Source organism: Globicephala melas, chromosome 8 (assembly GCF_963455315.2).
Source record: "Globicephala melas chromosome 8, mGloMel1.2, whole genome shotgun sequence".
NCBI lineage: Eukaryota > Metazoa > Chordata > Mammalia > Artiodactyla > Delphinidae > Globicephala > Globicephala melas.
In genome coordinates this window covers 95,437,062-95,558,957 of record NC_083321.1, presented here as the reverse complement: position 1 = coordinate 95,558,957, position 121,896 = coordinate 95,437,062, and the positions used below count along the sequence as shown (strand labels likewise).

The 121,896-nt window shown below is 50.2% G+C and overlaps 2 protein-coding genes across 6 annotated transcripts; both read right to left on the bottom strand.

Moving 5' to 3' along the window:
* Positions 1–1,192: 1,192 nt before the first annotated feature.
* On the bottom strand, positions 1,193–80,767 carry POU2F3 (POU class 2 homeobox 3). 5 transcript variants are annotated; one of them, XM_030839324.3, is made up of 13 exons: positions 80,666–80,767; positions 74,015–74,083; positions 50,627–50,661; positions 19,879–19,983; positions 18,534–18,636; positions 16,216–16,298; positions 13,718–13,900; positions 13,172–13,313; positions 11,092–11,228; positions 9,367–9,528; positions 3,842–3,908; positions 2,640–2,775; positions 1,193–1,656 (listed from the first exon to the last, which is right to left on the bottom strand). In XM_030839324.3, the coding sequence occupies exons 1-13, from the start codon at positions 80,691–80,693 to the stop codon at positions 1,617–1,619; spliced, it is 1,290 nt and encodes a 429-aa protein (XP_030695184.1). In that variant the 5' UTR covers positions 80,694–80,767; the 3' UTR covers positions 1,193–1,616. The 5 variants fall into 5 exon arrangements, 4 of the variants coding, with proteins under 4 accessions (XP_030695184.1, XP_030695215.1, XP_060160482.1 ...); XM_060304497.1 differs by lacking the exon at positions 1,193–1,656 and adding an exon at positions 2,908–3,008 and having other exon boundaries at positions 2,642–2,775; XR_009565056.1 differs by lacking the exon at positions 1,193–1,656 and adding an exon at positions 2,908–3,121 and having other exon boundaries at positions 2,730–2,775.
* Positions 80,768–91,600: 10,833 nt separating this feature from the next.
* OAF (out at first homolog) lies at positions 91,601–109,086 on the bottom strand. The gene is made up of 4 exons (XM_030839310.2): positions 108,298–109,086; positions 94,372–94,506; positions 93,304–93,484; positions 91,601–92,608 (listed from the first exon to the last, which is right to left on the bottom strand). The coding sequence occupies exons 1-4, from the start codon at positions 108,568–108,570 to the stop codon at positions 92,343–92,345; spliced, it is 855 nt and encodes a 284-aa protein (XP_030695170.1). The 5' UTR covers positions 108,571–109,086; the 3' UTR covers positions 91,601–92,342.
* Between the last annotated feature and the right edge of the window lie 12,810 nt (positions 109,087–121,896).

Below are 121,896 nucleotides of genomic sequence, written 5' to 3'. Positions count from 1 at the left end.
AGTCCTGTATTAATGTATATCATCTTTAGCATCAGTTCAGGGAGTCACAGACTTAATCCACCAACGTGAAACCCTTTCTCCATCCCGTTTCATTACACGCACTCACATGTCCTGCACAAAACAAGACCCAGAATAATCTAAACCTCTTCTTGCCAACAGTGGAATACTGTATATCATCACCATACAAATTTATTTAGGAACAGAGAGATTCCTTTGAATCTCATCATTTTCTTGGACATGCCGTCTCTAAAAAAAAAAAAAAGTTACCATTTCTGGAATGGCTTCATGTTACATGTTTACACTCTGGCCCACAAAGAAGGAGACTCGAGAAAGAATGTTCCTGCGGAAATCAACAAGGATTCCCAGCCCACGTGGGAACTCTTGTGGAAGCTAGCATGGTATTTCACACTTTGGTATTGTTTTTCCTTTCTTTTTCTTTCTTTTTTGTTAAAGAAGATAAAATATTACAGAGATCTTCAAAATTCACACCTGAGTTAAATATTTTGCTGGAAAATTCCACACTAAAGAGAGAAGAACATAATGCAAAAAGAGGAAAGGGCTATACACAGGTATTTACCAGCATAATTGTTGCGTGTGTGCTTTTGTGTTCTTCCTTCTGCACCAAGAGAAGGGAGAGAGGACGAGATAAGGAGAAATACAGGAAAGGAGAGAAAGAACAAGCGTTTCTGAACTCTGGGGCAGACGGAGCAGACAGAAGAACACCTGTGGGCAGAGCATGTGCCCAGGGGGCTGAGTGTGGCTCAGCGTTCTGTAAAGAGGAGGGAATTCGGAGAACGCAATCATGAATGGATGTGGTTCTGGAAAAGGGGCGGGGCTAAAGAGAAAATAGGGTGACGTGAAGACTCAGTCAGAAGGCTTTGCTGAACAGAGAAGACATCAGAGCTTTGGTGGAGACATCAGATTCAAATCTTTTCATAGATTCTAGAATCAGTTCGGAGATTGTGGCTAAGTTCAGAGTCAAAACCTTCTCACCCCTCTGGTGGTTTGGCACCAGGCAAATGGCTGTGCCCAGAATGAGCTGGAGATGAGCTGGAGAATAATGACAAGAGGTCCTTTTTTTTTTTTTTTTTTTTGCGGTACGCGGGCCTCTCACTGTTGTGGCCTCTCCGGTCGCGAAGCACAGGCTCCGGACGCGCAGGCTCAGCAGCCATGGCTCATGGGCCCAGCCTCTCTGCAGCATATGGGATCTTCCCGGACCGGGACACGAACCCGTGTCCCCTGCATCAGCAGGCGGACTCTCAACCACTGCGCCACCAGGGAAGCCCAAGAGGTCCTTTCTGAAAGACCACTGTCGCAGTGAAGCCATCTGACATATTTGGAACGAGAGGAGAAGGGCACAGGCAAGGAAGGTAAAAATGGTCAACTCCTAGGCGGGCTGTGCGTTTCAAGAGAGCTAGGGAGCCAGCACATGGTTCGGTCGCAGTTTGGATCTCCAGAGGCCCTTGCTCCTGAACAAGGCAAGAGTTTGGGTTCATTGATAGTGGAGATTCTCTTCTACTGTCCTGAAAGTAATCTGTCCATACAGAGAAGGCGTGACTCCCTTCCTTCCAGTGGGGAATACAGGGCCAGGTGGCATAGGAGTAACTTTTTTGGTCTCAGTGGAGGTAGGTGGGATGATTCCATCGGTACCAAGATCTAGAAGGAAGGAAGAAACAAGTCAGTTGGACAGCTTCTAATGAGGAGGGAAGATGGGAATGAGCAGTGAGTGTTAGCAGGTAGGTATGGGGTGGGGGGTGATGAAAATGTTCTGGAATCAGATCATGGTGACAATTGCACAACCTTGTGAATAAACTAAAAAGCAGTGACTTGTACACTTTAAAATGGTAAATTTTATGGAAAGTGAATTATATCTCAAGACAATTCTTTAAAATGTACATTATATGTTTTTCTCTCTCTCTCTTTTTCTTTTTTGGTGGAGACAGCTGAGGAGCTCCAACCTTTAGGGCTGTGCAACAATTGGCCCTTAAGGGGTGGCTGCCTTGCTGAACAGTCTGGGTGTGGACCAGCGGGTTCACTTCTTCCGACAAGCTCAGGTCTTCAACCAATCGCCTAACTTGCAAATCTCTGTTTTGTTCTGAATCGGGGAAGGATCTCTCGAGGCATCCGCTGAGAGCACCTCTTAGAGTAGATTCTTTGCTTCATTAATCAAAGATGGGAGGCTGCTTTTCCCGCTGCATCCCGGGTGGGAGCATGAGGTTACGGGGTAGCACCCTCCTGCTCTCACGGTGTCAGCCACGCTGGAAGCTCAGGCTCGGGGCAGAACACCCCAGAGCGGAGGGGCTGGCCTGGAGGGTAACTCTCCTCAGCCCAGTGAAGGACCTGGCCCTTTCTGACAGAAGGGTTTGGAAATTTCCACCCTCGCAGTGAGGAGGGAAATGTTGGCTTTGTTGACATCAGCTCCTTGCCAGGACTGCTCACTGGCTAAGGCTTCTCTTTTAAATCCCACTCCCTAGGGAGAGAGTCCAGTCTGGCGCTCCACCCTGCCCCCTCCCTGCCCCCCCATTCCCCTTGTCCAGCCCCGTGACAAGCTTTCCTTCCCAAGGTGTTGACCCAGACGCAGCTTCTCACATGTCCCTCGGCCCCGCTGAGGTATCTCTGGGCTCGCCCCTCTGCCTCACCCTGAAGAGTTAAAACTGGTGGAGGAGTTCACAGCCGCTTTGGAGTTATTTTGAGATGCAGTAGGGCTGCTGGCGTGGAGTCCTGGGCCAGGAGACGAAGGCCTGCTGTTGTTCCCAGAGGGGCAGGATGACGTTACTGAGAACAAGGAGAGGCAAAAACAAGGGGGAAACAATGAGGCTGGGTCTGGGGACCTCGTGACATTCAGACACGTATCCTCCCAGGGGGCTCACCCTGTCCCTACCCGCCACCCATCTGCCCAACTCCTACCATGTTAGCATCGACACCCGGCCCCAAAGGGGCCCTCCTCATACACGCTCTCCTCTGCCCGGGCCCTGGAGAGCGGCGTGGCTGGTTCTGCGAGTCCCAGACTAGCCGAACGCAGGAGATACAGATGCCAAAATCATCCTACTCCAGGACACGCCCTGGGCTGGGCATACGCAGCCCCGGACCACGGGGCAGGATGAGCAAAAGAACCAGAAGCCTTGGAAAGGAAGAGAGGAGGAAAGAAAGCAAAGTGCTCGGGGAGGAAAAGAGAAGCCGAGAGCACAGGTAAAGACGGCCAGCCTCTCTGATGTTGCCATCTCCAGATGGATCGTGGTCTTCCAGAAAGAACACAACCAGGAATGAGGAGTCCTGGGCCATTCACTAAGCAGCTCTGTGGCCTGTGGCAACTTGTTTCACTTCCCTGCATCCCCTTGCATCCCCTTTTCGACCTCTGTAATACGGCAGATTTGGATTAAACTGTATTTGAGTTTCCCAAACAGCATTCCGTGGAGAGGGCGACATATATTTCACCCTACAAGCTAAGATGCTTTGGCCGAAGGCACTGCTATCGATAATTATGTCAGGACAAGGGACAGTCCTATGGTCATCCTCTCCAACTCTTTGAAATGCTTTGGAATACTCTTTGAAAAATAGAGTTCTGTAGAAAATTGGTTTGGAAAACCCTGCCTTCCATACAGCTCATTTGTATGGAGAAACTGCGACGATTAAAACAAAAACAAACACTTGTTCGAACGTTGCCTACCCAGCATCTCCCAAACTCACTTGATCACAGAAGCCTTTCCTTCCTAGCACAGAGTTTAACATCTTTTGAAATACGTTTTGGGAATGCTGACTTAAGTAGGTACGTCTCAGTTCTAGTATCCCATTATTTAAAAGAATTCTGGTACTATTCAGAAACCTCATGTTTAGAGCTCACCTGTTCCAGACATGGTGCTGTGGACAGGAGGGACAGAGAGGGGCCCCAGAGACCCAGAGGGAGACACCTGAAAGGCAACAGAAGCTCATAAATGTCCACTTCTGCTTCCTTCTCCCACCTCTCGCACTTCTCCCAGGATGCTGGGCCCCAGACTCTGCAGAGACAGGGCTCAGCTTCCCGGATGATTTCCTAATCCCAAACCTGCACTCTGTGCCTTGTTTCACAGGAAGGTCTCTGGACCACGTACAGCACCCAGCTCTGGCTCTGCCCTGCTCCCGCGTCTCCCTGCTGCTGACACCAGGCCCTGCCCTCCCTGCTGCGTGTCCCCTGGCCAGGTCTCTTGGGCACTGCCAGGCTGAAGCTGCCCTGCTCAAGTGCTCCGGTGATGAGAGGAGCATGCCTCCTGGATCCTGCTGTGGCTGACACTGCTGGATGGCTGCCTGTTTTCCAGTCCCTTCTTCTTCCTTGTTAAAAAAGTATTTATTTATTTTATTTATTATTTATCTATTTCGGCTGCACCGGGTCTTAGTTGCGGACTTCTTAGTTGCGGCACGCATGTGGGATCTAGTTCCCCGACCAGGGATCGAACCCTGGGCCCCCTGCATCAGGAGTGTGGAGTCTTATCCTCTGGAGGACCAGGGAAGTCCCTCTTCTTCTTTCTTAAAAGACCCCTGCACTTGCTCAGGGCAGCAGAGCACCCAGCCCTAACCACCCTGTTTCAGGCTTCCCATCTTGACGCGTGAGTAGACCATCCACTCTCCCGAGGTAACTGGACGAGATGAACTGCGGTCTCTGAAGCCTTTCATCGTGCCCTGGATACCTCATAGCATCATCAGCTCTGAGTTTGGAAGGGACCTAAGATGACTTGGCTTAACCTCCCACACAGTTCAGGAATCCCCTCCCTCAGTATTACTATCCTAGCACAACCTGGAACAAGATATAATAAAAAGAATAGACATTGTGGCCCAACAGATCTGGGGGGGAGCCCTGGCTCCACCACTGTCTGTGTGATTTGGGCAAGTCACTTAACCCCACTGAGATTTGGTTTGCTCATCCGTAAAAGAGCAGTAATACCTCCCTCATATTTTCTTTTAATTAAGATTTAATGAGACAATGTCCGTAAAGCTTCCAACTCAATGCCTGGCAAACAGCGCACGGCTGTTAGCTCCCTTCCTTCCAGCAGGAAGCTGTCAACTGTCGTGTGTTTCCAGCTAGAAACTGTTTATTTCTTCATTTGAGCTGAACCCTGCATACTTTTCCTCCCCCTTATTCTTCTCATGCTGACCTGGGACGCTCAGATCGACCTTTACAAAGGACCTTGCAAGGAAGTTCTGCTCAGGGCGCTGGGATTGGCGATCCTCCCCTCCCCAGTTTGGAACATCCCATCCCGACAGGATGCAGCATGTACTCATTTCCTAATGAATCAGCAATGGTTCTGCTGCTTTCGTTTACCTGCCCTTTTACAAGGAGCGTCCTCAGTCGGCTGGGGCCCACCAAGGGTGGAGACAGGTGTGGAGCAGCGTGGTAAGAGGTAAGAGATGTTATTGATAATCTCCCTCTCTCTTCTCCTCCGCCCCTCCCTGCTGCCACACCCCCAGACATTTGTTGTTGTTTTTAAATAAATAATTATTTAGTCACTGCGACCAGCTTCTTCTGCTTCCTTCCGGAGACGGACTATACATATGCAAGCAGACGTAGATGTGGTTCCTTTAACATTTTGTATATAAGTGGAAGCATTCTATGCACACTGGTCTGAATAATTTTGCCTTTTTCTTTTCCTTCCTTCTCTCTCTGTCTCATTCTTTTTTTCCCCCTTAACTGTGTATCTTAGAGATCATTTCACATCAGAAGCAGAAGGAACTATGTCTTAGTCCCACGGACAGTGTCCCAATGAGACCTGAGGAGAAGACAGGATTAGAACATTTTCTCTAGTCTTCCTTCAGGATGCCACAAGTATTAATGTGATTATTTATTTAACATCTTTCTCCCCCACTAGGCTGGGGAATTCATGAGGGCAGGATGATGCCTGCGTGGTCCCCTGCTGTGTCCTCAGTGTCTACTGCAGTGCCTGGAACTTTGCGGGTGTTAAGTAAATATGTGTTGACCACACGATGAGAACCCATGACACTCCTTTACGGCACCTCCATGCCTCCCACCACTTTCCTCCACGTTGGTGTCCCAGGCTGGGATTGAACCAAAGTGATAACTGCCTCCCATCTGTTCTAAACAAAGCCCCATCTTTAAAGATTCTGACTCTCTTATGACATGGTTCAGGTTCCTTAACATGGTCTACAACGCCCTACATGATTTAGCCCCCGCCTACCACTCCAGCTTCCTCTTTCACACACTCTCTCTCACTCCTCGGGTTCCATTCCAACCTTCTTTCTTCCTCTCCCCACCCACCCCAGCCTCAGAACCTTTGTACACACTGTTTCCTCTGCATAGAATGTCCTTCCTGACACTATCTCCACCCTTCCATCCTGTCTCCCACTGCAACTCAGACCTTTTCCCCATTCAAGTCTACTCTTTCTTCTGCTGTCAATTTGAGCATCATTCCTCGAGAAGCCCCTGACATCTGGACTAGGTTAGGTCCCTCAGATACCCACACATCTTATCTGGAGGCTTCATCACAAATTGCATTTGTTTAATGTCTGTTTTCCTTGCTAGACTCTCAGCAGAGATCACCAATAAGTATCCTGTGCACCACCATATCCCAGTGCCAAACAGATGGTGGGTGCTCAGTAAGTATTTAAGACAGGAATGGTGAATGAATATCACATTGTCCCCAACCTAAAACTGTCAACGGTTCTTCATATCTTTGAGAGTAATTTAGCATCCACGACCCACCATGATCTAGCTCTCATCAACCTCTCTATCTTAGTCCTAAACCCTTAGCTCCAGCCAGACCAAAAGGCTTGTGATTCCCCAAATGCATCACGTTGTTTTATAATTCCATGCCTCTCACACACTGTTCCTTCTGCCAGCTATGCTGTTCTTTTTGCTAACTCCTAATCTGTTCTCCAAACAAATCAGGGGGTTAGCCCTCCCACACCCCATTCTGATTTGGGGGTCTTTTATCTGTGTTCCCAAAGCACTCTTGCAGGGCTCTTCGCATCTGCATCACCCCTCCATCTACTTCATTGCAATTTTTTGCATTTTCTGGTTCCTCCTTCTCAGTTTCTTTCCTTGGTGCTCTCCCTTTGCCCATCCCTTAAAAGCTAGTGTTCCCCAGGGTTGAAACCTCAACTTTCCTCTTTGCTTCCTCTGTACAAACTCCACAGGTGAGCTCCTCCTTACCCAGGATTCCAACTACCACCTGTGTGCTTATGACTCCCAGCCCATTTCTCTACCTTAGCCTTTCCTCCTGACCCCCAGACCCATTATTCCAAGTGCCCGGGGCATTCCCACTTGGGTGTCCCACAGGCCTCTCTGTATATCATAATGATGTAAAGAATTGAAATCATCATTTTTTCCTGCTCCTAAGCCAGCTCCTCCCCCCGTGTTTCATTGTTCCGTCTACAGCACCAGCTTCTACCCAATCAGCCCAGCCCGAATGCTGAGAGCCATCCCAGAGTATTCTCTTTCCTTTCTCGCTCTCCCTGCCCCACCCAGTTTTCCATTTATTAACCAAGACCTAATAATTCTACCTTCTAATTATCTCCTGAATCTCTCCCATCCCCTTCATTCTTACCAAATGGGTTTGCTTCAGCCCTTATAATGTCACTGCTGGATAACTGCAGTCACATCTAACTGGTCTCTCTGAAACCAGATGTGATGCCGCTCAAACCACCCTTTATAACTACAGTCAAAGTGATCGTTCTAAAAAGCAATCAGATGACACTAATGCCCTCCTTCACGTCCTTCGGCAACTCCCCAGGGCTTCAAGTTCCTTAGCCTCGCTCATAGCCCCTTGTGTCTGGCCCTTGCTGATCTATCCAGCCTCATCTTTCAACATTCCTCCACGTGGAACCACCGGCCATTCCGTGCATGTGCTCTCTTCTCCCTCCTCCATACCACTGTTCTCATACTATCCCCCTGGGGGAATTCCACCCCTCACTTATTTGCCTCTTCACTCCTCCTTGTCTTTTCAGACTCAGCTCAGGTATTAATTATCTCCTTGGGGAAGCCTTCCCTAACCACCACCTCCCAAGGCTTTGTTAGCTGCTACTCCTAAGTTCTCCAAGAGAAATCATCGTGTTGTTTATCATTTGTTTATTTGTCTGTCTCCTCTGCTAGGCAGTGAGGTCCTCTGGGACAGGGAACAAATATTACTTCTTTGTGCATTCCCAGCACTCAGCACAAGGACCAAAACATAGTAGATGGTCTCTAAATGTTTGGTGAAAGAATAAACAATAGTATAGTTTTATGAAGTCGCTATGTCCCACCCAGAATGAGGCTGAATTTCACCCATCCTTGAGTACTAAAAGACAGAGGACAACACCATTATCCCCAATTCCCTTAACCTTCAACCATCACCATCCCTAGGGTTGAAGAAGAACCTTCCCCCCGGCACCCTCCAGGCACCATCTCTCTCCTAGATGGAGAAGACATTGCGTATCCTCCAAACTTCCCATTCTGCCTGAACTTCAACTTATTGCCAGCCCTGACTTCTCCCCTTGAACCCCAGAATCACAGATATAACTGTCTGCATGACCCTTCCTCTTGGATGCCTAGGAGGTAAGTCTAACTTAATAGGACCAGCTCTGAATACTTAGTCTTTTTTCCCCCTCAAACCTGTTCCTCCTGCAGTCTTCATCATCTCCCAAAATGGCAGCACCTTCCAACCAGCTGCTCATCCTGGCCTCATTTCTCACACTCCATATCTGAGTTAACAGCTCATCTTGTTGGCTCACGGTTGAAATACATTCAGAATCCAGCCACGTCTCCTCACCACGATGATCTCCACCCTAGCCCAAGCCTCACCACTCTCAGCCTGATTGTTGTAATTCTCAGGCTGGTATCCTGCCTCTACACAAATTAATCTCCACGTAGCAGCCCATGTCAGTTCTCCAGTGTCTTCTTATTTCACTCAAACTAAAGGCTAAGCTCCTTTCGATGGCCTCTGAGACCACGGTGAATGGCTTCCTGTTACTTCCCTGTTACTTCTCGGACTTCACCTCCCACTTCTCACCTCCTTCCTCACCCTGCCCTGGCGACACTGGCTTCCTTGCTGTTCCTCAAACATGTCGGGTCTTCTCATTTTCTGGTTTCTCTACCTGGAACACTCTATCCCTCAGATATTTCGTTCCCTTTCAATACTTAGATCCCTGCTCAAATGTCACCCTATCAGAGAGGTCTTTTCTTACCCCTCTACTATAAAAGCATCTCCCCGTAATCACTTTCTATCTCCTTATCCTTCTTTATTCTTCTTTATATTATATATATTTTGTATACAGCCTCTCTTTGTTTATACAGTTATTCCTTGCTCCCCAACCCCCGTCTTCTTTAGGACAGGGAGGACTCTTTGCCCTCCAGGCTTCATCTCCCCCAGCGCTTGGCGGGCAGCTTGGCTCCTGGCCACTCACCAGCCGGGAACTGTACGTGGGTGATTTGATGGGTGTGGCCACAGGGCAGTTGATTCGCTTCTCCTTTTGACGGCGGTTGCAGAACCAGACCCTCACCACCTCCTTCTCCATGGACAACTGCTCTGCGATCATGGAGATCTCCTCTGAGCTGGGTTTGGGGTTCTACAGAAACCAAAGGGATAGAGTAGTCAGGAGGAGAAGGGAAGAGGATCAAGAATTGTGCGTGGGGAACAGATGTTCCGAAGAAGCAGGATAGAACAATAGATGGAGCAAAAGCTTTAGAATCGGACCTACGATGGAATAGTGGCTTGAGCACTTACTCTGTGGCCTTAGGAAACTTTCTGAACCTCTCTGAGCCTCAGTCTTATCATCTATGAAATGAGAGAAATAATGCCTACCGTATAGGATGATTATGAAGATTAAATGAGAAAATGTGTATAAACTGCCAAGCACAGGGCCTGACACAGGGTGGAGGCTCTTCTCTCGCTCCTTCTTCAGAAGTTCTGAAAAGAGGAGCCCACTGATGAGTTAGGTAGGGCAGGCAGAATCCCCAGAACACACGCTCCCTTCTGTTCTTTCCTCAGAATCTGATACCCTTCTCTTGCGTCATCTCTTGCTGCCTACCTCAAAATAGGAAATGATAAAGTTAAAACATGAGGACCCATCAAGACTATAAAGGAGACATGTGTGTATATAAATAAATAAATACACACACACACACACACACACACACACACACACACACATTCCAATACATATCCATCACTCCTTTGTTCTGACCCCTCCCACCCCCACCCAGTCTTTGATCTTAGCTCCCTTCTCTCTCTTCTGCACCCTCCCTTACTCTTGCTGCTCTCAGAAACTTAATCAGAAGGAAAAGCCAGGTCTTGTCATCCTGCCAGCAGGATGCAGCCATCAAGTCCTGAGTCATATGTGCTGGAGAGTCTGCTGGAGAGACAGGAGTCCTGGAGGTCTGGGGCCTGCAAGGTGGAACTAGGCCACAGGCGAGCCCTGTAGGGACCGTGTGGTGTGGATGGAAGCTCTGGAGGCTGGTACCTAAGGGGTCCCGATTAGAGGCTGTTTAGACCACACCTGTTTATCCCTCTTCTCTTCCCCAGCTCCCCTGGGGCACATAACTGGTATTATCAGTGTCCACATATTGGCTCAAGAATATACTTTTGCTGCAAGTTTAAAAAGGTGTCTACGTAATATGACTACAAATATTGAAATATACGTAGAAGAGAGAAATAGAAGGACGTGCATTTAGATGGCATTGGGTGGTGGATTTTTTTCCTGCCTCCCTGCATTTTCCAAATTGTTTACAACGAGCATTTATTATATACGTAATTTGAAAAATACAGAACAATGCAAAGAAAATAAAGAATTTATGTACAATGCCCTGGCTTTGCTCCCTTTATCTCAACTGGATACAGAGATACACTCTCCTCTGGGATTCTATACCCCTGTCTTTAAATCTCCCGGCTCGAGGGACAATGGGCACCAAACAGAGGTCAGGGCGAGAAGGGTCAGTGGGGGAGGAAGTTTCTGGAACCCAGCCTCTCATTCAAACACCGGGGCACCCGGAAAGGGAGCGTGTCTCTGTGTCCCGACCCTTTCCCAAGGCAGGTGTATGGGGGCTCAGGGGTGGCGCCGGGGGGCTTGTGTGCGTCTGCTCAACCTCTGTGCAAGTCGGCCCACCCGTCGCCACCCAAAGGGCCCGCTCACATCTTGAAATCTCTTCTCCAGAGTCAGGCGGATGCTGGTCTCGATGCTGGTCCGCTTCTTCCTCTTCTTCCCGAACACTTCACTGAGGGTGGGGTAAGAGCTGGGGGTGCTCACGGAGGGGTCTGATGGAGAGGATTCTGTGGGGAGGGGAGAGCAGAGGAGGCTCAGGGAAGGGAAAGCAGCTGGTTCAGGCTCTGGCTCGATGGACTTGGGGTCCAATGACCCTTCCCGGCAGGTTCTGCAGCCCCCTCCCCGACACAGGGGAACCAGACAGACCAAGAATCCTGCTTCCCCTCGTTGCTCTGGGCAAAAGGTCCTCTATGCCTCTCACGGCTGTGCCTCCAGCGTTTGCGGTCATGGTTCGGGGACATCCAGACATCCGCGGCACGTGTGGGTGTGAGTGGGGGCAGGCAGAGCTCCTACGAGTGACGCCCATGAGCCTGTCTTTTATAAGTAGGCCTGGATGTGAATCCCGAGGAAAATGAGGACTGGTGTTTTGAGCTAAAGGCAGTGGCACTTGGTGGCGGAATGTTGGTGTGGAAGCCACTTCCTTTTCAGTGTGAGTGTTGGGGTGGAGGCTGTATGAGGGGTCGGCGGGGATGTCCCTTAGGAAGGATTCAGGCGCAGCCAGGGAATCGCACAAGAAATGATCCGCAAGATCTCTTCCCGAAGATGAGACCTTCTGATCACCTCTTCCACTTTGGCGCTCCAGTGAAACCGCCGAAGGATCAGCCTTCCACGGGTGGGGGTGGGGCGGGGTGGGCTGGGGAGCTTCCTCACCCCCTCCCTTGTTTCCACGTGGAGCAACTTCCGAGAGGGTCACACCCTTGGCTGCCCATACCCCGCCTTCCTCTCTCTCCATAGTAACCACTGACCCACATTAACTACAGACGAGAGCCCAGCCCTGACACTGGCTCTGCTCCTAGACCAGTGGTTCTCAACCTGGGGCGAGATTCCGTACCACCCTCACTCCCCCAGGGGACATTCGGCAGTATCTGGAGACATTTTTACACCTGTCAACAGGGGGCAGGTGCTCCTGGCATCTAGTGTGTAGAGACCAGGGATGCCGCTGAATAGCCTACAGTTCATAGGACCGCCTCCGCCACAGATCAATATCTGGCCCAAGCTGTTGCTAGTGCCTTGGTTGAGAAACCCTGTCCCATGCTATGCCATGACACCAAACTCTTCCATTATTATTGCAAAGGTTTTGCCCTTGGCCTACAACCCGGACCTCCTGGCCCCCCACGCCTGACTGAATCCTCCTGCAAGCCCCACTCCTGCTGTAAGCCTTTCCCAACCAGTCTAGCTTGGAGTAACTCCCTTCCCTCTGAAAACCTACTCAAGAATTCGCCAGGTGAAGATCTTGCGTTGTGCCTACTGCCTCCTCCTCCCAGCCATGAGACCCTAGAGAACCTACTTCCCTAACCCCCTGACCTAGACCTAGTCCAGACAGCATTCTGGGTAAGTGCGTTTGCTCTGCAGACCCGACCTTTGTCTCTGGCGAGCTGTCCTATGGTCTAGGCTGGGTGTGTCTGGGGTAGGGAATAAAATGGGGCAAGTCTTCATGGCCACAGACCTAAAGCTATGTCTTCCATGCGCTTTATCAGTAGTGAAGCTGACATTTTCATCTCTACTTGGCTGTCTCCTGTGTCTTATTTCTCAATTGGTTCCAGACTCAGGAGGAGAGGAAAGGGTGCTATGTATTGACTGCCAAAAGCCCCAACACAGAGGACTTCCCCGGTGGTCCAGTGGGTAAGACTCCACGCTCCCAGTGCACGGGGCCCGGGTTCCATCCCTGGTCGGGGAACTAGATCCCGCATGCATGCCGCGACTAAAAGTCTGCGTGCTGCAAGTAAGAAGCTCGCATGCCGCAACTAAGGGTCCATGTTGCAACTAAAAAAATATATCCCGCATGCTGCAACTAAGACCCAGCGCAGCCAAAAATAAATGAATAATAATTTTAAAATGTTGTTTAAAAAAGAAAGAAAGCAAGCAAGCAAGCCCCAACACGGACCAGTCACCACCCGCTTCCCTGCAGAACTTCTAAGGCTCCATCCATCCTCGTGTCCCTGAGGCCTACCTGCATCATTCAGCCACTTCTCCAGCAGTGGCTTGAGCTTGCACATGTTCTTGAAGCTCAGATTTAGAGCCTCAAATCTGGAGATGGTAGTCTGGCTGAAGTCGTTGCCATACAGCTTTCCCATCGCCAGACCCACGTCTCCCTGCACGCGGGGATGGAGAGGGAAGAACTTTGAGAGGTAGGCCCCTTCTCTCCTTTGTCCACATCCCTCACCATCCTAGCACCTATCCACACCCAGCGAACCTTTGCTCACCGTGGCTCCCTTCCAGTTTCTTCCCTCCAAGATGGAGACTTGGTTATTTCTCTCCCTGGACTCTGAGAGCGCTGTGCCCTCGGGGCTAGCTCCTTGCCTGGCTCTCATTCCTCTCCCCTCCACCAGTGGTGTTCCCATTTTCCCTACCAACGGCAACTGTGCCCCATTCTCAGGGGACGCAGGAACACGGTGGGTTTGCCCCAAACACAATGAGCTCTTAAAACCTCCACTCGGGAACCCCAGTCTCTACTCACTCGACCCAAGTTCTTCCATCTCCTTGCCCCAAACCGAACCTGTGTGAAGCCCAGCTTAATGCGCCTCTGCTTGAAGGTCTTGGCAAACTTCTCCAGCTCCTCCAGGTCACTGGGCTCATCGGCTCCTCCAGAGCTGGGGAGATGCTTGGGGACTGGGAGATGCTGGGATGCTTCCAGATGCGGTTCTAAAGAGGATCCTGGCACCCCGGGGCACCCAACTGCCTAAGAACAGACACACACCAAGCCAACGCACGAACAGTCAACAGATGAAATGCATTTCCTGATATTTTGTACGAATAGGCCCACTTAGAGGATGACAGATTGGATTCCTATGATTTCGATGGTGTGTAAGTGGAAATTGGAGTCTCCATGAAGGGACTGGCAGATAGCTGCAGTAGCTGGGGTAGAAACAGTAGGAGTGCGGGACAGGGAGGTGGCCTTTCTGGGTTTTAGTCTATGACTCACTATTTGAGTCTGAGCAGGTAACTTCCTCCTTTCGGTTTTCTACCATAAAAGGAGCTAGCAGACTCGTTTACAAAGATCCCTGAAACAGATCTCAGAACGGGACAAGGAAAAGTTTGTTTGCCTTGCCTGTTCTTTTCCACAAAGCAAAGTAACTGAGGTGTTCAACAGGCATTAACTGAAGATAACAGAGGACATCTGAAATTCACTGCATTAATGGAATTTCCACAAAATTCCAAACTCTTATGACTGCCATTTTATTTTCTAAACAATCATCTTCTTTCCGGAGAGAATTTTGTTTTTGTTTTTTTTAATCAGAGGTATTCCAGTGCTGTCTAATTGCACCTTGATCTCATTTGTCGTTGTCAGGAGATATTCTTTCTTTAGTTTATTTTCATAGGAGAGCAGACCCTTATACCTAGAATCCATGTTGTGCCCATTTGGGGTCAGGAATAAATCCAACCCGTCCACAGAGAAGAAGCAGAAACCCATCAGGCTTGGGGTCCTAATGGGCTTGTGTCCAGGGCAGGGGCTGCTACCGATGTGGATGGCATGGCCTAAGTCCACCCTCTTCTCACTCCTTTCCAGTTTACTCTTTTCCGAGACTGGGGTTAACTTTACTCCTTTCTTCCAAGATATTCAGGCTTCCCATTCAGACGGGCAACCTTGTGATGACCAGAGAGAAGTTAAGGACTCTTTTCCCCCGAGGGAGGGTCTTTTAGAACAGAATGATTTGAAACTATTAAGCTTTGATCCTGTTCCGCGGGAGAGAAGGTGGCGTGGACCAGACCCTCAGGACAAGGCCTCGGTCCTCTCTCAGCCTTCCTTTTCATGAACTCATTTGTTCTTTCATCCCACAAACGTGTCTTGAGCTCTCTGCTAGACCTTCCCCCTACTCCCTTCACATCCGATCAGTGGCCGAATGGCACTGAGTCAACTTCCCCAACATCCCCTGTCAGCCCCTCCTCTCTACCCTTATTGCCACCACCCAAAGCCAGTCCCTTTGCCGCTGCTCCAGGATGATCTTAATAACCTTCCAAACAGTCTCTCTGCTTCTGGTCTCGCCCAGCTCTCATGTTATAAGACACGAGAGGTGATCTTGAACCCTCTCTCAGATCTCTTCCAGATCTAAGTCTGTGATGATGCGATTCGGAGAGCAGTCAGGAGAAGGTCCAAGAGCTCAGGACTCTTGGTGTCCCCATTTCTATTAGCCACTAGGGGGCACCCACCCCCTTCCAGGGGCCTCCACTGGACTCTAGCCCTGTAAAGCCAGGGCCCTGAGTGATCGATCCACGGGGATCTTAGCCCCGAGAAGGGACATTAGGGTCTCTGCAGTCATTCCCAACTATTCCACACGTCCGTCTCTGCAGAGGCGCCTCATGCAGCAGTGCAGGCGTTAACTGCACCGGGTCACCCAGATAAGGGGAGGAGTGGCAGCTCCAGTGTAGCTCCTGTTGCCCTCGCCAAGCCACACTCCCTGGCGTGAGGCCGCGTCTGGCCAGAGGAAGAGGTGCCTTTTTTCTCCCTGGAAAACAGGTGCTGTGTGACACCATGGCAGCTCTGCAAAGGGCCCTCTCGCAGGCCTCCGTCCTCCTGACCCTCGCTTTGTCCCCTCCAGGAAGCAGTCTAGAAGAGCAGTTCTTAAGAGAGGCCCAGAGATGAGAGGCCCCGGCTTGGTGCTCTCAGAACATCAGGTCTCTGGGCTTCTGGTCTCCCCCTCGGCGCTTGAGAGCACCTGGGCAGGGCTGGCAGTCACCTTGGCGTCCCTGGAAAGTTGGCTGACCCCAGGTTCTCAGAGGAGTGATGCCAGGGCCTGACTGGGGCGGGAGTGGAAGGCCTGCACACAGAGCAGGCTAGCCCGGGAGCTGAAATCTCTGACTTCTAATTCTGGCTCCACCAGTGATACTGGCTCCCTCATTTCCTCTGGCTGTGGCTTGAATTTGCCCCCGTGCCGACTGGGATAATCCCTCGCGATTCCCTCTTCCCAGAGGGGTAAGTGTACCGTATAGTGGGTGGGGGAAGCCTAGGAGCTTAACTCTGTCAGGAGCTGGGACAGGAAGAACGTGGGTGTTTACCTGGGATGCCAGGCCAAGCCCCGTCTGTGGGAGGAGGAGAGAGCTTTGCTGCTGTGGAAAGGAGAGAAGATTTGACTGCAGACCTGGGTGAAAGGGGAGGAACAAAGGAGCAAACGAATCAAATCCAGGCCAGCTGAAAAGACATGCTCTACAGCTTTGGAACCATGATAACTGTCCCCGCCCCACTACCTAATCATGTCCATCCACCCCGCCTCCAGCCTTGTGGAGAGGCCCCCATGGGCACTGTCAGGATTTCCACACACAGGTGGAGGCGAATCAGACACAGGGATACACAGATGTAAACAGCAGTCCTCCAACCAGTCCTTCTGCCTGCCCGCCTGTCTGGAGTGGTGCAAAGGCTGAGGAGGGTCAAGGCAACCTGCTCTGGGATTTGAGAACCAGGCCTGGAGAAACCCACGGGGGAAGGAGATGTGGGGATGACTACTAAGAATTCAAGCTGGAGCTGAGGGTTTCCGTTTTGCCTGCAGAAGCACCTGGGATGGCTACAAAGGCCTAGTCTGATCTGCAGAGATGCCGGATCAAGGGAATGGTACCGTACAGCTCCAAAGGGCAGCAGCCAATTGGCAGAGGCTCTCGGCAGGACCCAGACATTGAACACTTGGGAGGAAAGGCTGAGAGAGAAGGGAAGAGTAGGGGGCAACTCTACCTGGTGGTATGGACTCTACCTGCTCATTGCACGGCCTGAGGATCGCTTTCTCCAGGAAAATTGTCCATGAAGGGCTCTGCCTGGATGGTGGTCGTGACAGTGGCCTCCCTCTAAGAAGAGCCACAGCCAGGAACTCTCACTCTCACTGTGGGAATGGGGCCATCAAATTACCGAAGCCCACGATGAGGCAGGTCACCCCAAGCACTCAGCACACAGCAGAACTTTGGGCTCTCTGTCGTCTCTAAGCTGTTCTGGGTCACTGATGTGTAGATCTACTGATGCTGACCGTTTTGCTCCTCAGTCTAAAACAACCAGGGCTTAATTTTTTGTTATTAAAGTACATAGGCAAAAAAGCTCTTGTAAGGAGCCCTGGACTGCGAGTCGGAAGCTTGAGTGCTAATAGTAATCTGACACTTACGTTGCCTTTTGAAATGTACAAAGCCTTCTCACATGCATTATTTCAAATAACTCTCAATAAGCTTGTGAGGCAGAGTTTTACTATGATTCCAGTTTTAGGGAGGAGAAAATGGAACCTCAGAGAGGTTAGGTAAGTTTCTCAAGGAGACACAGCTAGCAGGGCACTTTTTTTTAACCAGTGAGTTTTTCTGATTCCAAATACTAAACTGTTTCTTTCCCCCTGTGTCATACACTGACCTCATTGGTTATATGCCTGAGCCAGTTTCACAACACCGCCTTTCAAAAAGAAACAGAGTGAACTGTCACCTTCCCTTTCCTATTCCAGAAGTATGATATGTACTGTTTAGCTAAGATAAATACTCCCAGGTTCACATATGTTCTCATTCATCATCATAATAACACTCTGAGATGACTTGGTAACTAAGGATAACTATAACTTGGGCAGGTGCTAAGGACAGAAGGCAGAGTTACGTTTTCTTTGGGTTCTGGGTTTCCAAAGCCTCTCCTCGGGATTTGTACAATGGAGGGAAGCTTATACTTCGTCACTTTCAGCCCTAGTTGGTGGAGATGGGAGAGGGAGAGGCAGTACAGTGCAATGCCAAGAACGTGGGTTTCCGACAGACTTTTATGGAACTTTCTAGTAGGTCACCGGTGACATAACACAAGGTTATTTTGAAAGATGTCAGGAAAATCACTCCGCAGAGCTCCTGGCATATCATGCTCAAGAAATGTTAGCTATTATTGTGAATATTCTAATCTGTTTGTTCTTGGCCAAGGAGAAGTTGCCTGTGAGTAACTTCCCTGCCAAAGAAAACCTGAAAACGCTCTCCACAGCCTGTGGGCGGCACTGCCGCTCTACCCAAATGGAATTCCAGCCTCCCAAGGGTGGAAGTCTGAGTCCACGTCCACAACCTGGGGAGATTTCCAAGGATCCGGGACTTATCTGGACTGCGATTCCCAAGGAGCTCCTCCTTCCTTGTTCTGCCCCAGCTCCTGCCACCCTTGCGCCTTCGGTCTCAACTGGCCATGAAATTGAGGACGATGGGAGGGGGAAGCAGAAAAGGAGACTCAACCTGGAGGGCCACACCAGGTCGCTTCCTCGGGCCCTGAGGTGGACAAGCCGCTCTTACTACTAGAGGGTGAGCCAGTCAGCCACGCCCCACACTTGGGTCCCAGCAGGCAGAAGCAGATCCTTAGCACACTCATCTATGTAGAAGCCCCCAGGGTTTCTCACCTTGCTGCCCAGGCTGGGACTGAGATAGCAGGAACTGGGAGACAGACTGTAGGTGTCCGGGAACCAGCACAAGCTGCTGGAGCGGGTGGAGGGAAGCCATGTCCTGTGCAGGGAGATACAGGCATCACAGAATTTACAAGCTGCAAGTGTGGGCTCCAACTGCCCGCCGCCCATCTGTCCTGTGGGTCTCCGTAGGGACCTTGCCCTATGCCTCTGTATCCCTGTGTCTGACACATAGCAGCTACCCCATTAATGATGGTGTTGTTACACCCCTGCACTGAGCCGAGCTGTGCCTTGCTTAAACCTTGCCTTGTTATTTAACTTTTTTGTGTATCAGAAAGGTCTCCCAGCTAGACTGGTAACGCTCCGAGGGCACAGACTGTGGGTATTACCCATCTCTCAGAGGTTTATCCTAGAAATGACATGCAATCCCAATTTTCTAATTTTTTTAAAAAAAATCTCACGCCACTTGATATGCTAAAAGCCGCTTTTGTCTTGGCCATTTCCTGGTCCTGAACCTTTCCTGGAGGAAGAGCCACCTTATTCGTTCTTAATAAAACCACTTTGATTAAACAGAAAGTCCATTTCCCCTGAGTTCCTCCCAATAGCCCCCAAAAGGGAAATACTACTTCCCAATACCTGGGGGATCTGGGAGTCCTCTGTGACCTAGACCTCCAGGGTTCTGTGACCCCACAGGACTGAGCTTAGGTCTGTGCACAAAGGAAAGACTTGGTAAACCCTTGCTGAATAAAGAAGTGAAGGAATAAATGCACGCTCTAGTCTTAAATATTTCCAGGGAAGGGTCGGCTCTTTCCTCCCCTGGGAATCCAGATCGAGAAAGGGGCTTGCCGCGTGGACACCCGCCTTCTCAGACATTTGTCGTTACTATTTCAGGTGCTTCTTTATTCCTTCTAGTATGACAAAACCTTGGGGGAGGAGAATGGGCTTACTGGGGACGGAGATGCTCTGTAACCACAGCAGCAGCTGTCATCATGGGGCTCCCCTGAATACGGCTGGCAGACCCCAGCCCCATTGTTAGGGGCTAGCTAACCCCACTGTAGGGGTTAGCTCCATTGTTTTGGCAAGATTGACTGCTTTTTCTTCCGGAGAGGTGGAGACCTCCTTCTTCCCATAACTAGCCAGGCTGCATCTTTCAGAGGATTTTTCTGTAACCCAGCCCCCCTCCCAATGCAGGCCTCCAAGTTTCCCTGCAGGGCATTTTTTTTAGCCCAATCTGCATTCACTGAGAGCCAGATCTAGAGGTGAAGCATTTTGCAGGAGGCTTGACTTAAACTCACTGGCCCTCTGAGAGGATCAGGGCTTCCCGACTCGGGCTGCCATTTACCCCAGACATTTGGTTTCCAGGTATCATGGCAGGTCCTTGACTCAGGTGGCATGGCCGATGAGAGAGGGTCTGCTGCAGGGAGTCACTGAGGTCCTCGGTTTTAATCTGTAAGTGGAGGCAGCGGGGACAGCATCAGTTCTGGGCCTCCCCAGGCAGACAGAAGTAGAAACTTAGAGAAGACCGAGGCAGGAGATAAGTGACAAGCCTGGAGAGTCAAAGAACTAGCTCAGCGTCTACTGGGCTGCAGCTTGACTTTCCTGCCTGCGTGAGCCCTTCGGGCCGGGGCAGCTGGTAAGGGACAGAGGTGAGAGTCTCTCTGGAGTAACCATCCTCGAGATGCGGAATCCACCTGGATTGATCGTTCCCGAACACCATTCCGGGGCATGTGCTGGTACATAGTGCAATATATGCTCTTCCTCACTGAAACGCCAAAAGACGAGGAATTTTTGTAGTGACTTTAGACATTTCTTTTAGATTCCAAGGTGATGTTCTTTTTTCTTGGGGGGGTGGTATGTTAGAATTTCTTTTAGGAAATGATGGTGATCCTAAATGGTATTTTAAAAACTCCCCACTTTCACAAATTAAAAAAAAAAAAATTGGCAACCCTTGACCAATCTCCTTTATATTATGTTTTTTTATTTTCCTGGTCCACGAAATCCCAATGTCTGGGAGCCAGTTTCCCCTCCGTCCCCCCTTGTTTTCCACACTTGTCTGCCCTCTGCGTGCTGAGCTACCTTTGCAGCTGGCCTCTTCACCCATGTGGCTTAGGTGACAGTCCTTGCCTGTCTCCCTACAGGCGGGGACATGTCTCCTTCACAATCACTGCTGTAGTTGCAGCCTGAGGGGACTGTGGTGGTGTGCAAACTCTCTCCAGCCTCCACCACCCTTCGGGCAGGGCAGGAAGCACTACTTGTGCCCACCCCTCTTCCCACCCTGAGAACAACTACGGTAAGTCCCCTACATACGAACCTTCAAGTTGCAGACTTTCAGAGATGCGAACATGCATCTGGTTCCAGCAAGGAACCAGAACCTGTGCCATCACTGTCAGGCGTGAGTGACATTGCAGCTTGTCCTCTGTCTCTTATTGCTGACGATCCGTCAGCTCTACCGTCTCCCACCTCCTCTCCCTCCTCCAGTCAGTAACTCTTCTTGTCTGTTCACTTGATGCTAGCCCCTGTATGCCAGCGGTTGTACTGTACTACTGTACTTTTCAAGGTACTGTACTGTAAGATTAAAAATGTTTGCTTTATTTTTTGTGTTTGTTTGTTATGTATTATTTGTGTGAAAAGTATTATAAACCTATTACAGTACAGTACTATATAGCCGATTGTGTTAGTTGGGCACCTAGGCTCTCTTGGTTGGACTTGTGAACAAATTGGACTTAAGAATACGCTCTCAGAATGGAACTCATTTGTATGTAGGGGGCTTACTGTACCCTCTTGCAGCGTTTCAGGAAGTCCATCGTGGGGATGGGGGCGTTGGGTAGGGAGTATGCAAGTGACTTTGAATTCATATAATATGGCAGGGAGCTTGGGATCTAGACCATACCTTATAAAAGGCATTGGGCGACCCTCTGATGGAACCTCCTGGCCATAGCGACCCTGGCTTAAAGCATTTTCATGGTCTATACAGGGAATATCACTGACATCCTGGAACCTTTTCTGTATTAGTTTAACCCAAGGTAAAGGTTCAGACTAACGGCTCTACTTGTGTTTAATCGCTGTGGAAGAATGGTGCTCTGGATTACTCAACCAAGAGTTCCCTTTGGTTGGAGAGTTAGGAAGACCTTGTTGAGTGACAGAGACTGAGGAGGGAGCTCACATCCTAAATATGGTGCCTTGTACATAGTGGGAACTGAATGCATGCTAATTGAATAAAAGACATAATCAGAATCCACCTCTCCATCCTTCAGCGGGATACAGCGAGGATGACATCAAACAGGGAGCTAGAACTTGTTTCCAGTCCTAACTCTGACTCTAACTGACGATAAACCTTGAGCAATCATTTCATATCTATGAGACTTGGTTTCCCCATCTGTTGTATGATTCGACATCATTTTTCTTTCAGTCCTAGAATGGAATTATAAAATTCCAATTCCGTGGTGTATTTGGCAGAATCTGGCTAGTCCACGTTGCTGTAGTGTTCTTAGATAAAGCAGATCTAAACAGCACTAGGAAGTCCTAGTTGCGCCCAAATTGGTAAGAGGATGCTTCTTTTAGGGACAGTCTTTACAAATCACTCCTCTCTTCTCTCACTTAAGGAGGCTATTCTGGAGTCTTGGAAGCAAAGAAGAGGAAGGGAGAGTGTCAGGAAGTAGCACAATGGGGGCAGAGAGTTAGACATCAGGAAAACTCCAAAGGCATTGCCCCCCAGGAGTGATCTCCAGGACAGCCGCCATCCCTACCCCCAGTGCCCTTCAGCTCTCCCCACCCACACTTGGTATCTCCATCTAAGAAGCTTGCTGTCCTAGTTCTTCCCCCAGAAATTAGAGTTTTCACATCCTAGATTCCGGGGAAACATTTGTTGGCAGGTTTTAAAAAGCTCAAAATAGATGGTAAACTACTTATTTCAAACCACCACCAATCTTAAGCTTTGCTCAGAGGGGAGATTTTACTTAAGGGAAGCCTCCCTTCCCCACATCTCCCTTCTGCAACCCCCTCCTTCTCCTGGACGTCCCTCATCCCGTGTGGGGATAGGTGAGGCAGGATGGAGGGGGACGGAGGGAGAACATGGAAAATTGGAGCTCAAAGCACACTGGTGGAACCACCGCAGGCAGCTTGGCGCGGCTCCAGCTCAGAGGCAAGTGGCAGGGTTCCTTTATAGACTCATTATGTGCAACGGGGAGATAAGGGGGTGCAGCTATGACACAGCTTGAAAACATGTGCTTTGCCTCCAACCTGGGTGCTATCTGTTAGAATCAGTGCCAGGTCTTCCTGCAACACTTAATTTCAGAAACCAGCACCATCATGAAAGAAAACTCACTCTTTCATCTGCTTCCTGGATCAATTGCCCTCCAAACTCTTTTAGGGGCACTGCCGACCTCCCACTTCTGAAAATGAAGTGTCTGATAGCAAAAATAAATCCCTCTGGGTGTTAGCCTGGGGCGTTTTGACAACTCTGTGTGTTCCTCTTCTCAGTTCTTGCTTTATTAACCTCTTACTCTTTCATTTTTCATAATTCATTACCCCTTGTGTGTGAGCTGCTGACGGTAAACCCCAAAGGAGACAATCCTAAACAAACCAATCTGAAAGACAGTGAAGCAGACCACTTCTCCTGTGACAAATTCTAAAATCTCCACTTTGGTCGGTGGGTCTCAGAAAGAGTAGAGCTGTACCAGGAGGAGAAGAAGATACAGCGGCAACTCTGCCTGCCCTCCCGACCCCGGCACACTTCTCCGACGATTCTCTGAGAGTTCAGGGGCTAGCTAAGACAATAAGAAATCAAGTCCCTTCCAAATCCAAAAAGCCCTTTCACAGCTGTCGAATGGAAAAGATTGGAGCCTTTCCAGGCAACTGGGTGTTGGCCGTGGATTGGGAAAACGAGACAGACTTCTGTTGGATCTCATTGACTTCTAATGTGAGAACCGGAGGCAAATTGGATGAAGACCCAATTTCCCCCGTACTTGTGAAAACCCAACCAAACCCACAGCCTGTCTGGAACCGTGAAGATTGTCTCCAGGGTCCCTTTGGAGCTTCTTCTCACGCAAGTGAAATATTTCTCCAGGCCCTGTTTGGGATGGACTAGTCCCTGGGGATGTGGGCCACCACAGAGGCCTCTGCCTGCTCACAGCCATCGGTCATCCCGTCCAGATGTTAGACATGGCTTGTTAGTTCAGGATCTTCTCCACCCGCTGGGCTGTGCAAAGGTGTTACACTGAGTCTTGGGCAGTGACCCGGGAGGTAGAAAGGTATCGTGGGTGACTATCTTTTCTAATCCCAGCGAACTCCCCGACATCACCTGCTTTAGAAAGAAATAGCCTCATTCTGGGAAGAGAGAGCCCCTTCTGAGGAACTGGAAACCCTTCATACATTCCTTACTTGGCTTCACCACCCAGCCAGGAAGTGTGGGGATGAGTGTTTATCTTCCCATCTCACAGAGACCAGGAGTGCTTCAGAGATGCGTGTAAAGTTACAGGACAAGACACTGGCTAACCGCTACAAGACAATGGTCCTCTGACCCTCCCCAGGCACTCTATCTACAAAACAATACTACAAACATCTCGGGGATGGGAGAGAGAACAGACCATAGGTGATGTTCTGGCCCAGACCTACACTTGGACCTCCTTATTAACCATCTGTTTGGGGTCATGCAATGGGGCTGGAGTACTTAGCCTTAGCCCCCTCCCCGGGACATTTCACGTGGCTCTCTCTTGGGGGGGAAACAACTCAACATTAATGAATATATCACTGGTGATGAAAATGATCAAAGCTGTAGTGCCAGTTGCATAACTCGTTTGTGGAAAGTGTTTCATAAACATTTCACAAGAAGGAGAATTTCAAAGCGTGAACATCTCCCAACCTGCCTTCAATTACAGGCAAGATTTTTTTTCTTTCTTCCCCCCTTCTATACGTCTCCCTAGCAGTGAGGAAGAGTTTCTGTTTCGTAACTGATCTATAAAAGGGTTGACAAACGTTTTGCTCATGAAAAGATCCTAAAAATATATTCCAAGCGGTAGAGTAGGGCAGGCTGGTAACTTATCTCAGACGAACAAGGCTGAGAGCCCCCTAAGAGATGCTGGCTGTATTTTTGCTTGGGGGACTCTCCTTTCTCCATGGCTCCTGGCCGCTCCCTATGAGTCCAAGGTTCCTGCCTCTTTGGATGCTACCCTGAATTATGTGGGGAGATGGCCTCATCCAGTCTCTGGTCTCTAGTCAGACCTACGACAGACCAGCCTAGGCACACCTTTGCCCATGCACATTGGGATCTTCTCCTGGAAAGCATCGAACTTCTAGACAAAAGAGTGATGGAAGTGAGGAGACATGGGGCCCTTTAATAAACATACGGTTTCTTAGGAGGCTGGAGCCACTTAGAGTTGTTCCCTCCCGAAAAGAAGCTTTCCAAAGAGGCATCCTTGTTTTTCCTGCTTGTACCTCCTCTGGAAAGGCAAAAAGCTTATCAGTCATGTTGTTTAATGCTTTGGCTTCAGTTCTTAGGGCACAGCACTGCTAGTGCTGACACATATCTGAAAAAACCCCATCATTTTAAGCCCATAAACATTTTCTTCTCCCTCTGGCATATAGGTCCGTGCATTCAAATTTTAAAACTCTAGGAAGGAGCTGTGTTCTCTTTGAGGACACATCCTCCCAGATATTTTTGGTGCCCAGGACTTGAACAACTTTAACCATTGTACCACTTCCCAGCCCTCGGGAGATGCCAGCAGCGTCTGCTTCCAGTGAGGAGCTGGATTGATGCAAGTTCTCTTTTTTGACCCAGATCTTTTTTTTTTTTTGGCCACGCCATGCAGCTTGCAGGATCTTACTTCCCTGACCAGGGATTGAACCCCGGGCCCCAGCTGTGAAAGCACCGAGTCCTAACCACTGGACAGCCAGGGAATTCCCAACCCTGATCTGTCTTGAGTCAGAGTCTTCTGGTTTTCCTGGTTTCCTACCTGTTGGACAAGGGCACAGAGCTACCTTCTCTGGTTCTTTGGCTGGGAAGGAGCGCCACACAGAACTGTTGATTCGCCCACATAGATGGCAGTTCTGCCCCGCAAGAAGTGGAATGGCAGGAGGTGGGGTGGGGTAAGAAATGCTGAGCACGGTCTCAGAATCAGACTCTGAGAACTGTTTGCCAGTGGCTCTTCTTGGGAATCATCTTGTGTGTGAGTGCTGGGTGTCATCACACTGGGTTCTTTTGCATACATTGGGTTGCCTATCATGGGAAGACTCTGTAATCCTTTTTAGAGCAGGGAATGGAAAAAAAAAAAAAAGAAAAAGACATCCAGGAAACAAGTACAAGGTTCAGAATCAACCAGGAGACCTGACTTCTGGCTCTGTCCCTGCCTCTAAAAACCTGCATGATCTAATATTTATTTACTTCACTCATCCATGTAGGCCTAGATTATGCCTCCACAAAAGGAAAATAGATGAGATGGAATCTACTTAAGAAATTTGGAATGTATAGAAGAGAGAGTGAGCATTGACTTGTGAGCCTACAAGTGTGTTTATTGTGTCATTAGACCCATTTTGCAGATGAAAAGACTGAGGCTTGGAAAAGTGAAGAAACTGGCTGAAAGTTACACTGCTGGTAAATAATAGATCTGGGATGTCAATCCACATCTATTTGATTCCATAGTTCTTCTACATAAACCTGACTACCATGTGTGATAGAATCATAGACTCTTCAAGGTAGCTTAGCGCGGACTGTGTCGGGTGCATGCAAGACATTCAACAAGTGTTGATTCCCTTCCTTCTCCATCAGAACTGGAAGGAAATGTAGATATCACCGGGTTCAACTGGCTCATTTTACAGCTGTGACTCCTGATGTCCAGAGAGGAGAAATCACCTGCTCAGGGCAACACAGCTAGAGCTGCAGGCAAGCCAGGCCTGGAGACTAAGGCAGGGCCCCTGAGGACTGGTCTCCTAACTCTCCACCCAGTATTTGGTCCATTCCGCTGCACTGCAGCATGGCTCTATCTTCTATTTCTATCACTCTGATGCTGTTGCCTATTCTGGCTCCTCAAGTAACTCAGTAGTAACCCTAATCCCATTGCTCTAATAAGATTTAATCTCAGTCCCGATTCAGAGTTCTCCCTTACTACACAGGGTAAGGTTTAGACACAGATAAAGCACACATCTACTTGATACACTTGGCTTGAGAACGAGCATTCTGTATTCCCTTGACTCTCACATGGATGAATTAACTCCAGGGGATTGATATTTGCTTTTTTCCTCCCTCATCATGAGGAAGAGAGGTAGAGAGGGGAAAGGCAAGGCTCAGCCATGCCATGAAATCCTCACACCAGTGTACATTTTACTCTGGGGCCCAAAGGGGACTAATGAAAGGAAGGACAGATGCCTTGCTCGTCCCGGACACACAGGCACACGTGCACACACATGCATGCATACACACCAACCTGTGACTATGAAGCGCTATACAGATTAGCTCCAAGAGCATCAGTTCGAGAAAGGGAAAAAGGAATATTTTTAAAGCATTTTAGAAATTAAAAAGCACTTCAAAAGTACCATCATTTATTCTTCATGATGATTCAACGAGGGAAAAAATCTTATCCAACCATTTATACAGATGTAGGAACCAAGAGTAGGAGGAATTAATATGTCCATCACACAGCCAGGAAAAGCAGAGCCTGACTTTCTATTTGGGTCTTTGGCTTCCAGGCCCTCTTTTGCCTATACCACTCTGTAAGGCGGCCCCACTGGGTTGCCACCCAGAATTTCCCATGTAAAAATGAGCTTGTTGACCTCTGCCTCCCCATGTGCCATGCTGTTTGCACGTGTGGTGCACAGTTGGTGTAAACGTTTCCATCCACAAGTGTAGCCTGGGACTTTTACATGGATGTGAGGCCGACATAGTTATCGGAAGCAAACTTTCAACAAGTCTGAATGAGATTCTCTTCGGCATCCCCTGGGGAACTGCCTGTGACCCGGAAGCCTGTCTCTGAAAGCCTGAGTGTTGGCTATAAATGCACGTAAAAGGCTTTTCCCTGGTAAGATTCATATTTGAGAACAGTCTTCTAAGTAAGGCTGAGGCCCTTATCTCTTGTATTCTTCTTGTACCCCAAATAAAACGAGGCACCTCTGTGGCCCTCTGACACCGGGTCTGCTCCAACAGCAGTTGGAGTAGACAGTCCTCCATGTGGCATGCTTTAAACAGAGGTTTTCCTGCCCCATAAAGGTCCCCTTCCCAGTTTAGCTCAATAAATATTTGGTATACACCCATTGTATACCAAGAGGAACTGGGACACAAAGGTGAATAGGACCTTCCAGATTAATTAGGAGACAGCAAGTAAAAAAGCAATTACCTAGAGTGCAGTACTTACAGCAATGGGAAGGCGGTACAGTGGTCACACGGAAAGGTTGTGATTTGCTTTGTCAGGGCAGAGGATAGCTAGAGAAAGGGGAATGAGGTAGGAAGTCTCCACGGAAGAGAAGTGAAGCCTCTGAGGAGCCCTGAAGGACAAAGACAGTTTCACCAGGAGAAGATAAAGCAGGGCATGCCAGGAAATGGGAGCAGCTGGTACACAGTCACAGATGGTGAAACAGGGCTTCATGTTCAGGAGCGACAAGCTATTCAGCGTCACAGCAGCGTGGGGTGGGAGAGGCCTGGGCAAACAGCCAGGGCCTGATGACAGAGGTCCTGTGGGTCACACAAAGGAGTCAAGGCTGGACTCGGGGGCAAAGTGTAACTCAAGTAAAGGGCAGGGACACGCGAAAGTTTTGTTTAGTTCGATTATGTTAACAGCTGTGTGGAATATGGATTTCAAGAGAGGACAACTGTAAGTGGGACAGCTAGTTACAAAAGCTGTTTATTGCAATAGTCTAGGTAAAGAACTGACGAGGACATGCCTAAGGCCAAAACAGTAAGAACGGAGAAGAGGAGACAGAATGGGAAGTTTTTAGGATAGAAAATGTATTTCCACCCCTAAAGGTTTATCCTTTATAACAAAGGACTATTTCAGGAATTCTCTGTTGAATGCCTGCAGGACTGAAAGAACTAACACAGAAAAAATTCTGAAAGGACATAATCCAACTGCTAATAAGAGATAGAGTGGAGGGTATTTGGGGTTTCAGAAGGTATTCACTTTCTAAGTCAAATATTTCCGCAGTGTTCAAATTTTTAAAGGTAATTATTCATTTTAAATTAGAAAAAATTAAGATTAATCTTAATTTAAAATTAATATTAAAAATAGTAAGCACTCAAAATTTCATTAGTCTGTATGGAAGTTCTTAGTTTATGAGGTATTCAAGTTAGTTACAGTTCCCTCCTTTACCTGGTGAAAGGGAAGTCTTGAGAGGTTTAGGGGCACATTTTCTAAATAAACACACATATATGCAGATATGTGTATTCTGTGTGTGTGTTTGTTGTGTATGTGTGTGTATTTTTTTTTAGCAATAACTGGGAATCCATGTCCTTCTTCTGCCGCATCTTGAGTCATTGTCTACCAGCAGGCAACACCTGTAGGTCTGTGGCCTACAGACCTCACTTATACCTTTCCATGATGTTCTACAGCTTACAAAGTACTTTCAAACATATCAGTTTGGTCTATTTTCAGAATATTCCCATGAGATTGAAAAGGCAAGTGATGCTATTCCTGTTTTACTGTTGAGGAAAACAAGGTTCATGAAAGGTAAATGGTGTATCCAAGGTACATGGCTGGCTAGCAGGAAAGCTCTGATTTGAACTCAAGTTATCTGATTTAAAATTCAACACTTCTTTCAAATTTCTAGGATTTTCTGAGGAAGTTTCCCAAATAAGTGGATTTTCAGTCACTGAAATATATTTCTTACATCTCCAAACCCTTTATTTCAGTTTTGGATAGATACTTATTGGTTTCATTTTTGAATAGAGATCTTGTATTTTATACATCTCTACTTGCCCTTAAAGAGTACTTGACAAAGATATCACAAATAAAGAAAATTACAGGCCAGCATTACTGATGAACATAGATGCAAAAATCCTCAACAAAATATTAGCAAACTGAATCCAACAATACATTAAAAATATCATGTACCGTGATCAAGTGGGATTTATTCCAGGGCTGCAAGGATGGTTCAGTATTCACCGATCAATCTGCGTGATATACCACATTAACAAATTAAAGAATAAAAAATTATATGACCATCTCAATAGATGCAGAAAAGGCTTTTGACAAAAGTCAACAACATCCTTCTACAAAGACTCTCCACAAAGTGAATATAGAGGGAACATACCTCAACATAATAAATGCCATATATAACAAGTCTACAGCTAACATCATACTCAATGGTGAAAAACTGAAGGCATTTCCTCTAAGATTAGGAACAAGACAAGGATGCCCACTTTTATGCAACATAGTATGGGAAGTTCTAGCCACAGCTACCAGACAAGAAAGAAATAAGAGCTATCCAAATCAGAAAAGAAGAAGGAAAACTGTCGTCACTGTTTGCAGATGACATTATACCATACATAGAACATCCTAAACACACTACCAAGAAACTACTAGAGCTCATCCATGAATTCAGTAAAGTTTCAGGATACAAAATTAATATACAGAAATCTGTTGCACTTCTATACACTAACAATGAACTATCAGAAGGAGAAATTAAAACAATCCCATTTAAAATCACATCAAAAAGAATAAAATACCTCGGAATAAATCTAACTAAGGAGGTAAAAGACATGTACTCAGAACTGATGAAGGAAACTGAAGATGACACAAACAGATGGAAAGACACACCATGTTCATGGGTTAGAAGAATTAATATTGCTAAAATGACCAAGGCAATCTCTAGACTCAATGCAATCACTATCAAAATACCAATGGCATTATTCACAGGACTAGAAGAAATAAAATTATTTGTTGTATGGAAATTTGTACGGAAACACAAAAGACCCGAATAGCCAAAACAATCTTGAGAGAAAGAACAGAGCTGAAGGTATCATGCTCCCTGACTTCAGACTATATTACAAAGATACAGTAATCAAAACAGTATGGTAATGGTACAAAAACAGACACATAGATCAATGGAACTGAATATAGAACCCAGAAATAAATGCACACACTATGGTCAATTAATTTACAAAAAAGAGGCACGAATATACAATGGGGAAAAGGCAGTCTCTTCAATAAGTGGTACTGGAAAAGCTGGACAGCTACTTGTAAAAGAATGAAATTAGAACATTTTTTTCCACACCATATACAAAAATAAATTCAAAATGGATTAAAGACCTAAATGTAAGCCCAGAAACCATAAAACTCCTAGAAGAAAACATAGGAAGAACACTCTTTAACATAAATTGTAGCAATAGTTTTTGGATGGATCTGTCTCATAAGGCAAAATAAAATTAAAAAAAATTAAATTAAATAAAATAAACAAGACCTAATTAACTTAAAAAGCTTTTGTGCAGCAAACAAAACCATCGACAAAACAAAAAGACAGCCTACAGAGAATATCTTCTCCTATGGGAGAAGACATTTGCAAATGATATGACCAATAAGGGGTCAATATCCAAAATATATAAACAGCTCATACAACTCAATATAAAAAAAAATCAAGCAACTCAATTAAAACCTGGGAAGAAGTACTGAATAGACATTTTTCCAAAGAAGACATAAAGATGGCCAACAGGCACATGAAAAGGATGCTTGACATTGCTAATCATTAGAGAAATGCAAATCAAAACCACGATGAGATATCACCTCATGCCTGTCAGAATGGCTATCATCAAAGACCATAAATAACAAATTTTGGTGAGGATGTAGAGAAAAGGGAACCCTTGTATGCTGTTGGTGGGAATGTAAATTGGTGCAGCCACTGTGGACAACAGTATGGAGATTCCTCCAAAAACTACAAATAGAACTACCATATGATCCAGCAGTTCCACCACTAGGTATATATCCAAAGAAAATGAAAACACTAATTCAAAAATTCTCCAATGTTCATTCAAATTCCCCAATGTTCATAGCAGCATTATTTACAATTGCCATGATATGGAAGCAACCTAAATGTCCATCAACAGATGAACGGATAAAGAAGAAGTGGTATATGTATACAATGGAATATTAGCCATAAAAAAGAATGAAATTTTGTCATTTGCAACAACATGGATGGGCCTGGAGGGTATTATGCTTAGTGAAATAAGTCAGACAGAGGAAGATGAATACTGCATGTTATCTTTTATATTTAGAATCTAAAAAATAAAACGAATGAATATAACAAAACAGAAACAGACTCACAGACAAAGAGAACAAACTAGTGGTTACCAGTGGGGAGAGGGAAGGTGGGAGGGACAAGATAGGGGTAGAGGATTAAGAGGTACAAACTACTATGTATAAAATAATCAAGCTACAAGGATATATTGTACAGCACAGGGAAATAGCCAATATTTTATAATAACAAATGAAGTATAATGTATAAAATTTTTGAATCACTGTGTTGTATGCTGAAACTAATATAATATTATAAATCAACTGTGCCTCAATAAAAAATCATTCAACACATCTTTCAAATTCCTAGGATTTCCTGAGGAAGCCTCCCCAAATAAATGGATTTTCAATCGCTGAAATCGATCTCTTGTAGCTCCAAGTCTTTATTTCAGTTTTGGATAGATATTTATTGGTTTTGTTTTTGATATTTATTAATGTATTATATACATCTCTTCTTTCCCTTGAATAGCACCTGAAAGATAATTTAGTCAATGACTCAATCTTAATTGTGAACTCTTTTTAGAAGCAATCGTGCCCTCGGGGACACTGAAGTGCTTGGCCTCTCTGTTGGCAGTAGCACTAAATGGCCCTGAATTGCCTCTTTTTGTTTTCGCAGCTCTGCTTTTTTCCAGGTTTTCTGCCTCCTTTCTCACAACCGGGTTTTTATCCTACTGTTGGTATCCTTGCTTCTAGCAGCCCCTATTTCAGCTCAACTTCGCAACTTCTATTTGCTAAGGGCTAGAAAAAACAGATAGTTAAGTTTGTTATAACTGTTTCTAAAATAAAAGTTAGAGGCTCTGAGAAAGGGTTTGGCTCCAGGTCTCATTTGCTTCCTTCTTATTCTCAGCTGGATTCTAAATTGGCGAGGCTGCTGGCTCTCTGGATAAGTGAGGCACTGCAGTGGCTCTGTGTAGCTGTTTGACATGGGGCTCGCCCTTTGGCTCAATTTTTACTGACTACGTATCAATCCTGTTACCCTTATTAGCCTGCGACAGGCCTCCAGGCACAATGGTTGGCTGAACCCACACAACTGACAGTGTAAGATAAATTCTCTAAGGCTGAGGAGCAGTTACCAAATTTATTGCCAAAAGGCGGAGTAAACTTGAGCCAAGGGACTCTCTGACAGTATATCTGTTTCCCTACTTATAAAAGGAAAATCATCTCTGAGTCTTACCCAGGTCTCAAGAGTTAGGGCTAAATGTCTATAAAACCTATTCTAGGAAGAGCTTTCCCTGCTTTTGTCACCAAAACGATATGAAGTTAATGATTCTGCACATTTACTAGCTGGGACACCTATATTGCTTGTCTGTCACTTAGTAAGTACTTAATTAAATAGATGCAGAATTGATGTATAAATACTTTCAATAATCCTTGAATTTAGGAAACTGGGTCTCAGAGAAGTCAAAGGATTTTCCAAAAGCCATACAGCTAGAAAGTGGCAGAGCTGGAATTTGAACCTACGTCTGACCAGATCCAGAATCAACCCTCTTTCTATTGTATCACACTGACTTAAAAAGGCATGCCGAACTAGGCTCATTTCCTTTTATACAGGGTTCTTAGAAATGAGGATCAGGTGAATGCTGCAATTATTGTATGTATACATATATACATGTCCCTGGAGGTCAAGGTGGGGTCATAAGAGCTGAGACAGTGTTAGTTAATGAATCAATGCCATCCAGGAGGGATGTCTCCAATGGCATGTCATGGGACTCTCTTCATCGTCCAGTCTTGTTAAGAATGTTATCAGTACCTTAGAGTATGATGATGTGTGTGCCCTGCATACATCTCTGTATGACGAGCAGGGCTAGCTAGTACCTTGCACAAAGACATCAAGGTTAAAAAAAAATCCTGAAATTGTGCAAGGAAGGGAAGAAAGTAATAAGATAAAACATAAGAGGAACTGTAAAAATCTTTTACTATGAATATGAAAATTAACTGTACAAGTTGAGGCAACAGTGCAGATTTTTAAAAAAAAAGACTTGAGAGGTGTTAACTGACCCTAAGAGCATGTACGTTGAAAGTGTGATACAATTATCTTTTAAAAAATCTGTAGGGTAGGCTGTACCATCCTAGTACAGTAGAGTATGGAGGGAGGTTCCCCTACTTAACCATGCAAGTTCAGGCGGAACAAGGCCTGCCACTGTCTTACCTGGGCTTGGAAAGAAATCAGGGCATGATAAAGATATGGTACCCGCTCCACCAAGTTTTGTTGAATGAATAAATGGATGAATGAATGAACCGAGGGTCCCACTGTGCTCTGGCCTAGCCAGCTGTCATCTGGGTATTGAAAGTTGTACGCTTGTGGATACTACACTTAAAGAGGGTGATTGGAAGACCGAAACCTATACATATAAAGGCATCAAGGCGCAAACAAGTTCAAAGAGTTTGTATAGCATGGTACAAAAATATTTGAAGCAACCTAATGCCCGTTGATAGGGCAATGGAACAGTAAAATTACATGGAACAGTAGAACAGTATGTGGTCATTAACAACGATCATAATCAATCCTATACGTACTGCCACGAAACAATCTCTAAATCTTATTTTTAAATTTCAAAAGAAAGTCTCAAAAGAATACACACTGTATAATTTATACCTACCTACATATGTACCTATATATGCATTTTTAAAACTCCACGTATATTTATACATTTCCGTTTGTATTCATATCCATGTACGTGCAGAAAGAAGATTCTTCTAAACACGTACACACCACACCGATGAGAGGCGTTTCCTCTGGGAAGAGGGCTGAGGCTGAACAGGGAACAAAATTCTTCTTGTTTATCTCTATTATTAAATATTTTCACAAGCAAGTATACATAGCGTTCACGTACTATGTGTGTAATTGCTTTAAACAAGGCAATCAGAAACCTGATACGTGAAACTATTGAAGGAATTCTGGATGTTTAAACGGAAAGGGGAAGACTTAGGCGTGAGAACTCTTCTCAGATACTGAACGGCTGTCAAGTGAAGGGGATGGACTCGGGCCTTGGAGCTGAGGCAGGCAGAGTGATGACCACGGGGGGACCATCACAGGGAGGTTGATGGGGTCTATCAGGAGGAAGAATGGCCAAGCATTGCAACCCGCTCAACCCTGGAGGGGGCTGTCTTCTGGGTGGTGAGCCCCAAATTCCTGGGAGAGCTTTGGCAGAGGTGTGGAGCCGGCGTCCATCTGTCAGGGGTGTCAGCAGTGGAACATGTGCCCCAGGAGGTAGGTTAGGCTGGAATCACACTGGTTCCTAAGCTTTTGAGGCTCCTGACAAGTAAATCTTTTTTTTTTTCAGACTTCAGAGAATACTCTTTTATTTTGCCAAATAATATTAAAGTAACCAGTATCACGTACTCAGGTCATCATTTCATTACATACCATTAATATTTTAATACCAAAAAAATGCAAAATCTCAGACTGTTAAAATTGAATACATTGAGCTTTATAAAAATTTGCTGTTTTCTTCTTTTAAGATGTCACTGTGGATGGTGAAAATTTAGCCATAAGATGTAATATTATGAATAAATAAGTGTATCGACAGACAGGATAGGAGAGAGGAAGAAGGAAGGAAGAAGAAAGCCAGACTGCAGAGGTCTGTGGAGCCCTTCTGGGAACAGGGGGACAGGTGCTAAGGGACCCTTTAGCCCTAAGGGTTTATGTGTCGCTAACTCACTCCAGAGTTAGAAGCTCAACCCATATTTGACTCCACAGTTGACGAAAAATAAAGTCACAGTGATATCAGATGTCACTGGATATCCCCAACCACACTCTCCATTGAAGTGGCCAGGAGAAGGCAGTCCCAGGAGAACCTCAGTCCTGTCTTCCCTAAGGGGCATTTGTAAAGGGCCTATTCTGGCTTGAGATATATAGCTTGGTACTGAACTCTCAACCTCAAAGACTTTAAAAAAACTAGGTTAGCCAGAGTCCTATGTGCAGATGGATCCCTGGAGGGTAGGCCTTGGCACCCAGCGCCCACTGAGCAAACAAGCTAAGACGCCTCATCCAACAACTCCTGGGGCCCAGCCAGCAAGTGGCGAAGTTGGGAAATATTTCCCAGAGCTGACTGGATGGAGCCCACCACACACGCTACCTGCAGACACCCAGCAAGCTCACCTCCCTGGGAAAAGGGGTGCGTTTCTGCGGATCGTTGGCTGAAAGACGACAGGGGGCAGAGCAGCATGAGGAGCGGAAGGCCCTGAAAAGCAGAGAGATGGGAGTTCCTGGCACCCAGGATGGAGGGATGGGCGGATAGGTTCATTCCAGCTATCCATCAATCCATCTACTCAGGAAACACTTATTGAACGTCTGCTCTGCACCAGGCACTGCTCTACCGTAATCAATACAATACAGGCTGTTTCCTCAAATATTTCCCATCTTCTGGAGGGCTACCTGGAGAAGAAGACATTTGAGCTGAGTTTGGAAAGATGAATGAGGGGCTGGCAGGGCGATAGGGAGTGAGGGGGCGGGGCGGGGGCGGGGGTGTGTGCGGGTAGAGAGGCCAGTCCTAGGGCTCATTCAAAACAGAGTTGAGCTGGAGCTCCGTGCTTTGTGACCGCCTGGAGGGGTGGGATAGGGAGGGTGGGAGGGAGGGAGACGCAAGAGGCAAGAGATATGGGAACATATGTATATGTATAACTGATTCACTTTGTTATAAAGCAGAAACTAACACGCCATTGTAAAGGTGCTGCCTCTTCCTTTATTCCTCTCTACTTTCAGGACACTTCCATCATTTCAAAGAGGCTCATTTCCCGGCGGTACTTGGAAGTCCTTAGAAAGAAGGGGCCCTGGGGTTCCCTTGTGAGGTTAGACTCCCCCGATCCTTCTCCCGCCCACGCAGGATGGGGCAGCTCACACTAAGAGTGCTGGGCCCTTGCTGAGTGGCCAGATTCTGGGCAAAGTCCCAAACCCCAGGTCCTGCCATTCCCCACCCTGCTTTATTGCAGAAGAGTGTCTTTCTCTTCCAGGTCTCGGGCCAGGCCAAGCTGGGGAGTGCCCTGGTAGCCAGGAGGTTGTTCTCTGCCCCGCCAGGCCCAGTGTAAGGGGAAGCACCAAACCCTCAGAAAGGAAGTTGGCTCTGGTTCACTGCAGAGAGGAAGGGACTCCTTGCCTTTGGGTGGCTGCACTGCTTCTCCTCCAGAGTCCTGTTAACCCTTTCTGGCCTGGGGGCTCTTACCCTAGCAGCCTCACCTCTGAGAGTCCCAGCCCGGGACATGGGGCACAGAAACACTCCACCACTGGTCCCGGCACGAATCAACATCTATCCCCAGGGACTGGGTGTCCAAATCTTTCTGGGCCTCAGTTTACCAGCTACCCAACTGGCCTGCAAACCCACTTCCAAGCCCTCAAGTGAGCCAGTCCACAGTGATGGGGTAAAGTTTAAAATTTTCCTCGTTAGGATCACACACTTTCTTTGAGAAGATGTCATCGAGGGAAAGCCAAATTGATATGTAGCTCACTTTAAGCAAACCCTATAAATGATGCTTGGCTCCAACTGCCTGTAAAAGGGCATGCTTTATTCTCTGAAAAGATCCAGTGTAACATTTCTTTAAATAGCAGGCTCTTGGTGGAAAAAAAAAAAAGAATTTAGTTGATAAAACTTTGACTTAGGTACAGTATTTCAGGAACCACCCTTTTAGGTATGGTGAGACATGCCTGTATTTACCCGGCACCAACTGAGTCTGGCATATTTTTCTTATTATTCCTCTAGTAACAGGCTGAGTCAGGTACAAGGGCACAAGTAAGAGCACTCAGAGGGATGCCAGCAGTTGAGGGGAAAATGAGCAGAAATGCCATCTGGAAAATGGTGAACCTCCGGCCTTCAGAGGATCCCAAGGGCAGAGCTAAGAGGAAGCGCAAGCTGGAGCCAGGCTGATGTGAAACGGGGCATCTAGAACCAACCCTGTTGCAAGAGCAACAATAGCCCAGTTTATTGAGCACTTACTATGTCCCGGACAGTTTATACTCAAGATTGCTTGTAATCCTCCTCCTAACAATACTATTAGGTTGACGCTATGATTTACCCCTTTTTTACAAAGGCAGAAACTGAGGCTTGGGGAGGGTGAGTGACCGGGTTCCACAGCTTCTGTTGGTAGAGCTGAGATTCAAATCCAGGTCTGTGCGACGCCAGAGCTGGACCTCTGACCACTACTACACTGCCATGTGCAAGCCTAAAACCAGACACCCTGCAACAGTCCATGCCAGCGAAGTCTGTGGAGAAAATGTTAGAAGATGCCAGCTCAGGGGAGGGGCTGCCAAGACAGAAAAACAAAACAGGGTGTGAACCAAGGATCCTTGGGGGTTGGGAGCCAAGGGTATTTTAGTGGCCTCGCAGGGGAGAGGGAAGGGAGTCCTGACACTGGATCTGAACAAAAGCAGCAGAGGCTCAGGCGGCGATGGGGGCGATGGGGTCAGCCGATTAGTAGAATAAGCTGGATTTGGAGACAGCAGACCAGCACTGGACACAGCGCCTATTATCAAGTAGACACTGAATAAAGGTACATTGAGTAAGTCCTGGCTCTGCCACTTAATTGAAGTCACTTTATCATTCTGAGTCTCAGTTCCCTTGTCAAATGAGAATGATAACACTTGTTTAATAGCTATTGTGAGTTAAAACTTATTGGCTTAATGGGGTCCTCTGTAAGTTGTCAAGCAGAGGGGGCCGTGAGATGGGATGTGGCCTGGTAGGGAACTGAGCAGCTACAAGGAAACAGCTCCTGAGCCCTAAGCGCTGCCTCCAAAGCCATTCTCAGGCTGGACTAGGAGAGGGAAGTTTGAGGGGGAAAAGTTTATTTTCTGCCGCAGCTGTGATTCTGGGAGAAGGAGAATCTCCCAGGTACTAGAGCTGCCTCGACAGCCCTCTGACAGGGGGGCAACGAGAAGGGCAGGTCCCACCCCCTGCCCTGCAGGCACACACACAAGAAAACGCCCCTCTCCTCCCTGCACCCTTCTCACGCACAGGCCCAGGGAGGTGCTCCTGCACTTGGGGTAGGGGAACCCTCTGGGTAGGAACCCTTCTTCGCCCCACCCTTCCCCTGGCAGCCTTCCCTGAGCCTGCAGATAGCATCTCTGCCGTGCGAGCTGGCAAGCCCCGGCCGCGAGAGGTCTGCGGTGTGAGCATGAGGGCTTGGGACCTGTGGAAAAGTACTGTTCAGATATCAGATGAGGGGCTCTGGGCAACATTAGGGCTTGTCGATTTGCAGGATCTCTCTGTCGCTTGCAAAAGCAGCCTGACACGGTGTAGAGTCAGACAGGCCTGTTGTATATCTGAGCTCCACCTTGGGTAAAAATTACTTAACCTCTCTGAGCTCTAGTTACCCCAGTATATAATGGGAATAATCATGCTTACCTCACCGGGCTGTCGTAAGGATGAAGTAATATCCAGTAAGATATAACTTTAGGTAAAGTGCCTCGCACATCCCATCATCCTTGGTTTGAATCCTGGTTCCAAGCAAGTCTCTTGACCTTTCTGAGACTCAGTTTCCTCATCTGTAAAATGGGAGTTCTAAAAGCTATTGCTCTAGGTTGCTGTAAGGTTTCAAGGAGATACTGCTTATGAAGGGCATGGCCCAGTGCCTTTCAACTCAGGGTGGTATTAACTTCTTCTGCCACTGGGGCCAACTCCAGCTTCCTTTTCAAGAGCCCTGCTCCAAAAAGACTCCTAAGTGAGAGGGGGATGAACTGGCCCTGCTTTACCAGAATCTATACCCACCAAAGGCAACTCGTTCAAATCTCCAAAGAAACCCCCCTTTTGGATCCCTGCAGAATCAGGGAGAGGGTTCTGACACTTCCCTCCTCCTCTTGTGCCTCACCACTCTGCACCCCACACCTGAGCGGAGAGGAACATTTGGTCTCCACTTGCCATTGAGATGCACTGTGGGCTTGTGCCCGTGCTGCAGCCTGAATGAGCTGGCCCGACACCCAGTACCCCAGAGAGGCTTTGTGCTGGTGTTGTGGGTAGCTGGGTCAACCAGGGTGTTCTAGGGGCAGGGCTCCCGAAAACCCCGGCCACTCCCATTCCTACCTGTTCCACACCGTGCTGCTCTCAACAAGGCTCAGTCCATCGAATGCCAAGGCTGCTGCCCAGGCCACAAACAGGACACAGTTGACAGCTGAGCCTCAGGCCAAAGAGCAGAGCATGATTGGCAAAGGAGGACAAATTTCCACCTCCCCAAATGCAAAGACACTCATCATTTGCATCCCACCCAAACTTGGGGTAGGTGGGGGAAGCTTAGATGGAGAGATCGTGGATCTCAGAAAAAAATTTCCTTTCTGATAACATCTAAACACCAGTTTAGATGCAGCCCATCTAAACTGGTGCAAGCCCAGTGCAGCAGCCATCCAGGGAGAGAAGGGGAAGAGAAAATGATGGGTTCTCATTCATCAGAAGTAATAGCAGCTAATGTTTATTGGTCGATGACTGTATGTCAGAGCCTATTCTAAGTTGTGTATCTTATCTATAATTAACCCTTACAACATGACTGGAAAGTAGGCTCTATGACTGTTCTCACTTTTGGATGAGACTGTGAGACGCGGAGAGTTGGCCAACACAGACAATCGGCTCAGCTGCTACGTGGAACCGCCTCCTCCAAGACGAGCAGGGCCATGGAGCAGGAGAGCCATGGAGTCTGGAGTCTGGCCAGCCTGGCTTTAAATTCCCCACTTATGGATGGAGTGATTGTGGGAAAATTCCTTAACCTCTCAGAGTCTCAGTTTTCTCATCTATAGAATTGGAATAATCCCAATGACCTCACAGTGTCGCTCTAAGTAATAAATGGAACAATAACCATTAAGCGTTTGGCGCTCAGCGCCTGCACACAGGCAGGATCCAATAACTATTTCTATTGTTATATTATCTTGACTACAATGGGGAAATCACTTTGGAGAAAGGAATCATTTCTTCTCACCAATGATCTCCTGCCTGAAAATTCTGTTCTCCATCAACCTTGTTACTCAATAAGCCCAGCTTATTCCCTGTTGAAGCTGCACTGGTTTACATATCCCTCGTTCTGACATTTTAAGGAACTTTTCAGACCTGTCTCCTTCATTGGATAGCAAGTAAGTTCTCTGAGGGCAGGTCTGTGTGTATTATTTGGGGGTGCCTCTTCCCAGTGCTGGGGAGCTTCCATTTTCCACTGCCTTGTCTTTCTGTGTGGAAGGATCACAGCTAGAGGAGCATCTCGCCCTCTGCCTCCTGGTAGAAGCGACCTATGTCCCTGGTGAGTCTAGGTCAGCTGTCCTCACTGGGGATGACAGCAAACCTGAAGGTCATTCTCTGAAATCTATGTGGTGGCTTTTCTGTCTTGATAATTAGGAGACTCTATTTGCATTTACCAGGCAGAGGACAGGCATTCTAGACATCCTGCGACGCAGGAGACAGTACCAGACAAGAAACTCTTGTTCGTGTCCTGTACAACTCGCATCCGACTTTCAAACGCCCCACTGGACACTCGTGTCAGTAAAAAGCCTGCCTGTATCACACGAGCCTAGAGCCCAGTTCCAGTTTTTATGCAGGCACAACGTATCTTTGGCACACTTCTGATATGCACTGACTTTTTCCGGGATGCCATTTTCTGTATAAATTGAGGAAAGATTATATTTTATTTTGTTTGGAAGTTTACCAAGAGTTGTTTAACATTTTGGAAAATCATGGCTTTTCAGCTGCCAGCAGAGCATACCAATATCAGTCTGTACTTGTGTCTGTCACCTTCATATAGGCGCAAGCATCCTACTAGCTCATCAAACCTTCCAGAGGAATGTGCCCAAGCATTTACTTGCTGAAATACATATTATATCATTTTAATTTTTTTCATTCTCCTTTGAATCCTTATTCAAATGAGAGTATCTTACCGATTTTTATGTATGTTTTCTATAAATTTCATTCTAGGATATTGAAGGGGCTTTATAGCATCCTTGTTACAAGGAACATTCGGTCTGATAAGGCTAAGAACACAGGTTTAGAAGGAAGTGGGTGTGTGCGACTTGACTCCTTCTGAGACCTGCCTGTTGGCTAGGAGGGTACTTTATGGTCTGTTCTCCACCAGCTCTATCTGTGCCAGGTGGATGTATTTAATTCCGGAGCAAGGCCTTTGAAAGTCCGTTGTGGCTACACATCAAAGCCATGTCCCCCAACAAGTTAAGTGAATATAAGTTCTGGCCTGTTGTTCAAGTGCAGCCTTTTAGAATAAATTGTACATTTTTTAAAGGGTATCTCCTAAAAGCAATATTTTATTGCTCTCCTCTTCTCTTTTTTTTTTTTTTTTTTTTTTTTTGCGGTATGCGGGCCTTTCACTGTTGTGGCCTCTCCAGTTGCAGAGCACAGTCATCCAGACGCGCAGGCTCAGCGGCCATGGCTCACGGGCCCAGCCGCTCCGCGGCATATGGGATCTTCCCAGACCGGGGCACGAACCCGCGTCCCCTGCGTCGGCAGGCGGAATCCCAACCACTGCGCCACCAGGGAAGCCCTCCTCTTCTCTTTTTTGACAAAGATATAAGAGCTATGTTTTGATGTCCACTCAACATTTTTTGTCCATCTAGGCTTTCTGGTAGAATTATCTACTATCTTTGTCATTACTTTGTCTTTATAATTTTATTGTTAAATGATTTTTATAGCAATGTTTCCTAGGGTAGCCGTGTCACTTTCTTTTTGGCGATAAAAACACTCTAAAAACAAACAAACAAAAAACCAACCCAGTCCCCCCTGCAGCTCTATCTGTCAGGCTCCTGTATCTATTTTTTTCAACTGCTTTGGTACCTTGGAGGGGGAAGGAAGAAGGATGTTATACATCAACACTCTAAAACCCAACCCTACTGCTTAGGGTTGAGCAAAATGTGGCTTGCTGGCTCTGCATCCTCTTCTCTTAGTCTGCCCATCCACCCTCAATAATCCTGCCTCAACCCGGAAGTACAGGACCAGAAGAAGGATCTTGCAGCAGAGGGAAACAAGCCTCAGAGGATCAAGAGTTTCGCCATCCTTAATTCTCATCCTCCAAGGTCTTTCACAGGGAGGTCTCAGAGTCTCCCGCCAGCTTATTGGGCCAACTACCCCTGGCTCTACACACCTGCCTGGCTTTCCTAGACTCACTGAACCAGCCCCATCAGGATTGTTACAGTGCAGGGGCCCTCCCTCCCCTCCGCAGCCTCTGCTGCATTTTCTTCCCACCAGCTGGGAGCTCCCGTGGGCAGGGACCACGTTCTACTCCCCTCTGACCCCTCACAGCTAGACACAGGTTTGTGCAACTAAACGGTCAAATGTGGTCAATTAATTCCCTCCCTTGTCCTCTGGTGCTCAGCTACTGTGGTGCCGGCCCTCCTGGGGCTGCTCCCTGGGTGCCTGGGGGAGGGGCTCACTATGTCTTCACTGCAGACCTTCACTTGAGAGTCTGGTCCTGCCTCCCCTGTGTCTCCATCATGCGCCTCCCCGGAGAAGCCTCTCCTTCATTCAGAATCCTCAGAGACCTTTCCTTAGTCTGAATGTTGTTGATTTTAGAGAAGATGTCCCACTGAGCTGATTAAACACTACAATCAACGCATGCCGGGAGCAGCCAGAATCCGTGGGACTGACATATATACACTAATACGTATAAAATAGATAACTAATAAGAACTTGCTGTATAAAAAATAAATAAAATAAAATTCAAAAATACAAAAAAAAAAAAAAAGAATCCGTGGTAGCTCACAGTCATGAAAACGGCGAAGGAAAATCCCATTTGATTCAAAACCAAACGCTCTATGGGAGCACAGTGGGACCACTGCTCTGGACTAGCTGGACGGGTTCCCGAGAGAGGCACTGGAGGGCTGAATGTTGCGGCCGCAGGAGAGCTGAGAATGCTGCCAGGCCTGGGGCTGAGATAGAATCCCAGGCCACTGGGTCTCAGTTTTGGGGGTAGGAAGCTCAGGGACAGAGACGCCTACCAGCTTGCTTCAGACTCTCTTCTGGCCTCAGAGAACTTTTGTGAAGACTTCTAGCAAGACTTAGCTTTCAACAGCATAGGTGGAGACATCACTCTGATGGGTCTGGTGGACATCCACAGCCCTGGATGACGAGGAGCCCAGAAGTCACCGGCACAGAGCAGGGCAAGGCTCCCCAGGTGTGCATCTGTCACTGTGGACTCTCCAAGCCCCTTTAAGCCAATGATACTTCCCAGTGTTCTTCTGAAGTTAGCTGTTGGTTGAAAGAGCAGGAAATGGGGACTTCCCTGGTGGCGCAGTGGTTCAGAGTCTGCCTGCCAACTCAGGGCACATGGGTTCGATCCCTGATCTGGGAAGATCCCACATGCCATGGAGCAACTAAGCCTGTGCACCACAACTACTGAGCCTGCGCTCTGGAGCCTGTGAGCCACAACTACTGAGCCCGCAGGCCACAGCTACTGAAGCCCACACGCCTAGAGACCATGCTCTGCAACAAGAGAAGCCACCACAATGAGAAGCCAGCACACCACAACAAAGAGAGTAGCCTCTGCTCACCAGAGCTAGAGAAAGCCTGAGCTCAGCAACGAAGACCCAACGCAGCCAAAAAAAAAAGAGCAGGAAATGGAAGTGGAGAAACTCTGTGAACAGGAGGCTGTCCCTCAGGCTCCTGACTTCACCCACAGGGCACTCAGCCTTTCCTCCCTCCCTCCCTCCCAGAAGAGCCCTTCTCTTCTTCTAGGCTAAACCCTGCACCCATGTTCTCTCTTTTCTGTCTCCCCTATGGCATCTCCTATCTCTCCCCAGGCCCACAACCCACCAAAGTCTCCCTCATCCCCAAAACCTTCCCTTCACACTGTCTCCATTTTCAGCCAACATCTGCATCCCTTTAACATCCCACTCCTTGAAACGGAATTCTGCTGTCCTCGTCTCCATCATTTCCTAACTTCTCCTTACCCCTCGACGACAGCAATCTGGCTTCTGCTCTCACCACAGACGCTAGAGATGCTATGATGAGGCCACCAGTGTTCACCTCACTGCCAAACCGTGGCCACTTCCAGGCTGGGGCTCTACAATATCTCTGCGTGCTGTGATGCTGTCTGCTATCCCCACCTTCATATGAAAGTCTCTCCTTTGTGGGTGTGGTTCTCCTCCCATCCCTTTAACCACTCCTTCTTGGTCTCATCTATGGGTAGCCATTCCTCAGCCTGTCCCCTACATGTTCCTTCTCTCCAGGTCTGCCCTGGGTTCTCATCCCAGTCTGCGCACCTTCCCTATAGGTGACTTCACTCCCTCCCATCACTTTGGTTAACACAATTCGATGGTGACTCTCAGTATGCATCCTGACCTGTCTGCTGGGCTCCAGGTCCAAATTTCTCACCACGTATTGAGCACCTATTGTCCATTATCTGCCCTTTGTCCTCTTCCCATCATCTGGACAAACTGGCTGGACCTCCCGTTCTCTTGATCTCTGGTTACAGTCCCGCTAACGCTCAGTATCCCAAGCTAGAAACCTAAGAATCCTGCTGGACCCTTCCCCTTCCTTAGCTGTCCATATCCAAACTGTTGACAAAATCCTCCTGATTTTATACCCAAAATCTCTCTCAAATCTGAGTCTCTCCATGCTTTCCTGACACAGGAATAATAATAGCAAATACCTATACAGTTTACACGTTCTAGACATTGTCTAAGAGGTATACACGTGCACGCGCACACGCACACACACACACGCACGCACGCACGCATACACACACATGCTAACAACAGCCCTGTGAGATAGGTACCATTATTCTCCCCACCTGTAAGATGAGGAGACCGAGGAACACAGAAGTTGAAGAACTTGCCCAAGGTCACACCGCCAGGTAGTGCCAAGCCCAGGAGTCAAACCCAGGTCGTCTGGCTCTAAGTCCGTGTGCTTAATCCCTCTCTTTGGCATTGCCAACTCCTCCTACCACAATGGCATCCCATCAGGCCTCTCTTGCATCAGTGCGTCATTCATCCTTCCTTCCCTCCGCACCCACACCCCCTTCTAAGGCTCTTCCATTAAATCAAACTAGTTATGCTTGAAAATGCCCACAGGATAAAATCTAAACTTCTTGGGAATTCCCTGGCGGTCCAGTGGTTAGGGCTCTGCGCTTTCCCTGCCGAGGGCCCGGGTTCAATTCCTGATCGGGGAACTAAGATGACACAAGCCATGCAGCACAGCCAAATTAACAAATAAATAAATAAACTTCTTTGCTGGGTATTCAAAGGTCTGCACAATCCGGCCCAGCCTCATCTTCCACCATCACATCCCATGCTGACCTTCTCACAGTTCCCTTTTACATAGTGAGGCTTCACCCTTACTGTCTCCTATGCCTGGAATATTCTTGCCTCCCCTCTCTGCCCGTCAGTCAAACCCCCTTCTCTTCCCTTGTCACCCGCTTCAACACCATCTCTTTGGTGACATCCTTGGGCACTATCTCAGAGCTCAGTACTCTTATGTCTCTTACAGAATGCACTGCAGAGTTCATTGCCATTTATCTTCTTACCAATGACACACTCTCTCCAGCTCTTAGGAAAGACTAAATATTCAGAGAGTGAATGTTTGGCCCTAGATCCAACCTGCTGGGTCCTCCTGTCTCTGTCCCTTGAATTTCAAAAGATTCTTTTCGCTGGATCACACAAGATCATAAAGGCTGGAAAGATTCCATGTGACATATTTCTCCTCACTCTCTACAGCTCAGGGTGAAGAAATGGACACTCTCTTCCCCATTTCTCTTCAAAGAAAAACATGAAAGGAAAGTGGAAGCAAAACCAAACAGGATATGGCATGAGAATATCGATGGGACCATAACGTACAGACTGCAGGGGTCTTAGCAATCATCTCAAGCAAACGTCTTCCTTTTATTCATGAGGACACTAAGGCCCAGAAAGGGGAAGAGGACTGTGTAGGGTGGAAACAGCACCGGCACCCAGGACCTCTGATTCCCTGTCCAGGGATCTGGCCTTGTTCGGTTGCCTCCCAACTCTGTCTTAAGCTTTCCTGGGGACTGAGGGCTGGCCCTGTTTCTGGGTCTCTGGGTCAGCTCACAATTATCTCCCAAACAGGCTCAGGCTGCTTTCCTGGGACCAGGAAGTTAAGAGGCTCAGCATGAAACCTCATGATGAGGCAGCGTCCTTCGCTCATGCAACCTTAGGACAGCAGTGCGGCCAGAGCCTGGCTGCAATTCCCAGCTGCACCGCCTGGCTTGGGGCCTTCCAATGTGAGCCTCACCAAGGGCAGCGACTCATCCTTTGCTCTCCTGCGTCTGCCACCCCGTCTCTGTATCAGACACAGAGGCCGCGCCTACACAACACTCCTTCTTCCCCTCCCCGCTCCCTGCACCTCCCACTTCCTCCCAGTTAGTCATGGTGAGGTCACACCCAGCCGCTGGCTCCCAGGCCTCTCTCTAAGGACGATGTGTATGTTCAGGAAGAGGGGAGTTGAGAGACTGCAGAGGAGGCTGCTGCAAGGTATCATGGGAAAAATGAGCTCTGGAGTCAAAGAGATGTGGGTTCAAGTCCTGGCTCTGCCTGCTGACCAATCGGAGTGACCTTCAGCAGATTACTTAACCTCTCAAATCCCTTGCCTAATCAGGTGGGGCTGCCTGGGAGGCAATTTCCTTACCTGTCTAAGGGGGATAGTAACACTTGGTATACAGTGAGAATCAGATGAGATAAAGTGACAACAGCACTTTGCCCAGTGGCTCGGGGTCACCAACTTTGGTTTACTTCCCTTGTTATGAAGCACGAGGGTATCACTGTCAGTGCAAGGGCCTGAGAAATCCTGGCGCCCACCTGCAGGCCCGTAAGTGAACTGGTGAGAATGTGAGGGTGTGGGCCTCGGTATCTGAGGCATCCGAGAGACAGTGAGAGGGAGCGAGGAGGGCCTTGGGGAGGGCGTGGACATGTGTGCTTGTGCACAGAGAAGAGCTCCAGTCTAAGTGTGTAAATGAGCGTGACCAGCTGAGCCTCTCTTCCTCCCAAATTCCAACCTCTTTAAAGAAAAGATCTTTGTGTCTGTTCTCGTCAGTAATGAGAAATCCAAAAACCCTTCCCAGGGGAGGGTGGAACTCCCCCCTTCCCACGAGGCTCATTGAAGGGAAGTGAACGCTAGTGAGGCTTTCCCCTGACAGAAGCCAGGAAACTTTCTCCCAACTGGTGGAGAAACCATACCCCAAAGGATGTTCAAAGGGCCAGGGCCTCTCTGTAGGCTGCTGGGGCCAGAGGGGCTGTCCCTAGCCTTGTCCTAAGCACGAGGGTTTCCCAAACTCTAGAAAGATCACACAGGCAGCCAAACCCACTGGGCCTGTGGAGTGGGCCACCTCCGGGCTGGGCTGGTGCCACCACGTCTTGGTGTGGGATGGGCTCCTCCACGTGCATCTCGTCCAAGGGACCATGAGAGGCGGACCCTGGGCTGGGAAAGCACAGGCAACAGGCCGCGTCCCAAGCTGCCGAGGGCTCCTTCAGGGTCACTCAGTCCTCGGGAATGTCCTCCATCCTCCTGCCCTGGAAACAAACCTGGCCAAACTATCCCTTAGATGAGAATCTGTCTCATCTTTAAAGACCCTGAGAGAGAAGCTGATTCCACAGTCTCCCTCCCTTGGTAGCTTTTCCACTGTTTGATAAGCCACATTGGCTGCAAGTCCTTCCTCGTAGCTCACCTAGATGTGACTTTAACTGAAGCCTACCTCTGTCTTAGGTCTTGAGGGAAGAGGGAGAGTAGTTGGCCTCCACGTGTTAGCAAACTTCCCCAATGAACACAATTGCAGAAGTTGCCTAAGAGGTTTTGGGTTAGGACTCCAGATTGTTCCTCTCCAACTGTGAAGGATGTACCCAGAGTTAAAAGCCTTTCAGGAAATGTTAGTAGGGACTTCAAATCACTCTACAGATAAAGGAGGAGAAGAACATATGTCTGAGTTTGACCTCCACCCCTGACTTGCTTCTAAACTTGGACTCTGGATATGAGTGGGAAGGACCCTTAGTGAGTATCAAATGTATCCCCAAATTGGGGTTGTCTTTCCTTCCCCCTGGCTGTCTCCTTCTCTAGCCCATTCTTCTCTGCTTGACAAACTCTACTGACTCTTCAGAGCTAGAATCAAATATCACCTCCTCCGTGAAGCCTGCCCTGAGCTACCGGGAAGAATGAAGTATTCTCATTTCTGTTTGACACCATGCTTTTTACACGCCTTCAGTAAAGCATGAATGAGATTGTATTATAATTATCCACTCAAGAGTTTCTCTCTCCCCTCCCCTCTCCCTCTCCCTCTATCTCTATCTCCCCCACTCCTCAATCTAGACTGTGAGCTCCTCCAGGGAAGAGATCATGTCTTAATTTTCTTTGTATTCCCACATCTGGCACAGTACATGTTCCCTCCCCCACCCCAAATTTATGAAATAAATTAATTTTTCAGCTGAGAAAACTCATACTAAAATTATTAAGTGACTTGACCAAACTTATACAGCTAGCTGGTGGCCCAAACAGGACCCAAACCCAGGCTTTCTGACTTTGTTTCTAATTCTCACGTCTCTGCCTCACTCTAGGGCCCAGTGTTGCTTCCTGCTTGTCTCCAGTTTAGACTTTGTCCCCCCAACGAACCCTCCCACCATCTGCCTCTGACATCACACCTTGTCTTCGCCCTCAGCCCCCAATCTTCCCATCAGCCTCTAACTTCAATGGGAAGGTCCTCTCTTCATTCACCCTCCTCTTTACACATCCAGATCTATCCATCCTTCAATCCATCCAACACCACCTTCCCCTGCCTGAAACCCTCCCCGACTAACTTGAACTCCACCCAGCTTGTTCCTTTAAAGGCGCCCACCTTGTATCTCCATTGTCCCACTGAGCTGGGTTACACCCTCCTTCCAGAGCTCTTTTTGTCCTGGCTCCCCTGTTTTGTCCTCTATCTTCTTTTAAATCGGGAGTTCCTTTGGCTATTTACTATAGCCAGGACTTGGAAGAAACCTAAGTGTCCATCGACAGATGAATGGCTAAAGAAGATGTGGCACATATATACAATGGAATACTACTCAGCCATAAAAAGAAATGAAATTGAGTTATTTGCAGTGAGGTGGATGGACCTAGAGTCTGTCATACAGAGTGAAGTAAATCAGAAAGAGAAAAACAAATATCGTATGCTAACACATATATATGGAATCTAAAAAAAAAAAAAAATGGTCATGAAGAACCTAGGGGCAAGACGGGAATAAAGACACAGACCTACAGAAAATGGACTTGAGGACACGGGGAGTGGGAAGGGTAAGCTGGGACAAAGTGAGAGAGTGGCATGGATGTATATACACTACCAAATGTAAGGTAGATAGCTAGTGGGAAGCAGCCACATAGCACAGGGAGATCAGCTCGCTGCTTTGTGACCACCTAGAGGGGTGGGATAGGGAGGGTGGAGGCGAGACGCAAGAGAGAGGAGATATGGCGATATGTGTTTAGGTATAGCTGATTCACTTTGTTGTAAAGCAGAAACTGACACACCATTGTAAAGCAATTATACTTCAGTAAAAATGTTAGAAGTAAATGAATAAATAAATAAATCAGGAGTTCCCTGAGGAACCCAACCCTCCATCTTTTGCACCTCCACAAATTCCTCTACACATAGTCAGGCCTTGCAAACAGACTTGCCCAAGAGGCAACTCAAGCGGAGCTTTGATGGGAAAAGAGTTGTGGTCTTAGATTCCAGACCACATCCAGCCAACAGATAATCCTAAATAGGGCTCCGCTGTCAGTACTCTTTTGAGGACATAATGAAGAGGTGACCCCAACGTTGGATTGTGGATTGGGGGAGGGGTTGGATGCAAAAGCCTTTGAAAGACACCTTTCAATTCTGAGAGCTATGAGTCTATGAATAAACACCCTCAAACTTCCCTTAATCTTCTTTGTGTCCCCACACCTAACATAGTATGAATGACCCCCAAAATTTATAGAATAAAGGTTTTCTTCTGAATGTCCTTACCTGCCTGTTGAAATCTAAGCCGTTTCGATCATTTCCTGGAAGAGATTAAAAAAAAAAAAAGAAAACATTAATAGCTAGCAGGATTGGAAGAGACTGAAAGTTAGTGGAAAATAGGATGTTGGGATGGGCTTATCTTTATTTTGAAAAAGAACAAAATGCCTGCCCTGTGGCCAGAATCTTCTTGCTTATCCTGTTTCCTGGAAAAGTCTTTGGAAAATCTCCTTCAGGAAGGTAGGTAACCAGGGTAAGGGGAGACTGACTTGTCCAAGGTCACATAGAGTCTAACTGAGATTAGAACTTGCCACACCAGACTGCTTCTGCCAAATGCCCTCAGACAGAAGCTGTGATACATGCTGTAATGGAAAAGCAAGGAATGGCCGGCCACAAATCCTAAAGGAATTGCCCGAAGGCAGGAAGGCCTCCCGCTATCCCAGCCCTCCAGCATTGATGACACCTAAATCACGTCAGGTAGATGAGTGTCACCCCTGTTTCCACCCACCCCCAACTTTCATTCTTGGTTTTATTCATCTTTTTCCCTTTATAATAAATGTTGGATTGAAAAAGTAAATGTGTGCTTAATAGAGAAAACTTTTTGGTACAGAAAAATCCATCTAGAGAGAGGCAGCTGCAATTAATATTTTTGTATATTTTATGGTCTTTTTTATGCTTGTTTTTCCTCATTGATATATATCGCTCTGTATAGATTTTTTTTTTTTTTTTACTCAATTTTTTTTTTTTTTTTTTTTGTGGTACGTGGGCCTCTCGCTGTTGTGGCCCCTCCCGTTGCGGAGCACAGGCTCCGGACGCGCAGGCTCGGCAGCCATGGCTCACGGGTCCAGCTGCTCCGCGGCACGTGGGATCTTCCCGGACCGGGGCACGAACCCGTGTCCCCTGCATCGGCAGGCGGACTCTCAACCACTGCGCCACCAGGGAAGCCCTGTATAGATTTTTTACCCTGCATTTTCCAGTGAGCGTCATAATCTTTCTCCTACACTATTAAGGAACGTCATAAATCTTTCTCCTATGTTTGCAAAGATCATTTTTAATGGCTCCATAATATTCCATTTATGGAGATACCAAAATCTGCTTAAACATATACCTGTTATTAAGGAAATTGCTTCCATTCTTTGCTATAATGAAATTTCCTATTCATACAGCTCTTCAGGGCAGGAGCTGCCAAACAATCTTCCTTTGTGCCCCATGGATTATTGGCTCTATAATGGCAAGAAAATGATATTAAATACCACCCAGAGCCTAGCACTAGGCTTAGTATATAATAGGAGCTCAAGTTATATTGGTTGAATGAATGAATAAATGAACATGTGAATGAATTCAGAACTTTCAATCAGAAAATTCTTCTGCTTTCCATCGGTTCTTCAATAGCTTTGGAATGAAGTCCAAATTTCTTAGTATAACATATAATTCCCTGTATGACCTAATTTCTGCCTACCCTCCCTGCTTTGTCTGCTGCCTCTCATGATCTCACCTCCCTCCCTCCCATGTACCCTGTGCTCCAGACTCATGGAAATCTCCAGAGGCGCCACACCTCTCCCGTTTCCACACCTCCATGCACTGTTCCCTTCCACAGAGTTGGTCCCCCTTCTCTCTGGTCCTTCAGGCTTCTCTACCAGCCTCATGGCACACGTCATGTAACTCTTTATTTGTCTGCATGCTTCTCTCTCCCTCTAGTCTATGAATTCCTTGAAAACTAGGAGGAGGATATTCATTTTTCTCCTCGATGGCCACCACAGTTCCTAACATGGGGCAGAGGCTCAAGAAACACCTGACAGATGAGTGAATGGGGTCCAGGAGAATCCTCTGGCGCTTTAACCTAAGGCCCCTTCCCTCTGCTCTGTTCTAAACAACGGGTAAGTGAAGCCCTTGCCTGTATGATTGGTTGTGAAGCGTCTCCGAGAGCAGCTGGGCCAGCAAGATGACAGCAGAAGTTGAGGGCTCCAGGATTCCGAGAAAGAGGAAATTCGTGAGACGGGAAGTCATCTTTGAATAGCAGCCTGATTTTGAGACTAACGAAGCCTAAATAGATAATCTGTGAGGGGAGTTAAGATGGGAAGGGCCCACAGACTGAAAATAGCGTGTGTGTGTGTGTGTGTGTGTGTGTGTGTGTGTAGACTTAAAGATAAAATTGCTTTTATGTTAAAAATTATTTCATGACATTGTAAAGGTGGCCTAGTAAGGAGTGATTTTAAAATTTGACCAAAAAGCAAATTCATTCATTCCACAAGTATTTGCTAAATACACTCTCTATACCAGGCACTGTTCTAGGCACTGGAAATATAATACTGGAAAAGACAGACAGAAGTCCTTGACCACACGGAGCTTCTTTTCTAGTTGAGGAGACATGAAAGGAATAAGAAAACAAACATATAATTTCATTTAGAGAGAGTTACTATGGAGAGCAATAATACATGGTCAGGGGAAGAGTGTGTCAGAGGTTGTCCATAAGCAGGGTGGTCTGGGGAGGATCACTCCAGACAGAGGGATCGGGACCTGAGGGAGGCAAGAACAGGCTTGCCCACTGAGGAACAGTGACGAGGCCAGCAAGGCTGGAGACATGTGGATGGGTGTGACCAGGGGAAAGATGCCGTGGGTCTGGCAGGCGGGTTGTGCTGAAGACTTCAGCTTTCATGCCAAGGACGTTGGGAAGTGATCAGAGGGTTTTGAGCAGAGGAGTGACATGATTTGACTGAAGTGTTTACACCTGCGGTGATCAGCTGTAGGGATGAGCAAGGAGGAAGGGAGAACAACCAGCAGGCTATCGCAGTGGGTCAGATGAGAGGGGGCAGTGTGCAGGATAGAAGGGCAGCCGTGCAGGTAGTGAGAAGGACCTGGGTTTTGAATTGATAGCTGACAGGGCCAGCTGATGGCTACAAGGAGTGGTGCGAGGGAAGGAGAGGCAGGATGATTCCTAGGGTTGGGCTTTCTCCATGGAGTGAGTGGTGGAGTCATTCCCCAAGATGGGGGTGGCTCAGGGAGGAGCTGGCTGGCGGTATAAAATCAAACGCTATGTTCTGGGACGTGTTAACTTCGAGATGCCAGTTAAAGATCCCAGGAGAGACAGGGAAAGGAGTTTGGACTCAGGCTAGGTGTCAGGTCAGAAGTACAGGGTGGGTAGTTTTCAGCTTATCGGTGGTATTTAAAGCCATAGGACTTGATGAGTTTACAAAGGAACTGAGTCCAGATGAAGGAGAGTAAAAGGGTCAAGGTTGGGAATGATGGGGAAGGGCCAGCAAAGGAGACTAAGAAAGAGTGGGCACTCAGGTAGGAGGAAGACCAGGCAGGCATGGCGTCTGGAAGGCAAGAGAAGGTGTAATATCATTGCCTCCAGAAGAGGTAAGAACATACATGGGAATGAGACCTAGAAAGGGGGAGAAGCCTTGAGGGCCAAAACAGTCCATCTTGGAGAGGTCATCGGGATTGAGAACAATTAAGAAGTCTTTACTTTCGATATCTGCGGATGCCGTCAGAGTGGTGTTTGTGAGATCCACAAAACGCAAAAGATAAGCAAACAGCACGCAGAGATTAATTTTAAAACCCACCAGCCAACAAGAGAACAATTTCTCTTGTCCAGGAGTTTCTCCAGGGTCTTTCTCCAGAGGCCTCTCCCCTTGAGGACGCACCTGCTGCGCCTGGAGCCTGAACGTGGAGTCTCCCCTTCTCATCAAACTCATCCTGGCCTGCATCGGTATCATTATCTAGTCCTCCTGGAGTCCCAGGCTGACTGAATGGCCGGACTGGAGGGGCCCAGGCCAGCCAGGGCCTCCCAGGAGACAGACCCCTTTACTCTGGGACAGCAGAGAGTGGCACTAGCTCAGCACTGGGAACTGAATAAAGGTTCAGTTCCCCAAAGTGACTTCACCTCCGATTCTGATTCCACTGCTAAGCAGGTCAGAGTATTCTCAGGAGACATGGTTTCCCCCGGCTGGGGAGAAGGAACTCAGAGCATCTGGGGGCCTAGGTGGAGACACCATGACATAGTCTAATACAGGCGTTAGTTCATTTCTGATGACACTGTTGATTCTCTCTCCGAGGGGAAACGGCCTCAGCCCTCATTTTACTGCTGCTTCTTCCTGCTTCTCTCCCATGTTCATGGACCTTGTTCCACCTGGCACCTCTCCCCACCCAGCCTACAGGAAAGGTCTGGGAGGCGGTGCCTGGCAACTCTGGGACAAGATCAAGCTCACTGGGGTTCTGCTGCTGCCCTAATGCTCTAGGTTGAGAGGTGACCGACAAGCCATTCCCAGGACCCAATTTATTCATTTTTGAAACAGCAAGGAGGGCACCCCTCTTTCCTAGAGAAAGAAAGGGATGCAATCACCATATTGTGGGAAATACTGGTCCACAATCACCAGAAACTTGTTTCCTACCCCTTTAAGCTGTGGTGTGCAGGAGGAGTAGGGCATACTTGAAACAGTCCTGGACTTGAAGTCTGAGAATTAGGGCTCAAGTCCTGGCTCCATCACTCCCAAGCTGTGTGACCTTGGTCAAGACAGGAAGCTCCAGAGCCTCCTCAGGCATCTTGATGGCAAAATAAGGCCATAGTTTCAATTCCACCCACTTCCCAGGAATACAGTAAAGCTCAACTATATGCCGGGAAGCACTCTCCAGTTGCGGGCTGGGCTCCACACGTCCCGGGCCACTCCTCCATCAGGCTGAGCCTGCTCCTTTGTCAGGGACTTTGCACATGCTCTTCCCTCTGACTAGAATGCCCTCTCTCCCTAGAAAATACACAGTCATCCTCCAAGACCCAACTCAGATGTCACGTCCTCCATGAAACTATCCAAAGCAAAATGAGGGATTTCCTCCTCTATGTTTCCACCTCTCCTACTTATACCTCTTCCAGCACCTACCACATTTTTTAAACGTCAGTGTTTTCTGTGTCTGTTTCCCTCATGAAACTGGGAGCTCCTAGAGGCCAGGGTTATTACATCTTATTCATTTTTGTAGCCCAAGAGCCTAAAACAGTGTTTAACACATAGTAGGAACTGAATGACTATGTGTTTAATTGATCCAAATCACTAAGAAACTGCTACAGAAACGAATCTTCTATTCAGATCTCAGACATCATAGGTGTCACCAGCTGCAGAAACCTGATCATATTCTATTATCCAAGTTCTGGCTTTGAAAGATGGCAGCCACTTGCAGAAAAAAACAAAGCAGGACAGACACACAGAGGGGCCGGAGCATTATTTTCAGCATTGGAAAGATACTGAAGTCCAACCTCAGAGGGGAGCATCTTGCGGTGGTCACACAGCCTCAGAGACCTTGATTTCGGGCTAAAGCTTGGATTTTGCAACTCCCATACTCATACAATTTTCGCAATAAACCCACTGCATCCCAAGTCCAACACAGAGAAAACCAAGTATTAGACTGTAATCAACAGTTTAGGCAAATAAGCAGTATTGAGGCCGATCAAATCTGGAAGTGATTTAAGGCAGAGAGCGAGATTAATTCAGACAACTGGATGATGAAATCAGGATTAGAAAATATTTTGGTCGATTCTAATAAGAGGCCAAAACCAACAACATAGAATGTAACAGGAATACATCTAAGCCCTACATTTAGGTTAAAAAAGGTCAATTGTATACATAAAAGACAGAGGAGGCTGAAATTAGAAATGATTAAGGTGGTAAATTTTATGTTTAAATTTTACGTTTAAATTTAATATTGTATGTTTTTTACCACCCAAAAAAAGGAGAAAAAAGTAAAGAGTTTTTTACACTTAGAGAATTATGTTTTGACAACTACTCTAACCCAGAAAGCTAATTTTCTACCTCATACTGGGTAGGCAACTAAAGAAGTCAAATTGCTCAAAAGTATGCCCTACCTTTAAGCCTATCTGCTACATACGATCTGGCAATCCTACTCTGGGTGTATATCCACAGGAAATGAAAACAGGGTATCAAAGAGATAGCTTCACTCCTCTGTTCACTGCAGCATTATTCACTATAGCCAACCTAAGTGTTCATCAATGGGTACATGGATAAAGAAAATGTTATGTATATATAACTTGTTACATGGTTACATTCAGTGATGAGAAAGAAGGAAATCCTGCCCTTTGCGACAACACGGATTGACCTTGGGGGCATTACGCTAAGTGAAATAAACCAGACTGAGAAAGACAAATACTGCAAGGTATCACATATGTGGAATCCAAAAAATAAAAATGAAAAAGAGTCAAACTCATAGAAACAGAGTGGAAAAGTGGTTGCCAGATGCTGAAAGGGTTCCGAAATAGGGAGAAGTTGGTAAAAGGGTACAAACTTTCAGCTATAAGATGAATCAGGTCTGAAGATCTAATGTATTACATGGGGACTATAGTTGACAACACTGTACTGTATAATTAAAATTAATTAAAATTAATTAAAATTAAAAGAGTGGAACTTAAATGTTCTCTCTCACACATATAAAGATAAATATACAGGTGTTGGATGTGTTAATTAACTAGATGGTGGGAATCCTTTCACAATGTATACACGTATCAAATCACATGATGTACATGGTAAAAATCTTACAATTTTATTTACCAGTTACACCTCAATAAAGCTTAAACAAAAGACTCTGGGCTACAATGTGAAACCTGATAAAGAGTTTTTTCAACAATACCAATAACCAACCTCAAACTAGAGCAATGGAATAACACAGCAGATACATATGGTGATTAAAAATTCAAGTGTGCATAATTTAAGATACTTGACCATCAAAATATCTATACTCTGTATTTTACATTTTCAAAGAGGTTAAATCTCCTAAAGAAATATAATATAACTCTCCCTCCCAAACAAAACAAAAAAGTGATTCCCATTTCTGTTTATTGGCAGACAGTATCTGGAAATAAACAAACTGCAGTTCCTTGTGGGGAGGGGAAGAGAGAGGAGGCTGGCGCTAGTGAAAAAGCGCATGTGAAAAAGAACCCCAAAAAGGGAGAATTTCAGTTGACTGAAGCCAGTATTGGCCTGAGTGTACTGCACAGGTGTGGCGTAGCTGCTTAAAAAGCTAATGCTATCCTGTGCGTTAGCAGGCATGCAGATCGTTGCACATCTCTGCTGAGAGCATCACTTGCAGACCTCTGCTCAGAGCATCACGTCCAGTTCAGGGCAACATTTTTTAAAGGGACCCTGATGAACTGGACTGCGCAACATGAGGACCAAGACGGTAAGGGGCTTAGATGTCACACCAAACGAGGAAAGGATATTTAGCCTAGAGAGGAGAACACTTACCCTTAGATGTCTTTTACATTTTAGACACACATACTGCCATATTTAGGATTGAAATGTTATAACGTCTATAATTTACAAGAAAATATTCCAGTGACAGGAATGGCAGAAATGTGATGGTTGTTGAGAGTAGGCAATGAGTATATGGGGCTCATCGTTTTAGTGTCTACCTTTGCATGCGTTTGAAATAAAAAGTTAAAAATAAAATATTTCCCCCAAAAAAGGATGAAACCAACATGGCAAGATGTTAACAACTATTAAATCCAGGTGATGGGTACATGGCTGTTCATTAACAGCTGTTACAGCTGTTTCTTCTCTTTTCTATGTATCTGAAGTTTTTCAAAATAAAAAATTTTTAAGTAATTCAATGAGGGAACATTTGTAAGATCTTCTTGCCATAGTGCCTGGCGCATAGTAAGTGCTTCAGTAAATGTCAGTGTACTCTTCCTTCCTCCCCCAATATTGGCATGGATGTGAAACAGGCTTAGTCTGCAGCTGCGAAGACCCAGCTCCACAAAGGTCATTGGTGGAGGTTCCTGGGAAGCAGGCTTCACCTCAGTATAAGGAAGAATTTTGTAAAACATGGAATTGTCCAGCAGTGAAACCCACAGTTTCATATCAACAGGGCTCCCCATTGCTAGGAACATTCAGGCAGAGGTTGCTTATTTCAGGGATGTTATAGAAGTGGTATTTGAATTGAGGGGCAATTTGATAATATCAAGAGGGGGATCTCGGGTGATCTCAGGGGACTGAAAATTCCTTCCATCTCTAAAGTCCTAGGATTCAATGCAGCGGATTGAAATGTACCAGGGCTTTTTCTTCCCTTCCCAGAAGCTGGTCACTGTGTAGCATTTGCAGAGGGAGGCAAGGAAGGACCAAAGAACTCTCCCCACCGTTTCCCTCTGTCCTGTTTGTTCTGCCCACAACTAAAAGATATGAACACAGAGGGCAGAGATGGGGCAGAAAGGGCTCACAAAGGAAGCTTCAGAATCCTCTCTTTGGATGTCTTGGGGCAGATGGGTAAGAACTGTGCCAAGCTGGAAGGGACACCAGCTAAGGTCTCTCCAAGCCTGTTTCGGTTCTCATGGTCTCCTGGGAAACTCTGGACCATGAAGCTTCTAGCAAGAAAGCCAGAGCGCAAACACCTTGGAACTATGGCTCACGGGGCTGGGAGGGACCTGAAGAGATGATCAGGGCGAGCGCTCTGCCTTTGGGAAAATGAAGCCTTATTATTCACCCCCATTTTACAGTGAGAAAACTGAGTCTCAACAAGGTTAAGTGATAATATGTACGAAGTAACAGAGCTTTTAAAGTATGGGCATGTGTTGGGAATGATCCTCAGGGGAAGACAAAAACCCACGTCTCCAGCCCCAATGTGGTACATCCTTCCCACGCTAGCGTTAACGCCACTGCTAGCATCTCTAAAACTCAGACAACGTCTGAGGACTCCATCCAAGCTCCAGCGAAATAGCCCAACTCCTGAATCTCCCTGGTCCCACACGGTACCCAGAACTGTTCATCTATACCAAAGAGCTCCAGACAAAGGAAGAGGTCGAGAATATAGTTCGAGGGATTTGGGTTAATTATGAAGACAACATCCCAGTTCATAGAAAATGGGATTTAGTGACCAAAAGAGGGTAAAAGGCACCTTGAATTGGTGGGGAGACCCGGGATTCTGGATAGAATTTCCTTAGGCCAGGATGGCCGTAATACCCAATGGAGTCCCCATGAGAAAGGCCAAGGATCAGTCTGTAGGAGGTGCGCAGGGGTCAAAGGCAGCTTCCACCTCTGCCTCTCCTTCCCTGGCATCTGGTAGGCACCAGGTCAGCAGTCCGAGCCACCTGGCAAGGACCCCTGTCCGACAGTAGACAGGAGGAGCTGGCGCCAGCCCTCTGCTTTCCCACCTCTGAGCCACAGCCTCACAGGCCCGCTGATTTGCATGCGTTGGCAGCGCTGGGATGTGAGTTTGCCTGGGGAGCAATTCTCTGGGTGAGGGAGGTGGAAGCACAGGAATCCTGTTCCAGCAGGATTTTCACTCCTGCCTGGTAAACATGCAGAGAGCATTCTGCAATGCGGCCGAACCTCTCTCATTTCCGGGCTGCTTCTCTTCTCACCAGCTCCGCTCTCAGGTTAACCCAGCAAGACTTCCCCTGTCATTTTATGACCACTTGGCAAATGTGCTGCCACTTCCTGGGATAGCAATGATTAAAGCAACCAGGACCTTGGAAGCACTGCTGGGCAGGCAGCCGCCAGAGCAAACCATGGGACTTCCCAGTGAGGTCATTCAACCCAGTCAAAACACTTTTCCCCAAGACCCCACAGACACTATGCCTACCTTTTTTGTTACTTGAGATCCCTCCAAGGAACTGGGCACTGTTGCCTAATGGTCAGAGCTCTGTACAGAGAACACACTGTAAACTGAGCTTGAGGGTTACTTCAAAGGCTGTTTTATGCTGGACCTTGGGCAAGTTGCTTGATCTCCATAGCCTTCAATTTTCCTTACATGTTAAAACAAAAAATTCTGCCTATATTCCTGCCACCTTCTTCGTAGGAGCAAAGAAATGCCCAGGAGGAAACTGAGGCTGGCCCCTGAAGCCACCTGCAGAACAGGACACAGGATGTCCTTGATGGGCTGTGGGAAGAACACCGGCATAGGGGATGGGAGATCTGAGCTTCAGGTCTCCACCAGCTGAGTGTCCCCGGCTGTGGATAGCAGATGCAAAGATGCAGCGTGTGAGCCATGCCCAGGGCAGACATCACTAATGGACCACCTCACTTGCTTCCTTTTCCTAAACTCAGTGCATAGTGACCACCACTGATGATCAGAAACAGCTCTCCTGAAGAAACCCACTTGCTACCCCAGGACAGGATGATCTTACAGGGTCCCTCCACCTCTGACCGTCTGTGGCTTTGGGGATTTTCATGAGTTAAAGCTTCTTCCTCTCTAGAATGGCAGAGTAAACGCGACTGACCTCAGGGCTTCCTTGCAACCCGGCCTGTGTGAGCGTTCCAGTGAGTTTCTCCACCTGCACAGTCATGAGGCTGAACCCCGAAGCCTTGGTCTGCAGGCCCTTAACACAGATGTCAGGAGCGTGGAGCTGCCCACCTTTGCTAAAAGGGAAGCCCAGCCTCCTCCGACTTCCCTTTACTATCTGTCATCATTCTTTGATAAATGAAAGGCTCCTCGCCGAGGTCTTCGAATTTTTTAAGAAATAAAATTCCTGTTTCTTCTCAGTCTGAGCTATAGATGGGACTCTCTGGGGCCCCCTGCATTGCCCCTGTACCTCCTGCTGGCCTCACACTGAGGCCCAAAGTGGGCAGCATGGTCAGAGGCTATGCTGAAGAGGCCAGGGACTCAGACCCCTCCTGGAATGGGGCCAAAGGGCCAGGTTCCCCAGCAAAGTCTCCACTCATGATCCGCTGACCCTAGAAAACAATAAAAATCCAACTTCAAAGGAAAAACTCTGTTAAAGAAACCCAGGGTTCCCATCGCTCCTAATTAAGCGCAGGTCAGAGAAGCACCTTGGTCGCTACTTTTCTATCAGAACTTTCTTGTGCTCGAGGGGACCACACAGACACTCCCAGTGCAGCACCCACCACTTACAGGTAGGGAAACTAAGTCCCAGAGAGGATGAGTGACGAGCTAAAGGTCACACGGGTAACACATGGCAAAGCAGGAACAAAGCCCGAGCTCCGATGCCCGGACTTGGCTCTCCACCACAGCCCAGGGCTTCCCTAAAGGTCACCTCCAGACCAGCCCCTTCTCTACTCCTTGCCCAGCCCTGAGAGGGGAAGAGGTTCAAAGAGGTTTAAGGTTGGTAAGAGACACTTCGCCACCCCCTTCCCGGGACTGAGTGAAGTGGGGGTGAGAAGGGTGGGTGGGAAGAGCAAGGATAGCTACCGAGAGGGGCGTGCAGCCGGGCGCTGGTCCTCACGTGGGCACACAGATGTCCTTTGTGCCGCTCAGAGGGGCACGTGTGTGGTAGATGGGAGATGCTATCTCACATTTGTAGAACAACTCTCACTTCTGAGAGCTGCCACAGATACACTCTTGTTTCATTCATGCCTCACAACTTGTTTTACAGATAAGGAAACTGAGGCTGGGCCATGGTGCCTGAGCTGGAGGAAAGGAAGTTGGATCTCAGGGCTCTGGCTGCAGGGCTGGTGCGCTGGCCAACACGCATGGGTCTTGGGGCGTGCACTGGGTTTGTTCCTTTCTGTGCAGTGCACTTTCGTATCTAGTCCTTATTAGAGTCTCGCCTGCCTGTGAGTTCTACAGAGCCGGGATTCCAGAACTCCTGTTTCACCAGTGAGTACACTGAGGCTCAGAGAGGGCGGGGCTGGTTAATGTCACACAGCCGTCTTCCGCATCCAGACACCATGCCATGCCCTTTCCCTCACGCGGGGTAACGTAGCTTCCTCTCCTGCTGGGGCCTGTGTTCCTAGGGCTGGAGGGGCCACTTCTGAGGGAAGGATGATGGGGAGGGGGGAGACTTTGTCCAACAAAACAAGGAAACAAAAGCAAAAGACAGAGGACTGCCTCTAGGGTAGGGAAAGGGCTTTTAAAGAAACAGGGATCTCAACCCGTTGCTGTGACCTTGAGACAGTCATTCCTCTTTTCTGACCCCACTCTCTTTCCCCATAAAATAGGAGAATGGGACTAGATCAGAGAATTTTCAAACATTTTGGCAGGAGAACACTATTTTCAAATAATAGGGATTAATTAATAGTTGACATTTACTGAGCATGTACTATGCACCAAGCTTTGTATTAAACATTTTATACACAGGAGAGCATTTAATCCTCACAACCACCCTATGAGTAGGTGTTCTTATTATCCCCATTTTACAGATGAGGAAACTTGAGGCTCAGAGAGGTCAATCAACTTGCCCAACGTTACTGATTAGTAAATTGCTGAGTAGAAACTCAAGCCCACGTCTGTCCACCAGCCAAGGCTGACCACACCACAGTATATATTGACATACTATCTCCAAATGAAAACACATATGGAGTCGCCACAGAAACTTGAGGGGGGAAAAAAGATTTTTCCAGAACTATAAACATCATCTAGGCTCCTTGAATCTGTACCATTCCTAAACACTGGGTCCTGGGAGGAGGGGTCTTTCCACCAACTCCCTCCCCTTCTTCTGGCCATTTCCTGATTGCCTGGAGTCAGTTTGTTTGAGGGTCCTTCACCAAAGCACGCTTCCCACTCCCAAGCGCAGGTGGATAGGACAGTGTGTTGGCCATGAGTGAACGAATTCACAGGTAGGTCTACTCAGGAGACAGCCCATATTCCTAATAGAGGGTCCCTAGATTGGCCATTGGGTCACGTGTGGACACTCTGTCCTTCTGATACTAATACTGGCAAATGGCATTACTGTATGGCAGGCTCTGCTCTAAGCGCCTTACACACGTTGGCTTATTCAGCCCTCACAGCAGGGGCTTCCCTGGTGGCACAGCGGTTAAGAATCCGCCTGCCAATGCAGGGGACATGGGTTCGAGCCCTGGTCCGGGAAGATCCCACATGCCGCGGAGCAACGACGCCCGTGTGCCATACTACTGAGCCTGCGCTCTAGAGCCCGCGAGCCACAACTACTGAGCTCGCGTGCCACAACTACTGAAGCCCGTGTGCCTAGAGCCCGTGCTCCGCAACAAGAGAAGCCACCGCAATGAGAAGCCCGTGCACCGCAACGAAGAGTAGCCCCTGCTCGCCGCAACTAAAGAAAACCCGCGTGCAGCAACGAAGACCCAACGCAGCCCTAAATAAATGAATAAATAAATAAATTTATTAAAGAAAAAAAGCCAAAAAAAAAAAAAGTTCCTTACTCTCCATAATATTAAAAAAGAAAAACAAAACAAAAAAATCCTCACGGCAACTCTAGGAGTCTATCCCTGTTATTACCTCCATTTTACAGTCTAGGAAACCGAGCAGAGACATTAAGTAACCAGCCCAAGGTCATATAACTAGTAAGTAGAAAAGCTGGGATTCAAATACAGACTCTGGCTCCAAAGTCTATGCCCTTAATGCCTCCGCCTTGGTAAGCTGGGGGCAGCAGTGCCCTTCCTAACACGTTACAGGAACTGAGAGGTACAGCAACCCCCACCTTTCAAATAATAACCAGTGAGCACAAAGGGTCAGCATGTGCTCACGGATCTCAGCATCTTAGAGCCGGAAGTGATCTTAGAGACTCTCAAGTTCAGACCCTCCGTCCAATGCACGAACTCAGGCCTGAAGACGGGAGGTGACTTGCTGACACAGGTTCATGGTAGAGATGAGTCCAGATTCCATCTCTCCTCACATCTCCAACCACAGGAGAAGGTGCAGACTGTTTCTCCAGTTTCACTGGTAGAAAAACTGAGATGACTAGTCTGTTGTCAGCAGAGGGAGACAGGCCTGAGCCCAGGACCAGAACTCACTCAATGGTCCTTAAGAGCCCAATCATCCTTGTGATGCTGGAGTAAACTGAGTTGGGGCTAGGCGGGGATGGGGACCCAGCTGGTTCTCCCGCTGGAGTAAACTGAGTTGGGGCTAGGCGGGGATGGGGACCCAGCTGGTTCTCCCGAGAGGCAGAGGTCACAAATACCCTACTCAGCCAACCACCCTCAGGCCTCCAGGGGCCTGAGGGGAGGGGACAGGGACAGGGTGGGAGCAGCCAGCCCAGTGCTACCTCCCTTTGATACCTTGGAGTCCAGAGCAGACATTTCCCAGCAGGCTTAACCCTTCTTGTGCGTGCTTCCCTTCTCAAGAAAAGCTTAATCATCCTCATTTGAATTTCAAATGACCTCTCCCCTCTCCCCACTCCCTGCCCCAACAGGCTTTGAGGCAGGGATATGGAAATTCACCCAGCAGTATGGAAATCATTGCCCTATGCAAATTGGGCGCCAGGACCCCATCGTCATAGCAACTACTGGGTTTCCTCTCCTTTTGGCCCCTCTCTGGGCTCTCTGGCTTAGATTTTTTGTTCCTCTTCCCAGCAGGCAGGGGGGGCACCCCTCACCGAGGTGCCCAACGGGGCCCAGACCCGTCAGGCTTCCTGCCTGCTTCTCTAGTGCAAATCTGGACCCAGATTTGGTCTCACCCAAGCGAGACCAGCCGCTGTTTTTTTCTCAGGCTAGCCTAATCCGAGGATGGCCTAGATGGTGGTGAGGAAGTTCTGGAGTCTGGAGGACACAGCGATGCTCCTAGAGGGGGTGACAGGAGAGGAGAGACCTAGAGGGCTTCGGTGGTGCCAGTGATAGGAGATGGAACGCAGGGCACGGAACCTGTATGTAAAATGCCATGCAAATGAACACCTATTATTTTTTGAGTCAACAGCACGAGTGCTTTCTGGGGAGATGCCTGCAGCTCTGTTTCCCGTGCTCCGAGCTTGGCACAAAGGCCAGCCCTCCCTGAGTCTCCCAGGGCTCTGCTGTTAGCCAGGAGCTCCCCCACAGTCAGCTCTAAGCCCGTGGAGAATCCAGGAGGGGACTTTGAACTGTCTGTGGCTGAAGTCCCTAGAAATGAAATTCAGCCTCCTTTGAGGACTCTGGTCATTCGCTCAGCTTCCCCAGCCCTGTCCTACCAGACCCTCAGGCTCCAATGAGAGGAACGCAGCCCCAGTTGGGATGACCTCCTGCAGCTTCCCTTTTAAGGACATGTCTGCCCCTCTTCCCCTTGGCCGTGGGGAGTGGGGAGTGAGAGGAGGCAAGGGGAGCTGCACCTGCTTCTCCCCTCAGCAGCTCTTCCTAAGGACGGGTCATCCTGGCAGAGCCCTTCCCTTCCCGAGGGGGACCCACTAGCAAATGCGGGCAGAGACTCCAACTTCCGTCTCCCCTACCCCTCCTGTAGTTTCACAAACCCCCACCACCACCACCCCAGCCTGCCTTTGATAGAGCCTTGACCAGAAAGGAAGACTGCCAGTGGGTGCAGCCCACCACCAGACTGCCCAACCTGCCCTGAGGGCTTTGAGGTGGGGATTGTGTGAGTCGTGTGTGTTTGCACGTGAGTGTGAGTTGGGCGTGTGTGTCTGTGTGTTTGGGAGTGGGGCGGATGGAGTGTAACTGCATTTCAGTTGTCCGGATTGGGGCTGCTCTTTTTTTTTTTTTAATAGGATTTACTCTTTTTTTTTTTTTTAATTTATTTATTTGTTTAGGGCTGTGTTGGGTCTTCGTTTCTGTGCGAGGGCTTTCTCTAGTTGTGGCAAGCAGGGGCCACTCTTCATCGCGGTGCGCGGGCGTCTCACTATCGCGGCCTCTCGTTGCGGAGCACAGGCTCCAGACGGGGCCGCTCTTCAAGCCCGAAGACGTAACCCTAATTTGGCTGCTCATTTCTTTTCAAATTCTTTTTCCACTTGTTCAGCATTTTTCCACACCAGGTGTTCATTGCTGTAACTGTTTCTTAAGGAGGAGGGTGGACCCAAGAGACCAAAAGCATTTACTCACAGCTTATGAGGGAGGGGGGCTGCAATTTGGGTGCCTTAGTGAAGGGCTAAGGCCCAGAAGCTACAGTGTTAAGTCTCTGGACGTTGCTCAGGGCCTCTCTCTCTCTCTCTGTCTATGTGTGTGTGTGTGTGTGTGTGTGTGTGTGTGTGTGTGTGTGTGTGTGTGTGTGTGTGTTGGTAGCGGGTTGAGGGTGGGTGTCATTTCACCCCTGGCAGCAAAGGATAGCCTGGGACTGACCTCTCCTGCTGGATCTCCCCATCACTGCCCCCACGGCACCAACAGTGGGAGTAGGAGGGATGCTAAGAAGGTCATAAGATGTACCCATTGTCCATGGGATGCCAAAGGAAAGGGGCATTCTTATGCACACTCTTATCCTCTAATGCAGGGCACCTCCAAGTGTGGTCCAACAGCCAGGCGGGTCTGAGCTGTTCATTAAGGTTGGAGACCAGATGCGTCCAAACACAGAGAGTAAGAATTTAGAAATGTTCACAGCACCCCAAGTACGTCATTAGTGAGCGCTCCCTGTGGACGCAGTGGAGACAAGTCTGGGCCCTGTTGAATGTGTGTGGTGGGTACGAGCTGCATACCAGTCCTGCACGGTGGGACTGTGGACTGCTCTGTGACAGACTGGAAGTAAAACGAGCGGTCCTGCAGCCCACGTTGTTTGAAGCGGTGCCCTAAGGAATGACGGCTGATGAAACCAAGCGGAACTCCAGATGGTAAAAGACAGCACACAGGTGCCCCCCCCCCGACCCGGCCCCCTCGCTTTGTTCCCTCTTAGGCTGGAGAGAAAAGGAGGTCCATGTTCTTCTGGGGGCTGCTGAGATGGCAGCTGGGGTGGGGAAGGTGGCCTTCCTTAAAGAGATCTCCGAGAGGAAGAGGGACGGGTGTCAGGCAGGACTTGGCTCATCCACCTGCACTGGTGCTAAGGTTTAACGTAATTTTATATTTACAAACATACCTGCTACCCAGAGGCAAGTATTAATTTAGTCCATATGGACTATTACCCCTCTTGAGATTGTGACATACACACTCCTAACACACTCATATATAGTGTGCTTAGACTTTAAAGTATCTTGACTCATTTCTGGACACGAATGTGTTATAAACCTCCTGATTCCAAGCAACATATAAAAAACCACTGCTATTAAAAACACTTCACAACATTTTCATCTGAGCAGCATGGTCCTGCCCTGTGGGCTTGGGTTTGGGACTAGATGGGTGAGAAAGTGTGGCACAGGTGGGAGCTGCTGTAGTAATTCTTTTATTTGCAGAGGTTCTCTGTGTGCTAGAGGCAGGTACCTCCTGACGCCACAGGCTGCTCTCCCGAGACCTCTGGCACACACAGCCACAGTATGAAGCCTGGATGGTGAATTAGTACCTCCTCATCCCCCTGCACAGAAACTGGAAACGTGGTGAGATGGAAGCCACTCTGGTTTGAGAAGGCCAGAACCAGGGGCAAGGGGCTTAGGCTGCAGCGTGAGGGTTGTAGACAAGAGATAGGAAAGGACTTCCGACACTGAGAATTGTATCCTACAAGAATAGGTGGCCAAGAGAAATTGTGGGGTTAGCTTTTCTTAAGGATGGAAGATAAATGAGGGGAAAATAGCTCTAAGAACAGGATCCTTTATTTTCCAGGGATGGTTTTGAAATGGCTGCAAAGGAAGAGAGAGGTATGGACAAGATATCCTCTCAGAATCCAGGGATTCATTTCAGTTCCCCCTGGACATCTGGAGGGGCTGTGGCTTCCTTTTTGTCCTCCAGAGAGGTAAGGGAGAGAGTGGGTACAGACCAAGGCACAGGACCAGAGTCATCAGGCTTGAATCCTAGAGCCCACCCAGCTCATTCTCTTCACTTTACTCCCTCAAGCCCTCTCTCCCGCCATATTATGACAAGGAAACTCGAGTCTAAGGCACAAGCAGACTTGTCCCACACTGCTCAGTGACAGAGCTTTGTCTTGTCTCCTGAACGTTTCTGATAATTATCAACCTAATGATGGACTGTATTTGTATGGTGACATTCACTTTGCAAAGTGCTTTCACACCCACTCTGTCATTTAATCATAAAAGGGTGTGTGTGTGTGTGTGTGCGCGCGCGCGCACGCACACGCGTGCGCCCGTGTGTCTCATTTAGAAAGAGCTGTCAATAGGAGACTGTTCTGCACCTTCCCCCAAGTCTCACCTCACCCCAGGTACTTCCTAGACTTCTCTCGTCCTCTCTGTCATTGAAAGAATAGTTTTATTCCATAAACATTTGGGTTAAAACCCACACACGTCTCTAGAGCCTTCCACCTGTTTCTGCCTGGAACTGCACCTCTTCGTCGCAGTGAGACGTAGTTTCTTTATCCTTAGCTCTTTTCTTGGGGACTCACTAGGGTGGAGATGGCGAGGTCCCAGGAATGAACTGACCAAGACAGGGCTTCTCTTCTTGGGTCAGTTACTCATTATTTCTTTGGGCCTTAAGGAGAATCACTAACCTCTCTGGGCTCCCCTATATAATCGTGTCCATTCCGTCTTAAAACCATGTAGAAAGTTGCCAGATTTAAGTGAGGAGACTCTCTGCAAAGGGTCCCCACACAGCTAACTCCCCTGGATGGTCCTTCCAGACGGTGGGACACGGTGAGCCATTTCACTTCTCAGATAGGCAACTGAAGCAAAGAAGAAGGGCAGCAGGAAGGGATGACTGAACAGAGTCCTGTCCCCACCCCCTTCCTTCTTGCTCCCCTTTTCCTCCCCTGGGCTCCCCTCGTGGAGCCCTTCCTTCCCAGATCTCTGAGCAGGATAAGGGTCCTAAGGCGTCTGCTCCACTGTCATCTGGGCCTGCAAACCCCCACTCCACCCATGACAACTGAGCCTGCAGAATGCGGGGAGCCGGGGCTGGTGTGTCGGTGAGGCTGGCCCAGGATGAGAGAAGAGATGGAGACAGTTCTCTCCAAGGCCAGATTCTCCCTCTCCACAGTTCACCAAAGGGAGTAAGTGGACCCCAGCTCTTTCCCTCTCTTCCCCAGCAAGCACATTTTGGCACCAGACAAGGCTTCTGCCTCTTGGATGAGACCAGCCCCCCAGCAGGGGCTCTAGCCAAGGAGGAGAGCCAAGCCCCTTGGCTGGAGCCACCTGCCATAATTTCGGCATCTCCCTGATGCCGCCACTCTCTTGTGTCCTCTGTCCCTGGTTTCCTGTGCTGGTCCCCAGTCTTCCCACCACCATCTCTGGGTAAATAGTCACTAGAAAGACCCAAGTTTAATTCTGTCATTTGCTAGATACAGAACCTTGGGGAGATCAGCTAACCAGCCTCAACTTCCCCGTCTGCAAAGTGGGATGGTGTCATCTACCCTCACAGAATTGTTGTAAAGTCCAAACGCACTGTTTGAACGTGCTCTTCCAAACACAGGTTGGCCCTGTGATCCACTCCACCATGAAGCCCTGGAGGAAAGCTCCTGGAAGACAGGGACTGTTTCGTCATCTTTCTGAGCCCAGGGTCTGACACAAGCGAGGACTGCCAGCGAGGTCAGAGAAGAGGACGGAGCCTGAACAGAGCAAGGCAGCTGGAGGTGTCAGAAGGAGAGCGGGCTGAGAGGGGTGGTGGAAGGAGGGGATATAGGGGCTGAGGGAGGTGACGGGGTAGACGGGCAGAGCTCAGGGCTGAGGAAGTCCCCACACAAATGCACAGTGTGGGAACTGATGGCAGAGAATATGGAAAAGAAGAACTGCATACACATCTTTAAAAATTCAGCCCTTAGAGGCTATCCAGCCCCAAACCCTCCTTAATGGGGAGGAAAATAAATGTCTGGGTGGGAAAACATTTGCCCAATAATCTGCAGGGAGTTAATAGACTGCAGTCAGGACTGAGTTTGATTACTGGTTAGAAGCTGTGTGATCCTGGGCTAGTTAGTTTCTCATTCTGAGCCACAATTTCCTCATTGATAAAAATGGCAATTGTAAGAATTAAATGAGGTAATGCATGTACAGTTGGCTCCACGGGCCTGGGTATGGGAAGGAGGCTCCGTGGATGTGACTGGCCTTTCCCTTCTTCTTCTCAAGCCCACCGTATTTGTCCTCCCCCTGTGTAGGAGGCTACACTGTGACCAGAGCGGTCAAAAGTCATAGGGTTATCTGCTTGGGTGCTTGGGGATGGTCAGTTATGGAGCTGGGAGCTTTTGAAATGTGGGTAAGGCTATGTTCTTATCAACCACTCAGTTGAGAACCGGAAAAAAAAAAAAATCGGTGTCAGTCTCAAGAAGGAAGGAAAAGTAAAAACGGGAAGTAAGAGGAAGGATAGAAAAGCTGATAGTTCAGAAATCTAGAAACAGCTTGGCCTCAGTCTTCTACAGGGTGTGGAAACAACACTGGCCAGGGGATCGGGAGTCTTCTCTGGTCCCGAGCGCTGTCACAAAGACACTGAATTTCTCCTCTGTCCACCCATGCCTCGGCTTCCTCATAGACCGAAGGAAAGGAAAGGATGAGCTAGCTTCCCTGCCACGTCTCTACCAACCGGGAGGTCTGTGTCTGGACTAGAAAACGCTCTCCTTTGCAGTCCTGGCCAGTGTGGAGGGGAAATTCACTTCCCTTTCCCAGCTCCCACCTCGTGCACCTTGGGGATTTCACACAACACAGAGGGTGCTCTCAGGGAGCTGGGGCTTTCTAGGTCACCTTTGTTTATAGTTTCTTTAAAACCCAGAGACAAACCACCCCTTAATTCAGGCACTGTTGGGGAGGGGAATCTGCCTTTTAAAAATCCAAAGGAAGCCATTAAACCAAGTTGGTAATCGCTGTGACTCACGATAAGTTTTCCTCTGTAGAAAATGAGTCAGAATGACTTTCCAGGAAGCTTGGTTACTTTAATTAGCTGCCTCTTTTTTTCTTGCCCTTAAAAACATGCAGTAATTTGACAGTCACCTAAGTAAGGATGCTACCAGCCACCAAGCTGAGCCGCTAGAAGTGAAGGATCTGGGAATGGAGGCGTTCTGACAGATGAACTAAAGGGACTCTTTGGAGTTGAGGAGGACCCACACAGACTCTTTCCCTGAATGGTGGAAGGAACAAAATCAACCTGTAGGGTTGATCCACTTGGCCTGAGTGAAGGGGAGAAGGGCACCCCAGCTACCTGCAGCCCCAGAACACTTAGCATCAAGTCTCGTTGTGTATATTACAGAATCTTAATGATGCCATTAGAGGAAATGATGACCGCAGCTGTCAATGTGCCAAGCACTGTGCTGAGGGCTTTAAATATCTCAGCTAACCCTTAACCCACTCTCTACGATGGACATTAATTGTCCTCTTTACAAGAGATCAGGCTAAACTAACTCATCAGATCACATAAACCAGTCAGCAGCAGAGCTGTGATTCTTACCCCAGGTCTGTTTGATTCTAAATCCATACTCTTCAAAGGTCATCTGTTCCTGCCTCCTAGGGAAGCAAAGCGGCTGGTCCAAGGTCACATTCTGAACTGGCAGACACTGAGATGACACTTGTATTCTGAAAGTCCCAGTTTATGTTCAGACTCTTTCTCCTTCAACCTTTCTCCTTCAAGCTCCCACAGTCCCAGACAGGAGGCCAGAGCCTGCTGAGACTGCCTGTAACGCCTTAACCTTCCTAATCCCCAGGTTCTGAACTCCCTCTGTCTCCTGGATCGCTTTTCAGGGTCTCATGTAGGTCCTTCTCACTCCTGACACAGTTGTCTTGACTTGGTCCCGTAACTAATAACAGAGCACCAGAGCTATCCTGTTAAGTGTGGACTTCCACCCTCATGGACACTCTCTTAGCTGTGTCACCACATACCTGGGGCAATATACCTGGCCCAGGTGAACAGGGTCAGCTCTAGCCAGCCTGCTACTGGGAAAGGGTGACTCAACTTCTGAATCAAGGCTTCTGGACTCTGGTTTTTCTCTAGGGAAGAGTTCAGAGCAGAGATGTACCTATTACTACTCATCAGGTGAACTGATATGAAAGCCTTGCTGGAGTTCTGGAGATGAAAGGGAATTTTCTTCACAACTGGGGAGAACAGATACCCCACTCCACAGACCTTTAAACATACTCAGCTAATAAATCAATTGACAAATGGTTGCAATTGGCCCACTCTCTCCAAGCTTAACTGTTCCCAGACACAAAGCAAAGTATAAAACATGTACCACTACCCGTGTAAACAGACAGTTTCAAGACTAAATTGAGGGCGGAGGGGCAGAAACGTTTATGGTAAATGTATGCTGCAGATGCCTCCACAAGACCCCCAATTATCGTGTCCCTGATCCTGAGTCTTTTAGCTTCAAGAATGGAACTAGACTGCACCTGAAGACTTGGGAAAAGATTTCAGCTCTGGGGGACATCGATTCTCTTCCACTTCTAATTTCTATGCCTCTAATGATCCAGATGAAAGACTAATTGAGGTCTTGTTGGGATACTATTAAAGTTATTTGGTGGTGTTACAACTTATGCTCATCTTTCTTCAAGTTCTTTTTAATTATATGGAGCTTTCAAAGCAAGGTTTGGACTATGGAGTTAAAAGAGAGAGCTAGGGGCTTCCCTGGTGGCGCAGTGGTTGAGAGTCCGCCTGCCGATGCAGGGGACACGGGTTCGCGCCCCAGTCCGGGAAGATCCCACATGCCGTGGAGCGGCTGGGCCCGTGAGCCATGGCCACTGAGCTTGCGCGTCTGGAGCCTGTGCTCCGCAATGGGAGAGGCCACAACAGTGAGAGGCCCGCGTACCGCAAAAAAAAAAAAAAAAAAAAAGAGAGAGAGAGAGAGAGCTATGAAACTTTCTTCTCAACTCTTCCCTCTCCTTTTCCTTTTATTCACAAAGCAAAGACATCTAAAGGCACCAAGCCCTCCTTTCTGGGTCTGTTTGCCACCCACATGCATGTAATTTGGAAGAGGAACACTTGTCCATGGGCCTCTTTGATTAGTTCCTTGAGTAGGATTATTGAGAAATCTGGGGTTAAAAGGCCTTAGTTCCCATCTACCAGAGACACATTCTGCCTTCCGTCAGTCAGTAGCAGCTGGGAACACAGCCTGCTGCTTCTAGGGGCCTTGAAAAAAAAATGGTACTGATGAACCTAGTTGCAGGGCAGGAATAAAGATGTAGGCATAGAGCATGGACTTGAGGACATGGGGTGGGAGCGGGAAGCTGGGGCAAAGTGAGAGTAGCATCGACATATATACACTACCGAATGTAAAATAGTTGGCTGGTGGGAAGCAGCGGCATAGCACAGGGAGATCAGCTCGGTGCTTTGCGATGACCTAGAGGGGTGGGATAGGGAGGGTGGGAGGGAGGCTCAAGAGGGAGGGGATATGGGGACGTGTATGCATATGGCTGATTTGCTTTGTTGTGCAACAGAAACTAACAGGGTATTGTGAAGCAATTACACTGCAATAAAGATCTATTAAAAAAATAGTAAAAAAAGCTAAAAGCAAAAAAACAAATGTTACTTAAAAATGAAAAAAAAAAAGTGAATCTCCTCCCTGACTTCTTGTTTGTTTCTAAGGATCTGGCCCTTTCCTAGCCTAGTTTCAGAGGCTTTGTTCCGTTGTATACCGATGTCTACTGTTCAAAGGCTCCAGGGTCATACCCCCTGTCTCTAGGGAATCCCTTCATTTCCTAAGAACCAGCCTTTGGGTCTGATTGGCTGAAAGACCAAGCCGGAAGAGGTACCACGTTATTCCATTATTCGATGAATTCCAGTAACTCTGTCCTGCCCTTGCTTTTCTGTTTCATTTCCCAGAAGAGAAGACCCTTACCTGTCTCCACCTGGCTGAGAGCACTTCGAGCAACTGTAGAATCTGCTACATCCCCACTCATCTTGATATCTGCAGGGAGAACACAACTGATTTTAGTAACAGGTCACAATTTTTCTCGCTATGACCTATGTGGCTTTAACTAAACAGCGAAGATGAATGGGTAATTACAACAAGCATCAGACTTTCAAATTCCTGATTCCTAAACATACAACTATCAGAATATTCATAAGCTTGGGGCACATATCCCCTCGTCCCAGGCTTGCCTCCTTTCCCCCTTTCTCCAGTGCTACTGCAGGGTCTCTCCCCTTTGCATCATTCACGGCCACTTCCTTCTATCGCCAGGCTCAGTTGGTAAAAATTTAACAAGGGGAAGGGTACAGCGGAGGGAGGGGAATGGGGGAGAATGCTCCTCATTCTCCATCCTCATTTCCTTTGGGATTTGGGGGATGTCTGATATTTTTTAAAGTAGCACAAGAAATATCCATCTCCCGTCCTCCCCCTCATAATAACTCTACCTTGAGAGGTAAGAGCACCCTGGGACCAAGGCTTGCCCTTCTCCTCTTTTTTAGCCAATCCTGCCTCTATTCTCTGCCTGATTCTCAGAGGTCAACCCACTGTCTGGTGATCAAACCCTAGTTCCCGTGTGGCCCTCCTTGGGAACCCTTACCTTCTCTCCTACTCCTTCAACGTTCTCAGTAAGAAAGGGATGGCAGGCGGGTCAGCGTCCCGCGGAGAGAGAAGACCTACACAAGGCCCCCTGTCTCAGCCCCCAAGTGCTGCGGGTCTGGCCTCTCTGCCCTGCTTCATTTCAGTAAATTAAACATTTACCCACAACAGACAGCTGCTGCTGCCTAAGAGGCCCCTAAGTCTCCTCAAGGGTCAGCAAAGAGAAGGAAAGAGACAACTTTGAGCTAACTCACTCTCAGCTCCTCTCCTTATGAAACCACCCCAATACTGAAGCCGTTAAAGACAGAAGAATATTTTATTCAAATCATGTTGACCCCCCCCCTTCTCTGGGGCAGCACTTTTAACTCTTTCAAACCAGATAAAGTCTTGGTGAGCCAATTTGCATACCCGGCCCCCCAGCCAATCCCGGGTAAGCAGCCCGTCTTAATTTGGGCCACATAATTGGGCAGTTGACAGTCTGGATGTCTGAGGTCTGGAGATGACCAGGAGGAGGGAGAAGGGTGGACCTCCGCCCCAGGAAAAGCAGGAAGAAACCGACTTTTATTTCTTCTTCTTCTTCTACTTTTTTTTTTTTTTTTTAGGGCAATGATGTGTGTGGCTCTGGCAGAGGTTTAAAGTGTGGTCCCAGGGGATGCAGTGACTGCAGTGCAGGAGGGGTGACTGTTATGCCAAGCAAGACAGAGATGGGGAGTCCCGAGGTTCTACAGCCCTTGGAACACCCCAGGAGCAGGGGAGGGAGTAAGCAACCTTGGGAACCACTGTAGTTTGAGGAATAGTTTTGAGACCGGTCAAAGTGATGACTCCCAGGTAAATACTTGGAGCTCCGTACAGCCCTCCCCAGACATCCACACGGTCCTGCGTGGTTACAGACCTCTAGGGGAAACCCTGCAGCCACACTTGCCACCCCTCTCAGTGCACTACATTTAAGAAGGCATTTCTCCAGCCTAACCAAAGTCCTTCCTGCTGCAGTTTGAAACTTTTTGTACAGTCTGTCATGCATGAATATGCAGAGTAACTAGTGTGGGCCACCCGGACAGGTCTGCAAAGGGCTTCTGCTACTCCACGCTTTCTGCTCCAGGGGGGAAATGGGCTTAGCTTCGTCCCACCCATGAAGGGCCACGCTGGAGCTGGGCATTGCCTATTATAGATCGGCTCAGTTACACTTCCCCATAGGGATCCTTCAACAGTGCAGAGAAAACGTCAGAGACTGCTGGGAAGGGGCGGGAGGGGGTGAGTGCTCACCACCTCTCCCGTTGCTGAGCACAGGCTCCGGAAGCGCAGGCTCAGCGGCCATGGCTCACGGGCCCAGCCACTCCGTGGCATGTGGGATCCTCCGAGACCAGGGCACGAACCCATGTCCCCTGCATCGGCAGGAGGACTCTCAACCACTGGGAAGCCCTCTCAGTGGGCTTTTAAACCTGCTTCAGTGGCGCTGGGAATTCAGAGCATGGGTTTTGACAGCAGACAGACCTGGATTTAATCCCAGTGCCATCCTAACTAGCACAGGGGGACCCTGGCCACATATTTGAACCTCAGTTTTCTCAACTAAAAAAAAAAAAATGAGAAAAATGATACTTCCCAGAGTTATAGTGAGGAGCAAATAAGATACTGAATGAAAACCGCCTGGCACAGTTCCTGGCACAAAGGAAGCACGTGATAAATGAATTAACTAAACAGATACTTAGGCTTCGATCGGAGTCCCCTTCTTCCATTACAGTTAACAGCTTTGGTTTTTCTGTCTAAGCAGTATCATAATTTGTCCTTTACCTGGGAAGCCATCTGCATTCTCCCAATTCTGACTTCATGGGAAAAACGCTCATGGGGACAAGAAGAGTTTAAGAGGTAGTGAGGGTGGGATGATGACCAGGTATTCTGAATCAACTTATTTCAAACATCTGACGTTTAAGAAGGGTGACATTTTAGCTAAACCATAATTCTATGCCTGTAACCCAAACACTCCTCCAACACCCATTCCCTGCACCACCTTTAACTCTACCCAAAAGCCATCTCTCTGATCTTTTAAATTAGCATGAAAGGTAGTCCTAATCATGTCTAAAATTAACTTTTGAAGGAGTCAAAGGCTCCACACTCTTCCAGGACATCTACTCATTGCATGTACCCATTATGGGAGCAACATTGTGACACTTTGGCATTGGACAGGGATTTGAGTCTGAATGGAGGGTCAGGCTGAGATGATCTGTGAAACCTCTTAACTCCCTTAGGATGTTAAGACACTGAGAACCTGTTCCTGTTGGGTAGGAGGCCGAGGCTGATGGGTGGGACGAGCTCTTGGGTCTCAGCCTAAAAATGGGCCAACACCGAAACTCGCCGAGACGCCACAACCCTTCGCCTGTCGGACAGCACGTGCCGGAGGTGAGTGAGAGAGGTGTGGGGTGCGGTCAGGCTTCTCTGCTGTTCTAATCTCAGCTGGCAACTGAGGAGGTTCCTTGCCATCACTCCCTTCTCTGGGGAGGCTCAGCTGGTCCGTGTAAGAACCCAGATACCAGATGCAGCCCCTCATCTGCTTCACCGGCGCTGTCACCCGCTGAAGCTGGAGCGAAATGTTGGCCGCTGGCCTTGACCTCCCTGTGCCTTGGCATGACCCAGCAGCAGCCCCTCCTTACACATCTGTGAACCAGGATGTGTGTGTGAACCTGCAGGAGCAAAGTCCAAGGGGCAGCACTTCCCCAGGCTGCAGGCTGAGTGTCCACGGTGTCCTGGACCTCCTGGGTCCAGGCTATGCCAGGAAAACAAAAGGCCCACTCCTCTCTCTCCTACTGTCCATCTTCATCTCTTCGGAAGGGACTGGAGCTCCCTCCTGACTTCTCCCTCCCATACCCACTGCTTCAGGCACTTCTACCAGAGGGAATTCAAGGGGCTACCGGTCCTACTTCTGAGCGAGCCAGGGTTCCAACTCTTCCCTGGAGGAGATGCTTCTCACCTCTTCTACAAGAGAAATGCACTTCCTCTCAAGAGACCTTCCAACCCCCTGAGCTGGAACTGGTATCAGTCTGTGAGACTCGATCCTCCTTTCCCAACGCTGATAGAGAACAGCTCACAGTGAGGAAAAGGGCAAAAAAGAGATGCTCTGGGACTAACCAGCTGTCCCCCTCCAGCTGGTTTCCCACTGTTTCCTCCATCTCTTCTCTCCCTCCTGAGCTTTCTGTCTGACTCTTGTCTACCTGCATTGGGCCTGGGAGGGAGGAGCCCCTCCTTAGCCTGGGTGGCCCTGTGTCTGGTGACCTCATGTCTGCTCGGGTGTTTGTGCTCCCATGTGAGAGGTGTTCTACAAAATACAAAGTGCTGAGGTCCCAGGCCAACCTGAATCACGGCTGGTACCCAGGTTATCAGAGCAAAAAGATGGGCTGACTCAGGGGCCGCAGTGCTTGCGGAGCTGCTGAGTGGGGGACCTTACGCATTATTTTGTGTGCCCCTGCTCCCCCTCCAACCCCCCCAGACTGTTGCAGTAGATCCATGGAGGGGGAATCCCCAAGGGCCTAGGACTGGGGATTTACAGGGCAAGCGCTGCTTATAAAGCATCCGCAGGACACAGGATCGCTGGGAGGGGAAAAGCAGGGCTCAGAAGAGACCAGATTTCCACAGCGAGGATCCTGGACTCAGAGACCCTAGAGAGGGGCCCACAGGGAGACACTCCATAGACGGATCCTCCCTCAGAGACCCCACAGCAGCGCCCTCGATGAAAGACCTTACAAAGATGACCCCGGACTAAAAAGCCCACTGAGAAGACCCAGCAAAGGGAGCCCTCAAATGGAGACCTAGTTAGAGAGGCCCCACAGAAAGTCCCAAATTGAGCGATCCCTTTGAGGTCTCCAAAGGGGAACCAGACACCACAGAGAGGCCAGGAAACCTCACAGGGAGGCCAGGCAGCCCTGAGGGGAGATAGACTACAGAAGCGGGCTGGGGAGCAGTGGCAAGCAAATGTAGAGAGATGACTCAGGTCACCCACCCGAGGTAAACAGGTGGACGGAGAACCCACCTGAGGAGTCAGCGCACCCTGGGTTTAGCTCAATCACCCCCTTTGTGTCTGCCTGCAGGGGACAGGGCTGGGGGAGGTGCCCGGGCTTCTGAAAAGCGTCAGCCTGGAGCTTCCTCCCAGGCCAGGCATGGAGGGCTTGGCCTCCTCACCTCAGCCTCACCCTCTCTTTCCTGCTCTCGGCTAGATCCTCTTAGCCCCCAGGCGGCCTCCCTGCTGGGTCCCAGCTGCCCCCCCTCCTCCCACTTCCCCCAGAGCAGGAGCCCCCAGTAGACAATGAGGTGGAAAACCCCCAGGAAGTCTCTGGTCTTGGTCCTAAAGAACTTCCCACTGGGGGGTGTGCCTTCAGGTTTTGCTCCCATGCACACCTAGGCCTTCTTGGTGGAACGTGGAGAAAGGAGAACCCGGGATCTGCCCCCAGCTATGTCCAGCTCCATGCTGGTGCTACGAGGTCTGAAAATGGACTTTCCCCAACCATTGGATGATACCCAGTTGGATGATTCTTTCCGCCACACCGAGCCCTCCCTGGCATGTCCTGGCACCTGGGGATCCACTCAGAGCTAACACCTCACCGTCTGCTGGTTTTCACTCAGCCCTACCAGGACTGCGTCTGGGAAACTGGGTCTCTCCCGTGCACCCACTGCTGCTTGATTTCAAGGATTGGCGGCTCCAGGAAGGGCCAAAGCCTCCAGCCTGCGCTGCTCCTTGGGGTAGGTCATGAGAATTGACTCCCTCACTCTTCCTCCAGAAAGGAGAGCAGGTAACAAAATTCCCATCAACAGCCCTGAAGTCCTTAATGAAGGTCATTCATTGGGTGTTGCCCCCTTTAAGAGGCAAGTTGCTGGTTTGAAATGGCCAAATCAGGCTCAGCTTTCTCCATGTCAGTCCGTCTCTGCTCAGGCCCTCAGACCTCCAGAAGGCCCACCCCGACACCAAGTCCAACCTCCAGGATTAGTAGCTCGAGTCCTTGCCCAGCTGTGGAAGGAGGGATCAGCAGGGTGAATGGAGGGGTCTTGGTTCACTCCATGCCCATAGACCTTTCACGCAGGGGAAACTGACTCCCAGAAAAGCATTTCCATGGCCTAGGTTCCCACCCCTGAGGAGAGGAGGGCTTGGTATCTAAATCCATGGGACATAGAACACAGAGGATGTATCTCTCACTGCCCCCCCCCCACCCCCCAGACACAGAGATGGAAGCGCTTTCCCACAGGGCCCTGTGCAGGCTTCTCCTCCTGTGCGTCCCACAGAGCTCCGGCTCAGCCCCCAGCCCCGCCGCGCACCAGCCTACGGCACTGCCTAGGCTCACGGAGCAGGGGAGCAGGTACACCTTCACGGGTGGGGTCTGCTCCACCTCCTCTCCCAACACACATGGGGACAGGTAGACTCACCTCTGACACACACGGACACATGCTTCCCTAGGCCCTGATCAATACACGTGCACCATGGCACCTGCCCCAGGTGTGCCTCTGTAAATGCCCAGCTCCACTCACTTTTCCTAGGCACCCCCTAGACCTTACCAATATCCACTCTCCCTATACTTCACATAAATGCCTGGGACACCAAACACGCAACATGTGGATACACGTATTTCTCTCACTTCTGCACTCCAAGGTCCACACCCCTGGCTGAGCCAGTGAGCCACCCTTCTGCAACCAGTGAACAGGGCAACTTCCCCGAGACTACCACAGCTCAGCACGCCCAGGTCCCACAGGGCTGCGGCTCTCCAGATGCCAGCGCTCTCCAGATGCGAGGCTTCAGAAGCCCTCCCACCCTCCACCGTAGCCCCTACCTTCATTCTTCCCCAAAGTCCCCCAGACGGACCCTGCGCCCGCCAGCTCGGGGCGACCCGCTATCCACACTGCCCTCTCCTGGCCGCTGGGGAACAAGACCCCCCGAGAGCGGCGCCCCTGTCATTCGCCCCTGCCCGAGCACAGTGACACCTGTCAGAGCTCGCGCCCTCTGCCCCTCACCTGGGTGCATGGGTTCCAGATTCACCATCCTGCCCCAGGCGGGGCCAAAGCCAGCTTCCCCCCAGGCCCCTCGCGGCTGTCCCAGCCGGGCCTCCGGGGAAGCCAGGGTCTCCTGCCTCCCGCCCCCGGCCGCCGCCGCCGCGGGAGCCGCCGCCGGAGCCGTCGCCGCAGCCGTAGCGCGCTCCGCTGCTCCCTCCCGCCCACCCGGGCAGCACTCGGCGCGGCGGGATTGCCACACGCCCCAGGTGAGCACGCGGCGCGGCGGGGCGGGGGCCTCGGGCCACGCCCCCTGGCAGGGCCCCCGCGCCTGGCCCCCGGCCCAGGCAAAGCAGCGATTTGCATTCGGGGAGCCGGGGGCCGGGGGAGGGGGCAGGCGGTGCTGCCGGGGCGGGTCCTGACCCTGCGGAACACCTGTCCACCTCGGACCCGCCAATGGCCTCTCCCCACCGCGCCCGGCCCAACAGCTTGCCCTACTGAGGAACCCCTGGCAGATTAACCAGCGGGGCGGCGGGGGGGGCGGGCTGAGCTTCCGTCTGGACAGACACCCCGGCTCTGCGAGGAGCTCTGGAAGTGTTTGGAGAAGCCGCGGGAGTGCGCTGGGAAGAATCTGGTGTTGGAATCCTACCTCTCTGCCGCTTACCGGGCTGTGTGACATGAGACAAGGCTCATCACCTCCCTGAACTCAGTTTACTCAACCGTAAAACGGGGGCAGGTGTTAATCTTAACTGGCATCTATCTATCTGAAATTAGCAGGTGGTCAAGCTCACCTAGGCCCCCCGTGCATCCTCACCACATCCTGGGACCTAGATGGGGCCCAGCTAATTATCACATTTTCTGGGTGAAGATAGTGTCTCTTGCCTGCCCTACCAGGTCCCAGGTTGCTGCGAGGCTCTATGAGAGTATGATGTGAAGGCTATTTACTAGTGTCAGGGGCTGTGGGAACAGCCACCTCCTCATTTACAGAGCTGGGAAGTGACTTGTCCAAAGGCACACAATTCCCTAGTGGTGGAAGGAAGCTGGCTGGGATCAGGTCTCTGGACTCCCACTCCAGTGCTCTCTGCAGCACCCATCATAGACTCGTCACCTGAGCTTCCCCCACCCTTCTCCTCCACTCTTCAGGCCCCAGGAAGAGGTGGCAAGGCGAAGAGACCACCTGTGTATAAGCCTTGAAAGCCATGTGCCCACAGCAGGCCAGACCTCGCCTTTCTTTCCAGACAGGTCTCCCTATCAACCTGCTTACAGAACAAGTCCCGGGCTTTTCTGCCTCTGTGCCTTGTTTGCACTGTTCTTTCCAGTTGGTATGTCCACCCACCATCCACCCCAATAATCCCCATTAGAATATCCAGCATTTATTGAGCTTTCAGTGCATCAGGCACTGTGCTAACCAACACTTGAGAGGCACCTGATCTTGTTTAGTCCTCATAACAACTCGAAAACGGGACTGTTATTATTTCCATTTTACAGATGGGAAAAATGAGGCTTAGAGAGTTTAGTGTGCCCACAGTTACCCTTCCAGCAAGTATCAGGGCTCCTGTTCTAAAATTCTGCACTCTTCTCCCTTCGTGCACTATTCAAATGCCACCTCCTTCTGAAGCTGGAAGTGATCTGATCTGTTATTAAATTACCATAACGTTTCAATGTTCTTACTAGCCCTGTGGCTCGCTCTGCAGGACTTTTCTTATCCTATCTCCTGGCCGTTAACTGATTGGCTGCCCCCACAGCACCAAACACAGTGCAGGGTACACAACAGGTGTCAGAAAGGGCCCAGTGGGTGCCACAGTGGCCCTGGAGGGAAAGCGTTTAACAAGTGCTTCTTCGGGTCCACACAAACCACTCTCCCCCAATCGCACCAACCTTTCTTCCTCCCACTCTTGGCAAGAAGGGAGGAGACTTTCTTCCTGTTTCTTCTGGCTGAGGAAAGAGATCAGTAGCTTCTCAGAGGCCTAGGGAACCCAGAGACACGCCCCCCACACCTTGGCACACCGCCAGACTGTCCCTTCCTTCCCTCCTCTTTCCTCTACTTTCCCTCCCTTCCTCCACTTCAGGTTTGGCCCCAAGCCTGAGGCCATTTCTTATCTACAACTGCACTTCACCTACCACCGTCCTAGAAAAATGCCTGCACGTAGTTTATATACCCCGGTGCGCTTGTGATTTCCATATCTCTATTTGCATAGCATTTGTATAGTCGTGTTCCCCAAGGGTCTGATTCTCTGACCACCAGTATCTGGAACCTGTTTCTCTTTTCCATGTGCAAAGTTACATTTCTTTTCTGGGCTTTAGTTTTCCAGAAGCCAGAGGAGCATGTACCTAATGATTTCTAAGGGTCTTCCAGCTCTAGTAGCCTAGGATACTGGGGTCCTGGGGATGCGGGTGGGGGTGGAACCCTTGGAGATGGGGCCCATTGGGAAAGGGATGGGGCGTTATAGCTTCAGAGTTGGAAGGACAGTTTTGGGTTCCGGACCAGGAGAGGGGGTGATTGGGGGAAGGATGGGAAGGTGAGAGGGGTGGGGGAGAGGTAGCAGACAGGACCTCACCTTCATTCACTTACTCATTCATTCAATCCATATTGATTGAATGCTTTCTATAGGCCAAGAAAGTGCTACGTGCTGGGCATGTACCTTTTTATTCAGTCATCACACCTTTAGGAGGAACATGCAATTTTTAGGTTCCTTTTATAGATGAGGAAACTGAGGTTCAGGGAGGTTAATGCAGCTAGTAGATGGCAGAGTTGAAATTTAGACCAGGCCTGCCTGACTCCAAAGCTGGTACTTTTAATCCTGGCCTCCGGTGTCTGAGCCCGAGTCTCCTCTTCTCTGCTCTTCCCTTCTATGAGCATACAACTCCAGGTGGAAGGAACCTAGATAATCGTATGAGGGACCAGAGGTCCACAGGGGGTGGGACTTGCCCAAGGTCACACGATGGCAAGCAAAGGCAGAGCAGAGACCCTCTGTTCTCTCTGCTCCTCCTTCTTCTGTTCTTTCTGGGCCTTTGAAGGGTGGGTGGGGCAAGGGGCAGGGTTCCATGATTTTTATTCCTTCCCTCTGTGACTTGCTTGACGACCATTTCAACTAGATGAACTGGAACAGGAGTGCACAGGACCCCTTTGTCCCTCCCTCCTTCGTGGAGACCATGAGTGCTTCTGTGGAACACTCATGGTCTCCATGAAATCAGCTCTTTGAGTTCTGGGCAGATGGGAGGTGGGGAAGGTGCCACCTCCGTGGCCTAATACCCCATTTCTCTGTTTAGCCAGGAAGAGAAAAAGCTGTGGGGAAGAGGAGAGAGATAGGGAGTTGCCTGGAGGTTAGAAAGGAACAGAGGAAAGAAAGGGAAAAAGAAGCAAAGACAGGAAATTTCAGTGCCTTTGGACATCAAAAGAGCACCATGCAAATCACATACAAATGATATGCAAATGACCCATCACTTCCTCCTTTACCCCCTACCCTCTCAACAGCTGGAGGGCTTTTTCAGAGAGCAGCCAAAGCCTAACTCCAGGATCCTGTTGTCCCCAAACTGTGATCAACGTGGATCCCTCCTGGGGGTCCTTCTGGTCCTCCTGGGATTACGTCTGATCCCCTCGGCTGCACCTCTAGGAAGTTACGAGCCCCCCCGCCCCGGCCCCATTTCTATGTGAGCATGCTAGCAGCTTCTTTTGCTTCAAGGACGGAAGGCTCTAGGAGCTAAGCTCCCCGTCCAGACACATTGCTGGAAACAGGCTGTAGCCCTGGAGGAGGTGCTCGGGGAGCGAGGTGGGCCCGCACCCTGTTCCCTACCTCAGCAAAGTGGACTTCTTGGCCGCAGGCCTTTCTGCTCACCCTCATTTCCTGTCATGTCAGCTGGTGTGAGTTGTCAGGATTGGGAGAAGGGTGGAGAGCCAGGTGTCCTGGAAGGCCACCAAGTCGCAAGTCCTTTCTAGCTCTTTCTGTCTGCCAGATGGGCTGTAGGGCCCAGAGCGGGGGGATGTGGGGCGGGGGTCAGCTCCCTGCCTTGGGGTGACCTCAGGGACTGAATCCGTGCTCAGGCTTCCTAAAAGAGCGGATGGAAGGAAGATAGAGGCCTTTTAAAACCACACCTCAGAGTCAATCTCATGGCACAGTTGCCAGGAGGAGTATTGCAGGATGGGGGTGGAGGGGGTTCGTGTCAGGGTGACAGAGTGAGAGGTGCGCTGGGAACCAGAATAAAGCAACTTTCCAGGGAAGTGGATGGGAGAGGACACAGCTGTTTCCTGCCCCTGATATCCCTAACGCTGAGCCTCAACCATAGACATCCCACCCCACCCGTCTAGAGGGAGTACAAACAAACTCATTGCCCATTTTGCTCTTGAAGGTTTTGAATAATAGATAATAATATATGTATTTAATTTTAAAACAGCATAACAATCCTGTCCTCCGATGAACTCTTTTGACCTCGGGGCCAGCATTGGGTCTGGGTCCGGCGACTCTAATCACACCCTGGGGCAGAGCCCTGCCTCAAGACCAGCCTCTCCCCGCCTGGTCCCCCTGCACGCTCAGGGCAAGTCTAAGCCCAGGGCGCCCTCTTGTGGTGATAGGCGTGTATGATCCCGACTTGAGTCCCCACGCCCACCCCCACCTCCACCCCGCCCCCCAACCTCTCCTTCCAAGCGGTCTCGCCGCCACTGTCTCCTGTGGTGAGTGGCGGTCCATGTCTGGGGGAACCACAGGCAAGGGCCCCAGTTCCAGGCCAGCTGGAGATATTGAGTGTTAGTTTCAGGCTGCTGTTGGGTCTTCTGGTCCGTGCTCCCCATCCAAGGCCAGACTTTACCATGGAAGCCCAGTTTTGGAGTCAGCCAGTCACCGCCTTGACGGGCTGTCAGTCCTGTTGCCGGACAGCTCTGCTGGTTAAAACGTCCTACATCCCACACTGCCCTCCGGAGCTTCTGAGCTCCACGCCAATCCTACACCCGCACACGTAGGAGGACAGTGTCATCGGTCCATTCATCCATCTGGAGCTGGGAACTGAGTACCCATCGGAGCTGTGCATTGGGCTAGGGGCAGGGAACGGAACAGAGACCAGGCAGTGTCCCTGCCCTCAGGAAGCTCACAGGCTGGCGATGCTTGCGGACCAGCGAACAGTAAGTCCATCATCCTGGGGCCTGTGCTGTACCAGGGAAATAGGGGGGACTATGGGGGCCCACAGTAGGGCACGTCTTACCTGAGTCTGGGGGTGGGCATCAGGAAAGACTTCTTAGAGGCAGGGACATCTAAGCAGAAATCCCCAGGGAAGAGGTAGTAGGAGGAAGGGAGCCTAAGCCGTACAAGCAAAGGGAACGGCATATGCCAGGAGGGTGCGTGGCACACTGGGGGGAGCCCACACAGTACAAGGCGGCTAGATCACAGAGTACAAGACGTGGAAAACCACGAGTGAGTGAAGGTGATGGTATTTGCACGGGGAGGACCTTGAATCTGGCCTAACTTAGGTGGAAATGATTCACCAGTTTCAGGAGCAGGTGACTTTTCCTGACTGCATCACAGCATAAGCTTGAGTGCCATGGCATGGGGCGGGGGTAGGGGGAGAGAGGAGGGGGAGTCTGGCAAGAAGTTTGACTGTGAGGACACAAGGAGAAATAGGGCAGAGGTGGAGTGGGACTTGGGTTTGAGGTGCGTTTGACTGCACTTTTTAAATGGGAAAGATTTAAACACTCTCAGCACAGATGGGCAGGAGGCAGGAAAGAGCGAGATGCCAGGGGAAGAGCGGAGAACACTTCTCCAGAGAGGAAGGGGAAGGACTGGGATTCAAAGCCCTGGAGTCAGGCAGAAGGGACACTTCCCCACCATCAGGACGGGCGGGAATCCTGAAAGGCAGGTATGGATGCAGGGGGTAGAGAGGTTTCTGCTCCTGGGATGCAGGAAAGGAGGGCACTGTGGGTGCAGTGTCCCTTCATCCCGCCCCCCCCGCTCCCCTAGGAGTCAGGACATTCTCCCAGCGGGAGACCCACAGCGGGAGCCAGGACCACTAATTCGCCACCCCTGAGAGGCTCTGCAGGCCTGGGTCCTGAGGTAGCTTGTGACCCGCCTTCTCTCTCCTTTGTTTGACCGGAAGCCCCCTGAGGTCTGGACCTTCTCCCAGGGAGAAGCATGTGGGCCTCTGTCCACCTCACTTTGGCCCTTTTCCCGTCCACCGTCCATCCTTCTGGGTCCCCATCTGGGACGGCTGTCGTCAACAGGATCTCTACGGGAAAACAATCAGCTGAACTCAGAAGGCCTTTGATGAAGTATTGCTTATTTACAGAGGGGCCAGCAGGGTTACGGGACATTGAGAAGCTAGGGCTGAAGAGGAATGAGTAGTTGTCCAGGAGTGCAAGGAGGTCTGGAGCCTTGGAGGAAGGAAGCCAGGGCCAGACCCGTGGTGCTGAGGAAGTAAGGGGCGGGGAATCCAAGCCCCAGAGTCTCTCTCATCCTGCCCTCTGACGTCTGGCGCTTTTCCTGGCTGAGCCAGAGGTGAGAGAGCCCAGGGGAGACCAATCCAGAGGTCGGAGTCCTGGGGCGCAGAGCAGGGCAGAGGGAGGTGGAGAGTGCAGGGGGCGAGGGGCAAACAGGGAAACAGCGCGGCCAGTCACCTCTCTATGGTCACTTGTTCGTATCGGAGGATAAACCCTAGAACGCGTTGATGCTTCTCACAGTCAAGATGACCAACGCTTGGTGATAATATAAAGTGATGGCAGGTGTGGTAGTTAATGTTCTCTGTCAGCTTGGCTAGGCCATGATGCTAGTTTCTGGTCTAACACTAGACTAGGTGTTGCTGGGAAGGTATTTTGTAGAAATGATTAACATCTACAGTCAGTTGCCTTTAAGTAAAGGAGATGACCCTTGCTAATGTGAGTGGGGCTCATCCAATCAGCTGAAGGCCTTAAGAGCAAAAACAGCCTTCCTGAAGAAGGAATTCTGCCTCAAGACTTAACACAGAAATTGAATCTGAGTTCCCAGCTGCTGACCTGCCCTACAGATTCAGACTTAAGGCTGCCACATCAACTTCTGCCTAACCTGCCAGCTGCCAGCCCTTAGCTGCCCAGATCCCCAGTCACGTGAGCTAAAATCAATCAGTGTGTGCGCGTGCGCGTGCGTGTGCGTGTGTGTGTGTGGTTGACCCTTGAACAACATGGGTTTGAACTGCCTGGGTTCACGTATCGGGGGATTTTTTTCAATAGTAAATACTATCGTATTACACGATCCACAGTTGCATCTGTGGAGGCAGAAGTGCGGATGCTGAGGAACCACAGATACGGAGGACCAGCTATAGATCATGTCAGAGGTTTGATTCCTGCTCCCCTAGTCCTTGCCTTGTTCAAGGGTCAACTGTATATGTATGGATACAGTTGTGTATATGTATGTATGTATATATATATGTGTGTGTGTGTGTGTATTCTGTTCTGTTTCTCTGGAGAACCCTGACTGATACAGCAGGAATGTGTGGAAACAGGGCCTCTCACACACTGCTAGTGAGAATGTAAATTTGGACAGCACCATTTGGAGGTGAGTCGACAGTATCGACCAAATACTGGCCGTAGGAGCCAGTCCATTGCCATCAGTAGCCAAATGGCTACTAGCCTGCAGTAGGATGCCAGGCAGCAGTTACACGGTGAGTGCCAGTGTCGGGGAGGACAGTCTAGACAAGCCCTCTCTCTTAGGGGATGATGGAATTGGGGGCTTGGAAGGGGAGGTGACCCACCCAAGGTCACCCAGAGGTGGGACTAGGCCGGTGCCCACGTTCCTCACGTGAATTTTTAGCCTCAAGTTTTGCTCCTGGGGAGTGGCCCCTGCCCCACTTTTTGCCAGATTCCTTGACAGCTCCACGCACCCTATCCAGGTCCCACGAAGGCCCTGGGCAGAGATGCTCCAACTGTAGGGCTCCACAGTTTCCCCACCGAAGACATCCAGTGGTTAACAAGACCGCAGGGAGAGGAGCCTGAAGAAAACCCACAGAAAGTACAGGCCCGGCCACGCTCGGGGGATCCCGCCGGGGAGGCCTGGTACCACTTGTAGCTCCTCTGGCTTGAAGAGGCACTGCTGAGATCTGGTCTCCTGGGCTCCCACCCGAGGGCCTTGCTTACCTTGGCCAAGGGAACCAATCAGAAGCCTGTTCCTGCCAACATCAGTCCCAGGGGAGCTTTGGGAACCCCCCACCCACCCACCCACCCAGTCCTCAGTGATGGCTACTGCAGGGCTGGCCCTGCTCACCCTCCCCCGGTGCGCCGTGCTGAGGTTCCGGTGGGCCCATCCGATAAACCCATTTGGGTTGTAAGTGTGCGTGGCGTAAGAAGGCTGGGTTTGGATTCCTCACTACTCTCTGACCTTGGGCAAGTCCCATCGTTTCATAGGTGAGCCGCATTCATGAAATGTCACAGAAGCGCTGAAAGAAGCCAAGTGAGCTCATTCATAAGAAGGCGCTTTGTCAACCCTGAAGAAATGAGAACTATTGTAGGTATATGACCTCTCGCAGGTGTTTTCTCACATCCACAAAGGACTGCTGAGGAAAGTAAAGCCTTATCTCTCGAATAGCGAATAGCGGACCATCTACATCTAGGTAACAAGCTCTGAGTCTGATAAACACAAATACGACACTTCCAGTTGGAGGCACCGTGGCAGAGCCAGAGCTTGGCTGGGGAGGTTGGGAGGGTTCCTTGGAATGAGGGGAGGCGTGGACTTCGTCTGAGCATAGGGTCAGGCCAAAGTCACAGGGAATCTTCATCCTCATCTCCATGCCCTGAGACCGAGAAGGGGCCCCAGGCAGGGTGGTCTGTAGTGACAGTGTCCAGCAGGCCCCTCCCTGCAGGACACAGGCAGGCTTGGAGGTGCTCATCCCCCCCTCCCCAAGGAAGATCAGAAAAACACTCCAAGTCTCGAAAACATTACTTTTTTAAAAAGTATTATTCTTGGCTATTTGGAAGTGAGTAGGGAAGGCATATGGTGTGGGGACCACCACCCCCAGCAATGAAGACACATCCACAGAGTTAAGAGGGGTGGGGGATGCCTTCTCCAAGTAATTCCCTCCCTCACCCGGAGCAGGGGCTGGGCAGGAGGTGAAGGAGAAAAACGCTTGGGGAGGAAGGCCTCCCCAAATTGCCCCCCAGCACGGCTGAAGCTGGTTCTTGAAAACAGGTTCAGAGAGAGGCACGCCCACTTGAAAAGGATGTCTCCCCACTCCCCTACCACTAACTCGACCATCAAGCAAGCCCAGCACAGTTCCGTGGGCAACAGCAGCCTGTTCTGGGGGTGCTGGGGGGCAGAGTAAGGGGGACAGCCCTGCCAGCCCCTTTTCTTCTCCAAGGCCTGTGAGGAAGGCTCTGACTCCCAGCCTCCTCCCTCCTAAGGAGTTGGGACCCCTGGGACTTGCCCAACGCCTGAAAGACTCCAGTCTCTGCCCTGTGCTCACACAGTCCCCTCCACCTTGCCAAATCCCTACCAGCCTGCAGCCTCAACCCACGTCCCATCTTGTCCAGGAAACCTTCCCCAATCAACTCAGCCTGCACATCCCTCCTCCTTGAAAGTCCTCAGTGCCCAGCCCAGCACTTCATGTTACAGCCTCTTTATACTAGAAGATACTCTTGAAGTGAAGAGGCCTTCGGGATGTCTGGCTCCATTGTGTCGGGTTTATAAATGAGGAAACGTCTGCTCTTTTCACTAACGGTAACAATATTAATAGCAGCTAACACAGTGAGCACTCACTATGTGCTGGGCACTTGACACGTATAAATTCACTTCAGTCTCACAATTAAGCCCATTTTATAGCTGAGAGAGCTGAGGCACAGAAAGGTAAAGTAACTCAAGATTGCACAGCAAATAAGAATCATGGCCAGCAACAGGGCCATGAAAAGATGCTCAACCTCGCTCACAGAGAAATGCAGATCAAAACTACAATGAGGTATCACCTCGCTCTGGTCAGAATGGCCATCATTAAAAAGTCTACAGATAACAAATGCTGGAGAGGGTGTGGAGAAAAGGGAACCCTCTTGCACTGTTGGTGGGAATGTAAATTGGTGCAGCCACTGTGGAGAACAGTATGGAGGTTCCTCCAAAAACTAGAGTTGCCGTATGATCCAGCAACCCCACTCCTGGGCATATATCTGGACAAAACTCCAATTCAAAAAGATATTTACATGCACCCTTATGTTCAGAGCAGCACTATTTACAATAGCCAAGGCATGGAAACAACCTAAATGTCCACCGACAGGTGAATGGATAAAAAAAGATGTGGGGCATATACACGATGGAATACTACTCAGCCGTAAAAACGAATGAAACGATGCCATTTGCAGCAACATGGACGGACCTAGAGATTATCATGGTAAGTGAAGTAAGTCAGAAAGAGAAAGACAAATACCATACGATATCACTTACATGTGGAATCTAAAATATGACACAAATGAACTTATCTACAAAACAGAAACAGCCTCACATAGAGAACAGACTTGTGGTTGCCAAGGGGGAGGGGAGGAAGGGGGTGGGGGAAGGATGGACTGGGAGTTTGGGACTAACAAATGCAAACTATTGTATATATGTATAACTGAATCACTTTGCTATACATCAGAAACTGACACAACATTGTAAACCAACTATACCTCAATAAAATAAATTAAAAAAAAAAATCATGCCCAGGATTTGACCCCTGGAAGTCTGGTTCCAGAGCTTTCACCATATCTCACATCTCAGTCTATGTCACGGGGTCTTTTACTGCCTGGCTTGCCCATCTATGTATGTCTCATCTTCTTAAGCGCAGAAATTTTGTCATATCTTTTCCTAATAATACCCACCCCCATCTACATCCTCTCCCCCCAACACAAGGCTGAGCACACAGTAGGTGCTTTAGGAGTTGTTGTCCCAAGATGGGTCACCAAGAGCACAGGGACACTTCTCCTGACGCCAGGTGGCAGCATTGGCCAAAAGTTCTCTCAGAACTCCGAGTCTAGAGCTATCAGCCAAGTAACAATTTAAACTTTTATTTCTGGTACAAACGATAAATACTTTGCATTAAAAATCTGGGATTCAAGTTTTCCTCATACTTCATGCTCCCTCCCTGCCCCAAAACCTTACAAAAATATTTCTGCTTCGAGGATGCAAGCCGGCTCCAGCTCCCTCGGCAAAGTCCAGGTCTGCGGAAAGGCACCTGTGGTCTGTCTCGGGGTGGGGGGGCCCCCAGCTGGCCCCCGGGCAGCCTCAGAGGCCAGTAGTGAGAGAAGCGTGTTGAGATCCGCTGTCGGCGCTGCCCCCTCCCTGGGGCAAGGATCCCCTCCCTGTTGGGCAGCGGGAAGGTGCACAGGGGCCAGCTCCTTCTGGAGGGTGGGGCAGGGGGCTGGGCGTGGGGAGGTGGGTGTCACAGGCATCGACACCTTCCAGGGTCTAAACCTGCAAAGAGTTAAATAGAGTCACGCGGTCCTATTTTGGTTGCTTGAAAGCGAACATTTCAGGGGAGATGCGGGGGTCAAGCTTGGAGAACCCCCTTCTCCCTCCGTCCCCATGGGAGTGGGGGGCTGCCTTCATGAGTTAACCCCTGCCGTGCCACACCCCTTTTCACAGTGACAAGTCGGGGGCCAGAGGCTCCGGGATTAGGAGGGAAGGAACAGCAATAAGGCCTCGGTTGGGGGTGGCCACGCCCTCTGGCGGCTGGGGGAGGAGCAGTGGGCCCCGAGCAGCTGCCTCCGGGACCAGCCCTCATCCCGAGCCGGCTAGGGGTCCTCATCCCAGAGGCACAGCTGCCTCTGAGGCACGTAGAAGTCGAAGCTGTAGCTCTTCTGGCAGCTGCGGATGCCACACTTGTAGGGTGTTGGGCGGTCACGGCCGTGGCAATACTTGAGCATGCAGGGGTACCAGGCCAGGCTCAGGCCGTAGCGGCAGACGCAGGGCTTCCCGCGGTCCCCCACCTGCCCACAGCGAGGCAGCAACATCTGCTCTGAGGCCTTGGGCAGGGCCTCGAACACGAAGCTGTCCACACCTGGGGGAGAAGGCGGAGGTCAGAGATGGGGGAGGGGAGGGGACCTCCTGGCATGACCCCTTCAGGCATCCTGGCACCCCTATGGGCTAAGTGTTATCATCCCTGTTTTACAGATGGGAAAACCGGCCCAGAGAGGTTTAACTATCTGGCTGAGGTCACACAGTAGGTAGGGGAGTCAGGACTGAATCCCAGGTCTGTCTGACTTCAGGACAGTCCTGGGGAAGGTGACCCAGAGATGGGCCAGCAGTGAGGTCCCATAGGCCGGAAAGGCAGGGACCGTGCAAAGATGGGAGGCGTTCTCAAGGATCCTGGGAAGGTGTGAAGGGAAAGAGAGGAGCTGATCTCTGAGAGGTGGCAGCTGGGAATGGGCATCTTTGGGCCCCATCCAGACCCTGGTTCCTGTTCCCGTGTCCCACGACAGAAGGTTCCATCTGTGTTCTCACTAAGGGCAGGGCTGATGGGGGCTTTGCCTGGGCATTCCCTCCCCGGGGCCTAGCAGAGTCACAGTTCTCCGCGTCCCTACCTGGAATTGGTTCCTTTCATCTGCTGACTCCTCTCAGTAAAGAGCCACACAGGCATCACTTCCTCCAGGAAGCCTTCCCTGACCAGTCCCAGCTGGGTTTAGACCTCCCATATCTCGTCATTGCTTCCCATCATATCTGAGACGATACGGCAGCGGGCAGCACCCAGCTGACCTTGCTCCAGCCAGAACCGGACGTCCTCCTGGCGGGTGTAGATGGCATCCGCGGCCTCGGCACACACGTTGCGGAGATGGGGGCTCAGCAGGCCCCCCTGGCTGAAGTTCACGGTGACGTCCATGTGCATCTGCTCCAGGCCCCGCACCTCCTCAGCCTGCCGCACTGCCCGTGGATTTTTCTGCGTGGAGGAGAAGAGCTGTTCCCACCCGGCCTCAGAAGGCCCCCTGCCCACTCTTTCCCTGGTCGCTGAGAGTCAGACAAGCCCACGCCGGCTGTCTTCGGATCCTTGGGGCCACCGGCAGGGTGGCAGTCAAGGGGCACCCAGCCCCCTTCCAACTGGCGGAGAAACTGATACCCAGGGCACAGTCGAGCCTTTTCAGCCAGCGGCCGCCCGGGCTGACCTCTGGGGCCTGAGGGAGAATTCTGACCCGTTGCTGGGGGGTGGTGTTGGAAGTGGGCAGGCGAGGCGAACTGTCCCAGGGTCAGTGACCTCTGGGGCCCCGTATTCTCCAACATCCAGGCAACTGAGTCACTCTGGGAAAGGCAGGTAAAAGGGAGGGGCCTCGGACAGCTCCTGCTGGGTAGTTCAGGGAAATTAAATGAGGCCGGGGAGAGGCCCGGGGTCCAGGAAGGGACCGGGAGAAGGGCAACAGGCTGAGGGTTTCAAAGGCCGCACTGAACACTTAACATGCACTCTCCCACTTAATTCTCACCATAACCCATCTCTCAGTAAGAAAACAGGGGTTTTGAAGGCGAGGTGACTTGTCCAGCGTCACCGGGACGATGAGTGGTGGCCCTCGGCCTGGAGGCAGATCCGACCTGCCTCCATCATAAACGGGGAGGAGCTGAGATTAGGGGACTGGCAGAAGCTGGGAGATGGTGGTTCAGGGCAGATTAGGGATCTGGGGTTATGGGGTCAGGTTTGGCATATTTAAGGGGTTCAGGACTAGAGGGTAAGAGTGGGGTGCCGGCAATCAGGTGGGAGACTGAGGCTGGGGTAGGGTCCAGGCCAGGAGTCAGCTGCAGGGGTGAGGGCTCTGGGTCAGGTCCAGGGTGGGCACTCACCTGTCGGAGCTTGGCCATGGCCTCGCTGGGAATGATCTCATTGTGGTGCAGCCGGGTGGCAAAGCAGAGGGCCTGGAACTGGCTCTGCCCCTTCTCCAGCTCCCCTAGGATCAGGGCCCGGAAGATCTTCACATCCTGATGGAGAAGAGCAGAAGAATGGGAACCGGCCAGAGGGGGCGGGGCCTCCTCACCAGCCCACCCAGTGCTCAGCTCAGACCCTGCAGAGGACACAGGCCTGGACGCTGCCCTGCAATAGACGCCTCCCTCTTGCCGGCATGGAAAATTTTCTCTTTCCCGTTTAAACCTGTGACTTAAAAGAAAGAACATGCCCCAGATGTTCCAAAGCCTCCTGGAAAATTCACACAGGGAACTGCTGGAAAGCTTTCCAAAACAAAATTGTTTAAAAGTACAGAACGTCACCTTAAAGGAAACAGCACCCTTTTCGGCTCCTGGTTCATTCATAGCTGATGCTTCCCCTTGGTGGTACCCCCATATCACCCTGATCAGGGTGAGTCAGGGCCCCTACAACCACCCGACTACGGCATCATGGGAGAGGGCTGCATTTTTACAAGTACAGATTCTAGAGTTTCTCTCGCTGACTTTCCCATTCAGTAGGTTTGGGGAGAATGCCCCCGGTGCTTCTGGTCAGCCAGGCTCCTAGCCACCTGCATCTCAGATGGAGGTAGTGGGGTCAGGGTGGGGTTAAGGGCAAGACACAGCAGCAGCTGTTGCAGGCTTCTGGCCTGAGGGAGCTGGGCTGGCTCACCTTTCCCCTTCCCTCTCCACTTCCCCTTTCCCCTCGGGGTTACTAATGGCACTACCAGCAGGCCAAGGGCTCTTTCCTGTCACTGATTCACTGCATGAATCAGAGAGGCTGGGGGGGGGGCAGAAGGAGAAGGGAGAAGGGCGGTGGGATCGGGTCCCCTTCCCAATCTGGCTGCTGGAACCCTGGGTACCTGAGGTGTCCCTTGCTCTCACCCATCTCTGTGCCTTGGCTAACAGCTCGCGGTGAGAAGTCAGCAGGTCCCAGTCAGAAGTGGTCTGAATACGTCAAGAGCCCCCCTGCGAGAGACCCAAGCCACAACGATGGCTCTCCTCCAGGAACCCCAATGGCCCTGCACCAGCACGGAGGGTATATAGCCCTGTGTAGCTATGCATCCTTCAGTGTCCGTGCCCTGGCCTCGCCCACTGAGAGCCCCCATTCACTGAGCACTTACTGTCCATGTGCCAGAGTGAGATGCTCTGAGAACAGGGTCTGAGGGTCCCCCTTGGATTCCAGTAGAGGCAGCGAGGGGCCCAGGGTTCCACTCCAAGTCTACACTGTATTAGCCGGCATACAGGTCTATCTCCCACCTTCTCTAAGCCTCGTTTGTGAAATGGGGATGATGCCACTTTTTTTTTTTTTTTGTGGTACGCGGACCTCTCACTGCTGTGGCCTCTCCCGTTGCAGAGCACAGGCTCCGGATGCGCAGGCTCAGCGGCCATGGCTCACGGGCCCAGCCGCTCCGCGGCATGTGGGATCTTCCCGGACCGGGGCATGAACCCGCGTCCCCTGCGTCGGTGGGCGGACTCTCAACCACTGCGCCACCAGGGAAGCCCAAGGGGATGATGCCACTTTTACCTGGAGGCTTATGGTGACGACTAAATGAGTTAGTGTGGAGGGAAAGCACAGCAGAATGTCCGCCCGGAGTACGTGCTCAGCGGTGCTAACCGGGGCCACTGTCATCACTGCATGTGACCAGCAAGTGTCCCAGGTGATCTGAAACTAGTCAGTGCTGTCCTCACACAAACCCCCATGCCCTTTGGAAGTCCTCTGACTCTACAAGGACATTTCCCTACTTCCTTTCACTGTAAATGATCTCTGGAACATTGAGGGGTGGGAGTGTCCGGGGAGATTTTCCGCCAAGATTGCAGCAAGGGAAACTGAGACCCAGCTGGTGAGAAAGGTTCCATAAGGTTCCTCATGGTCCCAGACTTGCAGGCAAGGTGAATCAGAGCTCGGATAACCTCAGCTTCCTCTCCACAGGAAATCCACTCTCGGGCCACGAGGCTGGGATCTGCTTGCCCCGCCAGCCTGGGCCATCCAATCTTCCACCCCCTCAGGTCGTTTGAGGAGAGACTGGAGGCTGGTACACTTGTGCATTTTCTGTTCTGGGCTCAGTTCCTGCCAGGTGAGACTTGATACCAGACTTTCCCTCCCAGGGCTGAGTCAGGCGGATGTCCCTGGCAGGACCCCCAGGCAGGATCCAAGTTCCACCTCCGGGGTAATTTCAGCAATGACCCTTTAGAAGAACCCATCTGGTATATTCACAGCATCTTCTCCAATACCACAGGCACGTGTCACCGCCTGTGGTCTGAGGGATGCCCCAAGTGGCCTCGTTGCTTGGATATCACCCGTCTACCATTAGCAGGAGAAAGAATTTGAACTTTTAGACCAGACCAGGGGGCGAACAAAATCTGTTAGAGTATTTTCCCTGCTTCTGTATTAAACAACAACGTCAACGACAACAACAAAACGCTACCAAAATGGGAACTTGACTGGGGGTGAAGCGAGGGGATGAGAATTATTTTGTTGAGATAGATTTCCTCTATATCTCCTATTTATTTGTGTAGGACAAAGCTGTATTGAAGTTTATAACTGGAAGGGACAAGTCATTGTTACCATGAGTCAAAAAGGATGTATCGTCCGGTTTAAAATCTTTATAGCAAGAGGAGATAGGAACTATGATTATTACCGAGTTTGGAATGGATAACTTGCTCAAGGTCATGGGACCAAGAGGAAATGTAGTCAGAATTTTAACCCAGGCAGTCTGACTCCAAAACCCAAGCTCTCACAGCCACAATGCACAGCTGCGTCCTAAATCAACGAGTTCAATTTCTTTGATGCCCAGTTAAAGAAACTAAAGCTCAGGCCCAGAGAGAAAGTGTGGTCTGCCCTAGGCCACACAGCTGGCGAGCGGCAGAGCCAGGATGAGAAGGCAGTGCCCTCTTCTAGCTGTGCCCGTCGGCGGTGGTCTGTATGTCCTCTGCAGACCTGCCCTGGGAACGTGGCGGCTCCTATCCAGGGCTCTGTGTGACTAACAGACAACAGCATCTGACGCAAACATCAGGGTAAGATGATGCAGGATCACCCGTCTAAGCCCTCTGCCTGCCCTGCCCAGAGCCTCTTTAAACCCTGAATTCTCCAGCCTTCTTAATCCTATGTCTCCGGGAAACCATACTCCATGCGCTGAGCCCCGGGAGGGAGACAAGCGGCCCAAGCATCTGGATCTCTGGCTCCGTCATCATGACCAGTGTCCCTCCTACCTTCTACTCCCCACACCTCAGACTCACTACTAAGGTTCCAGGGCCCCCTTTCCCTCCAGCACAGAGGGCAGGGCAGGGGGAGAGGTCTCCCTGCTCCAAGGAACATCTGGCCAAACGCTAAGCCCAGGCCAGATGGATGCCTGGCTCCCAGGTTCCCTGCTCGCCCGAGAGTCCCCTGGGATGGTCCACCCAGACAGAGGTGCCCTAACCCCCAAGGCAAGACCACACAGCTGGGGAAGAGTCCATGGCAGGCTCCCCAGGCCCAGGACTCAGGCTAGGGTTCCCAAGATGGGCAGTTTCTATAAGGCTTCTTCTCCCACGAGCTCCCAGGAAACTCCAGCCCACCAGGAGCCAGGCCACCAGGAAGAAGTGGAGTGGCCAGTACTAGGGCTGAAACTGGGCCACACAGAGCGTATGGCCACGGAGAGAGCATTTGCTGAAGTCCTTTGGGGGTGGTTTTAAGGTTCCCGAAGAGCATGGTAGTTAAGAGCAAAGGCTCTGGAGCCAGTGCTGGCCGCGTCCAGATCCTGGCTTTGCTGATATGGGCCCTGTAACCCTGAGGGATTTACTTAACCTCCCTGTATCTTAGTTTCCACATGTGTAAAATGAGTACAACTAACAATACCTACACCTCAAGGGATTACTGTGAGGAAAAATGAGTGAAAGGTCTCAGAACAGAGTGGGCCGGATTCCTTAAGTTTCTCTATTATTGCTACAATCCCTGGCCTTGCTCCAGCTGTGATCTACTCCAGACCTGCAGAGGCAGGACAAAAAATTTTTCTCCCAGAGATGTACCTGAGGCCCAGAGAAGTCAGGTGGCTGCTGGATCTCGCAGGTAGTCTGTGGGAGGGCACTGATTACACAGGGCAGAGCCTTCACGGGCGCCAGGGCGGGGCAGGGGAGTGGGCACGGCCAAGGCCAAGGCTCCTGTCTTAAGGGGCTCATAGGAGAGGCTGACCTACAACTGATGTCGGCGCACTATGATAAGGCCTAGGGTGAGGTTTATGCAAAATGCTATAGGGCAAAGGATGGAGGAGGGAGCGTTTTTGTCCCCTTAGGGATGGGCCTGGGAGGGGTGGAGGGAGGAAAGGCTTCCTAGAGAGAAGGACATTTCAGTGGTTCTGGACAGTCAAAGGATGGGTGGCTTTCTAGCAAAGAGAGAGGCATGTACAGAAGATGGGAAGGTACCAAGGCCTCTTAATGCCCCCACCCCATCCCTCCCTCCACGCTACTGTCACACAATCTGGCCCAGTGCCCTTCCAAGGCTCCTTTTGTCCTCACCATAAAGTGTACCCCCCAGAGGCTGAACCAAAGAGATGGCGGTTCCCAGAATGAGCGAGGCCATGAGCTGACGCCTCTGCCAGGGATGAGCTGTCCCCTTCTGCCCATCATCCTTCAGGACTCAGTTCAAATGCATCCGTCACCCCTGCCCTCACCAACCCTCCAGCAGAGTTGGCCAGGCCCAACCCCTAGCCTCCAGAGCACGAATCTCACTGTGTCTGCAATGATCTCTTTCCTTCCAGACTCAATTCCTTGAGGCTGGGAGAGTATCTTATTTGCAGTGTATCCCCACCCCCTGAATACAGCAGGCGCTCAGTACCTATCTGGAAATGAATAAATGAAGCACTGAGTGGGCAAACAAGAGCAGGCCAGGGTGCTGAGGAAAGGGAGGGGGGTACCGGGGAGGGGAGGGCTGGGTGTGGAAGGAGGAGGCTGGCCGGCAGGAGGGCAGGGCACAGTGTCCGAGAGCCCAGCCAAAGAAGTCTGAGCTTCATCTAGCAGATCACTGGGTGTCATCGCTGGGTTTTGAGCCAGGGTAGGACGTGAATGGATCTCTGGCTTAGAGCTGAATCAGAAACTCGAGCTGTGCTGGGCCAGTGTGCATCTGACCTAAATGCCTCGGCAGAGGGCCCCGTCCTCATGCAGCGTCTTCTGCCTGGGCAACACGTGCCCCAGGCCCTTCGTGTTGCGCCCCAGCCCCAGACGGGGCTCCACTTATTTATGCAGCGTCCTCAGGGTCTGGCACAGAGCTGAGAATGGACCAGCGCTCTGGGGCCTCCATCAACCCCCTCGCCTCCAAAAAGAAGACGGCTCTTTCTTCTTGGGCTTCCTTGTAACTGGGCTTCTGCAGGCTGGTCGTCCTACAGCTGTAATTTGGGCCTCTAGAAGATTTAGGGGATCATTTAGTTCATGCTCCAGTGAGGTTCCAGCAGGGGACGTGACCTTCAAGGTCACACAGCTGCAGAGTCAGGCCCAGGAGCCCAGATCTCCTGACTCAATCCAGTGATCCTTCTGCTCTTCCGAGCTCCCCCTGCCCCGAGCCCCTTCCCCAATATTCTGTTCTTCTGTGCGTCCACTCCCTGCCACGCTGCCAGAGAGCCACTGTATCTCACAGAGAGAAGGCTGTTCTGGGAAGAGCAGGGGGCAGCTCTCTGCACTTCCAAGAGCAGTCGGTCCATGCCAGGCCTCTGCTGCTGCCTTCCTGGGGAGAAGCTCCAGGGAAACCTCAGTGCTGGGGATGGGTGGCAACCCCACAGACGGAGCCCACCGGAGCGCTGACGGCTGTGACGCGGTCACATCAGCCCAGCTGCCGGCTTCCAGCCTTAGATGAGACTGAAAGGGGGAAACAGACCTCTCTCTTGCTTCCGCTGCTGTGGGGTTTTATGTTACTCACAGCCAAGTCAAATCGTAACTGGACGCACAGACACTTGCTTTCCCCCATTCATGGGTCCCATGGCCATAATCTTTCACCCAGACGTGCTGATCCTCCCACCACCTCCCACCCCTCACCCAGCGGCACCCAGGCCCCCCAGGCCCCTCCCGCCAGGGCCCACGCCGTGGCTCGGCTGTACGGTCCCTCCTCCCTCACACCGTTGCTCCTAGGAGCACGTTTCCTCCCTCACAGCCTCTCCCGGGAGACTCCCCACCTCCCCCTTTCTCTCAGTCACACGTGGCAGCCCTCACAGATTGTCTCACAGGCCCACCTCCTTCCGACAGTCTCTCCCACACCCTCCCTCCCTCCTTGAATTCCCCCAAAGTCTCACACGCCACGTCTCACACCCCATCTCACACACAAGCCTCTGCACACATGCTGTTACACTCCCCTGCCTTGCACACCCCCTCGTGGGCATCCTCTCCTACGTTCGTTCGCTGCCCCAGCCTCAGCCTGGCCGACCTCCCCTCCTCCTCTGCCTTCCTGTCACCCTCACAGGGGCCTTCCTCAGCCCCCCAGTGGGGAGCAGTGGGGGGGGCTGTCCTGCCTCAGACCTTGCTGTCAGCCCAGCCTTGCACCACAGGGGACCTGAAAACTAAGAGGGCCTGACGGCGGAGCTGCCCTTCCCTCCAAGCCCCTCTCCCAGCCCAGCTCTGTGCCACGGCGGCTGCACAGCCCAGGCTGAAGGCCACCTCTCCAGGATCTCCACAAAGCACCAACTCCCCTTCCTCTTTGCCCCTGGACGGCTGGTGCTGTCTCCTGGGAGTTTCCTCTACCATCTTGGTCTCCTTCCTGTCGTCACACCGGACTGTGTGATTCTGAGGCCCGGGCTGAGCCAACCCAAGTATTTATGGCACTGCTCCTGGCTGGGGCTGCTTTATGGCTAGAGAGGAGCGAACTTCACTGCACTGGGGAGGTGAGGGGTCGCCCTGGAGGGGCAGCCAGGAACCAACGCCCTCTTCTCCCCATGCTGGCTGCCCCGGGGCACACTCAGGGGCACCTTGGCCCCTCTGCCCTGTCTCTCCAAGCAGGTGCAGAGGCAAATGGACTCAACCCAAAGCCAGGCCGAGCACATTCCCTGGCCGGTGCCCGGGACATAGGCCGCCCCTATTACGAGATGCCTGCAGACCCTCAAGGCTAGGCCCGGACAGAGGCTTCTTGTTACGGGTGCCACGACCAGCTGGGGGCAGTGCCGCCTGCCCCCTCCCAGTGCCCCCCAGTGCTCTGTCAGCCAAATCCCAGAGGTCGCCAGTGTCCCGACTGCCCCTGGAACAACGTGTGGCTGTATGTGGATCAACTGCGCCCCAATGTCCTGCTGACTCAGGGCTCCCGAGGCGGGTGCCACGCTTCCCTCTCACCTGCATTCCCAGCCCCAGCCCCGCCCCCAGCCCTTCGTGGGAACCTCGGTGGCAGCCACTTCAGCGCTTGCCAGCTGAAAGGACGGGAATCCTAATAATGCTCTGGTCCCCAGAGCAGGAACCATCTGCTTAACGGCCTGAGGAAGCAGGGCTGGGGCCCCGGCTAGAACTGCTACTTCTCTTCTCACGTGCCCTCGCTGGCCTCTGCTTCGCTGAGGCCTCTTACTCACTTCTCACAACACGCCTGCCAGCATCACACTGTGTTTGTGTCATGTCTGAACCTGGGGCTCAGAGAGGTTACGCGATTTGTCAAGTCACACAGCTGGGAAAGGGCAGAAAAATGTCTAGTGAGTGCTCAGTAGTATCTGTGAGATGTTTTAAAAATGGTCCCCTCACCCCCACCCGCCATCTCTCCAGAGGCCGTGGCGGGAGGGGAACGGGGAGTGTCTCAGGCCCTGTGAAGGGGTCAAAACTTAAAATTCGTGGGAGGGGTGGGGTGGGGGAATTGTGATGAGCCTGGGGGAGGGGTACAGCCCAAATCTGTACAGAGGAGGTTTTCTCTGTAGATCTGTTCCTCTGCACCAAGGCTCTTTTCAGTCTCCTTCTTTCCTCTCCCCTCCCCTATTCAGGTTTCTTCAGCCTTCTAGAAGGAGCCCACGTATATGCCATAGTGGCACAGGCGGTCAGAATACAGTGGAAGGCTCCCTGGGTCCCAATCTTGGATCATTAGTTATTGATCTCGTCCAAGTCACTTCATAGCTCTGAGCCTCAGTCTGCACGTCTGCAAACTGGAAGCCATACCTGCTGCACGATGTAGTGGTGAGGATCGAAGGAGGCCAGGTGTGTGAAAGCAACTGTCAGTGTGTGATCCGACAGCTCAGACATATGTGATTCTTACCTCAAAGCTGGCCTCTGTTGCTCCACCATCACCACCTCTGTGTACCCTGGGAAGCCTCGTAGGAAGAACCTCACTTCTGCCTCTCCCCGTCATCCCAACAGGCCACTTACTTGTCCCAGGTGGCAGTCCTCACTGCCTGACCCGGGATCTTTTGCCAGGACTCCATCTGGACATAGGCATTCGGCGGGTGGGAGATGCTTGCCAGACTCCAGGAGCTGGGCTGAACCTCGGGGCAGGGCTGCTGATCCCTGATGCGGGGAGGAATTCCTCAGACATGGCAGAGGGACTGCTGTTAGACCGGAAGGTTCCATGGACACAAGCCGGATCATTCTTTCTGGTGACTTCTCATGAACCGCCAGGGTGGGGAAATACCCTGGATACCAAAAAACCCTGGGCCTCTCCTGTAAGCACCTCTACTGCCCTCTGTTCCCCCAAAAGACATCCTCTCCAACAAATACCCCTACTACGAATCACCAAACTGCAGGGTAGGGGGAGACTGGACTCTAAGAGTTTGTCCTGCCTGACAGTCCCGTGATGTGATATCCCGTTAGAATAAACAGCCTCCGGCAGCCACATGGCCATTTGCACATTCCACATCTTTGCTGACTACCTCTCACAGGCTGAAGCTGCTCCCCGCACCAAGGCGGGGAGCCCCAGGGCAGGGACGCTGGTGCTCTCTGGACCATCGGGGCCCAGAGCAGGGCGCAAGTTTCCCATCCCTCTGGGTCCCTCAGAGTGACCTCGAGCTCACCCACCCTGTTATACGGCTTCCCCTATCTTGGCGCCAGCCCGAGGCCCCTCTTGACCCCCTCCCTCTACACATTGGATATGGCTCCTTCCTCCCGTTGCAGCCTTGACCCCCCCAACCCCCACGCAGCTGCTCAGGACTTTCTCTTATCTTTCAGCCCCACCCTCCCCTTCCAGTCAGCACCAAACCGCTTGAGCATGACTCATCCCCTCCCACAGCTTTTAGACACTCACACTGGGAGACAGAGGGGAAAGAGATACTTGGACGGGCACAGCAGCCTGGGGGACGGGGACCAACAGGGCTGTCAGACCAAAAGCCGGGATGGTGCCACGCCCGCTATTAATATGCCCAGTAAGTCTGTACATCCGGGTATAATTACATACGTGGGCTTTGGATTCTCAAGAAGAGCACTGCCTGTTGACAGTGTGTGATGAATTTTAGTTCCTGCACTGAGGGCACGGAGAATTAAGCCTCGATATGCTGTTGAAACACATTAGGGACTATTGCGGGTAGAATGACAGGTTTCAACGAAGTGACTGAGTTTGGGATCTACCTTCATTTAACAGTCTAACCTGAAACCTCCTGCAAGCCCCTTCTTCCCTGGAGCAGCTATGCCAATGCTTCCCAAACTTTGCTGCTCATTGGAATCACCAGGGGCTCTTTAAAATTCTGGCTGCCTGGCTCCTAGCCTCAGACAGTCGGACTTAATTAGTCTGGCTTCGGGGTTTTCTAAAGCTCCCTCCCCAGGCGATTCAAATGTGCAGCGAAGCCTGGGAGTCACTGAGCTCTAGCACTTTGAGAGCTGCAGCCTGATCTGCTGGACGGGCAGCAGCCTGTGGGCAGGGCTTACAGTAACTCACGATGGTGATTCGGTAGCTCCAGGCTGCTTGTGGAGTTCGTCATCCTTGCCCGGGCTCCAGGCTACATACGTGTCCTAGAGCAGGTGGATTACTGTTACAGCTTTACTGGCTTCAGGTCCAGTGTGGCTGTGTGGGGAGGGCCAGGCCATGTTAGAGACCCATCCCGGCAGACGCAAACAGGGAGGGTGGAAGGGGTGGGGGGGTGGGGTGTGTGTGTGTGTGGGTGTGGGTGTGGGTGTGGGTGTGGGTATGGGTGTGTGGTGAGATCATCCAGACAGAGGGCTGCATTGCATCCAGCACAAGGGGCCTTGCTGCTGCCCTGAGTAGACGGACAGGACAGGGATGGCTGCTCCCTGCTGGGGGGCTGGCCAGCAATTTTGGAGTGTGATGGTTAACTTTATGTTTCCACTTCACTGGGCTAAGAGATGCCCACATAGGTGGCAAAATATTATTTCTGGGTGTGTCTGTGAGGCTGTCTCGGAAAGATATTAGCATTTGAAGTAGCAGGCTGAGTAGAAGGTGGCCCTCACCAGGGTGGGTGGGCATCATTCAATCTGTTGAGGGTGTGAATAGAAGAAAAAAGGTGGAGGAAGGGCAAACTTGCTCTCTCTGTGTGAGCTGGACATCCATCTTCTCCTTCCCTCAGACATCACTGCGCTTGGTTCCCAGGCCTGTGGACTTAGACTGGGACCACACGGGCCTTCCTGGGCCTCCAGCTTACAGATAGCAGACCGCGGGACTCAGCCTCCGTAACCGTATGAGCCAACCCCTCATGATAAAATCTCTTTCTGTAGATCTGTATTTCTACCCTACTATTTCTGTTTTTCGGGAGAACTCTGACTAATAAATGGAGCTTCAAAGAGAAGCTTATGATGAAGGATTAAGGCTCTTCCAGGCTCAGTGCTGACCTTCTGTGTGACTTTGGATCGGTCATTCAACCCCTTTGCACCCAGGCTTAGCAGGGAAGGTCCATGTTGAGATGCGATGTGGACTATGATTATGAAAGTTACTGGCTTCTACTTCTGGAGCACTGAGTACAGCCGCTGACACACTGAGTATTTCATATGCATTGCCCTGTGTAGTTCTCACAATGGCCATGGGATCGGTACCATTATTATCCCCATTTTACAGATGAAGAAATGAAGGCTTGGACAGATCAGGTAGCTTGCCCAGGGTTAAACCAGGTCTGTCTCATTTCAGTCTGGACTGTCTCCCAAATGTGCCAAATGGCCAACGTCACTATTCCCAAGTGGACTAGGGACTGTTTCCAAACCACCCCAAATGGATTTGGTACATGAAACAAAAGAAACACCACATCCAGGACTTTTTCCTACAGGAAAAGTCATTACTTCTAGATAGAAGCTTCTCGTGGAAAGCTGCCAGAGATCTTGAGGACTGGGCGGGCAACAAGAGAGGTGACCCACCCCAGAAGGATCCCGTATAAAAGCTGCTCTGGCCAATGCAGACAGTGGACTGGGGTGGAGGTAAACCCCACTCCCAGCCTTCCCCAACTCCACCCTGCTCCAGGCCATCTGAGACACCCAGAGTTAGAGGGGACCTTGGAAAGCTGGTTCCCTTTCCATACTTTCCACTCCCAGTTCCCTCCCTTGCTGATGAAACTGGAGATGCCAGGGGTGGGTGTGAAATGCCAGCTTCTGGGTCAGAGGCTAACCTGAAAAGCACACTCTGGAAACCTGGGTGGTGGTTTGGACCGCTGTGGGGATTAAAATGTGGCTCTTAATGCCATTTGCAGCATGGATGGACCTACAGATTGTCAGACTGAGTGAAGTAAGTCAGAGAAAGAGAAATAATGCTTGTATGCGGAATCTAAAAAAAAAAAATGCTGTAAGTGAACTTATTTAGAAAACAGAAACAGACTCACAGACTTAGAGAAGGAACTTACGGTTACCAGGGGGTAAGGTTTGGGGGGAGGGATAGTTAGGGAGTTTGGGATTGACATGTACACACTGCTATATTTAAAATAACTAACAAGGAAAAAATAAAATAATAAAAAAATAGCAAAAATGAGGCTCTTACAATCAGCTCTGAATTGATTCTCTAACTGGGCAGTCAGCCCCCTACTCCACCCTCAGCCCCAATCCCCAGGCCTTCACCCCACTGCCACCCCGCCTCTCCCCTCCCCTCACCCTCAGGGTAGAGCAATAAAATCTTTCATGCTGCAGCTAGAGGCTATAAAAGCTGAGCTCTACCCCTTGACTCTTTCAACCAGTGTCCTAGCCACAGCCTTGGCTGCCAGAGAGGTGGCAGGGTCGGGGAAGTCTCTCTAGGGCTTCAGCACAGCCGTAGAACAATGTGCAGTGGGCAGGAAGGTGGGAGACTCATAGGCTGGCCTGACGCTCACTCACAAGGACAAAGGGCTTCAGTGGAAGGTCAGAAGGGAAGATCAGATCCCTGTCTCCTGGGGAGGGTCCAGCCACTATTTGGGTTTTCAAGGAAAAGAAGAGACTTGACAAAATTCCCCTGGAGTTTAAGTGGGGACTCTGGGGGTGTTCTGGCCCTGTCAGCTTCCCTCTCTCCGCACACAAACTCACCTGCCCCTACCTGAACTGAGAACCTAGCTTGGGCCTGCTGAGTGAGGAAGGGTCGCAAAGTCCTCCCCATTGTGACACTCAACCGCCCCTCCCCCCACAACCTGCCACCCGCCACTGGTCTCCCTACATCCCTTTTCAGTGAAAACTCAGTAGTCCAGGGACAGATCTCCGTCAAGCCCCACCTCCACCGTCCACAGAATCACCACCCACCCACCTGGTACTATCTTCGGGTGATTCTGCTGCATCCCTAGCTGACACTCCAAACTCTACCCTTTCCCCGCCACCCCAGCTCCCAGTCTCTAAGAGGAAGGAGAGAGAGATGGCTCAGGCAACAGTCCCACCGCCCCGGGCTTCCCCAGCTGCTGCCTATGTCATGGGCCTCACCTCTCCACTCCCCCAGAGACAGAGCCTCACAGGGCTTCTTTACCAGGAGAGGGACTTGGGGAGGGGACTTTAGGTGATCAGGAGACTCCCTTTGTGTACCTACACCTTACCCACCTTCCTCCCCTCCAGGATTCCTGCTGCTGGGTCACCGTTAGTCACTCACCGCCCTTCCAGGCCCACTTCCTGATAAGCCCAGCACCTCCACTCTCTACCCCAGCTCCAATCCTGGGGGTCCAGGCCCACCTACTGGTTCCCTCCACCACACACACACACACACACACACACACACACACACACACTCAGGAGAGGCTGTCTCTACCCACTTCCCCACAATCTAGGCCAAAACTGGGGGTTGGCCAGCCCTCCTGCCAAGGAGGGTGAGAGGCGGCACCTCTCCCATAGCCTGGGGACTCATCTGGGGCCTCTCCCCAGGTCTTCCGCTACAAGTTTCCCAGACTTTTGGACCAAAGAGGAGAAGTGGCTTGGGAGGGACATGGGACAAGCAGCTCTTCCCAGGAACCCCCTCCCCCAGCCCAGGAAAGTGAAACAAGGAGAAGTGGTACACAGCCTCCAAGATGTCAGGGCTGGGAGGCCTGGCGCCACCGGCTTGCTCTGTACAGAGGTGAGAAAGGAGGCCCGGAGAAGGAAAGGAACTTGCCCTAGGTCACACAGCGAGAACCCAGGACCTCTGATGCCTGGCCCAGGATTCTTCCCTGATAGAGCCTGAGAAAATGACTCCAAAAAGGGAGACGGGGTTATTAACATTGACTCCCTTGAAGTAAGGTCTGCACCTAGAGGGCTCTCGGAGAGTGGAGAGTTGAAAGACGAAGTGGGGAGCTGGTCTGGTGGCCTGGGCACCCAGAGAGAAGAAGTGAAAGGCTGGAGGGGAGAATCGGAAAGGCAGCAGAGCAGTTCGTGGGGGAGAATGAAGGGCCGGGTCTAGGCGCTGGGGAACAGGGCAAAGAGGTGTGGATAAGAGCCCGGCGTGACCTTGGCTAAGTCGCGTCCTTCTCCTGGCCCAGTCTTCCGTCTGCTGGCCTCGGTGCGACTGGGACCCCGGAGCGCTCAGGCACGCAGGTCCCCCCGGGGCGAGCGAGGGTGCCTCACCTTCTTGAAGTCGGCGGTGAAGGAGATGAGGGTGCCGTCGGGCTTGCGCAGCTCCAGGCTGATGCTGTCGGCGTCGCTGTCCGCCTGCAGGCTCTCCTCGGTCACCTGGCCGTCGGGCAGCCGCACGCGGACCCGCAGCTCAGACGGCGCGCCAGCCCCGGTCCCTGCGCCCTCGCCGCGCGGCGCCCCCAGCAGCTGCATAAGCACCGGCAGCAGCAGGAGCAGCAACGCAGGGGACGCCGGGGGGACCCCGCCGCGGCCGGGTGGGCGCATCCCCGGGGACCGCCGCCGCCCTCGCGGTCCCGGCGCGCCGCGGGGGGGCGGGGAACGGCTCGGCCAAACTTCGCCCTAACTTGGAGGCTAGTTCGCGGCGCCGGGGCGCGGCTCCCCTAGGGGCTCAGCCGCGGGGCGCCCGCGACGAGGCGCCGACGCACGTGGGCTGCGCTCCGTCGCGCGTCCCCCGGCGGCTCCGAGGCGGACACCGCGCTCCCAGGGCCCGTCTGCCCCCTCGGCCCAGTGCCTTGGCTCCCACGGCCCCCGACTCCGGCGCTCCAAGACTCTGTTTTGCACTTTTCATTCAATCCCACCCCCCGTCACTTCCTTCAGAAAACAGAAACCACCAGGACCTGCCTTAAAGAGACCGCGCACCTCTCGGCCCTTAAAGGGCCCGCGGAGGCTCCCCGCGCTCGGCGGCGGCCACGGACGGGGGCGGCGCGGGCCGAGGGGACCGGTGCAAGGCGGCCTTGTGGGAACAGGGCTTTCTCAATCGCCCTCCCTCCCCGCCGCGCCCGGCAGCGACCGGGCTGGCCCAGGAGTTGACTCTCCCAGCAGGGGCGGGACGGGTGACTCTTCCCCCGCCTCCCTTTTTTTGGCTTGTTTTTGTGCCACGTGGATGAAAGAATCGGGCTTGGTGTTTTAGGGGTTTTGTTTGGTCTTTCAGTTTCTCTGACGCAGCGAATTTCTACAAAGCTTCTGCAAAATCAGACCTCGCCTCGCATTCAGCCTTTTGACTGCCCTGGGTCGGGAGAGAGGGGCTGGGGTTCTGCTGGCGTTGACATCCGTCAGGTGTGAAATCTTGATCAGTCGGGGCACCTCTCTGACGTGGTGGCCCTGAAAGCGCCCGCATTCTGTGAACCCCTGTGCAGTTTCTTTTCTGTCTCGTTGCCCTCACTTCCCCCATTCACGACCTTTCCCCAGTCCTGCCCACCTCCCCAGACCCCCATTCTCTCTCCCAGTAATAGGCCAAGCAGATTCAGGGAAATGTTACATTCCAGGCCACTCTGGAGAATGTCTGGGAATTCAAGATGCTCTTGACCATCAGAGGCTGTCCCACAAGCCCCAAGAAAGTAGGACTGCCCTGCCATGCACCCCAACAATGAACTGGGCGAAGGCAGGAGGGATCTGGGTTCCTGCTTTCTCTGGTTAACTGTGTGCTTTAGACACATTTAAAAAATTCTTCGGGCCTAGGTGTCCCCCTGGGTATAGTGGGAGTTGCTGAGACATACAAAGTCCTGCCAATCCCGGAAGAGACAACCCCAGGGGGATGCTCTGAACCTGGGGTTCCTTGATGTCCATTTCACTTCTGTTTATTCTAGGGCCTCCTATTCTTTCCAAGATCTTGATCACAGATGGTGAATACCCTCCTCTGCTCTGCAGCCGCCTTCCCTTCTAGGTTTTCCCCAGCACAGCGTTCTTATTAGTACCGAAGATGACAACAGGTACTCCGGCACCCAGGGACCTTGAAGACACCAGCAGACCAGATGCCCCTGAACTGCAGGGTGGGGCCCAGAATCCACCTCCTTACTGCTAACCCAGGGCTCTTCTTACTACACTTCGCTGCCTAAATTTAAGACTGAAAGTGATTCAAGAGGTTATCTAACTTGATGTTTTTCAAATTTGCCTTATCAAAAGAATCACCTAGGTGCTTGTTAAAAACACAGATAGCTGGATTCCTAAATCTAGTCCATCAGACTCCTTAGGAAAAAGAACTGAAAATTTGCATTTTAAACAAATGCCCAGTGATGCTTGATATCAGGGATGGATAGCTGGTACTTGACAGAGGGTTAAGCTTAGAGGATCTAAAACAAACAGCATCTTTCCTGGGGAAACATCCTGGTCCCAAAGGAGTTTATCTCTCCATTATGGAGATAAGGCAGGCAGTCAGAGAACAGTGGATTAGCATAAAGACTGCTCCCCTAGGGCTTCCCACTCTGAGTTGGCAGGGCTGGAGAGGTGCCCAGGGTCTCAAAACTGGCCTCCTGCCTGACAGGACCCTCATCCCAATCCAGCCTTAGAGATAGGCCTTCTCACGTGAGTCATTAGGGCCTCACCCACATTTCCTAACTTCCTCTGTTTCAGATCCTGTCCCCCATCCATCATCAACTCTGCCTCCAGCCATATTCCTAGGCCCCTTCCTCTTCGCCCCAGTGAGATCCCAGAAGTAAACAAAGAAGCCCTGTGTTTGGTTTCTTTTCTAGGTGTAGGCTGTCTTTGTCTCTATTCAGATTCTGGGTTTGGAAACAAGGGTAGAAGACCTCTTCCTACCACCTCTTACCCATAATCAATGTCCTTGTTGAGTTCAACCACAGATCAAACTAGATTTTTCTTTTAGGATAGAGAATTTGTAGTCTCACTCCACTATGTAAGCCCTCCCTCTGTCCCTCTCCTTCCTTTTGATTTTACCTGACCAACTCTTCAAGATCCAGGACAAAACTTGAGTTTCCCAGGAAGACTTTCTCAGCTACTGACCTACAACTCTGCACTATTCTCTCCTGGCTCTGAACTCCAACAATAACAATTATCATAGCAGCTACCATTCACTGTGTTCTTATTATGTCCACGTTCTGTGGCAAGCACTTTACATGTATCATCTTATTTAATTTTCGTGGCAACCCTCCAAAATATGTTCTATTCTTAGCCGCCTTTTACTGACTAGGAAACCGAGGCTTCCAGAAGTCACACAAGTAGGGGAGCCAGCAAGGATTCAAACACGAGGCCGCCTGACCACAACCCCCTTGCTTTTAACCACAATAACATCTGCCTGCCCGTGGCCCTTGCTTTCTTCCACCCCATTCGGACATGCATCCTGTGCTGTCTTCTTCTGTAATCTAATGGTTCCAAGTGTGGCAATCTTGTACCCCAGTGAGGCTGTCAGTTCAAACAGGACAGCTCTGTGCTGGGAACAGAGACTGCTTCCCTTAAACCAGCCAGGCACAGAAGCATCTATTCATCTTACACGTAAAGGCCCTCAGAGGAAGAGCTCTAACAAGCCCAGTTACTCTGACTACAACCAAACAGCCCTCATTGTCAGAACATTCTTAATGTCTAATCTCAAGCCCTCTGCCACACCATAAACCAATTTCCTTCCTTTCTGATCCCTAGTCCTAGGAAAGCAGTTGTGAGTCGTGGTTCAAAGCAAGGGCATCAGCATCTCAATCCTGGAGCTTGGCCACTCAGGAGCTGTGTGATTCAGGGAGCCTGTTTCTTCATCTGTAAAATGGGTGCATAAATGCTTACCTCACTGGGTTGTTTTAAAAATTAAATGAAACTTTATGTACAAAACACTTCACAACGTGTTTGGCATATAGTAGAGGCCCAAGAAATGGTGGCTATTATTATTTTAAACTGTTTACTCACTCCTCTTATATCAACTATTACGTCCTTGTTTGACCTACACGGGGTCCCCCCTCCCTGGCCCACACTCCATGCACATGCACAACTCCCTCCGGAACACTTTTTCTATTTATTCTCTTTAGGTCTTCCAGTTTATGCTACCGAGACCACTGAAACTGGGAAGTGGGCAGCAACACCTGGGCAAGCACCTCCCCTTTGCTTTTCCATCTTAGGGTGCCTCAATTTGGCAGGAAGAGAAATGCCATGCCATCTCCCGATCCCTGTCCAAGAAAACAGGTGCTGATGGAGCCCTGCGGAAGGCTGAAAGGGAAACTGAACCAGTGACCTCTATCTGGAGATGGGGAGAATGCGATAGGGAGCTAGACTTTGCAACAGTGGTAGGATTTTTCTTTTAATTTCTTTCTGTGGCTGGTGTTTGGGTTGGGTTACGGTACAGTTGCTCGGTGCTGGGCACTTGCCGATGGGACTGGTCATTCGTGCTTTGAGTCTGAGAGGGACCTGGGGATGGGGTGAGGTGCTCGCCTCTGCCTCTCCAGGTCACTGCAAAGCTCCAGTCACTGCTCTGCCCAAGCAGAAGTGCAAATTAGTTTTACAGCATCACACAGCTACTTGGTTACATAAATCCAAGGGCGTGGTGGGAAAGTGAACTGGAGAGGCAGCGGCCAGGATAGAGAGCGGGAAGGGCAGAGGGGCCAGGACTGCTGGGTGAGCAGCCATTCTCCCCAGGCAGAAAATCGGGCTGAGGGGAAGTTTAGATGAAGTTGGGCTGAGTCAGTGACCTTTAGGAAGGAAAAGGAAGCCTGAATGATCGGAACTGCCAGAGAAGGTACATCTCAGCTCATTGATTCTAGATCAGGGACTCTTGAAGTTCTCAAACATAACCATCTTCTTCTCCATGCTAGTTCTTTCCGGGGGCCTTTCTTACTCTCCTACCTGGATACTTATCCATCCATCCATCCCTCCATCCATCCGTCCATCCCGTCAGTCATCTAGTCACATACTCTGCTAGACGCTGTGGTCACAGTGGTGGAACAAGGCAGATGCAGCATTTCCTTATCCTGAGATGGAACCTCCAGCTGCAAGGCAACTAGACATTAAAAAAAAGAAGTGCAGAAACAAATATTTAAATTATAATTGTAACTGGTACTGTGGAGAACTAGAGGAGACTCTAGCTTAGACCCACAATGTCTAGGTTGACTTAAAAGATGAATCAGGATTGATACGCAAAGATGATATTCCAGGCAAAGGGAATGGCTTAGGTATGGGCCTGAGCCTGGTGGGCTTCCCAGAAACTTCACCAAGTGCCTGAGGTGAGATGAGGGGAGGAGAGCTGCTGGAAATAATGCGGGGCCTTGCAGGCAATGTTAGGATGTGAGTATAGTTTTGTTTTGTTTTCCTAAGAACAGGGGGGGGCAGTCACTGAAAGGTATTATATAAGGGAGTGACATGAGCAGACTTGTATTTTGAAAAGGTCACTGTGGAAGTGGATTGCAGCAGTCCAGAGGAGAGGTCATGGTGGCTTGGACCACGGTGGCGGCAGCAGGTGAGAGAGGTGTTGGACTTCAGCTGCATTTTGGAACTAGAATTTGGAAATAGGATTTGATGTGTCTTTGGACTTGGGGTGGAGAGGGAGGGTCAAGGACATTTGGCTTGGGCCATTGGGCAGCACCACGCATGGGGATTGGGAAGCCTGGGGAAGAAGCCCTTACATTACTTTTTTGGTAGCTTTTCTGGTACTTTTCACCCTTTGCCTTTTGTTTTAATGATTCCACAGCATTTGTTCTTGAACCAGAAGGTATAAAAGAACTGAGGGGGAATTCCCTGGTGGTTAGGGCTCCGAGCTTCCACTGCAGGGCCACGGGTTCGATCCCTGGTTGGGGAACTAAGATCCTGCATGCCCTGCAGTGCGCCCCACCCCCCAACAAAATAAATTAAATAAATAAAAGAACTGAGGCCCGCTATTAGTGGCTCTGCTCAGATTAGAAGCCAGCTTTAGCCTCCTCTGTGATGCCTCACAGGGTTTCCCTTTCATGGCTGGGGCAGGGTGTACTGGCTCATCTTCGTATTCCCCTTGAGCCCAGCACAACATCCTGTGCACAGAGGGTTTCAATAATGAGGTTTTCTACAGCCCTGTGTACCTGGCACTGTGCCGTGCAGTGAGGACCTGAGGCATAGTCCTTGCTCTCAAGAATCTCACTGGTCATGTGAGAACAGGGCCCCCTCGGGTAGCAGGCTGGGCCACGTCATCAAAACGGAAGCCCTCAGGCCATCTGCAGAGGCCAGCACTGCTCCCTACTGCTGGAAAGCACAGATGGAGGGAGATACAGATGTGTGTCCCTGAGGGCATCCTGGCCCCTCACGCACCAGTAACTCCATCACCATGGGGCACCCTTGGAGACCTTGCAGAAGAGGGGCCTTGCTTCTGCTCTGCGGAGCCACACCTTCAGCTCCAGCAGAGACCTTAAGCAATAAACCTGCAGCAAAATGAGGGGACCTGGTGGGGTGTATGCCTTGCGTTTATTACATTTTTCATGGGTACATATCCTTTTCTTTATGCAAAGCCCTGAGGAAGTTTATTACTAAAAAATGGAGGGACTTCCCTGGTGGCGCGGTGTTTAAGAATCTGCCTGCCAATGCAGGGGACACGGGTTCGATCTCTGGTCTGGGAAGACCCCACATGCCGCGGAGCAACTAAGCCCATGTACAACTACTGAGCCTGCGCTCTAGAGCCGCGAGCCACAACTACTGAGCCCGCGAGCCACAATTACTGAGCCCGCGTGCCACAACTACTGAAGCCCACGCACCTAGAGCCCGTGCTCCGCAACAAGAGAAGCTGCCGCAATGAGAAGCCTGTGCACCGCAACAAAGAGTAGCCCCTGCTCGCTGCAGCTAGAGAAAGCCCGCGCACAGCAACAAAGACCCAACACAGCCAAAAATAAATAAATAAATACATTTATTTTTTAAAAATTAAAAAATCAGATTTTTAGCCAGGTTTTTACTGCTTTTACAAAATGAATGTACCTGTTATGGCTTTGGGTGAGATCCTGCTTCTCATCAGGGAGCTGAGTATGAGTGAGTTGGGCCTGGACAGGGGCCGTATCTGACCAGAGTCATCAGCTTTCCCATCACAGGTGCTGCTCACGGTCTTTAGCATCTGTTTCTCTGGCTCTGATTAGATTGAAAGAGGGAAGGTCAGGTCCTAGCTGGGGCCAGAAGGGTGGGAAGGATCACATCTCTTCCTTACATAATGGAAAAAAGAACATCCTCCTTCCCCAAACTGGGGATCTCAGAACCACCATCAGTGTCATGACTTTTTTTTTTTTTTTTTTTTTGCGGTACGCGGGCCTCTTACTGTTGTGGCCTCTCCCGTTGCGGAGCACAGGCTCCGGACCCACAGGTTCAGCGGCCACGGCTCACGGGCCCAGCCGCTCCGCGGCATGTGGGATCTTCCCAGAACGGGGCACGAACCCGCATCCCCTGCATCGGCAGGCAGACTCTCAACCACTGCGCCACCAGGGGAGCCCTGTGTCATGACTTTTTAAAAGAGGTTTATTTTATTTTTCTGAACAAATGGAAAAATACACCATGGGCAAACAATATGGTAACAATACATACATTTAGTGCACTTTCAATGATCTCAATAGGACTTTAAAACATCTTTCCAGTAGACTATTTTTCCAGCGATTTTAGGTTCATAGCAAAACCGAGTAGAAAGTATGGAGTTCCTGTATTCTCCCCGCCCCATACACACAGTCTCCTTTACTGTCAGCCTTCTGTTCCAGAGTGGTACCTTTTTTACAATCCATGAACCTCCATTGACACATCTTTATCACCTCAAGTTTGTAGTTTACATTGGGGTTCATTCTTGGTGTTGTACATCCTATGGGCTTGCACAAATATGTAATGACATATATCCACCATTACGTACCATAATGGTGATATCATAATGTATCATACAGAGTATTTCACTGCCCTAAAAATCCTCTGTGCTCCACTGATTCATCACACAGGGGGATATATGTATATATATATTCACCTATATATATATATATTTGTCTATATATTTTAAAATGCATACAATGGTCCTGATCAATATTTATTTCAAAGTATCTTCTGAGCTTTAGGGCTTTTATGAAGCTATCAGGGCAAGCTTTGTGTTTCCTGTTCTGCTTTTCTCAACATAATTTCATACCTGTATTTCCATATATTGACACAGTTCACATGTCATTCTTAATAGTTATGGAGCATGCCGTGTCTAAACAGTTGGTAGCTCTCACTAATCATTTGTTATCATTTTTCTCCTATATGATATTGCAGAAAAGATTTAAAAGGAGATATGAATATGATTGTAAGATGCATCACTAGAATATGAATAATAACAGCGCTCTTTGCAAAGGTTGCCCCCTGGACATAATCATTAATTCATGCCTCCAGCCAGGGCATATACAGCAGCCTCTGAAACAGAGTGTTCCATCTCTGTTTTAATGTCTGTGAAGGGAAAGGATCCCATTATGTCCTGAGGGGACTCATTTACTACTGTGTAAATACAGGATCTTAGCCAGCTTTCAACTAGAATGTTCTTTCTAATGTACAACACGAATCTCTTTGACGTGAATTTAAGCTTTCTACTCTTCCTCAGTGTGGACAGTTTCTCTGACCTGCGTATAGCATCCCTGTGCAAATCGGAAGAGTCTGATGAATTATAGGGATCACTTATATGGACTAATATTCTGCTGGAGGACGGCAGAGGCTTTTCATGAATTTTCATCAAATCCTGGACAACCCTTTGAGGTAGGTACTATTATGATTTCTATTTTACAGATGAGAAAAGAAGACGATTCAATCCACTCCCAGCTTTAAAAGATTATTTCTCGGGGCTTCCCTGGTGGCGCAGTGGTTGAGAGTCCACCTGCGGATGCAGGGGACACGGGTTCGTGCCCCGGTCCGGGAAGATCCCACGTGCCGCGGAGCGGCTGGGCCCGTGAGCCATGGCCTCTGAGCCTGCGCGTCCGCAGCCTGTGCTCCGCAATGGGAGAGGCCACAACAGTGAGAGGCCCGCGTACCGCAAAAAATAAAATAAATAAATCAATAAAAATTATTTCTCATTTTACATGTCTCCTATTTGGAATTTCAATGTACTTCTCCCAAATACCCAACTTGTTAAAAACGAAGTGGTGAGAGGTCCTATGACTGCTCATCAATTGCTTACTGTGAGCCTGGGAACTGTGGATTCATTTTCTTACTTAATTCTTAGGATATCTCTGGGAGGCAGTATTATTACTCATTTAATAGGTGAGGAAATTGAAGCTCAGAGAAGTGAATGTACTTGCCCAAGGTCACACCAGGAAGGAATGGGACTCGACCTGGAACCAAAGTCCAGCTCCAAGGTCTTGGGCTTCCGGCTCTGCCTACTGTCTCCCTAAATGTCCCGGCATCTCTCTCATCTACACAGAGTCTAGCTCTTCATTTTATTTGTAACTTTTTGCCTCTTCCTGGAAATAGGGGATCTGAAAGTCCCTCTGTGTGTATGTGGTTGCCCTGCTGTCAGAGGAGACCAAGCAAGCTTTCAAACCCAAGTCAGAGGAGACCAAGCAAGCTTTCAAACCCAAGACCTTGTGTGGGTGGGGGTGGGGGACCTGGTCAGGGCCCTCAGGGTGAAGGCAGAGGGGAAGGAATCTCCTTCTCACTGTCTGTTTGGAACCTCCTTCTCACTTCCTGCAAATAACCGAAGGGAAGCTCAGAAAGGGCTGGCAGTGGCACCAGAGGAGGACAGAGCAAAACTGTCCCTTGAGTTTGCAGTTTGAGACTGTCCCAGTCCCATCGTTCAAGGACGATCGTGGCTTTGGTGTTTGTTAGGCCTGGTTTTGAAATCTTGGCTCTACCTCTTCCGGGCTGTGTGAGGTTGAGCCAGTGATACCCCTCCCCCACCCAGTGAGTCTCTGCGCCCTCTGTCACATGTGAAAAGGGGATAGGAATTCCTGCTAGTGGTTATATGGAGGACTAAGTGTGATGACATGCACAATTAGCCTGGTGCCTGCACCAGCTGCAGTTTAGAAAAACCTCTTTTCCTCTCCTTCCTTTACTGCCTTCCCTGGGACACTCTTGGGTCACCTCAGCTGCTTCCTGCCCCATGTCTGTCAGACCCTCAGCCCTGCCCCTGCTGCCCTAGCTGCCCCTCAGCTCTCCTGGAGAGATGGAGAAGGAAGCAAAGAAACCCAGGCCAAACCTTGGCTTCCTGCCCACCCCTCTCCCCAGGTGGGGGCAGAGCCCCGAATGCCTCTCCCTCTGTCCAGACACTCCTCCGGGCCCTCCCCTCTCCTTGCCCACCTCCCAGCAGTTAACAATGACTCACAGATCAAAGGATGCCCCAGCAGGGATCCTTAACCACCGAGAGCTTCAGGGTCCAGAGCTCTGGATATTACAGGCAAATCTTTGCATGTATTTGCATTTTTCTGGGAATAGAATCTTCAGGGATCCCTGACCTCTCTGGTTAGATTGGAGGTGGGGAAAAGGACTCTGTGTGTTTCTTCTGTGTGGACTAGAACTTTCCTTAGAACTTAGACAGCCACTTGCAACTTCAGCGGAAGAAATCTGGTCCCACCCACAAAAGGGAGTGAGCCAGAGAGGAGGGGCCCACTTTTCCACGAGGGAGGGCATTCCTAGAGGAAGGCAGATCTTCGGTTATAGACCCTACAGATACTCAGTCTCCTTCTATTCTGCCCACTCACTCACTCACTCATTCATTTTATTCTTCAATCAGCATTTATTATTGTTGCCTACTGTGTGCCTGGCTTTGTACTAAGTAATATTGGACATACAAACATCAGACCGGCGTTCTCTAAAGTGTGGTGCTGCAGACCAACCTCATCAGAATCCCCTGGGTGCTTGTTAAAAACACAGGTCCCATGCTTGGTGTCAGTTTATTTATCTCTTGTAAAAATAAAATACAGTGTGCGTGTGTGAAAAAAGAAAAAAAGAGTGAACTTCCAGGAGTGAGATTAACAAATTAAAGGAAATAACTTTTTGTGGCACTACTCATTAATGCTTTCCAAAAGTGTTATATGTATATACAGATTCCTTATAATACTATCAGCTTTGGATGCTATGTTCTTGCAATTTTGTTACTATAATAATGTTACATAGTATCTCTGGATTTTAAAAATTTATCTTTTCTAATGATTAAAAATAAATAAATAAATATGTTATTTTTCATAAATAATTGTCATTAAAATGAATATCCCTCAATAGCAAAAAAACAAACAAACAACAAAACAGGTCCCTGGACCTCAACCACTGAGGGCATTGCCTGGGACTCTGCATTTCAAACAGGCTCCCCGGGCTCATTAAATTAGTTGAGAGCCATTGCCAGAGACTGGCATCTCTCACAGCCCTTGGCATTCATAGCACGAAGTGTGTTAGCTGGCCTGAGAACATGGTCCCAACCCTTTCATAGGATATGTAGCCCCATCCCTGCCTCTCCCCTGGCTCGTCCCTGCCCTTCTCCATGCTGGGCCCTGTGAAGAGGAGGGAGGGGAGAAGCTGCCCGCCCATCCACCCACCACAGCCACTCTGGGGGTATAGTCTTGGGCAGATGGTGAATCTCAAGGGCAGAGAGGCTGTTGCAGCCTGCACCACTCCATCCTGACTAGGCAAAGATCTGATAGCATCAGTTAATGCCAGCAAGGCTCCCTCACTGCCTGGGCCTGTCCCAGGTATTAATTGCTAATTAATACCTCTATGGTCCCTTGGGTCCCTGGGATGAAAGGTTTGGGAAGACCTGGGGAAACTGAATGGTTCATCTAAAAGGATCTTTCTACCTATAATAAGTGTAAGGAAACTGAAGCTGGAATCAGCAGTGGCATGGGAAGTGGAATCTAGAAACGTAGCAGGTAACATTTCTGGAGCTCACTACAAAAGCTTTAAATACAGCATCCCATCAATACCCACCTGCACTCCAGGTGGTAGACACTACGATGCCCCCCACTTTGTAGGGGGTCACAATGAGACACGGGGTTCTGTCCAAGGTCACGCAGTTAGTGCAGCAGAACTAGGGCCACACCCAGGCCATCTGACTCCGAAGTCTGGGCTCCCACTTAGATTCTCCAGGGGCTTCTGTGCTACACAGCCCTGGGTCCCACCCAAGCCGCAGCCTCTTGCCCAGGGCCAGATGTGCCCTGTGTGCTCGGCCCCAGATGGGGAGGGCAGGGGTGGTGTCCCCGCTGCTGCAGCCCTTGGCTCCCACTCCCAGCTGAGCCTTTGGACCTGATCATGGACTACCTGTTCCTGGGGAGGATGAGGCAACAGGGAGCTGGGGAGGGCGGGGACAGGTCCTTCCCCTCTCCAGGGTCAAGGGCCTCTAGGGGAATCTACACCCTGGGCCTTCCCGGACAGTGCAACTTCCCTCTCTAAGGCCACTGGAGAGCAGACTCCACCTCCCAGGAGGGCACGGGGGAGGGCGAAGCGGGCTGGAGCATTATAAACACATGGCCAAGGTCTTGCCCCAGGGAGCCTGTCTTCAGCATGACTTTGGGGCAACTTTGAGCCAACTTCAGATTTCTAAGAAACGTTGGGTCTTGGGCAAATGCCGTGGCTCCAAAGTGGGTGGTAGAGCGTGGGCAGTGGAATCAGACAGCCGCAAGTCTGAACTGTGGTTCTGCCACTTTCCAGCTGTATGGCCTTGGATGTGTAGCTAAGCCTCTGAGACAGAGAGCCTCAAAAGTAATCATTCCTATCTCATCGGGTTGTTGTGATAATTTTTAAAAATTATTAAATTATTAAAAATTATTTATTTATTTATTTGGCTGCACCAGGTCTTAGTTGCAGCATGAGGGATGTTCGTTGCCACGTGTGGGATCTTTTAGCTGCGGCACGCAGGATCTTTAGTTGTGGCACGTGGGATCTAGCTCCCTGACCAGGGACCGAACCCGGACCCCCTGCATTGGGAGCGCAGAGTCTTAGCCACTGGACCACCAGGGAAGTCCCAGGTTGTTGTGATAATGTAAGGAAGTACTGTATTCTATGTCCAGGCATTCACCTCTGCATTTGGGCCTGTAGCAGAGGTGCTGGGCAGAGGGCAAGTCCACACAGCTGGAGGTCTGGGCTGCGTAGCAAGAGGTACCTGATAGTCCTCTACACGCGGCAGCAGGTTTTCCATAGGTGCTTAGCCATTGGCAATGTCGCCTCCTATCTATTAACTGGAGACAATGGAGGCCAATTTGGGGTGACACTTTTAGACCCCAATCAGAAGGCACTGAAATCCAGAAATAATTCCAGGGCATCTCGGGCACTCCTGCCGGGCGTTCCGCTTTCCCAGTTCCCCTCCGCCTTTCCCTTCCTCCCTCCCCCCTCCCACCATCCACATCTGGATTCAACTAGAGAACAATAGGCTTTCTGTGAATGCCTCTACCTTCCTCTGCCCTGGGTCCTCCAGTTCAGAGCTATGGTTCTCACAGGCGTGGAAGGGGGAGAAGTGGCCAGAAAATCTGAGAGATCTTGTTTCCCAAACCTATAGTGCATGCCCTCCCCGGGCCGCATTCTTAATGTTCCCTGTCGTCCCAGTTCCAGCCTGGAGCCCTAGTTCCAAGCTGGGGCCGGCTGTCCCCAGGCACGAGGAGGAGATTGCAGTCCTCCACCCTCCACCCCCATCCCAGGCCACCCCTCCTGCCAGGGAGAAGTCCTGCTGTACTCCTGGAGGCCAGGCCATAAATTGGAATGCCGCAGTCACAGTTGAAGGCGGCTGTAACTCTCATTAAAGTGACATCAACCCCACCGCAGGAGGATGCTGTAAATCCAGGGAAAGGGGGCACTCATCCAGGGAGAACCGCAGGAGCAAAGAAAAAACCCATAAATAGAGGAGACATGGTGTCTGGAATTAATGGTGGAGCCCTGCCCAAGGCCATGCTGAACTGGGGGTGGGGAGGGGCTCCCCGGCCAAGGAGGGCTGAGGGTCCTGAGGCGGGGGCTCAG

Excerpts from the sequence above, each read along its gene's own strand:
- POU2F3 (XM_030839324.3), bottom strand. The coding sequence starts at position 80,693 with ATGGTGAATCTGGAACCCATGCACCCAG. Across the intron at positions 3,909-9,366 it reads CCACGTACAGTTCCCGGCTG|GTGTCTCCCTCTGGGTCTCT; the intron begins GTGAGTGGCCAG and ends GTTGCCTTTCAG. Across the intron at positions 1,657-2,639 it reads ACCAGTTTTAACTCTTCAGG|ATCTTGGTACCGATGGAATC; the intron begins GTGAGGCAGAGG and ends CCTTCCTTCTAG.
- OAF (XM_030839310.2), bottom strand. The coding sequence starts at position 108,570 with ATGCGCCCACCCGGCCGCGGCGGGGTCCCCCCGGCGTCCCCTGCGTTG. Across the intron at positions 94,507-108,297 it reads TCACCGCCGACTTCAAGAAG|GATGTGAAGATCTTCCGGGC; the intron begins GTGAGGCACCCT and ends CTTCTCCATCAG. Across the intron at positions 93,485-94,371 it reads CCATGGCCAAGCTCCGACAG|AAAAATCCACGGGCAGTGCG; the intron begins GTGAGTGCCCAC and ends TCCTCCACGCAG.